The 128,798-nt window shown below is 39.0% G+C and overlaps 7 protein-coding genes across 7 annotated transcripts; 5 read left to right on the top strand and 2 right to left on the bottom strand.

The window, feature by feature from the left end:
- The first annotated feature begins 32,038 nt into the window (after positions 1–32,038).
- LOC113588403 (L-seryl-tRNA(Sec) kinase) lies at positions 32,039–35,738 on the top strand. Its single transcript, XM_027027568.2, has 6 exons — positions 32,039–32,530; positions 32,719–32,968; positions 33,296–33,497; positions 33,937–34,012; positions 34,324–34,417; positions 34,969–35,738. The coding sequence occupies exons 1-6, from the start codon at positions 32,330–32,332 to the stop codon at positions 35,196–35,198; spliced, it is 1,053 nt and encodes a 350-aa protein (XP_026883369.2). The 5' UTR covers positions 32,039–32,329; the 3' UTR covers positions 35,199–35,738.
- A 363-nt stretch (positions 35,739–36,101) lies between these two features.
- On the bottom strand, positions 36,102–41,795 carry LOC113588402 (zinc finger protein Pegasus). The gene is made up of 3 exons (XM_027027567.2): positions 40,849–41,795; positions 40,161–40,343; positions 36,102–39,823 (listed from the first exon to the last, which is right to left on the bottom strand). Exons 1-3 carry the CDS (start codon positions 40,979–40,981, stop codon positions 38,877–38,879), a joined length of 1,263 nt encoding a protein of 420 aa, XP_026883368.2. The 5' UTR covers positions 40,982–41,795; the 3' UTR covers positions 36,102–38,876.
- A 20-nt stretch (positions 41,796–41,815) lies between these two features.
- acadsb (acyl-CoA dehydrogenase short/branched chain) lies at positions 41,816–51,005 on the top strand. Its single transcript, XM_027027566.2, has 11 exons — positions 41,816–41,897; positions 42,509–42,674; positions 42,969–43,069; positions 43,262–43,468; positions 43,899–44,069; positions 47,113–47,238; positions 47,538–47,630; positions 47,729–47,818; positions 48,020–48,157; positions 48,565–48,664; positions 49,980–51,005. The coding sequence occupies exons 1-11, from the start codon at positions 41,865–41,867 to the stop codon at positions 50,054–50,056; spliced, it is 1,302 nt and encodes a 433-aa protein (XP_026883367.2). The 5' UTR covers positions 41,816–41,864; the 3' UTR covers positions 50,057–51,005.
- Positions 51,006–59,207: 8,202 nt separating this feature from the next.
- Positions 59,208–60,534, top strand: LOC113588409 (homeobox protein HMX3). Its single transcript, XM_027027576.2, has 2 exons — positions 59,208–59,496; positions 59,809–60,534. Exons 1-2 carry the CDS (start codon positions 59,208–59,210, stop codon positions 60,417–60,419), a joined length of 900 nt encoding a protein of 299 aa, XP_026883377.2. The 3' UTR covers positions 60,420–60,534.
- Positions 60,535–63,239: 2,705 nt separating this feature from the next.
- On the top strand, positions 63,240–64,342 carry LOC113588413 (homeobox protein HMX2-like). The gene is made up of 2 exons (XM_027027582.2): positions 63,240–63,528; positions 63,804–64,342. Exons 1-2 carry the CDS (start codon positions 63,279–63,281, stop codon positions 64,340–64,342), a joined length of 789 nt encoding a protein of 262 aa, XP_026883383.1. The 5' UTR covers positions 63,240–63,278.
- Positions 64,343–67,039: 2,697 nt separating this feature from the next.
- On the top strand, positions 67,040–73,488 carry bub3 (BUB3 mitotic checkpoint protein). Its single transcript, XM_027027565.2, has 8 exons — positions 67,040–67,151; positions 67,901–68,095; positions 68,206–68,275; positions 68,468–68,619; positions 68,803–68,961; positions 69,699–69,876; positions 70,234–70,450; positions 73,214–73,488. Exons 1-8 carry the CDS (start codon positions 67,149–67,151, stop codon positions 73,221–73,223), a joined length of 984 nt encoding a protein of 327 aa, XP_026883366.1. The 5' UTR covers positions 67,040–67,148; the 3' UTR covers positions 73,224–73,488.
- A 14,472-nt stretch (positions 73,489–87,960) lies between these two features.
- On the bottom strand, positions 87,961–116,979 carry si:zfos-911d5.4. The gene is made up of 7 exons (XM_035533863.1): positions 116,888–116,979; positions 116,124–116,344; positions 115,553–115,653; positions 113,504–113,655; positions 111,946–112,174; positions 108,414–108,634; positions 87,961–89,253 (listed from the first exon to the last, which is right to left on the bottom strand). The coding sequence occupies exons 2-7, from the start codon at positions 116,318–116,320 to the stop codon at positions 89,086–89,088; spliced, it is 1,068 nt and encodes a 355-aa protein (XP_035389756.1). The 5' UTR covers positions 116,321–116,344; positions 116,888–116,979; the 3' UTR covers positions 87,961–89,085.
- Positions 116,980–128,798: the final 11,819 nt, after the last annotated feature.

Consider the following 128,798-nt stretch of genomic DNA (forward strand, 5'->3'; position numbering starts at 1 on the left):
TAATTTATAAATTACCTTAAGTCCAGAAAAATACATTAGTAGAGTTATTAATGCATTTGTGGTTTTAAACACACACACAGTAAACACATACACACACCACACACACATTATATCACTTTTGTAAGTTGTTCTTAGTTAGAGCATTGGTTTAGTTAGCACAAGTGTAAATGTAAAGTTAGTCACACATGTAATAGGGGCACACCAGAACAGCACAAATGAAAAGCTGGTCAAAAGAACTGCTTAGTTACTCTCATGTAATATTTATAAACAAAAACAATATTTAAACAAAGAAAACAACATCCCAACTAGTGGACCTTTAAGTACCACATGTGTTCTGATCCAAAGTACCACATGTGTTCTGAGCCAAACCTCTTCAGTTGAGGAGCAGCATATGAGGAGCAGCATATTATTTGAGAGCAGCATATGAATAGGATTATTTCAGAGTCTATTTTATGTGTATGAGTGCCATAAACTACATTTCTGATGAAAACTATCAGTGATGTGGATGTCACCTTTCAGAAACGTTGACAAATCAAATTTAGCTTGTTAACGTTTACCTATTAGTTATCCTGATGTAAATATTTGCAATAGCAACCAAGTATTAATTTTATGTACAAAATATAGGGTGGACATTACCAATACAGTTCAGTACTTTATACACATTAGCTTTACTTTAGCAGTACCTTATCCACAAAAGAACTGTGTAATTGCCTACCTGTCAAGAGAAACAAAAAACTACACACACATGATGTCTTTAGTATGATGACCAAATTGCTAAGGGTTCCTGTGGAATGGAAAGCAGCTACTGACAGTTACTAAGTTTGTCATGTGACTAGTCATGTGAGTCTGAAATATGGAACTCGATCTGTCAGTCATTTTTTGTGTAGGCCTAAATCTTTAAATATTTTTACACTTGGCCTATATTATATTACAATTAATGTGTCCAGCCTCTAAAGACAAAGACAGGCTCTCTAATAAATACTTACCTACTTATTGATCGGCATCTTCAAGTGTCCCTCATATTAGCTCTTCATATTAGACTCCAAAGAAACAAAGACCTGATTTCTGTGTTTTTGTCGCTTACACATACTCACACACAAGCAAACATATATGCACGCGTGTGCGCGCACGTGCATACACACACACACACACACACACTCACATGCACATACATGCACACACATACTGCCAAATGAGGTGGCACATGGCAGGGTGGGGTTCTGTTATAGGGAACTGAGGCCAAGCTACTCAATAATTTAAACACCAGTCCAAGCCGATATCAATCTCAGCATGGTACATCTGATATGCCACCTGATGCTTTTAGAGAGAGAGAGAGAGAGAGAGAGAGAGAGAGAGAGAGAGAGAGAGAGAGAGAGAGAGAGAGAGAGAGAGAGCAGATAAAGCAGAAGTGAAATGGAGTATGAGAATGAGAAACAGAGGTGAGAGAGAAACAGGGTAAGGGTTAGGGCCAGTCAATAAAGTAGTCAGGCAGGTTATAATGCTAATAGTGCCATTGTTACTAGAATATCCACTTTTTGCTGTGAATATCTTTGCACATCTAATAATCTTTACAGCCTCAGTCCTGAAAGCTGAGAGAGGTGCAAGGTAATCCTGTGATTTGTTAAAGCCTTAATGAAGAATTTTCCAGTATTTGTATTGTTGCAGCAGAAAGCATGGCAAACTGTTAACAGGGCATGTTAACAGGGCCTATATGTTACACATCTAAAAGCTGAACAGGAAGATGCAGTGAGTGATGACTGGCATTTTAAGCTTCAAATTCAGAGCAGGTGTTTGTGTTTTGGCATGACAGCATATGCACATTTCCAGGCAGACTGTGTTTTAAAAAGGTCGTGCTCATTCTGGGGAAGTGACAGAACAGAGGCAAATTCGATGAGCATCCTGTGTTTCTCTCAGAGGGAAGCAGTGACAGAACCGTTCGCCGACACCCGTTTGAAACCTGCAAGCTACAAAGAGTGTGCTCAGATCCGGGCACTGACACAGGGCACCCAGTCGATCATGGCGCAGCGTGGTCCACACACTTTTATCCATACACCCACAAAGTGGTTAGTGTCAATACCCAACACCCTCTCTTCTAAAACTCCTTAACAGATTCAGCGCACCACCTAAAGGAACAGCTAAGCACTGCGGTGGTCGTAGATGCACCAAGGTAATGACTGCCATCTGGACTACTTTTACATCCTTTTCACTGTCATACTCCAGAGACTCCCATACCTAGCAAGGAACAGTAAGAACATTTAAAGGCATTTAAAGGAATAATTTAAACTTAAATTTGCATTTATTTCCACTCAAATGAATGCCACTGAGAGCGTGTTTTTCATGTATGCGTAAAGACTATCACCACAGTGTTCTGACATTTTTCATGGCCATGCAAAAAATATTTTTTTGCATGCCTTGTTCTGTGGGATGAGTAATGTAATTGACTGGGAAGACATTAATTAATAACCCCCACCCTCCTATTTATATTACATTAAACCCACCTGCACAGTGTTTCTGAAAAATGGTGAAAATGGTTATTGTGTTTTGTAAACAACCTTATAAATTTTCTATAAGAAATAATGCTTGATGTAAGACATAGAGCTCTGCATCAAGAAAACAGATGCAAAGAGTGTGTCTAATAAACAAAAGGACATTGTGAGTTCATGCTTCTTCTAATGTTCCTGATAACATCCTGAAAATCAATGCTCACTAATTAGCACAACACAAACTACAAATCACTCGAGTCCAGTAAAGTGAGTCACTGTCTAGCGCAACAAACAAATTGTACTAAAAGTGTTTTAGCATTATTAGCAGAGAATAGGGGTTGAAGAGACTGAAGTGGTTTCATGATGGCTGTCAGCTCAGAATGAGAAATTTAAAGAGTTTATTAAATTCAAATAAGAGTGAGAATAAATCGTAGAGAAAATTAAAATTAACAGTAAATGTGGGATGCCATGAACTTACAATTAAGCATGATAAGAAGACCCAAAGACAAAACAATAGGCACCCCTCCACCTGGTTTCTGTAAGGAAGTGCTTTATTCTGTTGTCAACTCACATTGTAGTAGATATACTCTACAATTATTAGATTCAACTTGTCATTAAATAACATGATATCACTTGATTGAAATAAATCCTAAAACAGGCATGCAACCAATAACAAGTAAACAAATTCAAAAGTATTATTCCCCACTTGAAAATGTTCTAAACAATTTTCATTCAAATTCATCTAGGATGTGATACTTATGTTATCTAAACAACACCTTCAGGTTTTCATTTAGCTTTACCGTTAAACTTAGGCACCACTGCAAATTCGACTGGATGATTTTGCTCTGTGCTTGTGAACCTTTTTGAAAAATAAAAAAAATAAATCTTTCTTCCCCTTTTGTGTCTTCTAGGTATATTCTGAACGTCCGTCATGGGCAACCTACAAGTAGTTGGCTGGGGTGGTGTGGTGGACTACAGCAGGGGACATCAGGGGGTGGTGGGAGTAGCCATGGTAGCTGAGATGAGTTGAGGCTCACTAACAATATGACATCAGGGGTAGGTGCACCTCGGCAGAAAGAGAATAGATTATTAGGCATCTCCAGGTATGAGGGTGAGTCTAGGGTCACTTTCTCTGAGTGGATCTGCAACAGGAAGTTGCCGGCATAGCAATAACCTCCGTTTACCTCTTCTATTACTTTTCCTTACAAAAACATCTGTGGTGGGCAGAGTAAACCTACATTAACCACAGGAAACATGCAATGACCAGCATAAACCTGTAGTGGCCAGACTAAACCTGCAGTAACAGTATAGTATATATACACATTTTATATATATAGTCTGAATGTGGAAAGCATAAGTGTTTTCTTTCATTAACGAAAAAGGTTTTTTGTTTGGTTTTTTTTGTTTGGTTTTTTTAATGATATCGCTGTTATGCCTGTTAAATACTACCAGCCTGTATGAATTATGAATAATAATAAGTAATATGGAGCACACATACTGTTATACTAATAAATATATCAGAATATGATTTTTGGTATATTATTCTGAATATGCTGATTGTGACTTCAAGGTAATGAGAAAATAACATTTGAATGTAAATCATTACAGAATTCTTAATATCAAGAGAAATTATACACTATACACCAGAAGACAAGACCTTTGCTCATAGATGAAATATTGCTATGAATCATTCAACATGTAATTTTTATTTTTACTACTGCAAAACAGAGGTAAATGAATTAATTTATAAAAGGTTCATACAGGCCAAAAAATATAGGGCTACCTGAAGGCCATGATATAAAAACAGATGCATCTGTTAATGTAAAAGAAAGGAAAAATGAGAGCACATCTGTTCACCTCCCTCTGCTCTGACTGTGGTCTGTTAGACTGTACACTAGAGTAAATACTTCATAGGAATAGAAAAGAGACGAAGCAAGAGTATAACTGAAAGTGGGAGAGAAGAGAAAAAGAGAGTGAGTGAGAGAGAAGGTTGTGTGTTAGAGATGAAAAGGAAAAAATAAAATATTGGCAGAAAGGGTGAAAAAGTGAAAAAATAAAAGCAAACAGGACATGCAGAGATGAAAGAGTGTATGTGAGAGAGAGAGAGAGAGAGAGAAAGAAAGAAAGAGAGAAAGAGAGAGAGACAGAGAGCGAGGGAGCAAGAGAATGAGAGGGAAAAAAAGACAACCCAAAGAGAAAAGGACAAAGAATAGACAGAAAGGGTGAGACAGAATGAGCAGAGGAGACAGGCTGAGCAGGAGCATTCAAAGGAAGGGTGAGGGAGGGAGGGATGTGCAGTGTGTGTGTAAATGATGGACAGATGGACTGTCTCTGACATGGAGGATGCAGAGGGATTGGGGCTGTAAGGGCCAGCAGAAGCCAGGAATAGTGTCTGCTACATTCCCTAAGAACTGTGTAGTGGTACATGTCAATGGTAGAGAACAACTTACCTGCACAGCACACAAAAACAAACAAAACCTAAAACCAGCCAAAAGCTCAAATTGTTAAGTGAGACTGTGACAGGCCATTCTGACTATCTGTGTGTCAAAAAATATCTTTGACTGACAGCATGCATTTATACAGATGATGACAATGTTCTCTCTCTCTCTCTCTCTCTCTCTCTCTCTCTCTCTCTCTCTCTCTCTCTCTCTCTCTCTCTCTGTGTGTGTGTGTGTGTGTGTGTGTGTGTGTGTGTGTGTGTGTGTGTGGCATGGATTTCCCTTAGCAGCACTCCTTCTCAGTCATAAAGTCTCAGTCTCAGCCTTGGCCATCATCTGCAGCAGCCCTTCAAGATACAACCACATCACATTTGTCAGCTTCCAAACAAGATCCTTCAAATGATACACATACACACACACACACACACACAGGGACAATAGACCACTTAAAGAGCCCCAAGCAACACTGCATCCAACCCAGGCCTATTCTGTGATAGAATGTCAATAAGTTGGTGAGATGTGTCACAGCTTTCAAACAGATCAGTGCATTCAAACATGCCAGTGGCAGGACTTGTTTCCTAAGATGTATGACCTATGGTTGCTAAAATCAGTTCCTGACATCTATGGTCCCACTACAATTCCTGAGATGTATGGTCCCTCTACAGTTCCTGAGATATATGGTTTGAGTGTAAGATGCTCTAACCAGTCAATAAGAGGTACAGACTTCAATCCTGTGTCAGGGGTGAGTCTGTTAAAAAGTGCACAACTGCATTTCACTTAAGGGAAAAAAATTATTTTAACAATAACCAATATTTTTCAGTCAAATATCTGGTGCTGAGAACCCCATAACCAACACGTTTGTGTTCTCCCTGCTCAAATAGTTTTTATTCACCTTACTGGGTGAGTACCATGCCTCTCAACAGTTTCCTTTGTTGTAAGACATAAAACACTGACATCAAGTCAGAAACAAAAGAAAAACTGTCTTGCCATTAGTATACTGCCTTTGCTATTAGTCTACTGCAAAAAAGGATCAGGATGTAGCTTAGGGTTTGTTTGTTTTGTGTGTGTGTCAAACCCCAAGAGAGGTCAAAATGTAACAACTATAAATCACTTTTTGGAATGTGTAAAGAAATCTTGTTTTTTCTTGTTTATTTTCATTTGTTACATTGTAACAATATCTATTTCTGTTATACTGTGTTTTTGCATTAAAAAGCTCTTAATGCACAGATAATCAGCTTATAAAGTCTTGTGCATTTCTGATGACAAGTAAGTTGTCATTGGAATGTGAACACCTTAAATAAAGGTGGATGAACCTGGGTATGTGGCTAGGAGATTTGCTTAAGATGGTTTTAAGATACCAGCAGAATGAGTCTGTGAGTGTATTTTTTGATATGTGGTGGATTGGCAAGACTTAGTACAGAGACTAAAGTCAAACACTTGCCTTCTGATTAATTACTGTGTAGCCAATACAGCCACATAAACACAAAGGTACAAACACATACCCATGCTACAAACAGATGGATATGAAACGCCATAAGAGCAGAAGAAAACAGAAGTCAAGTTCAGCTGTTTCCTGTATAGGGCCATACAGCCTGAGGGCCTGCCACCACAGTCTCAGACAAACAGAAGGACGCAGAAGAACAAGTGATCGATCTCATAATAAACAGGAAGCGTTCCATCTGTCAGGTAATCGATACCGGGGGTGGGAGTTAACGCCGGCCATCAGTAGTGAGAGAGGGAAGGAATTTCACACTGACCTTGCTGGCAGTTGTAAATGCCAGCTCTGTTGAGAACTGTGTAGTGATTGGTTCTCTGTATTGAACTGTGCAGTTAGTGGTTCTCTGTGGAGGACTGTGTAATGATTGGTTCTATGCGGTGAACTGTGCAGTCAGTGGTTCTCTGTGGTGAACTGTGCAGCCATTGGTTCTCTTTAGTGAACTTTGCAGTCAGTGGTTCTCTGTAGTGGACTGTGTAATGATTTGTTCTCTGTGGTAGACTGTGTAGTCATTAGATATCTGTGTGGTAAATTGTGCAGTCAGTGGTTTTATATGGTGGACTGTGCAGTCAGTAGTTCTCTGTAGTGGACTGTGTAATCAGTGGTCCTCTGTTGAACTGTAAAGTGTCTGTGGTGGACTGTGCACTTTCAGCATGCATATATTATAAAACATATTTCATGTATAAAAGGTTATATATTATCCCTATTATTATTTTAGTTACAGTAGTCATTATTATTATTATTATTATTTCTATATCATGAGACTCTTTTTTCTATATCATGATGCTTTTTAATGTGAAGAACATTATTGAAAAATTATAATCACAAGACCCTCTAGGCCTATAGAAAACTTCGAAATTGAGAAACCAAAAAAATTCTAATAAGTCTGTGGATTAGCTCATTAAAGATCATCACACATGACCTACTTTTTAACTGGTAGTCTCCTTTAATCCCAGTTGCCTGTAGTAACAGCAATGCTGAAGATCTATAAAACTGCAGGCCTAGAGAAGGAAGTACTGAGAGTTTGGAACAGAGACAGAAAAGAAGAAGAAGAAGAAGAAGAAGAAGAAGAAGAAGAAGAAGAAGAAGAAGAAGAAGAAGAAGAAGAAGAAGAATATTAATACATTTATTTATATAGCACCTTCACACTCTCAAGGATGTTTTACCAGAGAAACCTAAATGCATGAACAATGTATAAGAAAATAGCAGTCAATATAAAAAGAGTTCATATAAGGCACTAACAGCTACTGACTGTATAACAGGAATGTGGAACATGAAACCAAAATGACAAGGGTGGGATTTTTGGCAAAATCAGATCACTTATTTATGTGTGTGTGCTACATTAAAAAGTGCATTTTGACTTGAACTTTGAACCAGGAGAGGTTACTTTACTTTCAAGACTTCTCATGCAACTACACTGAATGATCTGCCACCCACAGAGGACGCATGTTTAGGAGTATGATGAGCAGACCATGATTTGTGGGAATACTGCAGCTTGTGTAGGGTTTTGAAAGTGAGCGAACTACAATTATCAAGACAGGAGGTTGTAGAAGCGTGAATAAGAGTTTCAGCATCCTCAAAACTGAGGCAGAAGGCTATGGAGGTGTGAATAAGATTTTCATTATCCTGAAATCTTAGACAAGGATGAGGACGAGCAATATTACAAAGGTGGTAAAAAACAATTTTAATAAGAAAATTTATATGGGGCAGCAAAGAGAGGGTCAAGTATCTTGGCCAGCAAAGATGTAAATAATCCACCAATTACAGACAGTTTGCCTCAGTGAACCTCTATCTCAAACCTGTTAATGCACCCACAATCCACATGCACACATGCATGTGTACCCACACCCACACAAAGCCAGACACACACCATTATATCATCCTTATTCCCTTCAATAAATACATCAGTGTGTGTTTTCAATTAATACAACACAATGCATCTTGCAGTGAGATGAGAATCAAACTGTACACACATTAGAGTTGGTCAGCAGGGTGGTGGATGAATTGTACATATCAACAGGTGGGCTACAGTCTGTAAGTGTATACCTTTAAAATTCACATTTAAGGTACCCATTCCTTATAAATACACCTAACAGAGTGGGTAGGTATAAAGTGTGTCTTTCTAATAAAGTGGATGGTATCTAAATCTAAATATAACCATAACTCACTCAAAAGTGAGTTATCACAATAAGTGAATGTGATTTGAGCAGCAAATTTCCGATTACAGAAAATATAAGCAGTGAAATGAAATGAAATATAAGCAATGAAATGAAATGAAATATAAGCAATAACATGAAAGCAACCATTGCACCCAAACACCCCCTCCAGCGTCATTCATCAGTTAACTTGTACTCTTCCCTTACCATTCTTCCCTTACCCTTAACATTTGCTCATGAAGTGATTTTCTCATGACACAAACAAAGAGTGACCAATCTGTTCTAGTCTGCCCTATTGCCTGGCTCACTAGCAGATTAACGCACTAATGCACCAAGTTAGGGAAATGAATGAATGAATGAGCTGTTTATTTAGTTCTTTATTTAGCTAAACAATGCAGATATTAGATCATTGAGAGTTAAATCTGACTGTAACAGGCAAGCAATTATAGTTTTGGCTGGGGGTAGTGAGGTTGTGAGGAGAGAAAGAGAGAGAGAGGGAGAGAGAGAGGTTAAAGACTATTTACGTGTTGGGAACAGGGGTGTCAAACCATTGGGGATCAAAGCTCAACATCAAAGAGCACACACTCATCTGAACTTCCGTTCTTTTTAATAATACAGAAGCCTGAAGTCATGTCTATAAACTCAAAAACACTTGCATGTCAAATACAGAAACTAAATGAGCTGCAATATTTTTCAAATGTTTACAAATTGATTTTGTAATTTAATAAATGTCATGGGGAAAAGGGATATGGATGAAGACTCATGTATCATTTTGTCATCCATAAACATCAAAGTTTCTGTTTCTCAGTGATTTAGATGCTATTTTATCTAAACTTGAATTCATTCTTATAAAGAATGCTAAGGAAACTGACTTTATATATTAATGTTTTATCAGTCTATCTTCCGAAGTCAAGTCAAGTCAAATTTATACATATAGCAATTTTTACAACAGTTGTTGTCATAAAGCAGCTCTACAAATGTTCAAGTCCAAGCCCACACTGAGCAAGCCAAGGGTGACAGTGACAAGGAAAAACTCCCTAGAGCATGAGGAAGAAACCTTGAGAGGAACAAAGACTCAAAGAGGGGGCCCATCCTCTCCTAGCTGACAATGGATAGTACAATAGTAACAATATAAACAATAAGAAGCAGAACAAGTAGTGAAAGAGAAAAATGAATAAGTAATAATAAAATGAAAAAATAAGTATAATATCTAGTCCAGTTTTCTAGAAGTCCTAGTCTGGTCCTGATGGTGTGTGTGTGTCCGAAACAAATCCCACATAAGAACGTCCATCATCGGCAACCTACAAGTAGTTCGCTGAGGTTGAGGTGTGGTGGGCTACAGCAGGGGACATCAGGGGGTGGTGGGAGTAGCCATGGTAGCTGAGATGGGTTGAGGCTCACTAACAACATGACATCAGAGGTAGGTGTACCTCGGCAGAAAGAGAATAGATTATTAGGCATCTCCAGGTATGAGGGTGAGTCTAGGGTCACTTTCTCTGAGTGGATCTGCAACAGGAAGTTGCCGGCATAGCAATAACCTCCGTTTACCTCTTCTATTACTTTTCTTTACAAAAACATCTGTGGTGGGCAGAGTAAACCTACATTAACCACAGGAAACATGCAATGACCAGCATAAACCTATAGTGGCCAGACTAAACCTGCAGATTTTATACACATTATATATATATATATATATATATATATATATATATATATATATATATATATATATATATATATATATATATATATTCTGAATGTATTTGGACACTGTCAAATAATTTTGATGATTACAAGGATAAAGCACAGTTTTATGCTGAAGGTGTAAACATCTACAAAAAGGACCAAAAGTATATTAGGGACCAAAGTTAATTGAGCAATTTGATCTTCAGTAGTTTCTTTGCCATCTTTGGTTGTAGCATCATGATTTAATGGACTTGGGATCTTAGGAAAGGTCTAGATTTGATGTTAGATCAATTTTTTATTTTTCAAATTTAGATTTAGATTTTAGTGGCATATGTATTTGTATTTACTACTGTTGCATAAGGAGCAAAGATAAGCAGGCCATCACTAAGCATGAGACCTAGCCAAATATTAGATGTGTCAAACTCCTCAGGATATAAGTAATTTATTACTTATTCCCCTGGTGAGCTTATAGAGTGCTCTATATCCCACTGAAGACCACACAAAAGACCTCTTAGATCACAGGAAATGGTGACTGAACAATACTTTCAAACATCAAGAAAAGTATTATGATGTGGTGCCTAGCTCATACATATATGTTCTACATGTATTTTGTCAATGATAAATTACTTATTAGGCTTATTTACAGTGCACAGCATTACCACAGTGTAAACCTCTCAGTGTTCTCCTCTTATGGTTAGAAAGAATAAAGGTATGTTTAAACTCCAAATACCTTATGTTGCTAATACACAATACATAACATAAGGGCTCAGCTAACAATGAGATCATTCTACCATTACTAATGAAATATTTCTTTGAAAGCACTCTTCAGGTACACAATATTTTTAAAACATCTGCTTTAAGAAAAAATAGTCCAATTTGTCTTCAATTATCATAAAACGACCAACAAAATTGCCCATACTTGGGAATAGAATGATTTATGCTTAAAACACTGGATATGAGGTAAGATAATGTGTGAATATTCAAGGTAAGGTAATGTATGAGCATAAAAGGTATAAGGCATGAGGATATGAGGTTTCTGGGAATGATATATGAGGCATAATAACTTATGAAGATATGAGGAATGACAACATATGAGGATACAAGGTATGATAATTTATGAGAGTATGAAGTATGAAAACTGTGCTGTCCACTATGAGTACTGTGCAATGAAAACCTTTGGTAGTTCATGATTTAAGCAGGAAAATTACTTCAAAATATTTTCCTATATACATGGCATGAAGTGGTTCACAAAATACAAAAACCGAACTTTGACTAGAAGTGAATTATTGAAAATGAAAAATAACACACTATCAAACAAACTGCACAGTTCAAAGGCTCGTGCTAATTTCATTCTTCTTCTGTGGTTTACCCATCTGGTTACTGTATGTACTGTTGGCATATACCGTGGTTTCAATCACACAACAGTAGTGCTGCCCAGTCTTATAAGCTTGCACCCTTTTCCTATTCATGGCTAGTCACTACATCAGCAGAATGTAGTTCTGTCCTTCGATGTGTGGGGGATGGCTAAACAAAAAAAAAGCTTTAATTAATCTAATATGGGAGTTCTGGCACAGGCTAAGCAAGATGCATCAACCCATTAAAAAAAGGCAAGCCAAGAGTGCTTTTATAGATACGTCTACTCAGTTTATTAGGAGTTGGATGAAATAGCATATTTGCTGGTCTTAACAAGGCTCCACCCACCTTTGCCCTTCAGGAGCTAAAAATGAGAAGCAAAAAAAATGAGCAAAGCATAGAAAAAAAACAAAACAAGCAAAACATTAATTTAAATAGTGGATGAGCAAGAAAGATAAGATTAGATTATATGTAACAAAGAGTAAGAGTAATTTGATTAAATCAGTGGTTCTCGACCCCAGAGGTTCTCAAACCCAGTGCATGAATCAAATATTCTTTAAGCTTTTTTGCTCTGTCACATCTTACCTGGTTTATGGAGGGCTGATAATAGCCAGGCAATGAGTAGAATCAGCTATGTTAAGAGCAGAGAAAGACCATGTGTACCACATCCCCAGCCTGGGCCACTGAAGGCGCAATGTGTAGGAAAGCACCTTAAAAAGTTTACGGAGTTATTACAGGTGCAGTCCAGTGTTTATATATATATGCACACACACTGCCTGGCCAAAAAAAAGGTCACACACTGTAATATTTTGTTGGACTGCCTTTAGCTTTGAATACGGCACACATTCGCTGTGGCATCATTTCCACAAGCTTCTGCAATGTCACAAGATTTATTTCTGTCCTGAGTTGCATTAATTTTTCCCCAAGATCCTGTATTGATGATGGGAGATTTGGACCACTGCGCAAAGTCTTGTCCAGCACATCCCAACGATTCTTAATGGGGTTCAGGCCTGGACTCTGTGGTGGCCATGTGTGAAAATGATGTCTCATGCTCCCTGAACCACTCTCACAATTTGAGCCTGATGAATCTTGGCATTGTCATCTTGGAATATGCCCGTGCCATCAGAGAAGAAAAAAATCCATTGATGGAATAACCTGGTCATTCAGTATATTTAGGAAGTCAGCTGACCTCATTCTTTGGGCACATAATGTTGCTAAACCTAGATCTGACCAACTGCAGCAACCCCAGATCATAGCACTGCCCTTACAGGTTTGTACAGTAGGCACTAGGCATGATGGGTGCATCATTTCAGCTGCCTCTCTTCTTACTCTGATGCTCCCATCACTCTGGAACAGGGTAAATCTGGACTCATCAGACCATATGACCTTCTTCCATTGTTCCAGAGTCCAATCTTTATGCTCCCTAGCAATTGAAGCCATTTTTGCTGGTTAGCCTCACTGACAAGTGGTTTTCTTAAGGCTACACAGCTGTTTAGTCCCAATCCCTTGAGTTCCCTTCACATTGTGTGTGTGGAAATGACCTTTCACTATTAAACATATCCCTAAGTTCTACTGTTGTTTTTCTATGATTTGATTTCACCACACGTTTAAGTGATCACCGATCACAATCATTCAAGATTTTTTTTCCGACCACATACCTTCCTCGAACATTATGTTTCCCCACTGTACTTCCACTTTTTAATAATGCGTTGGACAGTTCTTAACCCAATTTTAGTAGTTTCAACAATCTCCTTAGATGTTTTCTCTGCTTGATGCATGCCAATAATTTGACCCTTCTGAAACAGATTAACATCTTTTCCATGACCACAGGGTATCTCTTCAATATGGTTGTTTAACAAATGAGAAGCTACTCACTGCATCAGTTAGGGTTAAATAACTTGTTGCCATCTGAAACATAATCACCCATTCAGTACTTATCCAATGGAAGGCTTTTACCTATTTGCTTAGTTAAATCCAGGTGGTGACCTTTTTTTTTGGCCAGGCAGCGTATATATATTTGTGGCATTCTCAAATTTGACAAAAGAAAGGCCAGGGTGGTCCCTCTTGAAATGCCTCCTCAGAAATGGTACCAATTACAGTGATAGATTTGGATTAGTGAGTTATTTCTTGACAGCCGCCAATATTACGACACCCCAAAGCTATTTTATACCTTACAGATTAATATATTTATCTTGGCTCCTTTCCTTTGAAGTGTTTTTTTTATTCTATTGATAGTTTAGCCTGGGACTGAGAAGAAGTGTCCTTATTTATCTGTGTTCTGAATATAGAAGGCACACAGGGCTTTTGATTTACTGAGTGCTTATGTTGTTGAAAAACACAGTGAAAGGTCACAAGCGCATCTCATCATAAATTAACCAACTGGTTGAATAGCAAACTCCTGAGAGTTCCATTACCATAATCTTAATGTCATCATCATGTGAAGGTTTTTTGTCTTCAACCCTAAACCAGTCCATTCAGTGACCACCGCAGTGGGCATTTATTTTACGTTCCAAATGAATACTGACATTTCAGAAGCTGAGGACTGCAACTAAAAATACAGTCCATAATTTTCAAAATGAAGAAATATCCACCATGATGTATATTGTTGATTGTAATGTTATTTGATAAATCCAAAAATCAGAGCACTTGAAACAGCCAGTCAGACATAGAAATGGTCATAATACAGGTGGGCAGGCTGGTAACATGGGCATACATAAATTGGACTAAAACTGTGAGGCAACTAGGTGAAAATATGCAGGCAGAAAAAACCGCAGCCAAGAACCAACACTAACAATAACAATCTATACATAAACAGGCATACACAGACAGCTTGATCAAGGCTAAAAATGGAATGGGCGAGGATGAACTTGGGTGGGGAACACACATGATGGGGCAGAGACAAGAATGAAAACAGAACACACTGCACGCACACCTTGGAAATCAGGTGCTATGAGGGCAACCAAGGACATAAGGGGGAAAAAAGACAAAGACCTGACATACCTGTATTATTTTTCAAATTGAACTTCTAAAAGAGAAGCAAATTTGCATAATATAAATACTAGGAAGTTAACATGGGGTTTAATGTGATATCCAGCCAGGTTTCCAACAAAGCATAAGCCAAGCATCAATGGTGCTCAGAGAGCTGAATCAGTGCAGCTGGATCTGCTCAGAGAAGGGTATCCAGACACTTGCGTCATGGTGCTGAGGTCAGCATGCCCATTAGTGAGTCACCCAGCTTCCGTTTGATCCTATTTCTACCTCTGACCGTCCTGACAGTGGGCTGATACTATGCCACCAGCCGGAATTTAATTAAGCAAGTTTCAGTAAGGCCACTGTAAGATCCATTAAGGTAACATGTCAAGATGCTCCATGAGGAATATGATTTACCACATGGGTATTATACTTCGGGGGGGCGGGGGCAGGGACAAAAAGAGAGTGGAGGAAGGTTGTAATATTGAAGATGGGACTGGCATGTACATTAGCAGCACAGGACTCGGTCAGGTCTCACCAATGTAATTAATTCTGCCTGCCGCTAATAAAGTTAAGTGCCCTTAAGTGGACAGCCCAAAGATGGAGGGAGGGGCCTGAAGGTGACTCCATGGAGACTGCATGACAGACAGGCATGGGGAGAATTCTGATGAGAGGAGAAAGAAGGGGGGGGGGGGGGGGGCAAGGAGGGAGGTAGGCGCCAAAGCTGGCAGGGGACAGAATTACAAGAAGACATTTAGTACCTACTGCTCATATTAATGGCTCCCTGTAGACTTGGGCAAACAGAGTATTAGATCCAAGAAAACACACTGTGATCAGACAGCACTCATTACTCAGGTTGGATTCAGTATGTCAGAGAAGACGAAATACAATTTTTAGTGTAGAATACTATACAGATATAAAAGGTGATGGATTAATCAGCAAAACTATTAACTGGATTCATATTTTTACACTGCAACATACAAAAATTGCATTCTGATGATAGAGGTCACACTAAGGCATACATTAAGGCATTGCAAGATGTAGCTCTGGAGATTCTGACTCTAAAACAGAGATAGGCACCTCCAGGCTTAAGGGGCACTGTGCTGCACAGTTTTGTTCAGGGGTTGCAGGTCCCATTCTGCAGTTGTAGCGTTATAGAGTTTAGTTCAGTCCAGGTGAGCTTTCGTATCCCCCTAACATGGACCCTGTCAGATGACTCTTTATCTGCCAAACCTGTACAATATATAGTGAATTAGGTACATGAAATTGGGTTCAGGTTGTACTGCAGATAGATGAAAAGAGACTATTGACCTGTTTGAGTGATTGCCATGTCTCCTCTTCTATCATCACAATCTACAATGGCAATCAGGGTAACCCCCTACAGGTTGTAGAGAGGGTGGAAAATTTGAGAGAAGGAACAGGGAAAGAGGGAGAAGAGAGAAGGAGGGAAAGAGGAAGAGGGAGAGAGAGAGACAAACTAGTGACCATCAATTATTCTTAGTGAGCCCACACTGTGCAGTGGCTGGTAGGGATGTCTGTAGAACTGATTGATTGCACATCATATGAACACACAATGGTTTACTTCCAAAACTCCAACAGTTTTAAAGGAATAACATAAATGTATATAGTATGCAATGGTTAGTATAGTGTGAGTAAGTGTGTGACAGGGTGAGGGTGACTGATTTGTGAGAGGATGTGTGAGATTGTGAGGTTATGTGTCTAGTATCTATACTTGGACTGCTATATTTGAGAAGGCAGGATTTTTCTTTAATACAGTAATAATTATAAAATGGCCTGTAAGGTCCATACTGATAAACAGAATTGAGTGGGTGTTTTAATGCTAAAAAAGCAAGAGCATGTGTGTGTGTGAGAGAGAAGCAGGCAGGAGTCAAAGTGGATGTGATGGCCACTTCAAATCATGCCCTTAGCAGTCGATTTGTTGTCATGAGTCCGCCCCAGCTGTGTGTCTCCAGCACTCCTCCTATCCTGATTATTAACACCCATGCCTTGTTTATCCATCTTTAGTGAGTCTTAGTTCCAGGGAATTTGAAGCTGTCCAACCAAGTAAACCTTCAGACTGTGGGTGAATTTTGCATCAGTGTTTGCATGCCAAGATTATTTCTGTGGTTTTACTTTTCCATAGCAAAGCAAGAGATTGGATAGCTGATGTTTGGGAACAAAAGGGCGAGGAGGCACAGACCTGAGACTAATTTATTCCCCTATTCTGGTCAGCATCCACCAGTTATTAGATTGAGGAGAACTTTCAGGGCTAAAGCAAAGGGAAAATATTTTGCTGCATGCTGCTGAATTTCACATGATGGCAGCATCATGGGAATTGACCACAGTCTTTCATCAAGGACTATGCAAAGTACTCATCAAGTTCACCTGCCATGATGACTTTCCAACTTTAGACTAGTCCATCCCCTTGACTGTCACCTGGAAAACTTATTGCATGAGAAACATTTATTCACTTCTGGAATCTAATCTAATCTAATTCACGATTGTGCTTTTACCCCACCTCCTTCAGCACAACCATAAAACTGCAACTAAGGCCTCAATGAAGGTATGGTGATGTTTCCTTACCAAGCCATGAGGGCATTTTTATTCATGTTCAGTTTACACTTTCCTACTGACCTAGTAGCAAGAACATTAAAGTGGATGCCTTGTTGAGATTTCATGAAACTGAAACCACAGATCCACAGCCTGGTTTCATAGATCTGTCCACCTCCAGTAACCCAGACCCAACAACTCCTGTGCCAAAAGTACCGGTGTTAAATCCCCAATGTTGACAAACAAAAACATATGGCTTCCTGTTTAGTGTGTGCTCAGGTCAATGTTCACCTTAGGGCCACAGTGGAACTACTCCCAACTATCATAACTTTCCTGGCTGCATCTTCAGGAAATTTTGTCACAGACCTCCCACTCTCAGTCTCAGAAAATAAAACCACCATTGTTAACCACTTCTCTAAGGAGGGCATTTACATGCTATCTACATGTGGATGCAAGTCTCCCATTAGGTCAGTCCAATGATCAAGATGCAAGAGAGAGAATCAGGAACAAAGCCATTATCTTCACTGTTACTGTGGAGGCTAGCAGAGCTAGCAGAGCTTATCTTTCCTCTGAGACAAGTGTGCCCAGTATTTGCTGATCCATTCACCCTTTCCAGTGCCACCTTAGTTATCAGCTGCCCCTGTACCCTATAACTTTGGCAGAAAAGCTGTTATGGCAGTTGATGATTGATTTAAGGGGAATGGTGAAGTGTGGGGATCCAATCACACACACATCGTGAGGCCTGTTAGGAGGCAGAAGATCCAAACTGATAGTCACATAATTTCCTGTGACACATGCTTGCCCCTGATTCTCATTTCTCCACCTTTAGAGCAAAGGTCTTTGAAGGAGGAGTGCCACGCCTCCCCTGATTATTAGCAGCTGTACCTCATTTATGTCTTATTTAAGGTATTTGTGCATTCATCACTTACACCTTCCTATGAGTGTATGTCTTACTATATTAATTTCCTTGTGAATACCTGATTTTTGTTTTTGTTATATTCTGATGTTACTCTGTTTATATGTTTAACCTTCTCCTTTAGTATTCACCAGTGTTTATGAGTTGTTATACTTGTAAATGCAGACACAAATTGATTTTTAAAAGCATATTTTTTCTTTGTTTTCGGTGAGGTCCACACACAGGGATCCTTTTGTTTCTGAGAATGAGCTGCCTGTTTACACTGTGTGGGACACAGCTCAGTGAGGGCAAGCTAGACAGCTTTGACAATATGTCAGTAGGCCTGCCCCTTTACCGGGCTGTCCATCAACACTCCGCATTGGGATTTGCAAGGGGCAACATTTCAGCTGCCACATTACCACGAAAGCATGATGTGGCTGCACCAGTGTAATTACCTGGTAGGGCTTCCCAATATATTGTTTGGTAACTCATCACAATATTTATCAAATATATTGCAAGAAGATAATTTTTGTTTATTAAATTACATAAATATCCTGACCAATCTCAAATATGCTAATACGGTATTTTAATTAATTGTGTTATTTAGAACATCAAACATGCATAAATATTTCTGGTAAAAATCTCATAAGAATTCTTTTCACATCTGAGTGTCCCCTACATATGGCAAAGCATACTGCAATTACAAAATGCAGGAATGTAATCATTACATAATGCTTATGTCCATATCATACAACTGTATATTGCAGCTTGGTCCACTAGTGGCAGCGAATGAGAGCATGATGGACTGCCCTAACTGCTGTCCCACTGGTGTAACCTATATCAACACACACACACACACACACACACACACACACACACACACACACACACACACACACACACACACACACACACAACTAGAATGCATTAAGTAACTGCACACCCACTTGCAATATCCCATGAACCCACTTTGCCATGGTTCCTTCCCAGCTAATGTGCAATCAGTAAACATTTCATGTGGACTGGAACCAAAGCAAAAACAGACAGCTGTTTACTCTATACAGCCTATTAAAGTGATCAGAATTTAGCCTATTTAACCAGTCTTCATCTAGATTGTTAAACCACTCTTCATTTAGCATCTTTACTAGTCTTCATCTAGACTGAAAAAAAGTATTCTAAAGGTCCACAAAGCAATAGAAACTTCCCCAGTAGGGAAGTAACTTCCAAAGTAAGGTCATTTATCTTCTGAATATGACGAGGTCAGTGGGTCCTTGCAGAAAACGTAATTAACCAGTTAATTAATCAATATGCTTACTGACTGGTTGATGAGTGTGTTTGAATGTGTATTCAGAGTGTGGTTGTATAGCCTCACTTTAAATGCAATGTTTAATGTAATACAAGACACTTTTCAGATTTTGCATTTTTTATTTTTGTTATACACATATATCCATGAACAGATGTATATGTCTTGATCCCAGAATTAAAAAAAAAAAAACATTGTATGCATCATTGCACACCTAGTGTATATATGTAAGACTTGCCTCTTTAACTTAATTAAGAGTACATCCAAGAGATCCTTAACTGTAGTGAAGTAAGCTCAGTGATGCTTAATGTTTTAATGACATGCAGCCTCCCCTCCCCCATACACACCACATTTTCCTCAGGCCTTCCATCAAAACCAAGTACATTTCAGGCAAGTGTTAAAATATAAAATCTCAGAGAAAGCAAAGACAGGGAGAGATAGACAGGGATAGAGACAAAGAGAGAAATAAAGGCAATTTTTTCATGTTTCTAAATAAACTTCATCTCACTATAGTAGATATTATAACATGGCACTTAACATTTTCTCTAAGCAAAGAGAAAAATTGAAGGAGGGAGAGAGAGAGAGAGAGAGAGAGAGAAAGAGGTAATGCATGGAATGTCCCTTAGGCAGAATAGAGAGTTAATTCATCTCCATCCATCTGCATTCCCATCCAATACTCTGGAACAACAGCAAATTACCAACAGAACTGTCAGCAGTTCCCTTTGTCCAGTCTACATCTTACAAGAATTAAAATTAAAATCTAAAATAGCAGTTAACTAAAAGGACCTACACTACATGTTCATCATCCTAATATCCTAGAGAGTACCTCTGTGCAGTATTCACACCCTCAAGCCAAGCAGACTGACATCCAAATTCTATTTCTCAGAATATGGAAAAGCAGATTCTATATCTTAAACATCATTGCTGTTTATTGATGTTTGCTCTCCGTTTTTAGGAAAAATCATTCTGTTTTTAATAGAATAATAATAAATATAGTTTCCCTAGTTTTTTTTTTTTCTGATATCAATATTAATATTATTTAGATCCAAAATACATTGCAGTTATTGAAGTAATAATTAAAATCACTACAATCGTGGTACTGACTATAAGTACAATAGTACTGCCTATGTTACAGTCCTTTTCAATAGGCTGTTACTGTACAATCTGTAGTAGAATTTGTAGTAATCTTCTAAACTAACTCAATTACAACAGGAATGCATGCTTCTTTTAATGTTGTATCTGAATCAAAATGAATGAAAATTCTGTAAAATTAGTTGGCAAAAGTTTTTGAAGTCAGTTCCTTGCAAGGTTTCAGAACTGACCGATGCCATTGCTATGACATCAAAATCCTTTGCTTTATTCTCTTAGAATGCTGCTCTGTAGCTTTATTATTTGGTTATATCTGAGATACGTGATCACTGAACAAAGGTTAAAAAGAAAGGGTTCTCCTCTGTCTTCCCACCCCTCCTACTATTGAAGTTGCTCCTTTCCATCTCTGTTAATCTTATTGTGTCTTCCTCCATTTAGCAAAGCACACAGCCATGGCTTCTGAGCCAGTTATTACCCAGACAGAGGGAGTGAGTGAGAGAGAGAGAGAGAGAGAGAGAGAGAGAGAGAGAGAGAGAGAGAGAGAGAGAGAGAGAGAGAGAGAGAGAGAGAGAGAGAGAGAGAGTGTGAGTACAAGAGGGAGCCAGCCAGCAAGAAAGAGATTACATTTATCTTGTTAACTGTACATTCTATGTACAGACATCTACTGAATATATTACCATAAATATTGGCTTAGGTCTCCAGGACAAGATACTGGAAAAGCCCTGTAAATTTTCCCCTTTTAAGCATTTGACCTAAACAAATAAACAATAAGCAATAAGACAATTTTAGCCCAAAAAGCAATTTAAAATATAGCTTAACAGACCAATATTCAAACATATCTAGGAAATGACAACTTGCATATTAGATGTTTCACAAATGTTTGGTGTTCGTCTTTTAATTGATTAGTTTGTCTTTTAATTGATTAGTCTATATAAACCAAAAGATGTGTGTTGCATCATAATGTATTTTTATATTCCAATTTCCCTCTTTATAGCAATGGGAATCATGGATTCCCACAAAAGGCATAAGGCTCATTTTGAAAATGGGATGTGATACTAAGTAAAGGTGATGCTAAGGTGGACAATGATAATAAGACATGACAAACAGAAGAAATAAAAAAAATTGTGATTGAAAATAATTTTCTAGAAAAAATAGAGAAACATTTAGATGTGAAAATAGAAATTTGAATTCATAATAGCAAATGTACACACACAAAAACACAATGTTTTACATAGGAACATCATCACAGTCCACAAACAACAAAGTCTTCCCCACTCTGTCTCACCTGATTGACCTCATTAGCTAATTATCAAGCCCTTTAAAGCTGAATCAGCTGTGTAAGAGAAGGAAACCCTGACCTGTGCAGTGCTGCGTTCTTCTAGGGCAGGAGTGTTTTTTCTGTAAAGAGGGGCTTACACCACACGGTCCCGTTTTCCTTTGATGTTACTGTTCAGTGCCATGCAGCTGGCTTATTCCATTAAGCCTTCAGTGATACAACCACAGGTCAAAGTAATCAGTTTAGCAATTTGCTAAACAAGACAGCTTAATTACATTGACTCAATTAGCAGAACTAATGTAGGGCCCTCCAAGGGCTGCTCCAATCAGACGAAGTAATTACCCCAGAGAACTGTAGTAGACCCAACCCTCCAGAGAGAGAGCAAACCAATGAGAGAGGGAATGAGAAGGATGACGATGACCACTTTGAATAATCAACCATAATTAACTTTGAGTCAAAACTATATTGCTAATAATGACTGCTTGATTTCCATCCATACATAGCTAAGGGGAAATGTTATATTAATTTAGTTAGATGGATTAAACCATGGTTAACATGCAGGGGCTCTGAAATATTACAGGATTGCTACAGAACTTTAGCATACATATATTATATCTCCTATCAACATTTTCATCCACATCTCATCAGTATACAATATGTGGATAGTAAAAATGAGCATGCTACAAAATGTAGGCTTCAGTGTATTCTACTGAATGTGCTAATTGAAGGCTTGTTGGGGCAGCTGGGTATGTGGTCAGGCTGCAAGAACGATGGAAACAGTGATGGCTGCTCCAGAACCTTCCATCATTAACCTCCCACTATACATAAGACAGCTGAAAAAGACAAGCTGACTAACTCTAGTGCATGATGAAATTTCAGCCAAGGACTCAAATATCTGCTTAGTTTACCATATCATTATCCCTCTGGGCAAAATTGTACCATTCCCACCCCCAGTGTGAATCTCTTTTCATCTTTCTATATTCCGGGATAAGGCTAAATTATCTGGAGATAGTCACAAATGTTACAACATGAGAAAACTAAAAGATTCAGAGCTTCATTTTCCAGGAAATTCAGAAATTTCAAAATTCCTATGTATTTCAATCTTTCTATAAATTACAGGAAAACAACTGTCATTCATATGGCAAAGAAGAGAGAAATGAACAATGGTTCATCTTACTACCTGTCACCCAAAAGGAGGGACACACCCACTCGGTCACTCTCAACCCCCCCCCCCACACACACACACACACACACCCCCGCCCGCACCAGCACCCGATTACTAATCTTGTGCACCTGTTTCCAGTTCCCAGTCTATTTAAGCTTGCAGGTTCTCACCTCCAGGGCTGCACTTTGCTCCCAGCTAAGAGCACAAGAGTCATGGCATCACTATAAGAAGCCCTGTGTCTTCTTCATGTTGAGAATTACCCATGAAGTAAGACTACTGTTTTTCTTTTTCATACTTTTTGCTCGCTGCTGTGACAAGTTGCTGCAAAGGAAGAATAAAGATGCTTTGCAACTACACAGGCCTCTTGCTCTGTCCTTGCTGCCATTACACTACCCACATAAGAGCAATTTTGTCTACCACACATGATCACAGCTGGTTCAACTATCAGTTGACCATTATTGCTTGGTGAGATGTCTTTCTCTTGAACCCATATATGCAATCTGAGTGTGATAGGCCTTTACATGAATAAATTATACATGCATCAGAGTGGCAACTCAAGACGGTCCGTTTCTACTGTTCCCAGGCACAATGTGTGTGTTTGAGTGCAATCAACACTGACTGAGAGATGGCAGGAAAAAGCCCTCCAAAGAGCTGTCCCGCTTCAGTGGAGTCCAGCACCTGGAGAGAGAGACAGTGAACAGGAGGGGCTTGTTTATTAGTTCTACAGTCCCAACTGAGACTATTTGTTGCCATGGCATTCACACCCAGCTGTTGCTGTGGGTTACACAGCCAGATGGATAGGACACAGAGAGTGCACACTGCTAATAATTAACTTGATCAACAACAGTACTATGACACCTGGCCTGGAAAAGCAACATCTGAAACATGCTTCCAAAAAATACACTTAAAACTCTTTTGCCTGGCATGTTTGGTGTCTAGTAAACCTAAATCTAAGCAAACAATTCTTTAATCTTGATATACAGCACCACTTCAGATTTAAATTTAGCCTATATTATTTTAGCAAAGACATTTTCAATTTCCTGCCACAGTTACTGATCTAATTATTTCTTTTCTTGGCAACTACATTTCCAGTGTACTGTAAAGTGAACTGTTATAGCTGGCATTTTCCAAAGTTCAATTTATCAAATGGCACACGCAAAGGTTTCATGGGGCTTTTTTTACACCAACTCTGACACTAACAAGCGTAACGAATGAGCAAACGTGCAAAGGTGGCAGAATTAACTGTGCTGTCTGCAGCACTACTGAAACACAGTAGGCGACGAGCACTACGACGTTCGTACATGTTCTAATCCCAGTGTAAAACGCAAATAAACGCTCAAGCAGCCATCAGCCACAGACAAGCGTGCACAGTTTAGTCTATCAAAGCAGATAGTTAAGGCGGTCTTATTTATGAGCGCGAGGGTTAGCGAATGTCAGAAAGATCAATCAGCAAGGTAATTTCGCCAAGGTCTTCCACTGTTTAAATCACTTGCCGGAACACATGCAAATAAGATAACGTGAGCGATAGGACTGGGTGTTCCCAAACAAGCTGGCGGCTCAACGGGCGATTTACCGGCAGGTTTTTCATGAGCGGTCGCCGCTAAAAGAGGATCTGACAAACGCCGTCATAAGTAACGGCTGCGCTGACATCATAAAGTGAGAGAAGGATGGGCCTCGAGCTCAGGGCGCGAGAGAAGTCAGCGGAGACAGCTAGTGTAGCCGCCGCAGCGCTAAATCAAACACGGCCAATGTGAGGGAGAATAAAAAGAGCGCTCTCTCTCTCTCTCTCTCTCTCTCTCTCTCTCTCTCTCTCTCTCTCTCTCTCTCTCTCTCTCTCTATATATATATATATATATATATATATATATATATATATATATATATATATATATATATATATGAAGCTAACACAAAGCATGGCTATATATCACCAATAACTGACAAAGTAATCAAGTACAAGAAAGCTGACACGCCGTCGTCACGGGTGTAGGCTGTAGATTTATATACCTGTTTATGTTCACCGGAACCAACTGAAATGATTCACTCAGCTAAACTAAATAAAAATAATTCCTACTCTTAAAGCGAATTAAGCAACAAATTTAAAGAAGGATATAACAAATTAATTAATTTAAACCAAATTATTAATTTTGCTGGTCCAAATTTAACATATCATAGGCTACAACTGATCTACATAAATTCATATATTTGCTTGGATTAGGAAGGGCAGGAAGTAATGATATATCCTAGACGTCACAAAAAATACATCATTTGCAGTATTTGATTTACAAATGTGAAGAAACTCTTAAAAGATGTACCTTCCACAAAATAAGCATATTCAGAACACCGTGAGCAAAAGCAGACAAACAACTAAACAAAAACTGATTGAAAATGTCTATCAAACACAACTGGTTTATTCACTCCAGGTAGTTATGGTTATGCATATTCTACAAGAGACCCTGCTCTGTCTTCACCCGTCTGTCAGAGTGAACCCAGACCTGCCAATCAATGTGCATCAGAAGCCCCATGCCTCCACGTCACTGTCAGGGGGCAGATTTGAGATCAGACACAGAGTCAAAGAGAAAATCAGTCAGCCTTGACATGTGAAAAGAGGAAGTCTGTGCCCAGTGTTTAGGGCCATCTCTAAATAAGCCTAGTGTTAAGGGTCAAAGCATAAATGCCTAAATGGACAGTAAGCCTTACCACCTCTAAGAAACCAAGGGAAAGGAAGAGCTAGGCATTATGTGCTTTTTTCCAGGGAAATAATATCAGAGGTTCCAAGTTTCCTTATTACAACAATTGATTTTTATTTCGCATTTATACTTACATGTACAAGTTATAAACAATTTGTTATATTGTTATAAACAATCTATTAATAGGCTATTAATAGAGTACTATTATAAAGCTTTTATAAACTGAAAGGTTTTATGAATCACGGGGTAGAAATACCAAGATATTTAACAGCTGTAAATGTATCAAGCAGCCATTCCTCTCTTTTACCATGAATTGAACAAGGAAGGAGAAGAGAGTTAAAACAACTCATATAAATACAAAATGAATGGTTCTTCTTGGAGGAAACACACACACACACACACACACACACACACACACACACACACACACACACACACACACACATACACACACACACACACACACACTCTACTTTTACAAACACAACTGCCTTTCCATTCAGGATTTTACACAATCTCTTTCTCTCACTTACTCACACACACCAACACCCACTCAACCTCCATGACATTTATCAGAAAGTACACATGCTGACACTTCCATTTGGAGAGAGTGACTCCAGCAGTTTATAAGAGAAGCTCAAATGAGTGTTTGTGTTTCTATGGCTTTTTGGCAGCAGCTCTGTCCATCACTGGCATCACATTGCCAATTACAGCAGCACCCCCCTCCCCAGTTCACTTTAGCATTGCCGCAATTCTGCCACTTCTAACAATATTCAAACACTTTGTAGACCTTTGGACTGTCAACATGTGCTCAAAATACAGGCATGGTTTCATCGCAGACAAGCTCCTCAGCAGGTTGCATTATTATATTTAGATTAATTTGTATCCATGTAATTTATTTTTTTATTATGAAAGACACATCTGCTGAACTTTTAATCAAATCAAAAGGAATGCATTTGGAAACAGTAATGGTGTTTTATCTGAATACTTTATGCTGCCAAATACAGAATCAAATGCAAGTAAGTCCTCAGTTAAATGAAATACCCAATCTTCAATGAAAAGAAGTGATTCATTTGTCCATAAAAACCATTAATCAAATTAATCAAAACCATTGGCTACAGTATAAACATATTATGAGAAGGGGCTATTTTAACATGATATATAAGCTTTCTGTTATGAGCAGCTGTTGGTAAATAAATTCTGACTGAAGTGGAAAATTACTCCTAACCTCCTCCTCTCCTCCACCTTCCTCTCCTCATCATATAGTGAAGGGCCTGACACCACCAGAGGAAGTTCAGATCTAGTCAGAGTTAAGGACAATCATTGCCCTGTCTGTCTGTGTGTGTGTGTGTGTGTGTGTGTGTGTGTGTGTGTGTGTGTGTGTGTGTGTGTGTGTGGTGTGTGTGTGTGGTGTGTGTGTGTGTGTGTGTGTGTTTGTTTGTTTCCTGGCTTAAAGGAATTTCAGCAGTGATGGTTGGTGACTCTCATTCTCATCTCCCTAAAGACCCATTTGTTTGTGCATGTGGTGTCTCTCTCTGGAAGTATACATCTCTTTAACATTAGTATACAGCCTTCCAGTGCCTTCAAAGAGAAATTCTTAACATGAAAGAAAATACATTTACAATACATAATTTGATGAAACAATTTACATGTCAATACTTAATTAACAAAACACTTCAGATTGGGAAAATGAATGTTACAGTGAACAGTAAACAACTATTATACTATATATTCTGTGATTAATGGGAAGGAACTGAAAAGACTGTAACATCAACATATTTTTGGATGTTGTGAGTCATATTTTATTTAATCTATGCAAGAAATAGCATACCTTAATATTTATAAACCCAATTTGTCATTAAATTGAAACTCACTTATTACTAAGATTAATCATATTTTATTGTATTGTAGTAATATTTGAAATATCACTATATATTGTATCATAGGCTTACAAATTTAAATCCTGTCATAACATGTCTTGAGTCATCCTCTGGGTAAGGTTTACACCCATACAGAAAACAGGAAGGACAACCAACTGCCATGAATTGCCCTACAGAGCTGTGATTGAATGAAAGAAGAATGAAAACAGGAATGAAGGGTGAATGAATGGTGGAGTGTGGGAGAGAAAGAGAGAGAGGGTAGCATGAGGGTTCAACAGTCGGCTTGCATCTCCCTGTGCCTACCGTGCCAGCACATCACTGTGTCTGAGACAGTACTGGGCCCAGCTGTGAGCCACACTGCAGCCTTCTCATCATGTCTCATATTTACTAGCCAACAATGGGCAGAGACTCCCCAGTCAGCAGAAATTCAATTAAGGAAAACCACTTTGGCAAGTTTCTGTAGGGTCACGTATGATCCATTAAGGTGGCATGTGACATGACAAAAAGCTGCATGAGAAATATAATTTACTGCATAAAAACTATACATCTGGAGGAGCAGGGAGAGAAAGAGAGAGCAAGAGAGATGCTGTTTGTTATGGGCTGAAATTAGCTCATCTATGGATTTACTGGTTTCCTCTAATGGAATTAATTCAATTAAGGCAAACAGGAAAAGTGTCATAAGATGTAATTGATCCAAGCGAAGCTGCAGCTCACTGAGACTGATGTAGAGCTTGGAAAAGACACTATAATGATGGCACTCACAAAGGAAGGTTGAAAATCTAGCATCCATACTGAGAGCAAGATCATGCACCTTCTATGAACAATCAGAATAGGCACTGTGACACTTAAATTAGAAGACTGTATAAACAGAACAAATGATAGAACCACAGGGCTCCAGCTGTATTTTCTTTAACATTATATCAAATAGAGCAACATTAATGCCCTTAAAGCCCTTAATGTGTCCCCTTGGTCACCAATGGAAATTACCAGTATGGTAATTTACTCTGGTTAGTAGCATATTTTTAAAATAAGGTCTGCATTATATACGTTGAAAAATAAATGTTTTAGAAATGGCTGTTCTCTTGGGTTTCAATTAAATAATACATTAATGGAGCTGAAACAGTAGCCATTTTCCTTTTCTGACATACTACTAAACATGACCTTTTGATTCAATTACTAGCACTCAGTCCTTCTCTCTTTGCAGCTATGGCCAAACTTTTGAATAATAAGACCTGTTTGTTTTCATCACTTATATGTAGAGGTAGGAATATGAGGAGAATAAAGATAAAATTATGTAAGTTAAGAATATTTTAATGATACTTAACATGATATTTACAACTGCCATACAGTTTCTTTTTTTCTGTTGTATATCACAAACAGGCAAACAGGAACAAGAATATTATTCACCCAGACGTGCTCTCATTTAAAGACCATTTTTTCTGACAGAGATAATGTCGATTCTTTAGCAAAGTCTTAGCTAGTCCAATAACTAGTCTTAATCTACATACAGGAAACCATCCTTATATTACCTTTTGACAATGACAAGCGGTTTCCTGATAATTCTCACAACCACAGCACCCCCATCAGGCGAGCGTGGGTGGCAGGTTCCCACCTACAGCAGGAACTTGGGGCAATGACTGAGGTTTTATGGCTAACGAATGACTGATTATTAAAACACAGCAGGCCCAGACACATGGACTCCCCTTTCTAAATCAAAAGGACCACAGCGCCACTCACAGTTACAGTCAGTTTGCTGACCACAGGCTGGAGCCAAGCATCTGAAACGAGTCTTACTAGCTAGAAAATGCTGTTATAAATATTTAAGAGCCACATTGTAATTTGTTTACAGCTGAGATTTGAGGTAAACACATTGGCCTTTTTGATTTTTGATACACATCTTGGCAGAGTTTACTGAAAGATTAGGACTAAAATTTAAAAACACCCGCATAACATACAAGAGAAGACAACTGAACACAGTTTTACAGGGAACAGATTATATAAGACATAAGATATTTATAAAAGCTGATAAAAAAACCCACTACATTATAAGTTTTTGTTTGTTTGTTTGATTCAAATGGTTGACAGTTCATGCTCTGATTTATAGGTGATGGAATTGTTTCAACATGAAGTTGTTTTTCTTCTAAGGAATCATTCATTTGCCTTGGTGTGACTCAGTATGTGATTGATGAGGAGCCCAACTGATTTTATAGTCACACTGCATTGAATCCTGAGGTCATTCTGAAATTCAAGACAATACTAACCAGGACACGTACATAATGCTGTCAGCCTCACTTTATTAAAATACCTTAATTCTTTAGTCAAAACCAATTCAAATATACCCAAGTGGGTTGTAATTAGTCTTTATGTATATAGCCTGGAAACATTCAAATTTAACATGAGCTCCACACATAATTACAGTAGGTATGCAGCTCTCTCTCTTTCTGTTAATCAGGTTGCTTCCTTATTTGTCTTTATTACAAATTATTAAGTGAAGTACAAATGGCCTCATAAATGGTTCAAACATAACCCAGTCTAAATTATAAATTATAGCATGCTCTGGGTGGATTTATTTAAAAACAAATCACCAATAACTACTAAACATCTCTCAGACTAAAACCTTCTAATTTATGAATAAATTTTACATCAACATAAGGGGAAACAAGCACAACAAATGGGATGCTGTGCTCTAGTGTAAACTTTTATCAGCTCACAGTGAACGAACACACACAGGGCACAATAATGCTGAATGAAAAATCAGGTGGCAGATTTTAATAGGCAATATTTGTCGCCTCGTTAGGCACTGGGGGCTTGTATGGTTTACCCTGTGCCATGGATTTTGCAATATGTTTTTTTCTTCCTTAAGAGTACTGAACATCTGAGCTGTCCAAATAGGTTTAATGAGCTGATGTAGCAAGTGTGTGTTTTCTAAATAAAAAATACACTAATGAGTAGCTAAAGTACTAACTGACTGCATGACATGATTAGGTGATTGTAGAGGGTCAAGGATTATAATCCTTGTTTCCATGTTAGCATACTAAAGACGTCTAGAAAGACTTCTAAACAGGCTAGCAGAAGTAGGAAAAAGGTGTGAATTAATTCACACACACACACACATGTACACACATGCACTCACATACACACACACACTCTTCATCTCAACAGAGAAATGAGTGTTTGTGTTTGTTATGCGTGTGTTATGTTATTAGCTGGGGTATGAGCATTACATGTCCTTCATGTTAATAAGTATGAAAATCCATTCTGCCTGTAGTAGCTAAATCATGCAAAATCTCAATTAAATGTCCAGTATTTATTATGCTAATGTTACTTACTGGAACCAAACTAAATCTAAAACACTTATTATAGGATTCATACTTAATTCCTTCATTTAAACAAACAAATAAATAAATTTAGTAACTCCGGACACACATTCTTTCCAAATGCAGTGTTTCAGAGCTCCCCGCAGAACACTAAGAATGGCTTATAGTTCCGTTGCTTTAAGCTTGCACTGAAATGACAATCCTAAAAAAAAATAATAATAAAAATTCAAACTGTAGGCAATGCCAACAAATAATATATTGTAAAGATCCCAACAATGCATTAATACGTTAATACACAATATACTTAATATTGTGGAAATTGCCATCCTTAAATATCACTGAAAAACATATTGCTATAGTTTTCATAAATATCACTGAAACTCATACCACTGTATTTTTCGTAAATATCACTGAAAGCCATAGCGCTACATTTATCTATTAGACTGGGAATCTTCTACACTGTAGTTATGCTGCCATCATCTGGCTAAAGCTGAAATCCCCAAACTCTTACCGTTACAATAAAAACTCCAATGCCTTCTGCTGCAAAAGACCACCAATATCAATACAAACCACGTCAGAAAGGTCCTATCTGCGCCCGTGTTCTTACCCGATTTGACACGTGAGAACTAAAAAACTACTTCGTGTTTACCAAGTGACAGATGAAGTAGCTAGGTTTTATGTAAAGTAGATGGTAATCCTATATCTAAAATGAATATTGTACATTTAGGTCTAGCACTTTAAACGCTTCAATAAATGCTCACTTAAACTGCATGCCTTCTAGCGTAATTAATATTTCACTTGAACTGTTTTAAATTATTCGCTAATAATTTAAAGTATTAACTAAAATGAATTGTAATTTTCTTTATTTAGTGAATAAATATTAAAGCTTGGTCTAAATATATTTAGATTCTTTTTTATTTATAATGCAATATTATCTAAGAAATAGCCTATGTTACAATGAATACAAATTAAGACATTTCTACGCTAAAGACTAGAAGTAGACTAATCAATGTAATGAAGTTTCAAAATAATACGTTATTTTCTTATGATCCACTACTGTAATTCTGACATGGGGAATTAATAGCAAAATTAACTTCGAAAAAGCAGACGTTACATATCGTGTCATACCAATAAAAACTACAAGTTCCAGCTAACTTTCTGTTCCGTGTAGCCGTAAACATTTCGCGTCAAATATCACGTGTATATCATCATTTCGCGTCAAATATCACGTGTATATCCTCACCAATAAGATGAGCTAAAACAAGTGACGTTACAGAGTAAGCTTCCGTGCTTAATTACAAGGCTCTTGTAGCGTTAGGTAGCTTAGGACTTAAAATTGTTTCACGTTATATTCATGTTTAAGGAACTATTTTAATTGTAAGATTGATTCAAGATCCTTAAAAGCATTATCAGTTTCGTCGAAACCTATCAAAACGCCACTTGTTTCGCTAAAAATAAAAGTTTGTCTTAGCTGTTAATCACCGAGTTCGTTCGTAGTCTGAAAATGACTGTCTAGATTTATGGCCTACCAAAAATCTCCCCAGTGCAGGCAATGAATTGTATGCTTAGTGCACAGTGGTCAGATGATGGCAAGTCCGGCGATGTGTTTGTGTGTTTTGTGCGGGTTACCTGGCTCGGGGAAATCCAGATTGGCGCAGGCCGTACATGGTTACATTCAGAAGCAGGGGTGGCGGACTTTAATCTTATCATATGACGAATTAATACCAGAGAATGCCTTTGATCTCAACACATCTGTGGGTGACGTTGAAATCCTATCAAAAAGGGTAAGGCATGATAGAGAGCGGCATATGGATAAATGAATAACTTCTGCACATAAATGCATCACGCGTAATATCACAATTCTGCAGCACGGGGGGGGGGAATCAACTTTAGAATAGCTCATAGCAAAAACGTTGGCAGGGAAACCATACAGGTGAAGAATAATATTCTTACTCTGTTTATTGTTCTCCAGCAAACCAGATGGAAGCAGCACAGGCAGGTTGTGTTGTCATGTCTAGAGAGCTTCCTGCAGGACCCTGGTGCCCCCAGCCCATGTCATTCTGATGGAGGAGTGCAGGAGCACTTTAATCAGGCGGTCGAACAGCAAGAAGTCCTAGTGACACTACAGAATACCTCTCAACCAGCACGCCTTGTACTGCTGCTGGATGACAACTTCTACTACCAAAGCATGAGATATGAAGTGTACCAGCTTGCCAGAAAGTGTAGGTGAAAAAGTACTCTAGGGTAGTCTTCATTGCCTTGTTGATCTGTCCTGAACTTATACCGACATTAGCGTCTTCCTAGCTTTAGTGGAACATGTTTTAAACCAAATGTGCAGCATGGGCATTCCCTAAAGCACTGTGGCTGTAATGGCAGTGTACAGTTGTGGAACGAGGGTCACTTTAAACAGTCTCTCTCATAATTACAGTGTAGTGCTTTTGAGAAACTGGAGATTCACACCATTGTTCACTGTGCATATGTATATCTGTATACAACTAAATTAGAAAGGGGACTGTATATAATCTTTCTTGCACTCTCATTGACTGCAGACTCAATTAGCTTCTGTCAAGTGTACCTGCATTGTCCTGTGGAAGTGTGCTTCTACAGAAACCAGGACAGAGGGTTACCAGTATCAGATGAGATCATCATGGAGATGTCCAAACGCATCGAGCCTCCAAACACAGCAAAAAACCACTGGGAAAAGAGCAGTCTGACTCTGAATAGCACAGAGGACATCACAGACATAACTATGTAGGTATATACTATTTCCTAGTCACTCTCCTGGAGGACTCCTCCACTTTGCTGTCCTGCATGCTCCATATGTGGATAATGCTGGACTCTACTCCCCATACATTTCTATCACCTACAGAAAAATTGCATCTCTGTATCTTGTTAATGTGTCTCGGTATCTAATTAATGAAGATGATGCTGTGCAGAAATTGACATCAACCCAATCTGGCACACCTGTATACTGGAGTGGAATTGAATTGTTTCTTATAAACTTGGGCAAGCAGCAAATGACCATTTCAGCTCTAGATCTGTTTTTGCTTTGACTAATCACGTTTTGTGTAATCATACTCCCTAGAAGGAGAAGCCACACTGAAGTTTGGTCATGCACAGATTCTATGTCTATCAATAAAGGAAAAAGAAATTATAGTAGCAAAAAGATTTCTTATTTCTATTTTCATAGTCAAAAGCTGCTGCAGTTGTTTACCTCAGCACTGGAAAACCCTTTGAGTCCAGTTGAGGATGACTCAGAACAGAGGGTAGGATGCACCTCACACTTCAACCTGCCTATTACCAAACCTGTGCCTCTGTCAAATTTAGCTAGTGGTATTTTATAGCAAATTAATCATAACATTAATCATAACAACCAAGGTAAACATATGTATACCTAGATGCCCAGGTCAGTTTAGTAAATTATCTGTTCTGACACATTTTACTAAACCTTTTAATGATCAGATCTGATTTAAATCAGGTGTGTAACCAAGGAAATCACTAAACTAAAAGTTGGTCTCCAGCTCTTCAAATGGGTAAGTACTGTAGTAAAGCCTTAGTTTCTCTTTCCATCACGCAGGAGGCAGACAGAGAACAGTGTGCCTCGAGTGTGATGCACCAGGCTGACCGGGCCTGCAGGCGACTGGTGACTCAGACTATGCAGATGGCGAGAGGTATGTGTCACATGTTCCAGTCCTGAAGGACACAGTACATCTCATGTGCTTTAGGGCTTTCCTTGGTCTACCATACCTGATTCAATTTATCATCTAAATGTCAAGGTCTTTAAAAACGTGAACTATCTGTTCCAAGAGCCTGTAAAGAGCCTGCTTTAACATTGCATTACAATATATGTATTCATATATCTCCATAGAAACACATTAAATAATCAAATTTCTTCCTGCGTAGCAACAGAAATACAAGCTGTACTGTTTAGAGACCAACTCCATTTTATCCAAATCCTATTGACTCACAGTAGCTGTAATTTAGCCATGTATACACTATAGCACATGACTGTGTGTTGTAGGCTTTGCCTTTTCACCATAATGAAATCAGGCATTTAAGCACTATTAAAGGTTAAGTTTGGATATTCCAGGAATAAATTATTTTTTGGGTTGTCGTACAAACCTCATAGCAGATGCTTTTGTCCACTCCATGTCTATGCCACACCACTGTACATGCATATTTCTGTAGCTGTAATGCAAACATCTTGATCTCATCCTTCTAGTGAATAACATGTCCCATGAGGTCCTGAGTGCCCTGGCAAGTGATCTGAGCAAGCAGAAGGGTTGTTTCCTTCGGGAGCTGAGGAGGCATGTTCTCCAGGAGCTTCCCAGCCACAAAGGAGAGCTCGTGGACGTGGAGTGGCTGGTAAGCAGAGCCGTGGGAATGTTTGAGCAGGAGAGAGATGTCATATTGCAGAGACATGGCATTGGCACTAGAGCACAGATTTCCTGAAGCTAATTATCACCATCGTTGTCACAGTACTTTTTTTTAATTACTAATTGTTAATGTAAGTTTACTTTGTTGTGATTTGTTTCAATGAAATATGTTCACATTTTATTCTGTGAATAAGCTTTGCATCAGGGTTTTTTGTTTTTTTTCCATTTCCCGCAAACACTGGGCAACAAAATGTGAATTTTTTTTGCTTCCCAAAATAAAATACATAGACCATTTACTACATTTTATTCTGAATTCGAATTTGTTTTGAAAATGTTTATCACGTATGGTTGTGTTTAAATCTTACATTAATTATAGTACTGTACTATAGTAATATATAATTAATGTAAGATTTATTGTAATTTATAGCAATTATATTACTTATTCATAAATGACTTACTAGATCTAAAATGTGTAAAAACATACTTCTAAAATGTATGAGTTTTGCCTATATTTCGTCTCCAGAACATCCCTGTTCAGTGTTCAACAGTAGTCTGCCAACATAGATGGATCCTCTTTCCTTGGTACTGCTTTCCAATACTATACATAATGACATGACCATACTGGAACAAAAACACTATGCGTAATAGAGAAATTCTAAAAACATATTTGGATTCAGCATGCAATAAATATTTTTTGCAGAACATTCACTTTTTTTTTGTTTTTGATTTGGTTTTTTAAATATATCAGCAGGCAGTTGCTGTTATTTCTTTAATCTGTGTTTTGCAAAATCAGAGTTCTAAGTTGAAATTAGGTTGATCACAAGAAGCACTGTATAGTTCTTGAATTTGTTATTTTTCTCCATACCAGCCACAACACTACAAACTTAATCCAAACTTGAGTTCAGCCATCAAGTTTTTTGTTCCTCTGCCTTCTGCTACAAAAGTAACAAGATATCCTTTCGATTATGTACCTTGGGCATTGGTTTATATGAAACATTTATTCCAGCTTCACACATCAACTTTGCACCTGATGGTGTTTCCAAGTGCATCCATCAAACCCCAAAAGAATTTCTATTCTAAATCCATCTTCTAATATATTTTAAAGAATTTTATCCCACTAACAATTTACAGAACATATCTATAAAGCCAGAGTTCTGAAATCAGAAGATTTGGTAAGAAACTCTGTAAAGTTGGCAATATTGACTTCCCTGATAAACACTTACAAAATGTTAAACCTCAGTTATTTACGAAATATACAAAAGTAAATAATAAAAATAATATTGTAGAATATAATAAATTATGTGTAAGCCCTCAAATGATATTTTACTAACGATAAACTAAATATAGAAACAATAACTTGAGTACAACTTGGAAATGTTCCATATATTAGCATATGTAAATTTTGAAGAAAAAAAAAAAACATGATTACTTAGATCAAAACTATTAAAAGAAAAGAACACTAGAAAGTATATGCACCTTTGGGTTTGGTGTGGGGTTTGCAAACTAACCAATTTTAGTGTTTACATGAAAATTATATTACATCTGACAATATCTAAACGGGAGGGGAAGCTTGCAAATTTGAACAAAAGCTCAACAATGACTAGAGTGTGAGCTGCCACAGAAAGCAGATTTGCATCCTTTACCATTTTAATTCTTTGAGGTACTTAATTTTCCACTCCATTAAGAAGGTACGATGTGGCCAACCAGTTACATAAATATTCAATAAGCTACTCTTCATCATTACAAAATCCAGGAGTGGATGCTTATTACACTGTAACTGAAACATCCATGTCCAGCAGACTGGCATTTTGAACTAGCAATAAGACTTAGAAATTGCATTTCTTCCCTTCAAAAAAGGGGCAAACATTAGGGCAACAGGCTTGAGATCTGCATGCTTAAAATTTATATTTTGATTTATTTAAAAGATAAGCACTGGTTCTAATAAATCTGATTTAGTCACCTGATCAAATTATTCTTCACAGCACAATTAGTCCAGCAAATCACAGTATACTTGAGCTGGGCTTCGAGGAGCAGGGCTAGAGATATGCAACATAAATAATTACACTGTAATCAACGTGACGACACAAAATTACACTACATTAAAAAAGGGATTTCAAAAGTATGATTATAGATGGTGTTTCTAATTTCAGCGCTCAAAACAGACACATTCAAATGTTTTTGTTCTGGCGGCATTCTAATCATTAAAGAACAGCAATATTGATTCAACTTAGTAGTATATCCTCTTGTTAAAAAAGTGTTAATACTGTACTTTTGTACTTCACCCACAACATGCCAAGAGGATGGTACAAAGATCTTGGTAGACATACAAATGGCATGTTCTGCTGGTCGCCATCTTGTCCTGCTATTAACCAAAAGCCTCTTGCTCCAGTTCTGAAACCTGACTTTTTCTTTTTAGCTTTAAAAAGATCTAACACAACAGGACTGTAATGGAGTGCAAAAGGTCAAGGTGAAAGGTTTGGAGAGTGAGTTTTGTAATTTATAAAAACCTGCAAAGCTCAGCCTACATAAAATGCCACACGTTGTGAAAATCTTTGTAACTGTACTGGGATCTAGCGAGGTAGCTTATTGAATGTACCAATATTACTCACAGGCACCAGCAGTACAAATTCTTACAATGTTATTAAAAAATAAATAAATAAAAAACTATTAAGACAGCACAAATCTAAATACCATTTTAAAAGCTGGCTACATTTACAGGGTTATGTAGCTTAAATCACACATATTTAGAGCATTTTTTTTCCCACAACGGCTACTTTCCCAAGGCCAAATATCTCTATTAAGTACCAACCCTAAAGAAAGGTACTGATATAAATGTACTCATGTCTGTAAGTACTACTCATGACAGTTCAATGCACTGCACTCCTTTGAAGATCCAGATTAAGGTTCAGAAGACACACCTATCACAAATGCATGGAGCACACACAAGAATCAGAACTAGCCAGAGTCAGCCAGCACCACACGGCTGTCAAATGAAAAGTTACTGGAAGGAGCATTGCACCTACTTATGACACTACAGTAGGACATACACACATGTATGTATGCACTCATTTGCCACTTTATTAGGAACACCTACCTTGTATTTAGTCACCATCTCCTTAAAAACCACAGGTCAGTGTTGAACAGCATGAAGGGTAGGTGACACACTACACATATCTTCTACACACACAATCAACTAGAATGTGTGTGTGTGTGTGTGTGTGTGTGTGTGTGTGTGTGTGTGTGTGTGTGTATTTGCAAGGTATGTGTTCCTAAGTAGCTAATAAGAGATTAGATATGTGTACATACGACTGAAGAGCCTTCTAAAATAAATGTAACAAAAAGAAATAACCAAATTAGTTGTTCCTGTATCTTTTGAACTTTTACAATAGTATTTGTTGCCATCCATTTTATAATTCTATGAGAAACTGAAATTATACCTCCATATGACCTCTTAACTGCAACTTTAGTCCAAGGTAGTACCTGACAATAGCATTTCATTAAAAATAAGCTAAATAAAGGTTGCGTAAATGGCTTTGTGGAAACACTAGTCCTGTATCTTATTAGTCTTTTAAGACATATCTTACTTCATATGGTAGCTTTGAAAACCCCACATATCAGGAATTATTTTTAAAATTTGAGAAAGATCATTACAAGCCAGAAGATTCAGCATCTCTATCACCTTCCACCCGACCATCCAACATACATTTCAAGGTGAGATCAACCTACACCCATACCTCCACCCAAACCTCCATAGTCACTGCTGGTGCTGACCTTGTGCAAAATGGCATGCAAAGTCGTACTTGTCCCTGCACTTGTACCCACACATGTTGCACTGAAATGGATTTTCGTATCCATGGCAACCCATATGTATGGTGTAGAGGATGTTGTCTGCGAAGTACATACTGCAGTGTGGGCACGTGTAGAGTGTCTGCGGGCCATCCCGCGTGGAAGTGTGTACAGAAATCCCCGATGATGCAGGTGCTGGCATGCCTGACCAGCTGCTGGCCCCAGGGGCGCTGCGCTCGCTACAGAAACCGACCGAGGGGCTCAGGACTCTGCGCGGGGAGAAGCGACCATGTAAGTTCGGAGTGAAGGTTGAGGGGGGAGGACCTATGTCAGCAGACCCTGGTGGAGATGGACAGCTGGGAACCTGTGAGATGAGTACGGGTTTCTCCTCCCTGCTGGAGGAGGCTGCACCAGGCTCCAGCAAGGTAGGAGGTTGGTGGTCATGGGAGGGCAGGCTGGCTAGTTGGCCAGCCAGCGTGGAGAGCTCTTCTAGAGGATTGTCCAAGAGTAAGGGCTGGGCATCTCTGGTCACTGCACTCCTGTGTGCTTTGACCAGGCCATCATATGCCTCGATTTGCAGGCAGGGCACTTCAGAAGAAAAGCCATTCACATAGTCCGGTTTCTGCACCACGATGGAAGGTGGGCTGAGGCTACCTTGCAGCCTGTGGCTGTGAGTGGGTTTCTGTAGGATGCTCTGCATCTTCTTATTGGCCAGAGTGGGGTGGGCACCCTTCATTGGGAGGACCTTGTGTCGCCGTCGGCGATGATGTGACAAGTTACTACGGTCACTGCAGCGGAAGGAACACAGCTCACATTTGTAGGGCTTCTCTCCCGTGTGAGAGCGCATGTGTGCCTCCAGGTGGCGCTCGTATGCAGACGCAAATGGGCACAGGTGGCATCGGTGGGGTTTCTCACCTTTATACACACAGAAGAAGTATAATCTAGTTTTAATAAGGTACTTAAATTTAAGTAGTACATTCATGCCAGTAACAATTACATTATAGAGCTTGATAACAAAATCAAGGGGAATAAAGGAACTAGACACACCAGTACAGGTACAATTCTAGGGGCATCATTAATACCAAAACCATTACTATATATTCATTCAGTCTTCTGCAAGATCATGAAATGCAGCATGGTAGCAGTTATCAATATCACAATGAAATCTGGTAGCTGGAATTGGTATCGAAATGAAAAGATAGTAGTACATCTCTACTTTTCAAAAAATGTTCAACACTGTGGCATGCGTTACCCGTATGTATGCGGATGTGTTCGACAAGTCTCGCTACACCCCGGCTGGCATAATCGCAGTAATGGCACTTTAGTTTTCCGTCATCCGTCCTTTTAAAGCCGTCCACCAGGGCACCGGTCCCATCGTCCAGCGCCACCTCTATGGAGGCGTGTCCAAGCACAACCTCGCCCCCTTCACACATGTCTGCATGCAACACGACACAAGCGCGATGCTACTTCACTCTGCTCCAGCTTCATCAACTAGTGTATGGAACTCACTCTGCACTGAGTTATAATGTGTACAGCCAGGCTCTATCCAAGTATGTGAAGGTTTGGGTGCTGACTTGGAAGTACTAAACAATGTGTAGATGTTCAAGGTTGTTGTTGTTTTTTCCCCACCCAAGTACTGCTACTTTTAAGTTGTTTTTGAGATGTTTTGAATGCGTGTGCACTCTTATTACTACAGCTGTGTCAGGTTGCATAATATCTCAAAAAGGAATTATTTGAATGATTGTTTCAGGTTATTTAGAGGCACGCATGGCAGAATTATTTTTTTTAAACTTATTTTATAATTTTCAGGAACTAAAGCTACAATGGCTTTAATTATTAACTGTTGTGTGTTTTCATGCACCACACATTTATTTACACATTATTATGGGGTACTACAAGCATCTGGCTGATGAAAATGAAAGTCCGAAGTTTCCTCTCACCCTCCTGTAGATTGTCGGTCTCTTTATCGGGATCAACAGGACCTGAAATCATGTTAACGTGATGCGTTTGCTGATTGAGATATTCCTGAAAGTCTCGCACGAAATCCAGCGGCTCCGGTTTTTTCTCGCCCATGGTCCAATCGTTCTACCTGGTCCAACCGTGATGCGTCACGCGTTCTGAGTGGGTTATCCGCATCTAAATGGCACTGCAATTTACGCCTAAATATTCATAACGAATATCCTGAAGTATACACCTGTATTGTCCATCATGTATTTGGCCACCAGACTTAATCACCATTAGGAAAGAAAATCACATTACCTACTGAAGTGAAATTAGAACTCAAGGCTGATATGCTACGACGTCTGAACATGCGCCTAAAGCTAGTTATGAAGCACAAAGGATGACGCCACCAACAAATGTTATTTTTATTTACGTAAATGTCCGCATATGAGTGCCTCACAGGCCTGTGCAGCTAGCTTGGCTAGTTAGCTATTTGTGTTCACATCACTCCGCTGACAAAAGCAGGATGAACGTTAGATAATAAAACATTCACCTTGTCTCGTATAGCTAACTTTACTTTCGCGAAAACGTCAAGAACACCACAATCCCTATTACTATTACTATTCTATTTGTCTCTAAAGAATTTTTGTAATTTACCTAGCTATACTAAAATAGCTAGCTGGCTAATTATCACACCTAAAGTAGCTAGCTAACGCTAACTATGGTAGCTACCCACCGCATAACAACTAGCAAGTATAAGGCTTAACTGCGGTCCAAACGCGGAAAAAACAACGTTCACATAAAAAGGTCCACAGTCATTGATACACATATATATATCTGCATAAAGCAATTACTGTAAATTAAAATACATATTACAAAATATTCTCTGGGAAGACATATACATTCTTTTTTTTTTCAAATAAAAATAAGCGTAAGGATTCCGCTGTCGCTGTTTTACCCGAACAATTTAGTGTCTGGACGAAACCAAAGAACCCGTATGTAAACAACCAGAATAATGGCGATGCCCTTAGTCAGGCTCTTCGGAAAGGTGAATGATGGAAATAAATTTGAATATTTTTATGGCTCTCTTCATTCATGAAATATAGTAAGACTGGCAACTGACTGCTGTTGTGCATCTGTCACACTCAATCTTATTAGGTATTGGCGGAATATGTGGATCTGACGAGTTATATTCTCAGCGTGTCACTATGCATTCTAGCTAATGTTTGTGCTAGGTAGGTTAAAGAAAGCTAGCTTGCTACTTCGCTAATACAGTCAGATGAAAGGCGGGCAGCATAATGCCTCACGCTGCAGAACTGCACTAATTAAGATCTCATCGTCTCGTCACGCAAAATATCACGTTAAATGCTCCGGGGAGATCCTCTGAGACGTCGGGTGAACCCTTTGGAATGTAGTCATGCGCAGGAAAACCTTTGAAGTTATTTTATGAATACGTTGCATTGTAGCGGTTGCCAGTTCTATAGTACCATATAAAAATAATGTGTTCTAAACACCAACTCTTTACATCGTACTTTCATCATAGTTTTACACTGAACGCTGTTGCTGATTGAGGCCAGACAACCTCAGTGGGCATGTCATGGAATTTTCTTGAGTGCATAGGAACAGATAGTACACACTGTTAACTGTTTACGGTCCTAGGTTGGTAGGCTTTTGCCCCGGCCATGGAGTTCTTTCCAGGTGGCTCTGTGCCCCATGTCCTCACGAACAGTTACGAATATCGCCACGGAGCAGGCAGTCAATACAGGCCCCATGTTTCCACCACTACAGACCTACTCAGAAGAGGAAACCATGATGAGGGAGGCAGGTGAGTGTGTAAATATCTAATTACTGTGCCTGACATTGTTCAGAGAGGCATGTTGAGAGATTACCATTTTAGGATGAAATTTATTCAGTGATGACTTCAGTAAACAGAGTTGGTATGAAAATGAGGTTTCGGTATAGGGAAGTACTCATCTTGCTGGTATACACCAACAGAAATAAACATGCATAAGGTTAACACCACACTAAAAACCTTTTAGATTCAGTCACATCACATTACAAATAAATGAAGTTTATTGTAATTGGAGCCAAGTAACTATCCTTCTGTTTCTTTCAACAGTTAAGAAATATGCTCAGGAACGCATTGCTCCATTTGTGTCCAAGATGGATGAAAATTCTTCCATGGACACAGAAGTGATCAGCTCTCTTTTTGAGCAGGGGGTTTGTGACACTATGGCTCTGCACCTCTCTCTCATATACAAGTAACCACACTAAACCATAACTTAGTTGCACAACTGGTCATTTACATACACACTTACAGCTAGTCGTTTAAGTACTGAAAAACAGTGCCATTTTTGGAGCTGGTAGGTAAGTAAGATCTCCTTCAGCTCATCTTCTGTTACTATATTAAAGCTGATGGGGATTGAGATAGGCACAGAGTATGGAGGCACTGGCTCCTCCTTCTTTTCCTCCATCCTGGTGATCGAGGAGCTGGCGAAGGTGGACCCATCTGTGGCAGTGCTATGCGACATTCAGAACACTCTCATCAACACACTGTTGATGAACCTGGGCACGGAGGAGCAGAAGGAGAAGTACTTGATGAGCCTCGCCACTGACATGGTAAGGCCTGGGCAGCTAACTCATGCCCAGCACAGAGACACAGCTGCATGGAACAGTTCCACGTATTATTTCGTCTACTCTTGCACATCAAATTAAACCCATAAAAGAGCCCAGACAATGGTGGTAGAGGAGGGAAGACGCTGAGCTGCCTCAGTGGTCTTTCCACGCAGGCACTGGTGCACACTAGAAGCACTATTTATATCTGAAATAGCAACAAGTTTAACTGCTGGTTGTGTAGGCTAGTATTCTATGGTTTACAGATCTACTAAGGCAGTTTTAAGCATCAAATCTGTCAAGATATATCCTACAGAAAATGAAAGAAAAATAACAATTATCTAACAAAGAAATTGAGTCTGCGGGCAATATTATGCAGGTACTATTGGTCTTACTTCACACTTCACGTCTTGGCGCTTTGCCTTCCACTCCACAGGTTGGTAGTTTTTGTCTGTCTGAGGCAGGTTCAGGAAGTGATGCATTCTCTTTGAAGACCAAAGCAGAGAAACATAAAGACTATTACATCATCAATGGTTCCAAGATGTGGATCAGCAATGCGGAGCAGGCAGGAATCTTCTTGGTCATGGCCAATGCAGATCCCTCTGCTGTAAGTCTTTTTCAGACACAAACACACACACAAACACAAACAATGGCACATATGGTCCTTGCCTGCAATGTTTGCATATAAGAAAACTGGCCCTATTGATATCTTTAAAAATATATGAATAAAATAAAAAATGCCAGTCGTAATTCAGATATAGTTACCTTCACACTGGCCACTATGTATCTGAATTGTGTTGTGTAAAGTCAAAGCCGACCAGAAAATGAGCGCACACAAATTTTACTGTTGTTTTTGTTATTCGTTGATTTCGTCTTTCTTGCATAAGTCTCATCAAACTCGGACAGAGTGTGTATAGTGTTTAAAAAGTAGAAAAAGCATTGTTTTTGCAATTAGATCATCAAAACATTTTTTGTTTCATCACCTAATGTCAGGAATGTCATGAAAAGGACAGGAAATAATATCATCATAATAATAACAGTAATCATTTTATTATTATTATTATTTCACACACTAGAGACCTTGTAAAAATAATGGGCAATTCAGATAATATAGTTAGCATGTCCATCTGTCAATATGTCCTTTAGATCTCGATTAACTTATCAATGCTTCTCTTAGTACAAACTGAGTATACAGGATAAAGTTTGAGGATAAAGCGCGCAATCTTGGCACGTTTAGCAGCCCTGGAACACCGTAATACTGCACTTGCACGTGATCAATGATTCCATGATTCAGCACTGTTTTCTTTAAAGAGGATAATCAATGATTCATGATCATTTCATTTTATATTCTCTTGACATTTGGTCACAGTCAGAACTGTTTGATCTGTTAGACTTGCACCTTCAAATAAGAACTAATAGATCTCATGCTGTACTAGGTATTCAAAGAGGTTTGAAAGCATTGCACATTTATGCAGGTAAACTTGGAAAACAGTTGTTTTCTGACAGTCTTTGGCATCCTTTTACAAAAGGAGCACACATTAATAAATTTCTATATTTGCCTACATTAATTCCACTAATACTAGTGCTGCAAACACCAAATCTTTGGGCCTTGGTTTTTTGGGTTTTTTTTTTTTGGTCTTCTTGAATTCATAGCTGATAGAATTCATAGCTGATTGTGCTCCTTTAGTACTGCTTTTGATGGTACCAAAAAGTGTGTTTTATTTGCTACCTCAGACGTTATCAGCTCTGCTTCACTGAAATTTCCTGTTTTCTCCCTGGATTTGCTTCCTTGTCATTTGTGTAGTCATTAATAAGCATAATCTACTCAAGGTTTTCATGAACTGGGGTGTTCACATAAATTGTAAGGAGAGAAAGTGACAATGACAATGCAAATAAGGGTCAAGAGCATGTGTGTTCATTTCCCCAGATGAAGCCAGTGCATTAGTTTCATTTTAGCGTTGTGAATCATACATGGGCAGTATCTGAATTCGTCTATTTCTATAGCTTGCGTTTTTAATATGACTGAAGAGACGCACCATACTTCAGCATGCCATAGAAAATTCGCCAATGAAGTTAATCTGCATTCCATTCCAACCTGCCCTTGTATTCCCAACACACTGATCACTTGATGTGGGTCAGTGGAACTGCAGCTGATTAAATACCTTAATTCATGATGCCTTATATCACACAGAATACATTATTAGGGGGCGCTCACATGATGCTTTTTTAAAACTAGTTTTTTTCTTTTGCCAGCTGGGCAATTAGACAGTTCTTTTGTTTGTTAATGTGGCTAGAATTACTGTATCAACGTAATGTCAACCTGTATTTTGCACATAAAATTAATATCGTTGATGTTAGCTTAAAAGCATGTAATAGTCATTGCTAACTAGGTGAAGGTTAACAAGCTATTCATTTTCCAGGTGTTTTGGAAACCTTTCTGAGCTTCCCTTCACATCACTGATAATTCTGAAATATTAATAACTCTTACACATAAGTGGACTCTGAAATAATCCTGTTTATTTGCTTTTCTCTGATAATCAGCCAGCCAGCAGTCTCAACTCCCCAAAAGATGTTGACCAGCCACATAATGACTGATGACTAAACTTTCGTGTCAACTTCCTGCATAGTGATAGTGATTAAGCACTACTCCATGTGCAGTTTAAAGTTCCCCTTTCAACTGGATGTTTGTTTTCCCTCTCTATGGTTTGGAATCTCACCTAAAATAGCTGAATTCCTTGCGTAGTACTCTTTGGAGACAGTTAATAGGGTGATTTGTAATCTCCAGTGTGCTGCAGAGGACACTTCTCATACAATTTAAAGTCAATCATACATAATGAATAGGAAATATTTGCTATCGATGGCCAAAAAAGAAATAAAGATTAATAATAACATATACCCATTACCATATTCTCTATCGATATAGTAATGTAATTCAAACTACTCAGTCCAGCTAGCTATATTTGTAATCTCCCAGCTAATGATGGGTAGGTTACCAAACAGCTGTTATGATCACATATCCTGTAAGTGTGTTTCAGTAGTATAGGATTTAATCACATATTGTCATTCTTTAGTGAGAAATATACCCTGATAAACAGGGCATAGTATGTAATTGCAGACATAGTTGTGGAGTTTGTAAGTCTTCCAGAGTTGACAAATCTGCACTCATTTTACACAACCGATAATAATAAGGACACTGTGCAAGACGTTCTATAAATATGCAGTCTAGGCTCTTCTTTGTTTTGTGTTATATGAACCACAAACTCTTCAGCATAAAAGGGAGGTTCTCAGTCCAGTCCTCTAGAACTCCTGCCAGCTTTTCATTATCTTCCAGCTCTTCATACAGCTCAACAGGAAACCAAGAAACTTATAGAAATCATACATCCTTAAAGGTGATGGAATGTTTTATGGGTGATCGATTGGATTCTGGGTCACAGTCTGGAGGAGACAGGAAAGCTGAATGAGGTGGCATCAGATAGAGATGCAAGATCCTCCTAAAGGCTGCAGAGCTGCCTGTTACCTTGCTAAGGCATGCTGGGAGCTGGAACAGGACAAACCCCTGGTTTGTTGGGAGTCCCTGAGGATCAGCTTGAGACCTACTGCTTTAAAGTATTTAAAAGTGCATGCAGCATCAGGGTTTCTGTGTGTCGCAGGGCTACAGGGGCATCACATGTTTCATTGTGGAGCAGAACACGGCGGGCCTTCAAATTGGAAAAAAGGAGAACAAACTGGGCCTGAGAGCCTCCTCCACCTGCCCCCTCACCTTCGACAACGTCCAGGCACAATTGCGCGCACACACACATTCACAAACACTCGGGTGTAACATGATTCACAGGGAAGGCCGATTGATTGAAATGGAGCCTTAAAGGAATCACATACCCACAAAGCTAACCACTTGAAATGTTGAAATGATGAGAGCTAGCATTATGCAAATGAGACCATGCAAACTGGGTACCATTTTGATTTCCTTTAATTTCCTTCAATTTAATCCAATTACTGCTTTAAGCAAATGTTAGAGATTGGAGTTTAAAGATGAAAATGGAAGAGGATAATCCATATCTTGTGTAATGTGAAACAGGTCCATGAGAAGAACATCTTGGGTAAAGTGGGGCAAGGCTATAAATATGCGATCGGGATGCTGAACGGGGGGAGAATTGGTATTGCAGCACAGGTAGAGCTGCTCATCTATGTGATTACACGCTCATTTTTCTATATTCACTTCCATTTTTAACTGGTTTTGGATTAGCCAGGAATTTCCTCTATTTTCAGATGCTAGGTTTGGCTCAGGGCTGTTTTGATCATGCTGTTCCCTACACCAAGCAGAGGGTCCAGTTTGGCAAACGCATCTTTGATTTTCAGGTAATGCTGATACAGCATTAGAACAGCTGATATTTCCTGTTTCAACTGAATGTAATTTTATAGACTCATTTTATTTTACACTTGTGCGGACCTAAAGTACTATAATACATACTGAAAATATCCATGTTGATAGTAATTGGTATTAATTGGCAGATAACATTGGTATTAAGTGAGAGAAAATTGCTTATGTTTGATTGGCAGGGAATGCAGCATCAGATTGCCCACGTGGCCACTCAGCTGGAGGCAGCCAGGCTTTTGACCTATAATGCAGCTCGGCTGAAGGAGGCGGGGCGACCCTTCATTAAAGAGGCCTGCATGGCCAAGTACTTTGCATCAGAGGTCAATGACAAGCACAAATTTCTTCACTGCCAACCCTGAGGACTGTAACATGGCACATTTTTACATTTCGCTTCTCTGACACACCTGACTCCACTCATGAAGCGCTTGTGTTAGCTTTTGAATATCAGGTGTGATAGAGAGGAGAAAACAGAAAACTATCCAGAGAAAAGGCACTTCAGGGCTGCAATTGGGGTCCAGATTGGGAACCTTTTGTTAGCATGGACTAGTGTCAAGCTTGGGTCTGTTTCTCCTCATGGCTATATAGATTTCTGCTTGGTTTAATTACTACTCAAAGACAAGTTGTGTGTTTGTGTGTGTGTGTGCGTGTGCGTGTGCGTGTGTGCGCGCACATGTGTGTGCACGCGTGTGTCCATATGTGTGTGCATGTGTGTGAATCTTGTGTTCAGGTTGCAACGTTAACCACATCTAAATGCATTGAGTGGATGGGAGGAGTGGGCTTCACAAAGGACTACCCCATTGAAAAATATTATAGAGACTGCAAAATAGGTGAGTGCATACCTGCCACTTCCGCTCTCGTGGTGTATAAAGTGTATGCAAATACAAGTTCTATAGCTATAACTTGGCTGAGCTAGAGAGTGGTTACATAAACTAGCCTACAACACAACTAAAGACTATGTTCTTCCAACCAACTTACACTGCTTATCTTAGCCTTGAAGCCACATGAGAGTTAAGATTAAATAAATTGGGTACGTTTAATATTATCTTGGTTGATCAGAAACTGTGACGATAAAAACCTGTGCTTATAAAACTGTTTATCAGAGTTAGCTAGTTAACTCCAAAATGCTTGCAGGAGTAGCTATAGTTAAGACAAGAAATTCTTCGTCATATTAAAACATTTTGCCTTTGGTTTAAACAACAGTGGTGTCAAAACCCACAGAACTGGCCTGATTATGGTTCTAATCCAGCCTATGGTTCTAATCCAGCCTGTAGAATGTTTTACATGAAACCATTTTATGGACCTTAATTGGATTAAAAGATTCTGCATTTGAAACGGAGATAGAGCTATTAACAATAGTGATAGATAGAGCTGTTAAAAATAGTATAATAAATCTACAGCCAGATTATAGGATACTGACAAAACATTCATAGAACAGGTAAATCATGTCATCCTATCTGACATCATAACTCCATATCTAAAGAGTTTTTCCTCTATAGGAAAAAAATGAATGTCCATATCAGTCTGTGATTAATAAAAACATATTAAGTCCAATATGTTTTGTTCTACAGAAATGTTATTCCAAACATCACTGATTTTCTGAATTACGAGATCATTAAGTAGTTAAATTACAAATATTGCTACGTGAAGGCTAAAGTTACTGCCCATTGAAGTCAGTAAGTTATGTGAAAGTAAAGCAGGCCATGGATGTTAGCTAACTGCATCATAGCCTCTATGACCTATAAAAGGGCTCTAGCTAACTTAGAACAGCTAACTGACAGCTGCACGTTAAACAGAAGCTGGCTTAATAAAAATTGTCAAATTCATAACTTTTCAAAGTTCAATGTAAGCATGTCTCTTTCCACAAGAATAAATGTAGAAAATTAGAAATGTTTTTGATAATAAATTGCAGTCTGTTCATCTGTTTAGTGTTTGATACAAGCTCAATTTGTCCATTGAAAATGTTATTGTAGATAAGTGAATCTAAATTACATTTGAGTCTTAACTTCTTTTTTGTTTCAGCCCACATTATACTCAGTCCAATGTCATGGCTTGTTGCATCAAATGGGATGGACAAAAAATGGTATGACTGAATAGGGCTGGTACTGAAACATCACTTTGGCTAAAAACTGTATTTTTCAACAGGCACCATCTATGAAGGAACAACCAACATTCAGCTAACCACCATGGCAAAGTTGATTGATCAGGAGTATGACTCATAGACCTCTGCGTTATCTCTGTGCTGTCAGTGGTTTCCCATCATGCCTCTCGGCAATGTTCTGAAGCTGCTCCATTAGGTCTTTGCTTCATAGCTGCACTGACCCAATCACATCTCAGCCATCAGCAGCCTGTATGTTTAGAGTCTTAGCAAGTGTCTAAAACTATTTCAAACTGTCTTTTCACTCATAAGCAATATTACTGTTAAACAACAAAAAGACTTCTTGCACATGCAGTGCAATAATGAACTTTTTCTAATTCACCATCCGCAGTTTTTCTAGATCTAACATAATGGTGAAACATGGCTGCCTTTTTGGTACTGGTTAGTGTGCAGTTTTTTAACTAGTGGGCTGTTTCAAAGCATGAGGGCAGGTTTTGGCACCTGCTGAGGTAGGTGGCAAATGGCACTGCGGTGCCAGGCCCCACATAAGCACTCTTCTAATGTCACTCTGAATATGCTGTGGACAGAATGTTTGGTACACACATGCAGGCACAAACACACACACATTTCTGCAGCAATCTAGAGAAGATGGGCTTTCTGCTGCAGCATTGTGTCATACATGCATTTCTGTGTTCAGTTCTGATTTCTTTTCTGTTTTTTTGTTTGTTTGTTTGTTTTTGCCATTTAGTTTTATTTCATGTGTCTCTCAACACTCCCAAATAAAGACAGTGAAAAGCTGGCATTGACAGTAAAGAGTGTGATTTTCCACAAACATGGCTGAGATGGTGGGCTTACAGTTAAGGTGCTTGCTATAGAACACAATATTTGGTAATTTAAAGAAATTGCATTATTTCAATGACTGTGGTGTCTTGTAATATACTTTCATGTTAGATCACTGCAAAAAGAACAAAATAAAAGTATATGATTGTTGTAAGATAAGTCATATTTGAAAATTCCACTACTGTCATGTTTATGAATTTGTGTGGCCTACAAATAAACAAGATTCCTTGAAATGCTCTACTTCATTTACTACAGCGGAGACTAGTCTTAACACGATTTGGCCACCAGATGGCATACATGCACCGAATTTTTGACCTCGTCCGAAGCTACTGCTCTGATCGATCTGATTTATTTATTTTTATTTTCTGATTGACTGATTTATTTTTTAAATAAGGGGCGCAAACTTTTATATGTATTAATGAGATATCCGTCCACTAAGTATTCCGTTAAATGTTGTCTACAATTGGTCAGAAAGTGTATAGAATATCATTCGATATAGAAAATTCGTCAGGGCTTTTAACAAATCAAGCTCTTATTCGCACCTGGCAAATTTAGACTACAGCCTAGATTATACAGTCCTAAAATCATAAGCAAAAGCTTTACATTTTCCAAATATCAAATTGTACAATTTGCTGTCTTACAAAGATAAATGTCATAAGTAAATAGCTAACATATGAGTTCATCTATAGTCATAGCTGTTTTGTGGTAACAGCTTTTTTTCCCTTTTATTATCTACTTCTCTTTGTTCCTCTCAATTTCTTTCTCTCATTTGCTCAGAGAAAACACCTGTTACTGCAGGAACCCATAAGATTATTCACCTAATCGGATTCCCATTTAAACATACTGGACTCGAAAGCTTGTGTCTTTACGAAAAAGCTTCATTCACAAGCCTGTTTGCACTTTCTCACCACACAAAACAGATCATTAACATTTGAAAGGCAACAAGGAATTAATTTAAAGGCTGGCCTCTGCCTATTAGGCCACCGGATTGCGCGCGCGCGTGTGTGTGTGTGTGTGTGTGTGGGTGGGTGGGTGTCTGCTGGAGTATATCTTTTTGTCCTATATATATATATAAGTGTAGCTATAGTAACGGTCTTGTGGAGCCATGTGTGTACTACATCATTTCAGTGTTGAGCATGACAAGGTTTAGAGAGGGCATCATTAACTCCCCAACTATATGTGGGCCCCTGGTCTCCACCTCTACACGAGTTGATTGAAAAGAGGGAGAGAGACAGAGCGCAGGAGAGACGAAAGAACAGGATGGAGTAGGGCTTTTTACTTGCTCCAGCCACTCGATTCCCTAAGCAAGCACAGCACAGCCCAGGCGGTCCTAATGAACGTAATTGCTGCCTTTGATGAAAACGTTATTATCCAGATCACACTTTAAGCAGGCAAACAGAACTCGTCTGCCCTCCTCTCCGCCCCCTTCTCTTAGCATGGTTATGAGGCCTCTGATTATGCACAGAACAAGTGGCTGTTCACCGTGTAAAGCAGAAGCAGGGCGGAAAGGCTGGGCGACCCACAGGAGGCATGCAAGCTTCGCGCACCGCTCCCATTCTCATTACTTACGCGCTGCACATTAAAAGCACCGGTGCTTAAAGCAACACGTACAGAACTGCAGGTTAGAAGCCTTCATTGCAGATGGTATGGTGCATTCAGCTTTACTTTACAACTTTGTCCAGCTGTGGTGATGCCCTGGATTTCCATGCTGAATGCAAACTGTAATAGTAGGACAGTTCATATAATCACAAGACGCAGCCTGGAAAGCACATATAATAACTTCATTAAGAAAAAAAATCGCTGTGACGATTGCTCGAGTAACTCGTTTACTAAAAACCACTGATTCATATTTTTTGCATCGAAGCTTCTTTTAATGCTTGTAACTATATCTACTATATTACTATGTCCTTGGTGCCGAAATATGTAGAAAACATCCATCAAGCCGAAAACAGACTAATCTGGCTAAAAAGAAAAATGTGGGAACATGCCAAAACAGCATTAAAGCAAGATGCTATTGTATTACTTCTACTGTAGAAGATCAGGAGGATAATATGAAGAAGTCAAAGGTAACGTTTCTGAAGTATTTTTATATTTTCTTGAATCATTAGCAAGGAACAAAGGTGCTATGAATAAGATCCCAAAACCCAGTATCTTTATAGCAGTAAGGTCGAGCGGGTTCTAGTGAAGACGACAGATGAATATATTTAATTAAAAGCAAACATCAAGCCTAACCAGAGACCGACCAGTCCGTCCCATCATGCTGTCAGTGGCTCTCACTGCAGAGACAGTAGAGGGCTAGTATTACGCGGGAGGTCATGCTGTCATGCCGCTACTGTTTTACGGAAGGTTATCTGGCAGTGTAGATTTTTTATTTGTATCGGAGCGATATCTCGTTATGTTTATTGGCAGAGAGGTCTAATTTTACCTTTTTGGATGTATGCAGTAGCCATTATAGTAAATGGACTGGAGTAAGTTATGTCACAGTCGTACTTCGAACGAATTAAAGAACTGAATCAACGAGTAAGTATACTGTTAGGGAATCACCTTTTGTGCTCTTGGGAAGTAATAATCTGCTCTGGGTTCTGAAAAATATAGCTACTATTTTGAAAAACTGATTTTATACAAATGTTGAGGCCCACTTAGTGGCAAATTAATTCATTTTACCTGGTTTATTTTTTGTGCAAATCAAACTATTTTGTGTTTGCCATTCATATCAACAATCACTTAGGATACACCAGCTACACCAGCTTCGTCAAAATAAGATTTAACGATTCCGTTCACAAATGGATGTTATGCAAACACTGAAAAACGTGAAAGATAAAAAGGCCATGTGAAAAAAAAAAAACCATGTATACCTTTTTTGCATAATTTGAAATAATAAATATTTTATTTACGTATTTGTTTTGGCATTTCAGAAAATGTTTTATTATACTTTTTTTTCTCTTTATATATTTACGGTTACTTTTTAATAAACAAAATAATTTCTTATTCGATTAGATGGAGTAATTGTTAGGATGCTCTATTACTAATTACTAATAGTCTATTACTGCAGCTCCCACTGTGCCCAGACGTTCATTTATACATTGTATTTTGTAATACATTTAGCTCATGTTGTGAGAGTAAACTATTATGGTGCTGAAGCAGTGGGTATATCATTAGTTGATTGCCATAAAGTCATAAGATAAATTGGTCATTAAAGACTTGGAACATTGGTCATGACTCAGTCACTTCTCTTTGCTCCTGCACATATTACTGCAGTGAATTATATGGTCTGATCTGTGACCTTTGACCTTTCATTGATTCATTCTGCATGAGTGAGTGTATCTGAGATGTGGTCACTGGAGCAGGTCATGGGCACCAGGCTGCATAGTTGTGTGTTACGGATTGGAGGGGGCGCCCTGGCGGGACTGCTGCCCTACAACCACAGCTCTTGTATTGGAATGTGGGTGTTTGCTGGAGGATGTTGCACCTGGGGCTCCAGAAAAGGAAAACTGTGAATCTATGTGCTGAAGGCTGCTATACAGCCCAAAAAGTACAGTGGAGCTGAAGTTCCGAATGGAATGTTCATCCGAATCAGAACAGATAAAGAAGATGCCAGATACCTCTCCTGACTGACTGAGTTTGTCAGTATACAGTTACAATATTACTGGTGTTCAGAGATAAAAAAAAAAAAAAAATAGACAACCAGCTATCAGCTCACCTGCAGCACCACACTTATACATGCTCAGGTAAATCAGGGTTAGCACCGTCTTACCATGTGGAGTGCAAATGCAAGAAAAATGTGTATTTCTAACCTATGGATTACAGAAGTAAAGAATTAATAATAAAGAGAAAAAAAGGTAATTTTCCCAGGTTTAGTCTGACTTTGATTAAAACATCAGAAATGTCTTAGCAAATAGTCTACTGGAATGTGCTACCTATGTTCCAGTTTATCATCCAGATTGGAGCTCTGTTTGAGAACAAGTGTAACTGGGAGGCAGGCCCATGCCCCTCCTGTCATTGTGTTTCTAAACTCTGGAGAGCTCTTCTAAGTATGGCTGAGTGGAATGGGTAAACATGCAGCAGGAAATCAGTCACGACTTTCAGCATCCCGACTGCAAAAGTGTGGGGGTGGATGCTCTTGGCATTTTTTGCTTGTGTTGTCTGCATCAGGGGTTGTTACATAAACTAGTGGAGTTATTGGAGTGTGTAATTGATCCTAAGAGTGTGAGGCTGCAAGTGTGTGTGTGTGTGTGTGTGTGTGTGTGTGAGAGAGAGAGAGAGAGAGAGACTACTGTTTCAGACAGCACTCATTAGTAGCTTTTTGACAGCTGCATAATATGCTTCCTGCTACAGGCAAAAGACTGCATACTTCATGATGGCCTGGGAATCTATGTAGGATAATGACAAGATACAATAGCACAGTCCCAGTCCTCTCCAGGAGAGTGAATGAGTTCATCACTGACAGCACTAAATGAGCTCATACAGAGGCACAATTATGCCTCAGATGTACTAGACATAATTTGTCACATGAGTAAGTTAACGCTTGATAAAAATAGTTAATTGTGTCAAGACTAGGACATTTTCCATATGTGTATGGTCATTATTTTATTATTGCATTTAGTAATTTACACAGGTCTTAGCTTTGTTGATAAGGAAAGTAAAATCATACAATGGCAATACATTACAGCAACTATAGCAACACAATTTTTTAGGGGGTGCCTACACTAAGCCAGGGAAATAATTTTTCCTGAGTAAACTGGCCTTCTAAAGTGCACCTGATGTCCTGAACTCCATGCAGATCCAGTTACCAGAGGCCTGAGGCTCCATCGGGGCATGTGTCAGACCTTCACTAACAGATTTTTTATAGATCAGAGGGTGTTGATGTCTAACAAATAAAAGTGGGAGGAGACAGGGTGCCAGCAATGACCACAGCTGCAATCAGGAGGAGCCTTAATTCATATCAGTTACATTGAGCCCCTGCCTTCACTACAATTCAAAGAGATTCAGGACCTAAACACTGAGGTCAGCCTGTGCAGTATTTGTCATCACTACTGACTTCTTTGTTCATCATTCCCCTCCCATTAATAGAAAGAGAAATGTGACACTTTTCAACTGCAAAGTTTTTTTTCTATGATCAGGAAATGACTCCTTAGAGGAGATATATACAATCAGAAATTCCATTGAAAAGTAATATTCTTGCATTAAAATGAGCTACACCAAGAATGTTCTCTTTAATATGTCATATATGTCTAGACTTGGCTGACTGTTACACTGAGATGAGAGCCCGTAGTTATGTTTGTGAAGTAAATGTTCATCAGGAGGCCTGACTATCCAAGCTCAGATATGTACAAAATGTTCTTTGTAAACAATAAAAAAAATTGCAGACACTGACTAAATGGTATAGTATGACATTATCAGCATACTTATTCACGAATCGAAGAAAAGTAGCATGTATTTATAACAGAAGGCATTTATCTAGAATTATAGACCCAGTTACTGCCTATTGCTTACATGTGCCTCCAAAATGAATGCATGACAACAAATGTTTACAACACACTTCCTTTGCCCCATTTCACCTCAGCTACGGAATTCTATGCCCAACAGAAAGCCATTCCTGACAGAAATCCATCCACGCCTGAGCTGTACATGAGTAAAATGTATCGTTATAATCTACCACAGTAATCCCCCATTCTCTCCAGTGGCATTGATCATCATCTGCAGGGAGAGAGGGAGAGTGAGCTGAACTTTCTAATGCATAGATCTTTGATTCTCTATTATACCTGCTTATGACTTCATCTGTCTTCAAGTACTTCAGTGCCTGAGTGCCGACTTGCAAAGGGATACTATCATTACTAGGGAGAATATTTACCAGTACAGAGCCAGCAAGTATTGCTGTGCAAGTCACTGCACATCGGCAATTTTGGAGTTTTGATCTGGCCATCCAAGTTAAGTCCAGGTGCTGCAATCAGAATGATGGTTTTCTATATGTAAGGCCAAATTATCAATACTGTGTCACACACCATCATACAATTTCCGCACTTTAACTTGAGGACACTCCTGAATGTTCAGTTATCAAAGTTAACGCATATGGTCTCTTAATGCATGTCTCCAGGTATATATATATATATATATATATATATATATATATATATATATATATATATATATATATATATATATATTTCGTATCTAATTATAAGCAGCAATAATTAAAGAAAGAGAAGGCTAGCACCCTTGTCATTACAACTTCAGAACAAGCTGATGAGTCCAAATGTCAATACATATCCAATCTTTAGAAAATTTACAGAGCCAGATAAGATAATAAAATAGCTATGAAGGGTGTGACATAAGTGCTTTTTAAATGGGCCATGAAATGAATGCGTTATGGCCCACGCTTTAAGATTTGTCCAATCGCCGTGCATTGGTGGACACTTTAAAGTTACAGATAGGCCTAAATATAAATGTACATTTAAAAATAAAAGTGTGATTAAAGTTGTGGCTTTTGTTTGTTTTTGTAGTCCATTCTTTTGGATCTTCATTTTTTTCATGGATTCTGACAGTATTTAAGCCATCATTAGCCACTTTCTGATTACTGAAAGCATACAAGAAAAAAACAATCAATCAAACAAACAAACAAACAAACAAACAAACAAACAAACAAACAAAAACAGGTAACATGAGAAATCGTTGTCACGAAGTTATAATCTATAGAAGTGAGAGACGCGGCTCTCCAGCCTAAATGATTCCTATTAATACCAGGAGAAAGGATTACCATTGACTTCTGTTCACGATGAATGTGAGCCACGTGAGACCTATGCGTCCGACAGTATTTCACCATGTCACCGTTTGCTTTTCAAAAATGACCCATGTGTCTGAAGCTTATATTAAATCGTTTAGCTTGCTATATTAAACTACATCGTTTAGGATACTATGACAATATAGGATATTCCCAATGACAGTAAACCCATAACAGTATGTTATCCCCGAAATTCCGTGTGGCCGGTCAAGACTGGATCTGCCTCTAAGGGAAAGGCTTATAGATAGATAGCAAATTGCATAGGCTTGGTCCTTCAGTTACTGTGCATTGTGAACACCAGGTGGGGCGATTGCGTTCTTCATTCTGAAGTGCATGTGAACATGAAAACATGAGAAACAAAAACAAATCTCCATTAAATTTATAACGGAATAAGTAGACTATTATCAAAGAATGCGGTGAGAAATAACAAGACGTCCTTGATTAATTCGATCTAAAAAATATCCAGTAGCATTTTTAAAATTATTTATTATAGGCCTAATGAAAACATTTTAACATTTTGTACCCCTTTATTCGATAGGTTTGTCATTATAGCACTGACAAATATATCGTCTTTTAAAATGAACATTCGACAAATGCTTATTGTACTTAACCTACACTTAGGATATTTTAAAATCTTAGTGCATTTTAATGTTTGTGTTATTAAAATACTATAGTAATCCAATCGATGTCCAGAAGAATGCTGGATCTGGAGAAAGTCAACAAAAATCTATGCATTGAAATAATGCGTCTATCTTTTTATCTGCACACTTCTGTAATATTTTGAATATCTAATCCACACAGTATATAACTAGCCTATACAGGCTGTTTATCTTTATTAAGACGTAAAACAATATGCATCATACTAAATAAATAACCTGAAAACAGTTTTACGCATATGACTTCAAAACCCAGCAATCACAACTAATTATATTATCATTTAATATTTTTATGAATACGATGAAGTGCGTATACTTTACTTTGCATTTGCAACCTGCCTGTCGAATCACTTAACACTGGCATCCAGTAGATTATCACTCTCTCTGAAAAACATCAATAAAATAGGTTAAATAAAGACTTCAAATCCTCAGTAAACGTTGCTTACTCTATAGACGCATATACACACAAAGAAAAAAAGACTAGTCCGTGAAAATAAGACCTTGATGACGTGTGTGACAGATCCCCTCTTGACTAATTGTGCCATGGTCGTTTGCTGACTAATTGTACTACAAGACCAATCATAGGGTAGCGCATTCACCCTGCGGCAACACCGCTACACCAGGGGTGGGAGGATTCATGCTCAAACATTTCTCTTCCCTGCTTTCTTTCTCTCTCTCCCTCCCTCTCTTACCCAGTCAGCTATTTCTTCTTAAATCCCATTTGCCGTTGTGCGTACCCAATAGCTTAGCTCAGTCCGCGTTTAACTTGGATGACATTTTGATTTCATCGTTACAATCTAGCACAAGACGGACGCATTTATCATTCAGCTATCTGTTACTGTGGATCGTCTTATGAATTGCACGCCATAACGAATTTGAAAATTCGTCCGCCTTTTTAAAATCCCGATAATTATCAAGGTGCTTCAACTGAAAACTGTGGCGTCCGGACAACTTCATATTTCAGTTTTATGGTTCGAACTACAAGGACCGTAAGTGTCCCAATGGCAGAAACAACGCAAGAGACTCGTCCGTCAGCGAAAGACTCTCCGTTTTCTATAAAGAACCTTCTGAACTGCGACAGCAAGCCGCCTAAACCAAAGGCCATCATTACCTCAACAAAAGGTGTTTTAGATAGTAGTTTCTCGCTCTCCAGAGTGGGTGACTTAAGTTTTCCTCGGTTTGAGTTACCTGTTCAAAGGTTTGGATTACCGGCTCACTATTTGGACAGGACGTCGGCGTGGTGGTATCCGTACGCGCTAAGCTCCTCCGGACATTTACATAGAGCAGCAGGTAAGAATTTATATCTGTTACATATGCTGCGGAATACGAAATAAATAAAGCATTTGAGCATAAGTGAATGACTACTGTTTAGCTTGTATTTTCATGTTTGCTATTTATCCATGACGTTCATAAAATTCAAGAGGAGAACGTAGATTAAGCTATTTAACAAAAATGATCAGGTGCCAACAAAAGTTAAAGTTTAATTAGAACAGTCAGGTAATGAATAGGCTATACATACATAAATACCCAAATGAAGCGAAATTGAAATCTTTCCCTTTAGTGATTCAATGATGTTTGTTTTCATTTATTTTAAATGACCAGTGCCGGAGAGGCCCAGTATTAGAGACTCGTCTCCCGCGTCTGGCACAGATAGAGATTCGCCGGAGCCACAGCTCAGAACGGACCCTGACGTCAAAGACGACGAGGACAACAAAAGTGCGGACGAAATTATTCTTGAGGAGAGTGACACCGACGAACCAAAGAGAGAGGAGATGTCGGAGGACTGGAAGAAATCAGGGGATAGTTCGGATAAGAAACTGTGCCGCAAAAAGAAGACGCGCACTGTCTTTTCGCGAAGTCAAGTGTTCCAGCTGGAATCCACCTTTGACATGAAGCGCTATCTAAGCAGCTCTGAGCGCGCAGGCCTCGCCGCTTCGCTGCACCTTACCGAGACCCAGGTCAAAATATGGTTTCAGAATAGACGGAACAAATGGAAGCGACAGCTCGCTGCGGAACTGGAGGCGGCCAATCTCAGCCACGCTACCGCACAGAGAATAGTACGAGTGCCCATTCTATACCACGAGAACTCGGCGACTGACAGCATGAACAGTACTGGCAACGCGACAGCCAGCCAGTCCCTCCTGACGTTTCCGCACCCCGCGTACTATTCTCATCCAGTTGTTACAACCGTTCCACTGCTGAGGCCCGTTTGAAAACATCTTCGTTTATTTATATTTCAGTGTATTGTAATGCATTTATAAGACATAACCGTGATTAAATATTTTTTAAAAATACATTATGGAAAATGCTTGTATTGCTGGAAGAAGATCAGTGAACCTTTACAGCTCAGCAGGTGCAATTTATGGTAGTAGTAGGCTATTATTATTATTATTATTATTATTATTATTATTATTATTATTATTATTATTATTATTATTATTGTTATTGTTATTGTTATTATATCAGTTCCTTTAAATTAAATCCCCAAAATTACAACAATAGTTCAGACAAGCGAGTTTCAGAATGGGTGAAGGTTAGGTTTTTATTTTTTATTATTATCTTTTTCTAAGCAAGTATCTTAATTGCCTCTGCATTTTCTTTAGAAGCTCTGCACACCTGAATGTTTGGCCTTTTGCGGTCAACTTAATCTGGCACACTGTGTAGCTACCTGCTTACAGGTAGTGTGGGATGTTTACAAGTCGCCCTCGCCCATGTAGACAGTAACAGCGGAGCATCGCGAACGCCAGTTAACATACGTTTGTGGACAATCATTGAAACCACCTGTTTGGTACTTTTAAACTTTTGTACAAATAACAGATTGATTTTCATTAAACCTACGATGGTCTTTTGAAATCCAATTCATTGTATATAAATATAAAATAAGGTTGTGAATATTTAGAATATTCGGAAATATTCTGAGGCGAAAATGCTACATTCTGTATATGGACATATTTTGATATTGTATTTGCTGTAATAAATTTGGTTCATTGAATTTTCGTCTGTGATCATATGTTCACAATTATCTATTATCATGTCCACTAAAATGATACAATATAAATTATTTGAAATAATGGATTTCTGACATAAAACAAGGCTACGAACTCGGTTCCACTGGTAATAAACATGAAATGGACCCACTTAGAAATTTGTATTTGTTGCTAGTAAGGGTTGAGCGCAATTAATTCCATATTAAATAAGAACTCTTTTAATATAAACACTCTTTCCAGCGTCTTTTGTCCAGCACATACATGCAGTTGTTGTACAGTATTTCTGTACAAACCATTCCTCTGCTCCGCCGCTTGGTCCAGAGCTAATCAATTCAGCTCTCAGTTCTCGCCCCGCAGCTACACGCGAGCCGTCATAATTCATCTTAAATATATCCTGATTCATGGCAGACCCCTTTCAATGAACTACCGCTCGGCAATGCTGGGGGATGCTATTAAATATAATGATAGGCCTATAAAAAATGAGACGACGCAAGAAGAAAACAAAAATATATTATTTTTATTATTATTATTATTATTATTATTAGTAGTAGTAGTAGTAGTAGTAGTAGTAGTAGTAGTAGTAGTAGTAGTAGTAGCAGTAGTAGTAGTAGTAGTAGTAGTAGTAGTAGTAGTGTTTACCTATTTAGATCTTAATTTCTTGAGATAAATTGTCTTATAATATACAGAACCTATCTGAGAAGCGGATACATCTTAAGCTTCTTTGTTAACGCGCCTACAGTTGAGCCGAACGGATGAGGATATAATTAGTATCAGTGGTGTGTTGATCCTCGGAAAATGCTAATAAACGTCGATTGCTATTTTTAACCTTATATGACTGCCATATGATTAATACACTGAAACACGCACATTACTGAATAAACTGTCAAAAATCTGTTGGTTTCTTGGCGTACACTTGAAAGTATCAAACGCATACAATTTTTAAATAACGGCGTCATCGAGATTTAATTTTTCATATCTTGTCCACAAAAGGTGATAGCGTTTAGACAAGCTAAATGCGATCAAATCAAGAAAGTCTCGGTTTGATGGTGAAGTATCCGTTGTCATCACACATCTTCATCGCCAACATGTATCAATTTATATTTAACAGTTAATTCCTATTCTATTAGACTATTCTCAAAAAATGATTTTCCTCAGTCAATATCACTTTGTCTTTTAAATGTGTTACTGAGTTGAATCAATTTATTAAAACATTTGAGGCCATCAGAAATGTATTACTGCCATGAAAGGAAAAAAAAGAAAAAGATATTTTAAATTTATATTTCCTTTAATTTCCTCAATACCATTAGCAGCAGCAGCAGCAACAACAACAACATCACCAATACTATTGCTGAATATTAATAATATTAATAATAATGGTTAGACTTAAATTGAAAATATGAAACAATTTAAGATGTCATTTATGCCAGGAACTCGCACCATCTACACAACACTCCTACAAGTTTCTATTACATTGGTACCTTCATTGTGTTTTTAATTGATTTCAATGAATAAAAAAGGCTACTTAAAATGCATGAACGACCTATTGTGTGTAAGGGTTTTCAGGCATTATAAATTATAATTGGGTATCGGAGCCCAATTGACTCCTTTGAGTGGAGAGAAGTAGGCTAGTCTCTCACAAAAAAAAATCGCATGCACGTATGTTTTAATTGAGAGATGCGTTCATTTCATCCGGGGACCATCAGTAATGTCAAAAGAGCTTGGCCCTGGGCAGTAATGAGAGAGAGGGAAAAAACAACCGATTGTTCATGTTGTTGCTGCAGCTTGTGCTCTAGTGCGCTAAAATTCCTCCCTCAATTGAGGTTTAAAATTTCCGGGGTGCACTTTACGCATGTGATTGGCTCTTGGGAAGCATACCTACATGCAAAATGAAACATCGCCACAATACAGTTCTGACTCTGCCTCGCGCGTAAGTGGAGGCACGCAGGGATTCTTTACAGCCACTCATCTGGGATTTAAACAGACGCACGAATATCGCCAAAAAGTCAATAAATTATTATTATTCTTTTTGCAATTTGCATTATATATGCATGAAAAGTAAGTTACTGCGAATAGTATGCGTCTACGATGAATCAGTCAGTGGACAGTGGTTGTAAGAGCGCGCAAGTCCCTGTCTCGAGCTTTACCATTCAGTCCATTCTAGGCACTGCGCCGGAGAACACGTGGAAAGACTCGAGCTCAGCGCAGAGGAGACGCACACTATCCGTGTCTTCGGATGAGTGCAGTGGTGAAGATGATAGTACCGACTACTTTTGCTCTGGTACTGGGGACAATGAATCATGCAAGCCACACCATTCACTCTCTTTACCATGCCTCAGTAAGTATGCTGAATAAACTTATTTGTATTCGTTGTATGAATTTTACATGAATCATTATTACTATTTGGGATGTAAAATAATGGGATAATAACATAATAATGACGTTATTACATCGAACACGTATATTTAAGAGTACATTAAACACTTAATCGGTTCTTGGATTAAACTAATGGTTAGAAAATGCTGCATGTATAATATGCACAGATCACTGCTTTTGTTTCGTATTCTCTTGGGTAATGTATTTTAAATATATGTCCTAATGTATATCTTGTAGATGCCACGCAAGCGATCAAAAGTGTAGTGGACGGAAAAGAACATATAACTCAGGGTATACTGCAGGATTACAAAGACAATAAAGAAAGACAGTGTACGCAACGATCATCAAGTCCAAGTGAAAAACACGTGGACGTGGATGATAAACATAGTAACTCAGCAAAGAAAAAGACGCGGACAGTGTTCTCGAGAAGCCAAGTGTACCAACTGGAGTCCACGTTCGACATGAAACGTTACTTGAGCAGCTCGGAGCGCGCGTGTCTAGCCTCGAGCTTGCAACTGACAGAGACACAAGTCAAGACCTGGTTTCAGAACCGGCGAAACAAGTGGAAACGCCAACTGTCAGCCGAGCTTGAGGCCGCGAACATGGTCCATGCCTCGGCTCAGACTTTGGTTGGGATGCCACTCGTGTTCAGGGACAACGCCAGGCTAAGGGTGCCGGTTCCGAGATCTGTTGCCTTCCCGACGCCTCTTTATTATACGGGAAGCAACATACCAGGGTTACCTTTCTACAGCCTTTACAATAAAGTCGATTATTAAGAATAATTTCATTGCTCCGAAATACGCTCGATTTTTAAAGAATGCAATATGAACAAGTCACATCAAGCTCTCCATGTGCTTTGATAACTCATTTTATTGCCTGCAGCGCCCTTTAGCTTGCAAATCTATAACAAATAAATTATTAATATAGTACTAAATATATTACGTATTGTGTACAAAAGATTTGAAATTCGTTTGTAAATTGTTTCCTCAACAAACTGTAAGGGATAGGTCATTCCGGATCGAGAAAGACTGCCCGATTTATTTCCAACGAATTTCTATGATTAACTGAACTTTCGTTTTGACCCATACCATTTTATATTTTAAAATTTTGTTATCATAGTCTAAGTAAAATGCTGCTTTAAACGTTCATTGCTGATTTTTTAAAAGGTAATTAAACTTGCTTTGAGAACTATCAGGACTTGGTATAATATTTTGTTTAATTTGAGATGGTATCTATCTATCTATCTATCTATCTATCTATCTATCTATCTATCTATCTATCTATCTATCTATCTATCTATCTCTCTCTCTCTCTCTCGCTCACACACACACACACACACACACACACACACACACGCACGTACACATGTCGATTATAGATATGATACGTCAGAAACTGTCTTCTAATTAGCGGATTATTATAGCCTGCATTACTTTGGTGCAATAAATCCAACTTACAAATGTGGAGTTCAGTGCTAGCACTGAATTCATATTTTACTGGACCGTCACTCATAAAATATTCAGCCATGTTCTTTAAGCCACATTCTTGAAACACCACGCTATTCATATTTTTTAAATTACAAATGAAAAAAATAGTGAATAATTGAATAACTCGTGGATCAATATGTTGTGGTTCGGGTAAAACCACAGACATTTTCTAAATGGTGTGAGGTGTTATATTTTACGACATACTGAAATGTTAGATGACAGATACGTTACATGATGTTTGCTTTTGTTGTTGTTGTTGTTGTTGTTGAACTTGCCTAATAGGATTTTGAAGAATTATCCAGTCTCCTTTGTAAGTGCAAACTACAGAATTCTGCAATGCCCTTTGCAGGTGCAAATGACATGCAGACTTGTGATTCTTTTGAGTGATACAGTGATTTAAACATGGCACATCCAAAGATAAAAATTTTATTTTTGTAAGTATTGTATGCTAACCTAAATTATACAAAAGGTATTTCACACACAGCAGGCCAGTGACAGGGAACACACTATTGTATTTCGGTAAATTTTCCAAGTTTGTTTAATTTGTGTATAAGGCTTGATAATATAATAATAATATAATAAATATAATAATAATATAAAAAAGCAATAAACGATTTAAAAATAATAACATGAATAACATTCATTAATAATATAGGCTTAAGCACACCACTAATGTGGCAGCTGTAACAAAAAATAATATTCATGGACAGAACATATGCCAAATCTCAGATTAGGTTAAATCTTAAATTAGTAGTCATATATCTTTATAGTCACTGACCTTTCTGCAGCAGTCATGTGACTAAGGAAAGACTCAAGAAACAGTTGCATAACCGATGAGCATCTATGTGTGTGTGTTTGAGAAAGAGAGCGATGCCTTCTTGTTTTATTCATTTGTTATTTATAAACAATAAAACAAACAGATAAAGTAGTGTTGAGTAAAAAGGTACTTTTTGTAACAAGATCTTGGGAGATAATTCTCCAGAGGTACAGGTCCAGTGAATGCACAATTTAGGCTGTTATGTGGCATTTAATATGCCTTATAAAATGGGACATACAATGGGATGTAAGGTAAAGGAGAGCTAATGAATGACAGAGTAACCAAAGGCGAAAGATTTAATGCTAAACACAAAGGTCAAAACTAATATGCCAAGTAAGACATCCAGTTCACACAGAGCTAATTCATTACATTCAATACAAAAAGACATTTGTGATTCAAATGTAAGGTTCTGGCTGTCTGTGCCTTGTGACAGAGGATGATGGTTTGTGACATCTGAGTGAGCTAAATATGTGTTCTGCATAGTGTCTGTGTCTGTCTGCTCTTGCCTCACCTCTTCCGTTGGTTGCATTTCATACATTTTTGGTACTTTAGATATCAACTATTATTCTACTCTCATTGGGCCTGTTTGTGCATATAGCGGTAGGAAATCAGGAAAAAAAAGATTCCAGGTGAAAAACTGTAGTAAAAGGTGTAAAAGGTGATAGTCAAAATTGCAGTGAAGAACACAAGGTTTCCAGAGAAACAGGACATTTCGGACAGAGGTTCTAGGAGGATCCAGCTTATATTATAAAAAGTAGATGTTTAAAAAACATTGTAAAGTTCCCGGAGTGTGAACGTAGACGTTCTTATATATATATATATATATATATATATATATATATATATATATATATATATATATATATATATATATATATATATAAATAATACACAGTATTATATAATTATTATACAGTAAATATTATACTATTACATATTCTTTTAGGTTTCTAACTTTTAGATGCAAGCTGAATTTCAATATATAATATAGTTCTATAGTATGGATGAGTCGTTATTACACGGTACGTTTGTAAACGGAAGATGCAGATTTTACCCAAATAGAATGTACCCCAGGAATAACCGACGTTTTAAGTTGACCAATCAGAATGTACACCGGGAAAAAACGAAATTTTTGAGTTGACCAATCAGAACGGTCTTTATTCTAGCGCGTGAGAGGTGTATTAGCCACTTATCGTTTTTTGGTCTTAGCTAGCTACTCATTCCTGCTTTTCGACATTTTGCGTTAAATACTGTTTAGTTCTTCAGTCGAACTATCTAATGGTGAGTGCACATATACATATACAATGCATGTTTGTAGATTATGTATGTCGTTGGTACATTTAAAGTAGTCGTCTGGTGCTTTTCATGTTGGCGGCCTTCATGTTAGCTTGCCAGTTTGGCTAACGCAGAGCTAGCTAACGTCCGGTTAAACAAGACAAAATGCACATAGGTTAACCGACTGATGTATACCCTGATTGATACATAACCTTAAATCGAGCGATTTGGTCTAAACCAAATGGTTACACACATGTAAGTATAATTATGTTCTAAGCAGTTAGCTAGCCTAACCTAACTGGCTAGCTTGCTACTTTATTCTTATTGGTATTGATTCTGACTAGCTAGCTCACTGGCTAAATCTTCGAACGTTAGCTGGTTAGCTAACCTAACTGCTGTGTACGAACATTCTCAGCCTTTTAGTTCGCTAATTGTTATAAAGATATATTTGTTTTAGATCTCATGCAACCGATGAATAGGGTCGTTTTCTCACCATCAAATTAGTAGCAAGTTGTCTAGGTTACACAACCGAAAGACATAGCTAGTTAGCGTTAACTACTCTATGGTTACCTGTGCTAATAGTTTTGACTATTAACCCTAGCTAACTAGGTAGCTAGGAACCAACAAGCTTAGCACATAGTTAGGTAACGTTGGTATATAAGTAATCTTTGCAGGTAATAAAGAACAAACTTAATAATTCAACTTTACAGCAATTAAATGTTTACTACTGTGCATTTTTCGATTTCGACTCGTAGATGACGGGCTCAAACGAGTTCAAACTGAACCAAGGTCCAGATGATGCTATATCTGCAGTAAAGTTCAGCCCCAGTACATCCCAGTTCCTGTTGGTTTCTTCCTGGGACTCAACTGTACGCCTCTATGATGTTGGTGGAAACTCCATGAGAATGAAGTATCAACATGTGGCACCTGTGCTTGATTGCGCTTTTTACGTAAGTAATCGGTCGTAGCTAAAGTTTTTGTAACTTATTCTTACTGAACGTTGTGGGACAACACTCATTGATACAAATGGATACTTTTGTTCATGTCTTTACTGTTAAAGGATCCTACTCATGCTTGGAGTGGAGGGCTGGATAATCAGCTGAAAATGCACGATTTGAATACAGATCAAGGTGCTTTTTTAAACTACATCAAGCCATTCTAAATCAAATTTATATATATATTATATTAGTTAACCCTTTAATTTCAGATGTTCTGAAGTATGCAGTCAAATTAACAAAAATGGTAAATGTCCATCTGCATATAACTGCACTCTTTGCACAAACTTCATATTCTGAGGACACATTTCTGCTTTCCCTCTGAAGACACAATAGTTGGAACTCATGACGCCCCCATTCGATGTGTCGAGTACTGCCCAGAGGTCAATGTCATGGTAACGGGTAGCTGGGACATGTCTGTGCGGCTGTGGGATCCTCGTACTCCTTGCAATGCTGGCACTTTCACCCAACCTGAGAGGGTACTGAGCATTCTTTTTTTTTTTTTTTTTTTTTTTTTATGTTGGGTTTTGTTTGTTTAACTCTGATTGTGTTTAAGGTCATCATAAAATATTTCTAGCTGTCAAAACTACAAAGACCGAATTATGATCAAACTAGTTTCAGTTAGTTGCTGGTTGGAAGATGTGAACTGTCATGCATTTCAGGTCTACACCCTCTCAGTGGCTGGGGATCGTCTGATTGTGGGCACAGCTGGGCGGAGGGTGCTCGTCTGGGACTTAAGGAACATGGGATATGTTCAGCAGAGACGAGAGTCCAGCCTCAAATACCAGACCCGCTGCATACGGGCCTTCCCCAACAAACAGGTAGCCCTCAATAATGTGCCAGATCCACAAACAAGTGACTAACACTGTGTAAGGTAATTCCCAAAGAAACATGTAAACACATCATACTGCCAATTGCCAACAAACAATTAAACTGTGCTGCATACTATAAAGAAGCTATAAATAAATATATAGTATAAATACTATAAATAAGCATACATCTACTAAACAGAAGTTAATAGTGCAAAGCAAACTTTACAAAAGCTTTATGAAAGTGCCACACCAAACAAATAAATGGCACTCCACAACTCAAGAATTTAACAGGGAATGCTCAAAATCCACATATTACATGTGCTTTCTCCAGCAAACAGGTGAATCACGACATGAGTCTACTTCACGGAAAGATTCCCCATCTTATATTAGTGCTGATGTGTGCGCTGTCAAGATTAAATCATTTTTCTGTCATTCAGACCCTTCAAGTTTTCCTTTTTAAAAGTACTGTTGGTAATTAAGTAATGCTCTTTTACATTGATTGCTTGCTGCCATTCTTAATTCTTACTATGTATAGCTACTTGTGTTCAGTTATACACTAGCTCTGTTTATTCCATTAGGCTGCTAACATGGGTAACAGGAGGGAAATGGTTTACCAGGATATGCTGTACTTTTATTTGCTTTGTTCAGACAGCTGTCAAACGGACTGTATAGTATTGAAAGGTCAGGAAATATTTATGGTTTTGGAATGATTAGGCCAAAGTCTAAAAAAAGTGTGTGTGTTTCAGGGCTATGTGCTAAGCTCCATTGAGGGCAGGGTGGCAGTGGAATACCTGGACCCATGCTTGGAGGTGCAGAAGAAGAAATATGCCTTTAAATGCCATCGTCTAAAGGAGAACGGCATAGAGCAGGTGTATCCTGTCAATGCCATTTCCTTCCATAGCGTCCACAACACATTTGCCACAGGTTAGGAAAGCTCATATTCTTCATCATCATTGCTGAGAAATGCTGCTTTGTGAAAGCTTTGAGAGAGCTTCTCCTGAACATTGTCAAATTTGCTAGCATGATCTGTTGCTGTTATTTACTAAATATAACTACTCTGCCTGATTTTACATTTCTATGGTGATGTATTTGTCTATATCAAGCTGTTGTCTACTCGGGTGAACATTTGTCGCTTCTGTTTCACTTTCTACCAACTGACCTCAGTGACTTTAACAGCCTTTTGTTTTGATTTATCTTGCTACACACAAACCAAAGCCCTCATTGCATATATACATTTCAGAACACACAAGCAAATTACTTTGCCTCCTCACCCCTCCCCAGGTGGCTCGGACGGCTTTGTGAACATCTGGGACCCATTCAATAAGAAGCGCTTGTGCCAGTTCCACCGCTATCCCACGAGCATTGCTTCACTAGCTTTCAGCACTGATGGCTCCCTACTGGCCATTGCCTCCTCTTACATGCATGAGCAGGGTGACATCACACACCCCGCTGACGCAATCTACATTCGCCAGGTCACCGATGCAGAGACTAAACCCAAGTAAGCTGACATGTGACTGGTACTTTGGGATTGTAAGTAGGAGTATAATACTATGTGGTTAGAACTTTGGTAGTGGTGATCTGAGGGAATTGTTGATTAAGATTATGAGGGATAGGTATTTTGCGTGTGTGTGTGTGTGTGTGTGTGTGTGTGTGTGTGTGTGTGTGTGTGTGTGTGTGTGTGTGTGAAGGGTAGGGCAAAATGACGGCTTGAAGAGTTATCTAACCATATATGTTCCATTTTATTTATTTTTTTCTGAGGTATGCCAAATTGGAATAGCTAGATGGATAGATTTCACCAACAAAACAGTAGTGCCATATATTTCTTAAAGTGTATAAAATAAGCTGAGTTTATTTTTGTCCATTCAGATATATTTATTTAAGAAGGTACCAGAGGGGAAACCAAATTAAGAGGATGGCATATTGGGCTAACATCCAAGTAAATGTTACTTCGCTGGTTCAATATGATATTGATATTCACCACTTATTCTTTGCAGGCTTCTATAATTAATTTAAACCATTTATTTTATCATTTCTTTTATTGAAACAAGCAGTTAGTTGATTAGTGTTCTACAAGTATTGACCACATCCCCAGTATGTTCAGAAAAGCATGTTGTGATGACAACAGAAGTCCCACAGTTTTTGTCTTACCTAGGACTTAGAGATAAGAGACATTTTACTAAACGAACTGGTAGTATAAAACCTTGAAGTAGTTGTATTACCTTCCTTCTATTTGTATTTAAGGTTGTCAGTTGCCATACTTGGAGATGACCAGTTAAGCTTTTCAGCACATCATATGTCTATTTAAAAAGGATTTAAAGACTAAATCCCTATTCGGATTAGTTTTACATGGGAAGGTGGGATAATGTAATTATTACTGGCATTTCTTAGTGATTTTAGTCCCATCTGAATGCCCCATGTCAGTCATTTTTACCAACTGCATGCTCCCGTGTCAGTAAAGATTATGGCGCCTTTTACCTTCTGTAAAACGAGCCATAAAGGTAACCCCAGGTTTTATTAAACCTAAATGGATCGACATGTCTGTAAATATTCTGTCATATCCTGTGGAAAAGAGTTTTTCTGAGGTTTTCTCAAGTATGTTTCGTCGTGCATGACCAATACCTCGGGTCGTTCAAGTCTGTGGCATACCAGGTGTTGTACGACGTACAACATTCAAATCCAGATGATGAGCCAGATGCTTCTGGCAGCTTTAGTTAAGTCATTGTGTAGCATAACCTATAACCTACATGTGTGTTTTGAACATGTTGCCTGCTAATTTTCAAACATAGCCTGAGAAGCCTCTTCCATCTCCAAAGATTTCTTATCCTGTGCAAATCGGTCATACATTTTACAGACCTCCTGTAGTAAGTTACATTACTCCATGTCACTATGTAAAATTAATCCTGTCCAAAGAGGGCTTAATTTTGGAAAAGGCATAAATATTTGGATCAATTACAATACAGGTAACAACCAGTCTTTGGTTAATGATGACATTAGCCAGTATCCATATTTGTTTCCTGCTCACCCATTCAACCATTCCATATGACTTGGAGGATGGAAAGACACCTAGGATAGGAAATTTCTACTTTTTCCACACTTTCATGATGTTTTTAACCTCACAAAACATCTTCCATTGTATGTGATGATAGATATTTATAAAGTCAAATAGACCTTTAAACACTGAACAGTAATTCTGAAATTAAGTTTCAAGTTTAGATTATTTGTCACATACATTCCTGGAAGTTTGTAATATTGATTTGGCATTTTTGGGCAGCTTCTAGTGCGATGTTGCATCTTCCATATGCTGTGCCAAGCCTTGGCTTTTTCTGTTGCATAAGTCTAGACCAGCAGATGAAATGTACTTTTCTCTTTCAGTATAATACTGAAAATCAGTTTGGCATGGGGCTTGAGAACTCCTCCAACTGAATAAAACTGCAGTATCAACCTGCAATGGTCAATATCAACATAGTGAAATGACTCCAGAACTCTTCTATTACGAACCAATTGATTCAGACTGAGGGGTAGCAAGGACATGTTTAAGGGTGAGTCAGCGGGCGGGCCAATGGCATGAACTCGGACAGTCTTTCTAAAGCAATTGGGAAGACATAAAGACAGGCAACTCTGTGGACCTGTTTCTCTCTTAAAGTGGATTACCCAGAGGGTCTAACTGGGTTTGCTGTCTGTTCTGCCATGTGGTAACCCATGGAGACTTTGGTTCATTTAGCACACAGCAGCTCTGAGACAGAAGCCCCCCCGTTTGGCTCACCTGGTTAATGTCAGTGAGGAGAATATGGCAGGGTGGAGAGGTCTGGGCCATTAATAATCCAACTCCTGTCACAGCCTATGGGCAGCTTTTCATTATCATGCTAAAAGTGCCTGCAACAAACCTGTCAAATACATGTAAATGATATTTAGAAATGGTCACGTAGACCCCCCCCCCCCCCCCCCCAAAAAAAAAGTTTCTGCAAAAAACAGTGTGTCTAAACATTACCTAAATAAACTACTTCTATCTAATTGAAGCTAGTTGTCACGCTAGCAATATGCTAACAAGCTTTTGGTCATCACTTTGTGAAATGATTAAGATTGGCAACCTTCTCTGATATCCAGTATTGACAAGGACAATACAGCGACATTGGTTAACATGTGATTATATTGTATAACCCCACAGTGGAAGTATTGTTGCCCCAGCTGTAAAACAACGTTCTAAGTAAGATGTTAATATATACATTCTGTGTAGATAAAATGTTCTTGTTTTTGTTTGCAGGTCAACCTAAGGCTGTTTTCAGGAATGTGACCTCCTGAGGTTTTCACTGGCATCCAGTTGCTCATAAATACTTTTTAGCCCTCCTTCCTTTCCCTGTCTTGTCCTTTTCTTTATACTTTTCTATATGTAGTTCCCTTGTCATTAGCAAAGTTGCCAACTTTTAGTCCGACATGTATCCTTTTCCACTTTCCACATCCCCTATGTAATTCTGTCTTTAAAATATTTTCAGAAGTGTCATTTTCTTCTAATGAAAGAATAAAGTCACCATTCTTAAATTTGGCTTGTGTGGAATAATGCAGGAAAACTAAGCCTAACATGTAAAAAATCCAATTAATACTAACATGCTACAGTAATTCCATGTTGCACTGAGTGAAAAACATTTTCAGTGTAGCAAGCCTACTGCTATAGATCTGTGGAAAAACTTCAAAATAATGTGGCCATGAAACTCCTGGAGCTAAAGAAGAAAAGCTCTGAACCAAGATTCACAGGGAGAATAGAGTCTAAAAACCTAAACAAAGTGTTTTTACTTCAGTGGAGTAATGACTACAACAGAAGTTACAGGAGCTCCAGAAAACCTTGATAGGACTAAAGTCAAAAATCAATTACTGAGATACATATGTAACTGCATTGTAACATAATATAAGCAGCATTCTGTAATGCTTTTTGTCAACAATGAAATCAAGTTTTAAAAAAATTGTATGACTAACAGTAAAGCAGTCTAATTTCTGTCATTAACACTGAATCTAAATGTTTGACTAAAGTCAAAAGCATATTCATCACAAATATGCTTGAATAAAATTAAAATTATTTGAAAGAAGTACAAATCCATTAACAATCAACTAGTTCCTACATACAGTTGGTACTGAGTGCTTACTGGATATGTAAAGAATTAACCAAACTTAACCAAAAATGCACTGGATGAGTTTTGGTACTGTTACAAGACCTCACTCACTGAAACAGATGAACTTTCTATGCTGACCACTTGTTTGGTTCACAAATTTTGGATTTCTGAACTTTACAGATAGTGTGGTTCAGTCCTGCAGCAGCTAAAGTATTTCCACATTCAAACTTTAAAACACATCGACACTTGCGTGTATTGACTGATAACTCCAGTATTACTGTGTTTAGAGCAAGTCCTCATGCCCACTGAATACAAAAGGAGAGGTTGCTGAAAGCTTATTGGAAAAGATGATTTTAAATATTAAGTGTGTTCAAAACATGTTTCTGGGGGATGACCCAATACTGAAGGACTGGAATTACTGAATTAGCTACTCAGTTCTGTAATGAGACTTTAACTTTTGCAGATGAGAAACTGGGAGATTATTTGCAGTAAAGCAGTGATCAAACATGCATTCCAATCATTTCCACACAGCCAAGTCATGTACTTTTAAACTATCTATCAAACACCTTAAGAGAGCTGCCTTAGGATTGGGCATTACCTGTCCTTTATAACTCATCCAATGAACAGGTGGGAGCTGATGCAAGAGTTGCAGATCAAGATCTTATTCTTAAAGACTCACCACATGGATTCTGATCATATGTAAATACTTTTCAGAAAACAGTCATAAATTGGTACCATACTAATGTAAATAAACAAAAGAGCACAAATGTTTGCTTAAGTGAGGCCAGTTTTATTTTTTCCAAAAATACAGTAAACACGTCACTACAGTCTGTCCACATTAAATGTCAGAGAATGTCAGCCAAAGTGTTTTTCCCGGACCCCCTCCCCACATGCACACATCCATTTCCCAGCCCCTAGTGACAGCAGATAAAGACTGTAATTATTAAATTAAAGAGTGTGCTTCTTTCTAATGGCTTCTGTTGAAGAGCAGACCGCTTCTTCAATATCCTGGAAATTATTTGTGTGTTTGGTTAAATGATGTTACTAATTCCCCTGATTACTAGTAATGACTCTGTCTTTCTCGTTTTGTTATGGCTTCAGCTTAATATGAAATGGCATTCATTTTAGCCATAATTACCTCCCTAAGCTGGAGAGAGGGAGAAGAGAATCGACTCGCTCCAGACTGCACTAAATTGCCTTGTTTCCTCTAATCTTTGCCTTTGCTAAATTAGAAAATTGAGTTCCTTGGCTGGGTGCAACAATTGGTAGGTGTGCACCCCACCTCCCCCTGGTCATTAAGCCTGTTGTACTGTGGCAGAAAAAAAAAAAAAAAGTAATTTTGCAGGCCTCCTGCTGCCAGATACATTAGAACTGTTCTCACAAGAAATGGTTTTGCTGTCGACTAGTGCATGGTGAATAGCTGTAGCCAGCAGAAGAGCTGAAAATCTCTGAATTGCCAGAGCTGTTACTGAAACGCTGAAGTAAATGGGAAAATCTTAATATATTAACTATGGCTGGGGAGAAAGAGCAAGATAAAGAGAAGCTTGAGAGCATGGATGTGTGACCCTGAAAATGAGAATATCTTAAACCTAGAACAAGAAAAGCAAAACTCTGGGGGTTTTTTTTTAATCATGTGTACAGTTTTGTGTATATGTAACTCATCGATAACATATCAGGGCTTTGCAGAGTTGCATGATATCAATACAGGACATTTACCTGAACAAAAGCTATACTAAATTGTGGAAAAATTGGTTTTACTCCCAAACCAGAATTTAATCCTGAGCTGCTGTAGACACTGTGACTTAAAACCCACAGAAATGTAATGCTGCATCAAATGACATTTATCAGTGCTGAATTGGAAAAATATTGTCAAGTTTTTTTGATTTGTCAAAAAAAAAAAAAAAGTCAAAAAATGGCTACTAAAATCTTTAGTTCACTGAATCAAATATTAAGTAAACAATAAACTCTTTTACACTGTTAACTCAAACTTTTAAGGCAACTAGAATAACCCTTATAAGTTATATTTTAAGTGCAGAATGCTCAATTCCTCTAAATTCAGTTTGAATCTAATGTATTCTGCTGGAGACTTGTAGCAAATGGCCAGGTAGTCTAACAATACTGATTACTGCAATTGCCTTAAGACATTCAAAACTACTGACTGCTATTGTTTGAGTGATCATCCACTAAAGTTCAGATGACAAGTAAAACTATATCATTCATTGACATGACTGTAATAGAAGTTCTAAAGGACTAGATTAATCTGCACAAAAAGTTGTCATTGTAACTGAATTTCAACCAAACATACCTATTTATAGTGTTGCTCACTTAGTAATATTGCTTGCTAAAACCTGAACGAAGACGGTATTTTTGAATACATCACACATCTTGACTCTTGTTTAGGGGCAGGCTAGATCCTGGCATCTATATATGTCATCTATAATCTTAATCTCTGGTTCCCCTGAATCATTAAAAGCCCCTTTACATTCTAGCAACTCTGCTCTTGGCTGCATTTATAAAGAATCACAGATACTGTAAATTACCGATCAGTAGTGAGTTTTCCTGCAGCACATGCAAGTCTCCGACAGCAATTGTCAAAGAGCTGGGCTGATCTGGAAACAGCGGTCCTGGAGTAAGGTGCTTTGCTAATTCTCTGACTAGGTAAAGTTCTTGACTGAACATTTGCTCTTGTTCTTGACAGCAGTTTGTTTTCCTTATGGCATGTGGGCACTCAAAACACACACACACACACACACACACACCATGTAATTAGGAGGATTAAGAATTTAACAGTCGTAGACCTCTTTAACTCATACCTCAGTAAATACTCCAGAACAACTGTGTGGAGGTGTACACTTCTAAAAGGTTTTTTGTAATTGCTTACTTTTGATTGCAAAGCATAACTACATTATTAAGGAAGACAAAGTAATGCTTGAAGGATTTGTTGCGAAAACCATTTAGGCAAAGAAGAGTGCATTTATAGAGATGTTTATAGTAGAAGATCCAGAATTTATCTAGATCTAAAGATGCTCCCTTGCCTGTGGTGGTCTTAAACCCTAAAACACATTCTCTAAAGCAAAATTCCAGCTCAATTGATGCCTTAGTAATACAGGCCCCAAGTAAACATTTTCCCTCTTTCACACATCTATGTAGAATATACACACACAACTAAAATTCCCCAGTAGTCTACTTATCAGGGATGATGAGGGTAACTGGAGCACCCCTCCCACACCCAGACCCTGTAGCCCCCCTGGCCCCATGCAGCTGCTTTTAAAGGGATTTAGCCAGCGAAACAACACCTCTTCAAAAGAGCAGTGGACACATTAGAGAATAATTAGGTGGCTAGCCCTGAGGCTGTGGGTCCTGCTGGCCACATCCACCTGAGCCCAGGGAGGCCAGGGGGAATGCAGGTGGGGGCAGGAGAGCTTCTACACTCCGGCCTCACACCTGCAGTAAATACATCAGCCAGCTCAGAGGGATGATGGGGCTCAGTGGGGATACCTTGGACAGAGGTCATTGCAGGATTCCTACCCACGTCATGTAGTAGTGTTTATTTCTTTACTTATTTGTTAATTCATTATAGTGTGTTCTTCATTCTTTAATTGGCCCGTTAGTCTATCAAAGCATTATAGACCACCCTGAACACTTTGCTCATTTGAAGCATGCCTACTGTTAATTCCAAGAATCACCTGCAACTCAGTTAGTGTAAGTTCTTGTCATACATAGGTTTTAAAAGTCTGAAATAGTTGTTCCAGGCAAAATTAGGAACACAAATCCAGTTTTAAATAAACTTGTTTCGACTGACCTATACACTGGGTACTGGGCCTTTAATTTGTTACACTTTGTGTTATTTTATTAATTTTCTTCATTGTATAGTACACATTTAATCTCTTATGTAAAGAACATTGTTTTTGTGACAAATGAAAAGTTCTTCTTGTGCCTTTATTCTAAAATTTTTTATTTACCACATTTTTATTTATCACAAAGCACTTTCAGCTGCTCAAGTTCATACTAGCATTAGTTCAATGGAAACAAACTTAAAAAAAAAATTAATGTGCATTTTATTATTGTTTATACAAAATGTCTCAGCATATAAAAGGTCTCGTCCTGTGGTCATACAGTGGGCAGCAAATGGATCATTCCAAGAACCTAATCAATCACACTCTCACCTTCCTCACAGATGAGAAAGTGCCAGGTGACGCTCAGGTGTGCTGCTGCAATGCTGTTAGAGAGAGGAGAGGGAGGGAAACAACTGCCACCTTAAAGAGACAGATACACATGTTACGTGCACCTTAACCCCACACACAGTTACCAATTAGGAGAGCAACACTATCGAATTCACAGCCAAAAGAAAAAAAAAAAAGGGTCGGGGGAGGGTTAAGCCATCAGTGCAGGGGCCACTGATCAAACACAGCAGAGATTGTGAGAAGGCAGCAAGGCAGCCATTCAGAGATGGAGTCTTTGCAACACTGGTAATTTGATTGGTCAGTGACTGGGGAGGTGTGTCAGCATGAGTCAGTGTGAGTGTAGCCTCAGGAGAAGTTAGAAATTAAGAAAGACAGGACGATGAACAAATTCTCGCGACCTGGAACTCCTCAATGTCAAAGGTCAGGAGAGATCAGGTGAGGATAGGTCAGGAGTCACAGTCCTGAGGCAAGGAGCCACGGCCCAGTAACCTTGGGGAGACCTGCAGAAGTCTCTGTTAATTAGCTTCCATTCATATTATGAAATGTCCAGTTATGTTAGGAAAGATGTTCTGAGGAATAACTACTACTGTACACACAAGTAAGCCAAAGGATCTATATGCTTTCACAGAATCTGTCCAAACACATCTGGCTGTAAAATACACCACTTGTTTGACTTAATTTGCAAAAATGTCTGTGGAGCTTGTGAGAGTAAGTTCACAAAACATTCAAAAGATGGCTGCCTTCTGGCTTCCTGACTGATCCTTTAAATGGCTGTAAATGACAAGGGTGGGGTCTTCTGAGAACATCCCACCGGCACAGTACAGTAAAACCTGCCAGGTGGCATCAATCGCCCAGAACACCTTTGACAGCTCAAATGGTTCATTATCACTATTTAAGAGGCAAAAACCACAAGACGAGAAGCAGTGAGACTCCGATTCTGTCCTGCGGAGTTTACCTAATGCACTCCTCCCCTGGGAAACACCTGTCAGGATACCTGAGAGGCACCGCGGGCGATTCCTGCACCGCTTGAGATCACTAATTCAGATTGAAGACTATATAACTACACATTGTGTGGACGATTCAGGTGAAGCTGCTGAATGGCAAGCAGTTTCTATGTACGGTCATCAGATGTCGAGGTACACAGAGGGGTGGGTGGGGTGGCGGTGGGGGCTCACCACTGGGGACTTGGTAAAACATTCGTTTGTTATCCTCTTTTAAACTGTAGTCAAATTGCAGCCCTTTCAGGACAAGCCACTTTTGTGCGCCGTCTGCAGCTATGAAACTCCCCAGTGTTAATTCAATGGGTTCATGACCACAGGGCAAGGGCTGCAGGTTGTCCTTCCTGCAATTAGCTTTCATGGTTAGCTTAGCAGAACTAATGCTCCTCAGGTTACTCCAGTTCGTGGCTGCAGGCAAGCTCAGAACTGAGACCTCATATCAATTACCTGCTGAATTATGAGGCCCCTATTGGTAAATCCCCTCCCAGACGCATCCAGAACCTCTTTTATGTACTCATGCACATCCACAGCCGTGAATCTGGTATTGGCAACATCAAGAATACCAGAGGACTGACCCAGGACAAGCTGCCTCTGGATTGTATTTGTGAAAAAAACTTCAAAAATTGAAAAGAAAAAAAAAAGGAATTATTGTATGTCAATATGGAGCAGGTGCTTGTTTACAGTTAATAGCACACAGGCTAATCAGCACCAGCCACAAGCCACAGTGATTAGCTTAATGACAAAGTCAGTTTGAATTGTCCTCTAAAAAGATGTTTTGGTACTGGACAGCTCCATAGCATAATGTTAGCCGCTCTCATTTATCAATCATTTTAGAGTTCTGATCTAAGACCAGGTACTTCATAACCATATGACTATTTCCAAGGATCAGTACTGGTATCTGAAGATGTTGGATAAACATAACCCTTTATGTACAGAAAACCCACACATTAAAAGACCTGGATTGTTTCCATCCTTTTGTTGTTTTCCTTTGAGGTCTTTTTGTATATCACCTCCACCCTTGCCCTTCGATATCTTAAAACAGAAATCCCCCTCCATTTCTCTTTTGCTTTTCTGCATGGCTTGTGGCACGCGTGAGATTTTTAACACTTTTTAGGTCAGGACAGAAATGATCTCATGGAACCTTTCTGTGGAACATGAAGAAACATTCCGGCTCCTTTTGTAGGATCTGAAGGAGAAGAGGATGACCTCATAGTTCTAAAGTGACATTGCAAGGCCCAGTACCTCGGAGCAGTTCTCACGATTTACTTTCTGATTGTATTGCAGTCTGAGGTAGAAAAAATGGCCTGTCCTACTTTCTTGATCTGTTCCTTCCTGGCTGTTCCTTTCCCGTCTGAAAATGAAAAAATCAGCCATGGAGCTTCACCTGACCCATTTATGAAGACCTGATAAAGCCAATATTTTTGCCAAGCTCATACACTGCGATGGATTTCCTAACAGGAAAAACCTTTCCAGCTTGTATCAACAAGAGTGACACTATATTCATTAAAAAGAGATTTGCCAGTTCTACAAAACAGACAGGCTACTACAGGTTTGCTTTCACCACTCAAAACACCAGCTACACATATCTATACATGTTCCACCCTGAGGTTCAAGACCTGATACAAAAAAGAAAACACCAAAAACTGTTGTTTTTAGGATTTTAAATAAAATAATGTAAAATCTACAGTGAAATATCACATTATGCATTCATCATATATCAGAACTCAAAGAGGACGTTAAACTGCAGATGTTAAAATCCCCTTAATGGTACAGTCTATCATTATATATATTATTCTGATGGTGATAAGCTCTAATTATGGTCCTTTTCTCTCTCCCACTCCATCTTCTTGGCAATTAGCCTGGCTCTTGGGATGCTGGGCAGATATGGGCCTTCTACACATCACCACTTATGAATTATATAGCTAGTGCTTCTTCTTTTTGAAATCTATGTTAGAACAAGTTCCTAATGTGAAGGAAAACACCACCACACAAGATACAGACCTCTGAAAGAACTCCTTTCAACCAAGATGGAGTGGCACTAACATGCCACTAAGCAATCTCAGCAATAATAGCACCCATAATGCACTGCTGCATCATGAGATGGTTAGGAAGCGTTAGCCCAAAAGCACATTGTGAACTATACATGCACACAATTTCACTTGTTTCAAGACAAAACAACAAAAATCTGAAATTCACTTAATTCACAGTAATACCCACTTACCATAGCTCAAAGGATACATGACCCTTGAAGTACATTTTTGTAACCTTGAGCAAATATACCAAACTGCACTTCATATATGTGAAGCATTTCTTGGAGATCTCAGAATCTGTATCCTCTTTCACAACACTGATATTCTTTTACTCACCCAACAGGGTCATAACATTCCAAGAGAGAATGCATGATATCTTTGAGATAATTAAATTTTCTGGGCTTCTTGCTTCTCCTCATGCTCCCAATAGAAATCTTATCTGAAAACAGGCACTGAATCTAATCATTCACCTGTCATCAGGTGTGTGTTTTGATCATGTGACTCTTGCAGAGTTTTTGGATTGTCAGCAGGGCAATACCATGCACATTCTGTGATTGACACGTCATACATGCAGAATCAGGGAGGGAGTGTGCAGATCTACATAAAATTTCACTCTATTTACTTTATCTACATAAGTCATTACTCAGAGGCACCTGATGTAAAATACTTTTCTGACAAAAATTCTTTAATCTCATATTTATGTCAACCTTACCTCAATAAATAAATGGCACGCCCAGAGAAAAGAAAAGTAATCAGTGATTGCATCAAAGCAGGGAAACCACAAAGAATAGCAGTATATTCACATTCCCTGGGCTGGGACTTAGAAACACTGCTACAGAAAGAAACAAAACACTTCCTCTCACACTGAACTGAACACAAAATTCCTTGTTTTCCTGTTGTCCTCACTCACTTTTACATGAAAATTATATGACTAAAACATGAACTTGCATGAAACTGCAACATTAAAACCCACAAGCAGAGGTAATTTTGTTAAGGCCCAAAAAGTAAAAGTCCTGCTATTACTGTTTATATAACTCAGTTAATTTCACTCATTAATTCTACCTTCTGATTTGAACTAATTAACAAATCCCAATTACATTTTTACTTTCAGAAGATGAATGAAAGACATTTATCCACAAACATTTTAATGATGAAAGTACAATTTACTCCCAATGTCAACGGTCAGACTGATGAAATGGTTGACTTCTGACCTAATGCTTTTCACACAAAAAGAATGTTGTTGATTTTAAGCTTACCTATATGCATCACATTGAAAACACCCATCAAATGCAATTCCAATAACATTATACAGGGTATTCAAAAATTAACTGGCCTGGATCAATAAACTAAAATCATGATCAGATGAAAAATGGCAGAAATTACTGGTTATGATGAATCAGGTGAGCCCAGTGATCTGCCCCGGTCCCCATTAAAGAGCAGTTCTGAGATCACAGCATGCTGTTTCATTGATCTGGATACAGATCTGTTTCAGTTCTAGAGATCAGCACACTTATCTAGCATTTTATTCACTCAGAATGGGCAATACTCAGATGCCTGACCCATAGACAGAGCAAGGGGCTTAATTTATTACCTAGTGCTCTCTGTTATTACTGAGGGACCTAGCCTTGGGCGGTGGCATTTGTTGGGTGGTGTGTGACAGGCGGGAGTGTGTGTCTGCTGGCCAGTGGGGCCAGAAGTGCAGTGTGTGAACCCCAGCTGCTGTTTAGGTATTGATCTCCATACATCCATACAGCATGTCACATTCCAAAACATCAAACCATTCCATAGTGCAAGTCAGTAACTAATGAAGCTGCTAGAAAGATGGATGTTGGCTGCTTGACTTAATGTTTTTTTGCTGGGGATTTTTTTGTACAAATGTCTGGAAAAGGTGAAGGTTATGTCCAAAACTCTAAACACTGTAGGCAAAATAATAAATATATACTTTTGGCATGCAGCTCAATAGTACTTTACAATGCACATGCATTTGAGCCAGGACTGGTGTGTGAAACAAGTACAGGATATCAAGGTCTTATCAAGGTCTTATCAGGGGCACTCACACCAAAAAAGTCCCATTCCCAAAAATATTAATGCGCTTTCTTTGCTTAGTTTAGGAATAGAGTCTCAACAAGCTAGGTGCTTACCACACCAAATCTAAGTTTACTCTTAATTTATTTTATAATTTATTCTTTTAAAATAAGGAACATGATGTAGACAAGAAAATTGACCTCCTCCACAGAGGAGGCTACACTTGTTAGTTGCTTGACCTGTTTACCAGGCTGATAATCTCAGAGTAGTGCGTTCATACAGGTCCAGTGACTGCTTTGTGACATGTTGCTTCAAATTAACGACTCCCTCTTCATGAACTACAATGAAAAGAATGTGATCAAAAAATGAAATCACAAATAAAGTGGGGGGAAAAGCAAAAAAAGAGGAAGAGTGGGGTTGGCAGAGGTAGAGAGGGAGACATTTGAAGGCTGCCCCTGTCCTGGTGAATAGGACCATGAAAGGGGCTTTCAACAACAGGCACAAAATGAGCTTCATAAACGACCCCTGAGCACCCCCACCCGGCTCTCTACTGCTCACTAATGCACCATCCTCGAGAGAGAGACGGAGCAAGAGGGAGAGAGAGAGAAAGAATGAAAAAGAGCAAGAGATGGGAAGGGAGACCAGAGTGTAAGAGTGTGAAAGAGAGAGAGACAGACGGGTAAAAGAGAGAGCAAGAAAGAATGAGAGTGAGAGAGATAGAGAGAGAGAGAGAGAGAGAGAGAGAGAGAGAGAGAGAGAGAGAGGCTGGTGGTGAGGAACACAAAGGGTCTGAACAGTAGGACTCATTCACTCCAATAATTGGCAGAGTGGCTTCATTTCACAGGCTGATTTCCTGCCTCTTGTCCTCCAAAGGTTTTAACAAGTTTGATGCTTTTAATAGAGCTTTGAGGGCCAGCTATTCTTCCCTTAGCTCCTGGTCTCTTTTTACTCATTCTCTCCTTCACGCTCTGCTATTCTGGAGCCTCTTTTTAATGCAGTATTAACCATATTCTGTCCTTTTCTCTTCTTTGTAAACGTGTGCAAAAAAAGAATGAAAGCTCAGCTCCTTTAATCATTCGTTCCTGGATAAGGCTTCTAAACAAGTAAACAAGTTCAGCCATTTCCTTCACACAATAGCTGACCTCCAAAAGAGAGTGAGAGAAGAGGTGGAGGGGAGGCAAAATTTAGTCACATCTGTATCTAAAAGCCTCCTCTGAATGTTTTGTTGCCTGTAATGAAATGGCAGTGGTGTGGAGTGGATGGACAGGAGTGCCTGGAGGAGAAAGGCTCATCATCTTTCTTCAAGCCAGTGCTAGATGGATCAGAAGAAGGTGTAAAAAGCTCCTTACAAGAGGCTGCCAAAACCACCGCATTTCCCCACAATAGCCTTCCAATGAGCAAGGAAAATATAGTAAAAGATGTTTCTCTTTGAAAGGGAAGTCTATTGTAATCATGCATTACTTAGCCCATCACTCCCCTTAACCTTTTAATAAATCCATTTAGCTAGAAGAGAGTTGGGTAGTCATCGTGTCGATGAGCCCAAGTGCTCTGCTGCTTACTCTCTGATGTCTCACTGATGGTGCAGGTTGGTGGAAATGTGAGATGACTGATCGTTGATTAACCAATATTTGTTTTAACTCTGAGAAATGTCTTTCACTTTTGCTATATGTACCTCAGCCTTTGAGTGTAGTTGATGCACTACAAATAATCTAATGCAGACGTCATGAGCACAAGTCTGATCTTAATTAATGTATATTTGTCATTAAATGTATATATATTTTTAAAAGTACCAATGTATTTCAAAATGGCATCCCATTTTCACTGCAATCCATTGGGGGTTAAAAGAACATTTACAGCAGATACATAATTTGCTTCTGTACACACCCACTGTGAACACTGTGTTATTTGTTGTGAAATCATCCCATTCTGTAATTCTGTAATACCATTTGTGTGAATGTGTCTGTTGTTCAAGCCAGTCCCAGAGCTTTAAACAGAATTTTAAAGAGGTTGGTGATGCTCTCAGATTACCAGCTATTACTGAGCCAATTTCAACACACAAACCCATCATATAACTTATCACTTTACAATTGAATACAAAGAGAAGATCAAGCCAAAAAGGCTTTAAATTAAATCATAACAAAATACTATTCTAACAGGTTAGAATATGCTGGCTTGTGAAATATTATAAAAACATGTATGCTAAAAAATGTCAATCAGTGACATATTTAGATCTTCCCCAAGGTACCTGCAGTCTTGTGGACCTGTTGCATCTGCCAAACTGACCAACTTTTACCATGTTTGAAAGGTCATGACCTGGAACAGAACCAGTGTCTATGATATCACTTATGGGCATATGCACAGGCAGCGGGTTACCTGCTGACTATCGTGAACACTAAAGTAACCCGTGTCCTGTGACCAGTCAAAAGCTTCCTTTACATATGGTGTTCGAAGAAACTCCAAAGACAAAGAGTGCATCCCTTCTGTCCAGTGTCGTGACCATGGTTCAAGTGCCTATTGCTGGTAGGGTCAAGGCGGTGACTTCTGACCTTTGCTCTGGAGAGCAGCCGAGAGTGATCATTCACCCCACACCAGGTCAGGGTCATGCTCCCAAGGTTACGAAAAGGTCATAAAGGAGTCATTGATTTTGAGAGGAAGTGGGAGGTATGAGATCCTTTCTCACCTGGATGTTTCCCATGTCACTTGAGTACGTTAGTGTTATCAAACACACTTCATGATCCCTAGCATATTTAAATTAATAAATGAACCTGTATATGCATTACAGTATGGGTCAAGTAAATACAGATATGCTGGGAAAAAGACACTGTAAATTTGAAATTCCTTCAGCATGCATCAGGAGTCACGCCTGAGATAGCAGACGTGGAGAGGAGGAGGGTTGACCAGGGGGTGTGGCAGGATGTTGATGACCCTATTTCAGCTCAATATCCTGTCCAACTTCCCCCTCTGAACAGAGCCAGTCTTGAGCCAAACTCCACCCTGTGGAATTCTGTCCTGGATCAGGTTGCAGCTTTGCTTGCTGTGTTGCGTTCAGGTCTGATCTCAGGTGACGCATCATCCATACTGCCTCCCCCCAGCACCACCCTCCAGCATGACCCCACAGAGTCGCCTTTGTCCCTGAGCTCACCCAACCAGAGTTCCAGCCGTGCTTTCCCCTCCCCTGCTTGTCAAGCCCCAGACACCATGCATGCTACCCAAGACCAAAGACCCTGCTGATGGACAGGCTAAATTCCTCTCCTCGCACAATGCATAGACATGCTTTCAGATCATCCTCATAAAACATGCTGAGCATTTATAGATAGGAGTCCTCTGGAATGGAAGATGCCCTTCATAAATTTAGTCATGTGTGTTATGGCAATAAAAGTACAAATTTGTATAATGCAAATTGATCGCAAATGCTTTTCATGAACAGCAAAACATTTTTGCATTTTTTATTCTGATAATGCAGGAGATTAGAAAGGAAAGCTGCATTGAGGTCACCAACACACACACACACCATTGCCTTTCTACACATAGGTTATGCTGTCATTTTGCATATTTTAGTTTTAAAAAATACTATCTTATAAATAGAATAATACATTATTAAACATTTCCATAAAATACAATAATACAGGTACACAAATCTTCCAAATGCAAATGCTTAGTAGTATATCAATGGCAAACCAGGCTAAAGGAGCCTGTTCAAAACAGCCAAAGAGGAATTAGAGCAATTGAAAAGCTGCTTTAAGGCTAGGAAATATCAGGGAAGCATGCCATTCATTATATCCATAATTTATCGCGAATATTATATAAAATTTTATATTAAAAACATTTAGATTAATTTAACTGCATAAAAATAAAATCTCAGAATATTTCTAAGTGAATACCAATTCAGAGGTCTTTCTGTTCAACATGGTGAATTGGATTAAAGGTTTCAAGGACCAAGGCAAAAACAAAAAAAACAGGCACAATTAGCACTTTCAGAAATAAAAGTTAAAATTCACACAACTATAAATGACAATATAATTTTTCACCTGCCCTTATTCAACTGTATTCAACCGGTATAAAAGTATATAAAAGCCTGTGACCAAAATAAATCACAACCACTCACTCAGACTTACAGCCATTTCTGACCATCTCAACAGAATACAGTTTCTATATCTTTTCTAATTTTCTTTCACCGTGGGATTGTTGCAAACAAGGCAAAGCCACAAACATCCAAGATGTGGCTGCAAGTGCTGATGTTTGTCTTATTTCTCTGGATATTTGACATCACTATTCAGTACACAAGATAAAATATTTCTTTTTCTTCAAGTAGCAATGACAAAACATTTAGCCTTCACGAAAAATAAGGTTGGCTCATCACTTAGCATATCAGCTAAGCATATTTGAAAATAACCATTTATTCAATCTCGAATGAGATTTTTCAGTTAAATGTGACAATTTTGATTTAAATGTCCATAACTCAATAGAGAACACATTCAGGCTGCCATTTTGCGTGTTAATATATCTACTATTGATTGTTCTTATTGTCGTCCATGATGTACTGTCATAGCGTTGTTTATGATGCATAGCATACTGTTGTTTTGTGTGATGTTTTGCATGTGACAGTCTATTCTCATTTTAATGTTCTGTATATGTTAAATGGTCTGCATTTGCTGAACACTCCAATATGCAAGATGTGTCTCCATTTTTAATATTCTGGACATAACTGGGTGGGTTGAAAAAGTAAAATATCTAATTTACTTGCCATACATTCAATAAAGTTGCCATTTCCAAAAATCCCACTTCAAAAAGACACATTCAATGTGCTGAAACAAAGTCATTTTCAGAGTAGAAATCAACCACATCTTACACATGCACAGGCCATAACTCGCCAACCTCTTTACACATTTACAGGCCATAGGTCTGCAACCATTAGTGGCATCAACAGGGCAATATTTTTGTGCATCTCACCTCAGAGTCCACATTCATCCAATGCCCCTCAAATCAGTTCAGTGACACAAATGCTAATTAATTAGCAACACTAGACTTGTCATTCAAAATAAAATACAATGAACCATGCTAATGAGGTTCTCATAAATCATGTATGAATGGGACTCTGAAGGAGTACATTTGTGTTGCAGTTGTTACCTAGATTGTTTTCTTTCGCCATCGCTCTGGAGCTTTTGGTATGATAACAATGAGGAGGGTCACAAATGGATTTGGTGTTGGCAACATGTTGAGAGTGTGTAATTACCACCATGATAAATACCTGCTGTTACACGTAACTGCCATGGAGAGGAAACCTGTTTGTCTAAACCAAATGGACATGCTGCAAGGCACTCACAGTCTGAGGTATATGGAATATCATTATCATCATTGTTATCATCATCATTTTTTGCAATATGCAAACCCATCTTAAACATTTAAAACAAAACAAAAGCTGTTTCTATAAAATACATACAAAGAGATTATGATACTAATCACTCAAAATGTAAATATATATTGTATCTTGCTTTCAATACAGTAGGTTCTCACTGGGCAATACCTGAATTAATTTGTGTCAATTCTTTATCGTAAAAACCATTAATATATTTCATTTGTACTGGTGATTTTAAATGGATACTTGGTTAACATTCAATCTCTTATCTGAGATCAAGCTTTCAAAGCATGAGCCAATGGTATAAGACTGCTTTCCCAGGGTCTATCCTTTTACCTAAAAAATCATTATAGTAACTCATAAATCGCAGTAAAAACTGCCCATGGTCTACAGAGCCTTGTTATGTTTCTATCTTTCTTGCTCTCACTGTCTCCATCTCTAGATGCTAAGGGTGATGGTGTGGATGCTGCTGGCAGGTATCTTGGCATCTTGGTCCTCTCCCCTGATGTGAAACACCACATGTGTGTTGGAGGGGATGGTGGTGGTGCCTGACAGTGGTTTTCCCAGCCAGCCCTTGGCTCCACGCTTATACATCTTCACCAGCACCTGCAGAATAGAAACAAACAGCAGAGAAACTCAGTAAGAACAATACATTCAGGAATGAATTTCCAGACACAATATACCAAGCACAAATATGCTGACCTTTCTCAATCACCACTATTACAAACCAATCAGTATTACATGTAATTTCTATGTTCTCTTTCAAGACATTACTGAAGAATTAGCTTTTCTTTATGCTGTATTATCTCTCTACTTCAAAACTCTCTTCCATTATGTTTATTTATTTTCTCTTCTTATTTTATTGCAAAGAAAACCAGGATAGAATGAACATTGAAATATTTCTTAAAGTCTTAGACCAAAAAAGGATTTCAATACATACCATTTATAGTGCTCAACACTGTGTGAAAATTCTATTCTTTCCTTCTATTTATCTATCTTTCTTTCTCTCTTATATATATTGATCAGCCATAAACATTAAAACCACCAGCTAATGTGTGTTCAACTTGTGCTTCCAAAATAGCTCTAATAGATCTAGGCATAGACTCCACAAAACCTCTGGAGGTGTCCTATGGTATCTGGCACCAAGACATATGCAACTATGTTTAGGTAGGTGATACGTGTCAAAGAATCATCCACATGAGGAAACAAGGTTTCCTATCAGAACATTGCTTAGAGCATCACACAGCCTCTGCTGGCTTGCCTTCTTCCCATAGTGAATCCTGGTGCCATCTCTTCCCCAGGAAAGCGATGCTCATATACTGGCTATCCACATGATGTAAAAGAAAATGTGATTCATCAGATCAGGCGAACTTTTTCTATTGCTCTATAGTCCGGAAATGGTGCTCACTTGCCCATGCCCATTGTAGGTGCTTTCAACTGATTTGTGGCAATGATCAGTTTCTATCATGGCCAGCATTAACACTTTCAGCTATTTGTGTTACAGTAGCTTTTCTGTGGGATTGCAGGATATGGGCAACCTTTCACTCCCCAAGTGCATCAATGAGCCTGGAACGCCCTTGACCCATTGTTGTTGTTCACCTTTCTTGGACCACTTTTATTAGGTAATAATCCCTGCATAATAAGAACACCCCTCAAGACAATATTAGGCAGGTGTTTTTAAGGTTATGGTTTTAATGTGTGTGTGTGTGAGAGAGAGAGAGTGTGTGTGTGTGTGTGTGTGTGTGTGTGTGTGTGTGTGTGTGTGTGTGTGTGTGTGTGTTTGTGTATAAAGATCAGCTGTGCAAGCAAAGTGCTTCTGAAGTTTCAGCAGGTGAAACCAGTTTAACTAACCTACTAACTTAAGCATTATTAATTAAACTTAAGTTAATTAATGTAAATTGGTTTCACTTCCTAGAACTTCAAAAGCACTTGGGACCTCTGACACACACACAAACACACACACACACAGAGCAACCTCCCTGAACAGGATCCAGTAACCATCACACTAGCAGATATCCAAGAAAGGGATGAAGTATGACAAACTTGAGAGCCCCAGGCCCTTACAAATAGAACCCACCCTGAATGGTCCTGAAGGACCCCAAGAAAGGGGAAATTACAATTACCGGCCGATGGCCATAATGATGAGGCAGAGGCAGGTTAAGATAAGTAGGCACATGGCTCAAACAGATAAAACAGTCACTTGAGACTATAAGAATCAGACAGACCAACCTGGAAAGCATGAGGCTATATAACAGGACTCTAAGAGCCTTCATCAAGAACTCAGTGGGGCTGTGGAAGACAACCCTAGACAACCCAACTACAAGCCAATAGCATGAGTTACCATCAAGTGCGGAAGATTTACCAAGCAGATGCCCTGACCTTTACCAAGGAGATGACCTGTCCTTGGTGCTCTTCTGCATAAGCCTGAACTGACTCAGTGAACTCATCAGGAAGAGTGATGGTATGACCAAGCTGTATGCCAAAAGTGAACTCACTAATCCATCTCAACAGGATAAATAGCAACAACATCGGAATCTCATTCAGACTGGATAAGTGTGGTCAGATGTTTACAAGGAGTCAGATGTTTACAAGGAGTTTACAAGGCAGGTAGAACAGAGGGGATTGTAGAACCAGAAGGCAACATAACAGATGTTGAGGGCAGCTACAAATACCTTGGAATCCCACAGGCAAATAGGAATCATGAAGAGGCCAGAAGGAAAGCAGCTATAGCCAAATACCTACAAAGAGTGAGGCAAGTCCTGGGAAGTCAGCTGAATGGGAGGAACAAGATCTGGGCTATCAAAAACTATGCTCTATCAGTCATCAGATACCCCACTGGCATAATAAGCTGGCCTAAGGAGGCGATAGAAGCCACTGACATCAAGACAAGGAAACTCCTCACAATGCATGGAGGATTTCATCCCAAATCCAGCACTCTGGGACTGTACACTAAACAGAAGGAGGGGGGCAAGGACTAGTGAGCATCAGAGCCACTATCCAGGATGAAACAACCAAGATCCAGGGGTACACCTAGGTTTAAAGATGGCACAGAAGCACTAATTATGGCAGCAGAGTAACAAGGTCTGAATACAGATGGGATCTACCAGACAGGCAGGACCCCAAATGCAGGCTGTGCAAAGATATTCCTGAGACACATAACAGCAGGATGCAAGACACTGGCAGGCAGAGCGTATATGGAACACCATAACCAAGTGGCTGGCACAGTATACAGAAACATCTGTGCAGAGTAGGGGCTGGAATTCCAAGGTCAAAGTGGGATACATCCCCAAAGGTGGTGGAAAGTGACCATGCTAAGATCCTGTGGGGCTTTCAGATACAAACAGACAAGATGGTTTATTACCACCACAACCCCCCCCCCCCCCCCATTAAAAAAAATAGATAGATAGATAGATAGATAGATAGATAGATAGATAGATAGATAGATAGATAGATAGATAGATAGATAGATAGATAGATAGATAGAAATGAGATGTGGTAATGGATGGAGATCTTGGAGATATGAGTTCTGCACATCATACTATAGATAAATTGATATTCAAAATTGCATTGAAGTACACAAAGTTTCCAGAGGGACTATACATTGGAGATGGACATACATAAGGAGACATTTACCTGATGCTTTTATCCAAAGCAACAATTATGACTGAGTACAACTTGAGCAATTGAAGGTTAAGAGCCTTGCTCAGGGGCCCAACCATGGAACCCTGGCAGTGGTGGGGCTTGAACCAACAACTTTCTATTTCTATTACTAGTGCACTACCTTAACCACTGATTTACCACTGCCCTGATTGCAGAGTACACAAATTGACCAGAGGAACCCTATCAGTAGCTACAGCTTTTACATACCCACCCAAAGACACAGAGAGGACGTCTGGTACAGAAATGTGGGAGTGGCTTGAAGATGACCCCTGGAGGCCAAAGAGGTTGTGACCCTGACTGAGACCTTGTGATATCTGTCTAGCCCTCTCCAGACACCCGTGGCTTTCACCTTTGTCCTTTCATAGCCCAAGCTGTTGCACACAGGTTGACCAGGATGGCCACTGCCTGCCTCACAGTATGAAGGCCACCTGTGCACAACTCATCAGAAGGAAATGCTCAGGCTTGCATATGTGCTTATTAAAGATTCAACTCTAACTCAGGATATGTGGAATGAATGCCTAAAAACACAGCAGGCTGTTAGGTTTCATGCCTCTTTCTGAATCTTAATCAAATTTGATGAAAGAGAAACATGACTTTTTTATATTGAAAAAATATCTTGAAACATTTGATTCACCAGAGTATACCTCTAATGATATACCTGATACAGTGATTCTGTGGAGGCAGAATGAACATTCACTATGCAAGGAAGAGAAAGAATAACTTTAAATATTAGCAGAGGAGTGAAGATTAAACTCGCATTTCTCTCGCCTCCCTTCAGCTTAACTAAGTGTGTGCTTAGCACTCCATTCCTCCTGCTTTACTGTGCTGGACAATAGCTGCTTTAATGAGATTTGCGTGGCCAGATAATTGAACTCTGTTCCGTTTCAAAGGAATAATCGTAACACTTCTGCTTTTTGATGCACATTACACAGGGATTAAAGTGTGCAACCCTGCTTTTTTCCCCCCACATGGCTTGATTTTCTTTTGTCATAGCCATAGACAATTTTTCAATTATGATTTTTTTCTCTCCCTTGTATGAGAGAGCGGGTAAATTGGCAAAGGTGTTTTGCTAATGGTGGCAGCGGTCGGAGTTCAGCTCGCTGGCCCTCGTCCGCCGTCTGGGTCATTGTGAGCAACCACTGAGGCTTTTATTACCACCACATCAAAAGGCAGATAAGCATTTGGGAGAGGGGGTGTCTTCCTACTCTCTTTATGTGCCAGAGAATGTGTTCATCTTAATAGTGAAGAGGCATGTGTCGGTTTGTGTGTGTCTGTGTGAGTGTGTGTATGTGTAGAATGTACGTTCAGTTCTAAAGGTTTTGTTGCTTCACAATATCAGCAGTCTTAAAAATGTTGCCCCTGCCTCATTCACAGCACCTGTATGCCATATCCCTTATCTACTAACCAAAATACCCATCACAATGCTCGCAAGAACCTCAAACCTACATTTCTGTCCTACACCACACATTTAATATTCTTTAATGACAGAGTGGGGGGAGGGGGCGCGCGCAGTTGTGGTTTAGAGCTGGATCATTCAGTCTGCCTGCCTGCATCTCATGTTCCAGAGGTATCTGACACCTTGGAATGAATGAATCTTTATTAATTCTGGCATGCTTGAAACAATACCACCTTGAGCATTACTGCATAGACAGCAGACGTCTTGGCTGTTGGAAGCCAAGAGGGAGGATATTAGTTGAAGGGGAATATAGGAGACTGACACAACAGCTATTTGTCTACAATCAACAAAAACCTCAGGAAATCAGGACTGCAGCCTGACCACAGCACCAGACTTGTGATGGTAAAATATGGATGCAGTTCAAAGAGTCTCCTAATACATGCTGAGATTTATGGGTGGGGTGCTGTTCTGAAGAGGGGAGTTCACCTTCATTTGCTAACAGCACAGTTTATGATGGCAGGGATGGCATATAAAGGAGATATTCAAGATAACAGCAAAATAATCAACATCAGAAGTGTGTTATGTGCCAGAGTTTTGAAGGCAAAAAGGGGAAGAAAAACCCTAAATTGCTCTCATTTTTTTGTTTGATTTTATGTACGATCATGTAGGTAGGGGAAAGTCCTCTTATCCAAACTTATCTACCTGTCCAAGTAAACAAACAAGAACAATCTGTCTGCTCAGGTCACTCACATTTTGAAAAGGAAAAGAACAGTAATATAATATATTGGTACCACATTACTCAACTGAAGAAGCCAGTCTGACTGGGACAGGTTTGGTCTCAAACTTTACAAAAAATTGTTCTTCAAAGTCTTAAGTCTTAGTCTTGTTCTTCAAAAAGCAAAAAGTAAAAAAACCAAAAACATATAGTTTGTTAATAACCGAGGTCATTCTTTCATCAAACTAATGACAAACTGTCCATTTTCAGAAAACAATCCATATCCACCAGGTGACCTTTTGGTGTTTGAACAAGAATACTATACTAGTCAAATTTTGAGGGTACACTTCCTGTCTCTATCCAGGTATGTCATCACAGCAGCCAGGTGTGAGAGCTGACTGAGTTACTGAGACATCAGACTTATCAGAGATCAGATAATCTAATGACCCCAGGCAACTTCCGTCTGAACTCAGATCAGCACAAAAAATATTAATAATATAACCTCTCAGATTTACAAAAAATTACCTCTCCTCTCTTTTAGTATGAACTAGGGAGAGGGGCACCTGTCTTAGCTGCCTGGATTTCAGAGCTCCTCATTCTGTGGTTTGACATGAGGCTATACTTGTTGGAGATAATTAATTTCATGTCCCATAAATCTTAACATTGCAAAAGGTAATCATAAGAAGAGGTTCATAATTTTATGTAAACATTTGTGTGTGTAAAATCTATTGTGACACTATGCAGACACTCACAGCTCTGACAGTTAACATCTATAGTGTTGTTTCATTCCAAGAGTGCTATTTTTATGAATAGACTTGTCTATAAATCTTCAAATAAATGCTTTTGTCATTTCTTGTGAATACCTGTAACCCAAAGGCAGACAGAAGAGCTTAGTGGGAAGTCCTTAATTTGTGCAGAACAATCAATTACACCAGTTATACATGGCTAAATGACAGGATGAGGATCTTCATTAATCACACCTGGCATTTGAGCAAGAACTGTAGTTGAACCTTTAGCCAAGTTCCGAGGAGCATTTCAGTGCCAGGACAGTGCAACCTGAGAAGCTTTAATAATGTCTGTGCTATTCTGTTGTATACTGAAAGAACATGTGTGATATCTACTCCAGTATCAGATCTGGCTTGGATTAGGATCCCAAGCAAATGTGTTAGGTTGAAAATTGAGGGTGGGGGATTTCCAGAATGGTTTCTCAACACATCTAAACAACAACAACAGCAACAACAACAAAACAGCTACAGAACTAAAGGACTCCAAGTTAAGTGTAAACACGATCCCGACTCGACTGGATCATGCTTCTTCACTTTGGCATCAGATAAACAGAGGAACACACAGGGAACTTCGGTGTGGTCTGCTCAACATGGCTGCCAGGGATTTCTCAGTGGAGGAGACAAAAACGTCTCCTATAACAGACAAAACTCAGGTCTCTGCCAATTTACCCAAAGATTTGATTTTGAGGAATCATAGATGTGTTTTAAGCCAGGCACAGTGTTGAGTATCAAGCAGGGGTGAATGTAACAATATCAATGACTCTTATAAAAGCAAATTACGTGCAGCTTTTCCATGGTCATTTTACTGGGAAAAAAAAAACAACCATTTTTAATGCCTACTATTTAGCAATAATTATATGAACAGAAAATGCTCCAAAACATTATTATCAAAATTATCAAAATGGTGGCTGTCTACAAAGATAAAACATTTAACATTGTCCAGTAAGAACAAGAGACTCAAGGACCTTTTTAAAAAGATGAACTCTTGGAGAGTACCAATACTTTGCAATGTTATATGTCACATGATATGGGAACTGATGCAACTTATCTTTCTGTCAACTGCACACAGTCTCTCTAACTTATTCTAAAAGTAGTCACAAGTGTCTTTTCTTGACGGCTGCCTCGAGTGTTTCCTTTAAACGGTGACATCTCCTCTAGACTGCTGCCTGATTGAATGCAGCACTGCACTGTGTCTTCATTCCCCCTTGGGGAGAGAACTCGGTTTGAGAACTCTGTCTGCGTTCACAGGTCCAGACCCTTAGGCCATAGAACAGGAGTCACACAAAGGGCTGAGAGCTCAGTTACTCAGCCTGGCCCCGTACACCCTCACATACTCCGTGTCGGCAGGAGAGAGGAGCACAATGACATCACCTTTCACATTTCAACAGGCTAGCCACCACCCTCCTCTCCTCTGTGGTACAGTGGTTATAAATCCTTCCACAGGTCCCCTTTTTCTCACCTCATACTCACCTGGGCCAAAGTGACGCACTGCTGCATCAAAACACATATGGCATTGTTAGTCATTCATTCAGATCCAGCCAGATAAGGGGACTATATGCTTTCTCTCGTTCTATCTGATTCTTTGTCATATGCCTGTAGGGAGACAAGGTGCTTATGACTATGTGGGTTACAGATAATGTGTTAAGCATGTTGTAACATACTCTGCACAAAGAAACAAATTTCTTTGCTACTTTAAACAACATGGTCCGATACTGCACAGTCAACTGCATGGGCCACCTGAGCCCTGGACATTGCTGTTTAATGTTTAATTTATCCTTTTGCTACTTGCAATTAGCAGCACCATTTAACTGTGGAAACTAAGCAATGTATTCAAAAAAGGAATCGGTCTGAAGAGGACAGCAGCCTTATTCTCATGCAAGGAAAGATAACTTATTTTAAGCAAGTAAGCAAGTCAAAGACAGATGCTAATGTATATCAAACTATTTATTTTGTCGGTAATGCACTGGATTAAATGATACATTAATGCACAATGAAGCCAAATCTACTTACTAATAGTAATTTATTAACTTACTACAAGGTAAGTGTGACCTTTTTTTTGGGGGGGGGGGGTGTTGGTAAGATGGCATGTGTTCACCTGAAATTCTGGCATTCAACTCAGTCCCTGTTCAGTTCTGGGGACTAGGGGACCTTAGGCACAGTGGACTTTAGCAAGCTACTGAGGAAATTTAGACAGGAACTGGGGAAATGTAGACAAGCACTGGGGACTTTAGCCAGGCACTGGGGACCTTAGTCAGGCACTGCATACCTTAGCCAGGCCCTGTGGACCTTAGATGGGTACTGAGGACCTTAGCCAGGCACTATGGTCCTTAGATAAGTACTGAGGACCTTAGCAAGACACTTGGGACCTTAGACAGGTACTAGGCACCTTAGCCAAGAATGGACGCCTGTTACCTAAAGCTACAGGTGCCATGTTTCAGATGAACTCAGAGTGGGTGTAAACCCACACCAGCTATTTCTTTGTTCTGTCATGTCTCAAACAGACACAGACAGAAACACACACCTTTAGCTATCCTTCGTCTGCTGAGACAAAATGTGAAGTTTTATTTGTAGACAACATAAGACATAAATCAGTGTTCGATAGCATTTCACCACGGAGAAAGCACCACTGTCCGACACTCCATAAATTAACAAGCATATCTGTAAACAGCCCCATGCAAGATTTTGCAGAATCATGCTTGAATAATCTGGCTGACCATGAGGAGCTGCTCTTCTAAAGCAGTTCCGCTGTCTGTCCTGCATTTCTCTCCATTCATGCTAACTTTAAGCACAGCCTCTGTGAAAGCTTAAAATATGAAGTACACTTCTCATGCCGAACAGCTCCAGGCCTCTCAGCCTAAACTAAAGAGCTCAATTTATGGCTGATTTAATTTTGCCCTTCATAAACATTCCTAATGACATTAGTCCTGCTGCATACACTGACTGCCTCCGTCTTATTTCATTAACTGCCCAAATCAGGTTTAAAGACCATATTGATGCCGAGCATTATTAAGGGTGATTATCAAAACAACAGACAATGGGCCGAAGTGTGCACTAACCAGTTTATGTGTAATTTCACAGAGGCATAACAGATGGCAACGGCAGTGAATTAGAGCCTGCTGCGATGGAGAACTGGACTTCAACCATAATGTGGAAATGCAGCAGGCTGGAGATAAGGGGGCCATAACAAAATGGCTTCCTTGTAATTGAGAAGGAGAATGAGAAACACAGGGAACAGGTGTGCCAGAAAGTGCATGAGATACTATAGAGAAAGGTCCAACAACAGCTTTGGGTTCTGCAGTAAGAGGCTCTTAAAACCTTAATAATACTAATACTAATACTAATACTAATACTACTATTAATAATAATAATAATAATTATTATTATTATTATTATTATTGTTGTTGTTATTATTATTATTATTATTATTATTATTATTAACCATTATTTAAAATATGTTATTCAAGTTGCATCCTTGCATCCATGTTAGGATTTGTTCATAAGTAATAAAAAAAAAAGATTACCTCTTTAAGAACTACAGTACCAAAAAAGAGCGATAAATACAAACATCACTCTGCTATGGTGTTATTGTCCATTATACTCCTAAACACAGTGTCTGTTTGGCATGTACTAGTAGCCATCAGTGCTCTCAAACAGTGCATTTGAAAGTGAAACCTAGAGAGAGGCATTTGGCCAAACCCTGGAGATGCACAAACTTGACAAAAGCTCTTGATTTATTTCAACCTCACAGATGTATGACTTGCAAATTCTGAATTCATTATGCGGAGCAGCCAATCAGCAGCTCTGACTCACTCACAAATATGCAAATTTGTCCATTCCATCCACTTCACTCCTTTGATTCCAGCCAATTAAAGCAAATGCTGCTGCGCATGTATAATTAAGTGCTTCTGCTGTGGCAACTCTCCCGACCGGATAAATGAACACTTATTGATCTTACTTTAATGGCTATTGGTAGCATGCAACACCAAAAGACTCCAAAACAAATGGCCGTTTAGAAGCAAAGTCCCCCAAGCATGGCTAAGTCTGCAAGTCTGCTATAATTGATATTTACCACAAAAGCAGCGAAGACTTGGTGAGAAAGCTTTCAATTAACAATCATAGCACTTAAACCTTTTAAAGTTACTGAATGCAACCCATTCAGATGCAGCTAATGATGCAAAACAAAACCCAAATGAGGAGCAATCACTGAAAAGCCCTCCTTATTGATTAATAATCACCACTGCTTTTAAGACAGGGCAAAATACCAGATAAATAAATGTAAAAGATGTAAACAAAATGAAAAAAGAAAGAAACAAAAAAGCCAGGGGAAATTGCTCCACTTAAAACACTTGAGGGACAGATAAACACTTAAACAAAGACAGGGCCATGGAGTCTCTCTGAACAGGTGCTATCTGTTTATCTACTTAGAGCGGCGGGCCCTGCCTGCGGCCATCTTGTTTTTAAACGCGGTCATAGCACCTTGTAAATCATCCTAACTGGATAATAGACACAGTAAGTAGTTCATTTTAAATTCAATGTGACTAATTCAGTTTGCAGCAGAGAGACTGCAGACAGAGAACAAGCAGAACTGTGGGCTGTATATAAATGTACTTGTCCATTACAAAACCTTTGTTAGAATTTGCAAAAAAAATCTCATTATTTTTTTAAACTAGAGTATTCAAAATGATCACATCATATCATGATATACATTATGGAAGCATTGTTAGGCATCCTTGATAAGTTCACTTTTTGTGTAAAAAAAAAAAAATCCCACAAATATTATATTAATTTTTGTAATGTTAATCTTTGTCTTGTTCTTGAAACAGAACTGCAGTAGCAGGGAGTACGTGTACACATGTGTGGGCATGTCAACACCTCAGCCCAGCTCTTCATGTACATTCAGGCCACTGGGAGCTCTCTGAACACTGCTCTTTAACGCGGCCACTATTCCCACTGTTCAGTATGCATCTCTAATCAGAGCGCAGATGGAAGAGGCACAGGAGCCCGCTAAGTGGAATCCCTGTGAGTGTCTCCCATCTCCTCGCCCGCTTCTACAGGGCTCTCCTCATGGGGAATCGCATATGTTTAACTTTTTTTTCTCTCCATGATCTGCTAAAGCCACTTTTAAACCTAATTACTATAAAGCAGCTGCTATCCTGAAGAGCTAATTACAGAAATCTGTAAAAATGGAAGAGGCAATTTTAGCTTTCATAGAGAGAGGAAAAAAAACATACTTTATGGTGTAGCATTTTTAACAGGGATGTTTGAAGGTGTATCTTTCAGAAACTTTTAGGGACAATAAACCATGACCTGAGTATAACTGTCTCCATGTTTCAAACCCAAGTTTAAAGCAAGCACATACATACATACAGGTGTTTTGCCATAGAAACTACAAGTATTTAAACACACTAAACAGGAACTTGCTTAACCAAGTTCACTAATTTTAATCACTGTGTATGCACAATATCTTACTGTGTCATGACACTTATTTTAGATGTACTCAAATATGTTAAAACGACTACACAAAACATGATGTTATCACTGTGGCTACTGCTCCTAAAAAGGTTTTCCCTGCTCTTTTCTGTGATGCTATTAATTAGAAGAAATTTCCCCTTTAGCCTTTGTGCTACTTGGCTCTTAGGAGGAATGCTGATCTTTGCCAGTTGTATGGGCATGCATCATTTGGCGCTAGGCAATGGCAAATGGAATGCAAGTGACAGTCAAATTAACATTCTAGAGTCTGGGACCGATTCCCTCACGGCATGTATCCTGAAATGTATCTGTGGTAAAGGTGGAATGCTCACCTTCTTGTACACAACAACTCGAAACAAATGAACAACATGTTCTTGTATGCTAATGCCCACGCATTAGCAAGAGAAAGATGCCAAACGCTTGGAGGGAGGGGGTGCATTCCAGTAGGGGTGGGCAAGAGATCGTAACATATCAGCCTAACACATTATATCAAGATGGTAACACATCAGTCTAACATACTACATCAAATGTCTGACTGTTGGTGCTTTTGGCACAGCTTTTCAAAGACATCCTGTGACCCATCACTTATTTTTTTGTGTAGATCTATGGTCCTGTTCATCAACATGGTCTATCACACTCGAATTTAACTCAGCTGTCACCTTTCAGTTGACATGATGAATTCACACTGCTCACAAGGTCCAGTCGAGCCTCGTTCAAACCCGCTCCGCACTCAGGAAGTACTGGAAACCCAATAGAAGGTCATTAGGCTCGACGGAGAAAACAAGTTTAGGCCGTTTTCCGGCAAACGTTCAAATTTAGCTGAGCGTAATCTAGTCTCTGCCCATGAAGGCTGTTCTGTTGACATATGCTTTGAGAAATCACATGATTTGCTGCCATATCTGCCCTGGCAAGCTGTCAATTAAGCTGCAATTTCAGCAACAACATAAAGCAGTAGCTTACAAACACACACATAGATTCAAACAGAAACACAGTTACACGTATACAGACACACATGTAGAAACATACACACATATACATGCACACACAAGCACAAACAACACCATCATATACCCTTTTCCAAACACATGCATACACACATGCACACGCACATACACACACCCACACACATCCACGCACACCAAAGGCAACAAAGGTTCACAGAAATTGCATGAGGCAGGAGAGGTAGATTGAGAATAAACTCTTTCATTTTATGAATCATGTTTACGCTCTGCTCTGTGTCTCGCCAACGTCCTGCTATCTTGGCATCAGAAGCAGAACAGACCCAGATCACTGCTTTTACACCCCCATCAGATGAATCGGCCCTTCAAAGGCCAGCCATTAACAATTACTGCCATGTTTATCTTCTCCAAGGAGAGGCACATGCCATCTTTTTGAATTCAGGCTTCTTTTAAAGGGAAAATGCCCAGAAATCACAAACTACTCATAAAAGTGTTGCTGGGCCTTAAGTTTCTTTGGTTAATATATAATGAAGGGAAGTCAAATCCTACTCAAAGTCTAAAGTTTGCATCAATGGCAGATTCATCACAAAGGCTACGCTCAAAGCTATACATCTCCCTTGTTAATCCTGTCTTAGAAAAGCAACACAATTCACAAACAAGAAAAGCCTTAAAACCTAACTTAACCCAGGACCAATCAGTATCTGCTGCTGCTGCGACCTCTCTCTCATCACACACGTTACAGCGACTGTTCCTCTCAGAGAGTACGTGTATAGCTGCTTTTATTCCAGTGCTGCGTGCATGTGCTGAGGGACTGATTGAGTATCCACCCTCCACTCAGACCTCCCCAAGCAGCTGTTTCTTCCAGCATAGAGACAGGCTCTTTGCTTGAAGAGCTACCTCAAACACTTCGCATAATTAAGTAGCATTAAACTGTGTGGGGTGAAGAAAAGGACCCTTCCTCATGTTTAATGCACTTTTGGGGTAAATGAAATTTAGGCTGAAAGGCTCAGCTAGTGTCTATTTGCTGCATGACCTTCAGCTGAGATCACTGTGGTTAGTAGCTCATCACGAACCTATAGGCTAGAAAATATAGATGCCCTTTCAGATAAGACACAGATATGGCCCTTTCAAGCAAGATACAATATTTACATTTCTTTTAAAAATGCATTATGTTTACTATATATATATATATATATATATATATATATATATATATATATATAAACACACACACATACATATATTTTTATTACATATACCATTAAATTTTCTGTTTCAGGAAACCTTATATAATTATATAATGGCCATAAAGAATTATTTCTCTGTCTCTGTCTCTGTCTCTCTCTCACACACACACACACACACACACACACACACACACACACACACACACACACACACACACACACACACACACACAGACACACACACTATAAAATAGTGATGTACACAGTTTCTAAAGAAAGAAACAGTACAACGGCAAAGTCTTTATCTTTCTGCAGTTGCTCCCAGAAAACTTTTTCAGGTACACAGTACTTTGCTTTTGAAGCTCTTTCCTTGCACAGCTGATGAAGGACCTCTGTCTGAAATGTCCTTTTTCTCTTAATACCTTATGTACCTCACTGCAATCTTCTCCCCATATTATACACATATACACTCATATGTATATACACTGTTTTGAAATTCAAAATTAATCCCTTCATTTACAATATTTAGTGTAATAAAATGGAATTCTGTTGCCTTATGCAGGTTATCACAGTATAGCACAAAAAACCCCACCAACAACATACTAATATTACATTTCCCTTGTGCCTGTAGAATATTAACCTGAAAGAGTGTACCTAAATGCTGTGGTAAACCATTTGATTTGAAGAGTGTTGGGGGAGCGCGGAGACACTGTGTCTGTGTGACTGCGGCATGGAGCTCATCCTTCTTCCGTCTTTCCTGCCACTGTTCAAGTGCTTAATGCATTATAGATTTGCCGCTCATGTGTGGTAGAGCAAAGCAAAATCGATATTCCGCAGTGTTTGGTTTCTTGTAGTGTATCCCTTTCAGAGCTCAGGAATCAAACGCAGCTTCTAATAAAACCATCAATTTATTACCGCCCATGGTTCTACCCACAAACTTAGACCATGCACATTATTTGCTTATGCATAAACAAGGGACAGAGGGCTGAGGTTTATGATACAAAATACCTGCTGATAACACACACACTGTGCATTTCAGAGACTGCTGCAGAGAAGCACTTTTTCCTGTTTAAGTAAAGAGGTGGATTTCAGAGTAACTCTCTTTTCAATTTTAGACCTCCGAGACTGAATGGTCATGCTTGGGGGTTTTTGCAAACAGGAATAGGTGTCAGACTGCTACGCTCTCCAGTTCTGCTACCTGCTGGAGCCATCAAACAGGGCTTGCATTTCATTTGTGAAATGTGTAGCTCTGTACAGCATGTAACTCCGATCCGCAAGGCAGCCTCAATTTACAAATATTTCTTTGAAAATAACATATCATATTTTAACACGCCGTCTCCCTTCGGACCGGAGACAGAGCCCATGGGAGGGCATATGATGTAGCCAGGGAGTGGTGGGCAGATGGGTGGTTCACGCTGAAGAGGGAATCTTAATGCAGGCCAAGCCAGCACTCAGAAGCACAGGGGGAGGAGAGTGGCCCAGAGATGCAAGCACAAGACCAGTGTCGCAGCCATTCTGAGAACATAAAAGGCATGGCAGCCACTCTGTCCTATAACCACGGTTGTTCATCTGTATACTTTTCTTCAGTCATGACACACTTAATCACTAAAAACCTCAATTTCAAGGCCTGTTAGTGTCTGAGGTGTATTGTAGGCACAAAATACAATAAATAGTTTTTTAAAAAGGTTCTGCATGATTGTCCTCAGTCCTATACAGTAGACTTTAAGACTGATCAGTAAGTAATGTGCTCATGCACTCTAATTTCACTGTCAAAGTGCATGGTGCAGAGGTGAGCCTTTTACACGTGGGCTGTATAAAAGCTTCAGAAACCCTTGCCAGAGGTGCACGCTCCCCAGCACTGTGGAGCACAGTTCTCCAGATTGGGATGTAAGGCGAGAATCTCCCGAGATCATGCGACCTCTGATCTCAGCCTGTCTTTAGGCTTGACTTCACTCTGTCAACATGGCACCAAGTATTGTTCTGTTTGACAGAGACAAAATTAAACACTACTCAATACTATGCCATGTCACCTCTAACTCCTCATTCATTATTCTCCTGTTTTATTTTTTTAAAAGGAGAATCTTGTATCATAATTCAATTAAAAAACCTAATATCCCTAATATCATCACTCTCATCCCATGTCTTGGCCAGACAACTATAATTATTTTAGTTTATTTTTTAAAATTAAGTTTTACTCATTGTTTCCTCTGTACTGCAATCAGTTCCCGATTATCTCCACTTTGCAAAGCACACGCAGTGTGCATCTCGAGTATTTACTTCATTTGCCAAATCAATTAATTGCCTTCCCGTTAAGTAAACTACCCAGAATTCTCGAACCACCCGCCTATTCAGACAGGGAGGAGGCTGGAAAGACCGCTTTTAGGCCCAGCATTTACATGCAATTATCTTCTTATACAATTAACTGGATTGGGCTAATGAGCATCTTGCAGGCAGAGAGAGCACTGCGACTCTGAATGGAAGGGCTGAGTGAGTAATTGGCGGCTGGCATGTCGATGTTAATGGGAGAAATCTGAAAAAAAAAATGGTTTGTGCTGAAGACGATGGGAGAGACGAGAGCCACTCAGCCAAGAGGGAGAAACAAACAGAGAACTGCCCCAGAGAGTGTTCAGGACTGAAAGTTCACCATGAAAGAAATGCATGATAGATCAAGAAAACAGCTCTTGTACAAAAAGAAACTAAAGCCAAAACATAAAAATGAATCAAATTTACTTACAATTGGTGATTTTAATATTTCCTACTATGTTATGACCAGCTCACCCATCCTAACCTCAACTATCATAAATAAACATTTAAAACTGTTCTCAGACAAATGTAACACACCCAGCCCCCAACCCCAACAGAAATTATGCCTTACGGCCTCTACCTTTCAACCAGCACAGCTACGCAATACTCCACCACTGAGTGCATTGTTCTGGGCCTCCATCTTCCTCCCGGCCCAGGTGTTAACACAATACCAATCACAGGCCTCTGCTTTTAAGAGCCATCCAGAGCCCCTTTCATCACCTCCTCGAGTCCTTACACTGAAATTGCGATACAAATATGTGTCTGTGTAAGCCTACACCAACACCATTGTCCCACAATCTCTGTGAGGCCTCATAAACACTTAGCAGTTTTCCAAGGGCTTTACATTGAGCAGTCCCTCCGCCCAAAACTTACACCGCTGCATGACACACACACATACACACACAGAAAAACATACACTCAACATCCACACACACCAGATCACTTACAACTGACTGGTGTCATTTCCAAGTAAGGATTACAAAGAGGGTGATAATAAAATACTGACAACCCAAGATGGCAAGGGGAGAAAGTTGTTAGCTTTCTCCAGTCTGTTCGCCCAGATGTGTCTCGCAAACTGCCATTCTATCAGGTATTTTTAAAATGGAGCTGAGTGGGGTTTCAGCAAAGCTGAAATGGCTGACAGAGATTTAGGTGAATGTGAAACATTAGCATTGATACTCGTCCTGGTGCCAAAAAGCCACACTGTCACAAAACACAGAGTGGCTCTGTGAGCAGACAGATAGGGAACTTCCACATAAGGTATAATTTGACTGCAGTGCCACCTGTTGGCAAATGTGATTGCAACCATGGAAATGAAAGAACATTCTATTTCTTCATTTACAATGCCATCTTGATGTGGCTGTCTGAATCAATATCAGAAAGATGTAATATGAGATTGTAATATCATAAAGATGCTACAGTAATATAAATATGTAGACCGGACCATCACTCGGTCCTTATGACTTTCGCTCAACACAGGTAAAAACACTAAAAGCTGTGCCTGTTTTTCCCATGCCCCCCATCCCCCTTCCTCCATCTCACCCCCCCCCCCCCCCCCGCCACCAGTAGGGGGAGCTAGTGCTGAACCCTTGCTCATTTGCACTCTGTAATGTGTGCTGTCCCAAAACTCATTTTTCAGAACCCAAGCGTGCCGGATTGCTATTGATCTCTTGTAAACAGGACCATAATGAATGGCCTTTCTGCTGTTATTGCTGTGAAGGAGCAGCACGTTATTTGGAAAAAGACAAATGTACTGTGTGTGTGTGTGTGAGTGAGGCAGAGAGAGAGAGCCATAGAGAGAAAAAGAAAAAGAAAGAGGGGGAGAGAGAGAGAGAGAGAGAGAGAGAGAGAGAGAGAGAGAGAGAGAGAGAGAGAGAGAGAGAGAGAGAGAGAGATTCTTTTTGTGAACATGTTTCCATAATGGTGAAATTTTGACATCATGAGCACATTTTTTTTGGTCTCCAATAAATGTTTTCATATATATTCAGTATTTTTATTTATACAAAAAGCTTTATTTGAAAAGGCCAAATGACTGCATGTAGCCAACCAACAGCTAACTGACTCACATAAATTACTAAGTTAGTGACGTCAGGGTCGGATTCATTTTTTAGTGTGTACATGCCTGTCTAAACCAATAGTCTGTCATTATATTAATTTTATGCATATGTGTCTGTGTGTGCTTTTTTGTGTAAATGATCCATTGATCCATTAAAGTCACATGGTTAAGTACTGACTATAGACTATATTGTAGTTTTGACTGACTCTCTCTCTCTCTCTCTCTCTCTCTCTCTCTCTCTCTCTCTCTCTCTCTCTTATATATATATATATATATATATATATATATATATATATATATATATATATATATGAATATGAGAGAGAGAGAGAGAGTCACACACCACACACACACACACACACACACAAAACTTATACAGAACTTCCTCTGTGTGTGTGTGTTATTCCAGAAATTTTGCGTCTGCTGATGGTGTACAACAGGAAGACTTTCTTGTGCTGGTGTCATAAAAAGCCTTTTTTCCTGTAACTCTACTGTCAAGCCTGTTTTTGATGAAGTACCTATTTATTGTACATGTCAAAACTGCAACTCCACTTTCTTTCAGAGAAGCATGCCTGTGGGTTTTTTTTCTGACATCTCACACAATTTTTCTGCTGATAGGAATTTTTTCTTTATCAAACTAATCTTAACAGTGTTTTTCCAATAGTGTTTCTAAATATATTGGATAGTTTTATTCCCTTTTGCTGATTTGTAGTGATAATGGCTCATTAAACATATTGATACTTTTTACATTTTAAACAAGAAAGCTACCAAAATTGTTCTTTTGCTTTTATTTATTTTTTAAGGAGAGTCTTTTTTATGGAGACCACTGTAGTTTATTTAAGATCATTTAGTGTGCAATAGGACCATTAAACAATTATGTGTAAGCTTAATACTTATTTTGTAAGACTTCTCTTTAAGATCAAACTTCTCTTTTTAAACTTACACAATTTGTATTTATTAAATAATACCATACCTATTACAAGGATGGCTAATGGAATAGAGATATATAGAACAATAGAACATTGTGTATAGAACATTCTTATTTGAATTTTTTTCGGTTAAAAGTTCCAGGGATGTGTACACTGAACTAAGCAGAAATGTATGCATGCATGCTGGTGTCTGTGTGAATATTAACCTGTGGTGTATTAGCATAAGAATGTATGCATGCATGTACAGTATGTGTGCAATTTTCTGTGTTGGTATGCAAGTGCCTGTGTGAGAGAAAGCATTCTAACCTGTGGTGTGTATCCAAGCAGAGACCAGAATGTGTCTGTAGTGAGGGTCCCTCCCCTCCTGAACTCCAAAATGTCTGTTTCCTGTCTGCTGAGGGCAAGGTGTTGGCAGCCCTGATAATCCCCCTTCAGCTCAACACCGCTGCACAGCTTCACCAGATCCCAAGTCCCCATTTGTCCTAGCACATGCCGCACCGCCCCCAGCTGCCTGAATGACAGGTGACCTGGTCAATCAGCATGAGAGCAATTGTGAGAAGAATACTCAAAAAGAAGCTTACCCTGATGCATTTTATTTTTGCTTTCAGAAAATGAGTCAAGTTGTTAAAATCCTGTATTCTCACCATTATTAGACATAGCGCTAGCAGTAAGACTTATTACACACAATTACTGTCCAATAAGTAGATGCCACTAGTAGCATTTAACCTTTTCTAGACAGATTAAGTTTTAAATCTTCATACATATATTCTCAGAACAATAAGACGTGATACTGTTACTGTGTTGTTACTATGTCACTATTATAATGTCAAACAGGGCCATAGGAATTAAAGGGGTGGTAGGCTGGATCTGCTTCTTCAAATATGTGCTTGGCCAATGAGACAACAGAGTTGGCTGCTTTGCCAATTTTTGTTACATCTAACAAATTTTCAGATGTTAGTAGTTTAACATCTTATTATAAACAATACAGAATAAGAAAAAAATGCATTATAACCAAGCTACTCAGTTAAGTAGATCTTCCCATGAATCCAAGCCTACAGGAGCAGGCTTCTTCTTTCTCGTTGTTGAGTTTAGTTCGGGTTCAGGCCATATCATGCAATGGCAAATGCCTACAGGCTGCAGCATTTAAAACATACACTGACTCTATTCTCAATCACTAGTGTTAGCTATTTGCCCTCCATTTCCGAATGAACACACACACACACTTAAGTATAAACACAGATATCCCTGGTTAGCAGTCAAGGATTTTCAATTTCACAGTGTTTATTATTGCACTGCCTGGCCAAAAAAAAGGTCACAAACTCTAATATTTTGTTGGACCGCCTTTAGCTTTGATTACAGCAGGCATTCGCTGTGGCATCATTTACTCAAGCTTCTGCAATGTCACAACATTTATTTCTGTCCAGAGTTGCATTAATTTTTCCCAAGATCTTTTATTGATGATGGGAGATTTGGACCACTGCGCAAAGTCTTCTCCAGGACATCCCAAAGATTCTCAATGGAGTTCAGGTCTGGACTCTGTGGTGGCCAATGCATGTGTGAAAATGATGTCTCATGCTCCCTGAACCACTCTTTCACAATTTGAGCCTGATGAATCTTGGCATAGTCATCTTGGAATATGCCCGTGCCATCAGGGAAGAAAAAATCCATTGATGGAATAACCTGGTCGTTCAGTATATTCAGGTAGTCAGCTGACCTCATTCTTTGGGCACATAATGTTGCTGAACCTAGACCTGACCAACTGCAGCAACCCCAGATCATAGCACTGCCCCCACAGGCTTGTACGGTAGGCACTAGGAATGATGGGTGCATCACTTCAGCAGCCTCTCTTCTTACCCTGATGCACCCATCACTCTGGAACAGTGTAAATCTGGACTCATCAGACCACATAAGCTTCTTCCATTGCTCCAGAGTCCAATCTTTATGCTCCCTAGCAACTGAAGCCGTTTTTGCCATTTAGCCTCACTGACAAGTGGTTTTCTTAAGGCTACACAGCTGTTTAGCCCCTTGAGTTTCCTTTGCATTGTGTATGTGGAAATGCTCTTACTTTCACTATTAAACATATCCCTGAGTTCTACTGTTGTTTTTCTACGATTTGATTTCACCACACGTTTAAGTGATCACCGATCACGATCGTTCAAGATTTTTTTTCCGACCATATTCCTTCCTCGAAGATGATGTTTCCCCACTGTCCTTCCACTTTTTAATAATGCATTAGACAGTTCTTAACCCGATTTTAGTAGTTTCAGCAATCTCCATAGATGTTTTCTCTGCTTGATGCATGTCAATAATTTGACCCTTCTGAAAAAGATTAACATCTTTTCCATGACTACAGGATGTGTCTTTCGACATGGTTGTTTAACAAATGAGAAGCTACACACTGCATCAGTTAGGGTTAAACAACTTGTTGCCAACTGAAACATAATCACCCATGCAGTAATTATCCAATGGGAGGCTCTTACCTATTTGCTTAGTTAAATCCAGGTGGTGACCTTTTTTTGGCGAGGCAGTGTATTTTTGCTAATTTTTGTTCATTTTAGTGAAAGTCCAACAGGTGGCTCAGTCTGCATGTTCCTGGTAGGCTTCTACAGTGCCACTTTTGTTTAAGCTCAAAGTGCCAATACTGTATCCTACACCAGTGTACTGCTACATGCAAGGGCTTGTATGAGTGAGAGAGCTTTAAATGTGAACATGTCAGAGATGGGTAGTTAGCTAGTACAGTGAGGCCAACATATAGCTTGCTATATGTAAAAATATTTTTTAATTGACATACAGCCCATACATATTAGTGCACAAATTAACAGTATGTAAAATATTTATTAGCTAGTAAATACATAATGTAAACAGTATTAATATGTTTGTATATAGCATATTTGAAAAGCAGCTAAACTCTGCACCTTTTTCCAAAATCAAGTCAATCATGAAAGAGGCCCATAAAGGCTGCCACAATCCATAGTGTGTCATGCAGCCCTCCAAAACTGCCACACACGTTCCAGAATCCTCTGGGGAAATTATCATCATCCCCAGAGTATTATCGCTAATCACCTGTACTTCATCATGTCTCCTATTTAAACACTTTACTCTCTCTTACACATTGCAAAATATTGCCTCTGTGTCCTAGAGCATACCAAGCGTTATAAGTGTGCCTATGGCTTATCCATGCATTGACCTTTTCTGTGTTTAGTTCAACTATGAGTTTTGCCTTTTCCCTGATACACCTGTTTGCTCCTGTACCATCACCTATGCTTTCTCCTTGACTCAGTTTTGAATTTTCCCTTTTGGATGTGTTTGCCCATTAGACTGTTATCTGGATTTTTACCTGGACTGTTTTGATATTAATAAACTGTTCGCTTTATTGTCATCTGCAAGCATCTGTCCTCTTGTTGCGTGACAGAGGACAGGACACCACTACACTCAATCAACTAACATGGTTGTGGTGGCTGGCATGGTGGATTAGTTCTTTATAAACTGAATAGCTATAAAAGGAGTTATTTATGTATTCACTTATTATATATTGTCATACAAGAATGTTACATATCCAACGTATGCAACTACACCTCTAATGACACCTGTCTAGACTTGTTAGAAACAAGAAAATGTGAAAGTAGAAAAATTTAAATGTGTCTTTTAAGCTAAGAGCAATAGACTAAAGTTCAAATAAACATAATCATTTACATATTATAAAGAATAATAAGAAGGGCACAGTGGCAGGCAACTAATTTTCATATTTCCACACTGTCTCGCTGTCATTACATAGTTTTAAAACAGTGTACTTTCAGAAAGTCATCTGATATGGTCTTCCTCAGACAATTCCTCTCACCTGATAGCCATGATGGCGTGAGAGCGTCTGTCACCCATGTCATATAGCTCTCCTGGAGTGATTGAACAAAATCCTCCACATCACTATGGGAGACCAACTCCTTCCTCTTGCTCAGCTCATTGTCAAGTTGGCAGTGTGGAGAGAGGAAGAGTACTCTGGGTAGGAAGAGAGACTGCCTGAGGTTCACTCCACATCGCTTCATATGGCTGCACAGGTCTCTGGCTTTTGTCTGGGTAAACATATATTTAAACAACTTTAAGCAAACAGAACATGAAATAGTGAAATATTCTTTCACTGTTGAGTGAATGTCATAATATAATGTCATAATGAGCCACTTTTCTCCATGACACCTAAAAAGGAACTGTGATGAATGCCTACTATGTTTAAAGTAGTCCAAGGCAAGAGGCCATCTGTGCCAAGAAAAACTAGCCTGACTGGTCATAACACACAAATAAGTCATTGAGATTCCAAATTTACTGTGTAAAAGGTGATTCCCATTTACAGATCTTTCTTATAAAGTGTACAGCTAATAGCCATTATAGCATATATCACATTTGGGAAAATAATGAAAAATTAATTTTGTAATGTTTCTACTTCTAATGGTGCTTATCCATTATATCTTAGAAGGTGTGAAGGTAATGGTCACAACATTAAAGACAAATAACTATGACAGTAAAAAATGACATTATCTTCAATGACTTTCACATACATCCTGTTGATTTTCATATGGTGACATTTATGGACACACTCCAGAATACTGTGTAACATCTGCAATAATCTTCACTATTAATTTTCCAATCTTAACAAGTGCAGAGTGATGCAACACATGCAGTAACTTTCACAGATATGCTGCATGTCAGCAGTTCTGGTTCCCAGTCCTCTATTTCAAGACAGGGAATGAGAACTGTTGCTGTGTTGTTGCAGTAGTCCACTGCTGTATTGACATAACCAAAAGTTTAGTTTATGCAAATAAGATGCTCAAGTGAAGAAAACACTGCTCCAAAATAAACACCATGGGCATTTAATAAAATTACCTAACCTCCCAAACCGGTATCACAGGAAGCAGTTAAACCATAAGCACCACCCTGCTGAACCTCAGCAAGTTAATGCTGAAATAGCATGTGTTCATGAGCCCTTAAAATAATACCCTATCATCATCATCTCAACCTCAGTACAAGTACACTGTGTTTCTGAGTGAACACTTGTTCAAATACAGTTCAGTCACACGGTTCAGATTTTTTGCATTTTCCACTCTTTCTTCCATAATTGCTGCAATCTATATGAAGAGCCTGCTGTCTATAGGCTTTCCTGCTCTTTGTCGACATTATTTAATTCAGTTTCAATGTGTAGTGGCCAGGTGAATAGCAAGGGTGACTAGCTTTGCTCCTGGATATCTACCCTCCTGCAGACTATAATTGCAACCCTAATCTTTTATACTTTCAGGTGCTCCAGCAGACCATTCCGAAGTGAGTTGGATAAGTGCTGGAACTAAACTCTAGCAAATCTTTACGAGTAGGGCTGGAGTTTCCTTATGCAAAGTCTCTGAGGTGTGATTTACCACAATGGCCTGTAGGAGGTTGGGAACCTGGTGGATGGATGTGTTGGTGAAGTTCTGCTCCTCCTCCTTCACCTGGATCTGCCATGTGTTGGGACCCTGAGCCGAAACCATACCTGCCCACTGTTTCACATCTATGCAATACACTGCTGCACCTGGACACAGAAGAACATTCTGACCACAAATAGATTCACAAATAGGCCACCTTAAAGAACATCTCAGTTGATAATGCTTTTGATCATTAAAAAAAAAAAAATCCTCTAAAGTGGAGTTTCTGGAGTAGAATCTCACAGCTCCTATTACTTGATATGTGGCTGTCTGCAAGAATGTTGTAGCTCTTTAACAGGATTTTCAAGTATGTTGGTTTAGCAGTGTTGCTGGCAGAGGAAAAACAACTGTTTAACATTCCTAACTATAACTGCCAAACTATTATTGTTAACTAAACATTCTATCACTTCTAAAACTAATAATATGTGCTTGTGATTATATACAATTGTTTTTCTGGCATCTACAAATCTTGATATTGCTGTAGATGTAGCAGACTTACCTCTATTTTGGAAGTAGTTATACCGATACAGATATGGGAACATATGGTTAAAACACTAAGGATAATGAAAACTTAGTAGTCACCAATTAGCATGATGTAAATGAACAATAACTGGTGATTATTTCTCACATTCATTTACAGGGAGATTGTCAGGGAGAGTAATAGTTTAATAGATAAACTACACATTTACTCCTGGTGTCATGTTGACATGTCTCAGCTACTGTTGCTCCTCCAACTCCTGACCTCCACCTCTTGTTGTCACTCCTCCTACCTCCACCCCAGACACACACTTCTCTGCTACCATGAACAGATTTTCCTGGGTCATTCCTGCCTAACCTAACATTCCTAATATTGTGTAATCCACCTCGTTCCACCAAAACAGCTCTGAACCACAGAGGAATGGATTCCACAAGGACACCTACAGACAACATCTGAGGGTATCCTGTGGTATCTGGCACCAGGACCTTAGCAGCAGATCCATGAAGTCCTGTAATGTACAAGATGGCCCTCTAAGAACTGGACTTGTTTTTCCATCATATGCCATAGGTGCTTGTTTGGCTTGAGATATGCTGGAAAACAAGTCCGGTCCATGGAGGGCCATCCATTTGTGTCAAAGTATCATCCACATGAATGCCAGAACCCAAGGATTCAAAGCAAAACATTGCCCAGAGCATTATGCTGCCTGATGTTGTAAAAAAAATCTCATAAGACCAGGCCACCTTCTTCCATTGGTCCATGGTCCAGTTCTGATGTTCCAGATGCAGCAAGCAGCAATTCTGTATGTATTCCAACAGCTTTCTATCATATCCAATGTTAACCTTTCTAGCTATTTGTGCTACAGTAGCTCTTTTATGAGATCAGATCAGATCGACTAGCCTTCACTCCCCAACGGCATTAAAGAGCCTTGGGCGGCCTTGACCCTTACACCAGTTCACCAGTGGTCCTTGGACAAATGTTGGTATGTACTATCCATTGCATACAGGCAACAACCTACAAGACCTGCTGTTTTGGAGATGCTCTGACCCAGTCCCAGCCATCACTCAGATCCTCGCCTTTTTGTTCTGCTTCTGGCATGTTCATTTACTGCCCAATATATCCCACCCCTTCATAAGCATCAATGTAATGAGATAATCAAATGTTATTCACTTCTGTCAGTGGTTGTGAAGTTGTAGTACATCTGTGTTGATAACTAAGGACTTTACCATTTTGTCTGTGTTGGGTGATGAAGTCTGCTGTCAGTGTTGTGTTTAATTGTTCTTGGTGCATTTCACTGTTTTTGTTTTTTTTTGTTTTTTTTTTTAACTTTTGAATGTTTTTGGACTGTTGTTGGTGTCAAGCATAACACAAGTAAACTAGACCTTGGACTGGTCTGATTACAAATGTACAGAAAAGTGTGACCACTAAGGGAATAGCAGACCAAATCCATAGAACAGAAAAAAATACATGAATTCATGAGGTTCAAGATTAATTGACCAGACTGGAGAAATACATGCTCTTGCATGTACCTGTAACAATGATAAGGCTGACCTCCTCTCGTGCTGTCTGAAACTGGTTGGGGACTCGCAGGTTACAGAACACATCCTCCTTCTTCAGGCCACTGACTCTCCTGGGATTGTTAAAAAAAACCATGTTAGACAAACAACTCCTGAGCTGTGATGAGTGTATTCTGTTTTTTTTTTTTTTTTTACTTTTTAATGGTTTTTAATGACTGCAATTTTAAGGTAAGTAATATGCATTTGGAATCTTATATCACATAAGTGTTTTTCAACTCAGTCCTGGGCACCCACTACACAGTTCACATTTTTGCTGAATCCTATATCTCAATACATCTGTAAAAGGTATTCAGCATTTGTAATGTGGATCTTGGTCTGAGGATTAATGACTGGTCTGAGTAATATGTAGCTGGCCTATGCAACTGCAGCATTTGGATTTTTATGAAAAGGAGTTAATTGTTTCTTACAAGGCAGTAAATGGACTGATTTGCCCCTATGTTCAACATTAGTTGCCTAAACATTTATACTCTCAAACATTCTGAATACATCTATATTAACAAATATGACAGATGGGATCACTGACTGGACATGTTTGAGAAATTCTTGTAAACTGGGAATCTTCTCCTCCGTGGTCTGCACTAGGCTGTCTTCAAGGCCCAAACAACCCGAAGAATCGACAGAAGCTCCAGGACTCCCAGAGCCAACAGGACATCCTGAGCTGGAATGCCTAGGCCCCCAGGGTATATACATTTGGACCAAGTGGCTTCCAAGCTGTAACATTCTGCTGCGATACCTTATTTGAAACTGTCAAACAAAAGGTATACCATGCCATTATTCTAGATAGTTAAACTCCACAATTCCAGTTTAAAATTCATAATTCATATAATTTACACACTCACATACTATGCCTAACAGACAGTTTTTTTTACACAAGATGATACAATTAGTATATTATTAGTAGAGTAATTAAAAGATGATCAAAGTATGATCATAGTATTTTTTATGCAAAAAAAAAAAAAAACTATAAAAAGAAATGCTTTTTAAAGCCATACTAAAAACACAATGGTGAGAAATCGGTAAACCATTTCTAAAAGAATAAGCCTGTTATATAAAACAGGGTTTGGCAGCGTTTATTTAAACCTAAAGCATGTAAATTCAGCTCAGTTCGGCAATATTCGTCCTTGTAGGCCACATAAAACTTGGGGGATCAGGCAACCCGGGTTTGAACAAAGTCTCCACGAACACGTCAAAACGCATACAACGGCTACATCCGAGCGAAGACACTAACGCGTGCTTCAGCTGCAGCTACTTAAAGAAGCAAAACAAAGCATAATAGAAAACTCTTACGTGAGAAGCGAAAGCGGGAAAGCGGAGGTTTGTTTGTCAGCACTTTGACCATTCACTGTTACCGACCTAGAGTTCACACTAGTTCATACATCTAAAACACGACAACATGTGAGCAATGAAATTGTATACAGGGGCGATATTTCACAACCGTCGTTAGTTCCTCCTCTCTTTCCAACAGTTCCTAGATGTAAACAACAAGCCACGTGGAGGATCTGATTTCTCCCTTCAGGGATGACGTCAGTCTGCTATCTATGACAGGCTTTCGCCGTTTGGCTCTGCTGAACATTATTATTATTATTATTATTATTATTATTATTAATAATAATAATAATGATGATAATAATAATAATAATAACAATAATAATTGGCCTAATTAGGTTTTTATTTTGCTTAACAAAGATGCAGATTCTTGTCATAGCCACAATTTATCTATCCTACAAGTATACTTGTACAGCACAAACAAATTATTTGAATTCATATTCCAGACCAAAGAGAGCCATTCTCTGGTTTGCCATAGGGGTTAGGCAAACCACATAATATACCATACTAAAGCAGGTAGCAAGACTTAACATACCAATCTATTTTCAGTCAGAAGACACCAATCATCTTTACTGAACGTACCCCTCCATCTAAACCCTGCAGCCTGTGGCAAAAACACATAATCCAACCCACACACCTTATGACAGATGTTCCTAGTAGAGGTGGTAAACCCACACCTATTTATATTTCTTAAAAGACCATGTGTTAAAAGACCATGTTTTAATAATGCATGCATACACTGGCTAATGCTAGATTAGCTCACTGGCCAATTTATACTGTGCTAGTTGCCCACAGGGCATGTAAAATGTTAATGCTAGCATGGCACAAAGGACAGCCATTTGTTTTCAAATACGCCACAGTACGGGTTAGGTACCACAGCTCTGTCCTGAGTCTCATTAGTTTGAGTGAGATGGTGATTTAGAAAGTGAGCCTGACGATTTATGAGCCCGGCTGGCACCCTTTCATGCTCAGGATGGTGCCGGATTAAATCAAACTAGCAGCCAAAAGGGAGAAGCTTTACTGCAAGAGGTACAGCTAGTGGCCGCCAGGTGTATGAACAAACGCACGATACAGATCAGTACTGTGTCCCACTCTCTTTTTCTCACTCTCTTATGTGTATTTGTGAAGTTTTCTGTCTCTTCTTCTATATCTTTGTCATCTTTCTCTCCCCTGTCTCTCTATCTCTCTAACACATACACACACCGCTGTGGTAATCTTTCCACATGAAGACACAAGTAAATCAGTCAAGATTAATCTGTCTTTTTAAAACCAGTCCACCATCAGGTGATCTCATGGAGGACACTAAATCGAATGGCAGGAAAATGGTGATCTTTTCAACCCATGATGTCAGTTTCAGAGCAAATGACTTCACAAAGGCCACAGTATAACCTTTCTCAGACTATACATGCCTGACTATTTATTTAAGACTGATTTTATTTACAAAATCGTGTTCTGATAAAATCAAATGGAAATGCTGAGGCTTGCTGATTTAAACATGGGTTCATAGTGCATTTAACTAAAATCTCAATGCGTTGTATTATTTTCTTTGACTTTATTCCATTAACCATGCAACAACAATGCCTTTGAATGTAAGTAATTTCACATTAACCAATAATTGTGGGGTGTGTGTGTGTGTGTGTGTGTGTGTGTGTGTGTGTGTGTGTGTGTGTGTGTGTGGGTGTGTGTGCGCACGCATGCGTGTGCACGTTTATGAATAGTTAGTAATACAATTCAGTATGACTACAAAGGTTATGGGTGAACAGTTTTAATTTAATGAAGATTTGCACTTTCCATAAAATAATTTTAGATCATTTTAGCTCATTAAAGAGCACTTCTTTGCTTTTGTGCAGTTATGAGGTAGTAAGAATGGCTTTTAGTTGGCTGCAAAGAACAGTGTATTTTTATTTTTCAGTGTATTTTTGTCTCTGTTAAAGGTAAAAGGGTGGCATTTAAAGCCTTCTGTTACAAGAAGTATGACTAGATTGTATGTGTGAGAAAGAGTGAGAAAGTAAGTGAAAAGAATTACAGAGAAAGAGTTGAGTTTAAGTTTTAACATTTGTTTATTATGCATAATTATTAAGCATAATTCAGTCAGATTTACTTGATTACTGAAGGCACTGGCCTCAGGCTTGTCTGATATTATTAGCAAATATTATTTCACCATTGTTAAGAATGAAATGTGTTCCTTTTTAATTGAGAGAGAATCACATTTTAGATTTCAGAATGACAAAAATTAGCAGCAAAACATTCAGTTTACAGGCTAGTTATGAGCTGTATGTATCTGAAATCTTCTCCCACAATGCCTTCACCCAAACAAACAGCTCTTCCCCTGTGGCTTTATTGCTGTTTGCACCTCCTGCACTTCTTCAATAAAAGCAGAAATTAATGTTTCATCAGACTTTATTTCAGATATAGCATACACACTTCTGGCACTACATAGGCATAAAAAAGAGGATATTAGTTCAGAGATTAAGAATATTTAATTTTAGCATAAATACACAGGCAGCGTTTCAGAAGCCAAGATAAACATCAGAATGAGACCACAACACAAGCGGGCTGAAAGAGCCTCATATCGAAAAACGATACCCAAATCAGCTCATATGAGCTCAATAAAAAGCAATAAAGCGATTCCTTCCCTCACCACTGACCCACACTTCACTGAGAGATGGGCACGATAGTGCAGGCGCAACCTCAATAAACCCACAACAAAGGAGTCAAAGAAAGAGGAATTAAACCGATGCAGACGCAATATCCACTGAATTCAAGCGTAAGGCCTCCCTTACAGGCTTTAATATCGTCTCCAATCAGAGAACAAAGCAAAAACCCATCGTTAGATTATTATTCCTCTACGCTTAGCTATTGATGGAGAATAGAAACCACAGTTAGGAGTTTTTCTTTATTTGCTTAAGATGGAGTGCATTCAGCTTTAGCACAGAACCACACATCATATATAATCCAGTGCAAATGCTGAGGGCGATAATAAACTACAGAGACAATAGACAGTTAATTATAGTCTATTTAGCGTCATTGTTTTCTGTTAATGGATGTTTTGTTTAAACGATTTAGACATGCTCTCTCTAATTAGGCTTAGTGTTTTACTGTTCTCAATTAGTATCCATTATTAAAACAGCCTTGTTCCTAACAGGTGGTAAAATGCTATGCCTTATCCCAGTCATTTTTTTGCTGTCATTTTTACACCTTTGTATTCTGGATGGCATGACCATGACCTCAATGAAAGCATACAACATTTTACATGTACCAAGCCCTGTTCATAGAGATCTGAAGCCCTGCACTTTTTTCCCCAATTCTAATCTACTGCTCTGATATGTTTAATCAAAATGTTTTGGTTGGAAGTTAGACTCCATTGCTAGAAATCTTACAAAACTTGACAGCATTAGAGAAAAGTAATCCAAACCTTCCAAAGAAACAATAATCAATGATACAATGATATAATAAGGATATATAATATCAATATAATAACTATATATATATATATATATATATATATATATATATATATATATATATATATATATATATATATATATATATATATATATATATATATATATATATAATAACAAGCCTTAATATTAAGAATCAGATAATGTTACCACATGGTTACATATTGTACTTTTGTTGTATGCATATATTTTTAGGGGATTCTTAAATTATACAGTCCTGGATACTCACTACCTTGAAGGGAGTACAATATATTCATTATACATCCAGTTACAGTTATATATCAAAAGAGCTACTTTTCCAGACATGTGATACTGAAAAATTAATGGTCATCATTGATAGAATAGAAATGCTTTAAAATGTAAAAGATTTCCCTTTCTAATTCAACTAAAAATCTATGGGATTTTCCCCATATGCTCCCAATTCATTAATCTCAGTGTAAAAAGCCTGTGCATAAGTGTGAGGATTAGTAGGGTAAATGATTAAATCAGGACTTAATAAGGGAACTAGAGAGGGTCACATCTGGTGTGTGGTGGATTATTGTCATTCAGCTCAGTTGAAATCCATTTAGAAGAACCTCGGCCTCTGTTTAAACTGTAAAATATGGTTTCAATAATTTTAGACATCTGCTCTATATTTTTTGTTTTGGTTGTAAGCAGAAAACATGATGAATCTCATGTTTGCAGCTTTGCATTGATCATAAGTCAGAATTTCCATAAAGTACATGATTCTGAATGACAAGAACACAACTCTAATTTGAATCTACATCTTTAGATGTGGTTATCAGATAGTGGTGAACTAATTTATTCAAGCAAATCAAATTTCTTTTGGATAAATTCTATATAGGGCTGGTGTAGATTTAAATCATTTTAAAGATATTTACTATTCATTAGGTGTAAGTAAGCATTCTGTAGTTGTGTCCTCAGTATCAGAATGGCAAGATAATATATAATAGTACAATGAGCCTCAATAAAGGCCTGTATTTTTCACCCAGTTCACTCCAATTACCAGACAAATAGACTACTGAGGCAAAACTCAGTTATTTAATTTGGTTCCCACCAGTCATTTCCACTAAGGGATAAACAAATGCCACTAAGCTCTTGATAAACAAGACTTCCTAAGTCACTGTTTTATATTAACTTACAAGACATTCGTGCTCATAAACACATAATGTGTGAAGGACATTGCAGAGCTGATTAAATGATTCATCAAGGCCCATAATGATTTTCGGTTTCAAGTATCAAGTTCTCTCTACTATATATGTTACAAATAATTTATGCAAAGTAAAGAAATAAATGTATGAAGTAAAATCTCAACCCTGTATTTGCCCCTACGTTTCCCTGACTAAAAAGAGAACCTGCAGAGAACAGCCATTCTGCTTGACCATATATGTTTCTCTTAATTCTCAAGTTTGGATCTCTAATATGTAATATCTAATATCTCTTCTATCATTACCATAGAGTACCATATGATCTTAAGTGTTCATTTAAGACCAGCCAGTCACATTGCTTTACTATTACTTTAATGCTTCATATAGAAACTACAAAACACTATATGAACTATAAAATATAGAAATCTCTTATGTGAATGTTACATATAATTACTTTATCATAGTCACAACCTAACCTAAAGACAGAGTTGAACAGCCATGTGTATAACTCTGCCAACGTTGATGTTATTCATCTGGTGGTATAATCTGATAATACTACTATTAATAGATGTTATCTGCCATGTGTGCATTATCTAGTTATATAAAATTGGCTTGGATGTTTTTACTATATAAAAAGAACTCTTCTCCTAAAGGGCCTAAAGCTGAATGTAGATGGGGTTCATCTCCAAGCTCATTGTATAATACAGAGTGTCACAACACAGTGCTCATCAGCTTTGCTAAAGTTTAATTGTTCAATTATCGTTTGCTGTAGCAAGGGGGACTCTGCAGTGTTGAAGCCTCAATTTTGAGGCCCCTTTTGGGCCTGTATTATTGGTAATGGTGGGCAATTATACAAAGGGTACTCTCAGTAAGCTGCTCCTGACCACACTGCCGGCAGTGGAGAGCAGTTGTAGGACTAAATTACATAGACTCTTGGTTTGTTATGGGGAGACTGGGCAGAGAATGAGACAAATCATCTGTTGAGGTCAACCCTCTACACATAGGGTCAGTATGTTTGTGTGTGTACATGTGTGTTATAAGCACAAGGTACAAAAAGCACAATGTACTAAACGACATGTCACCAGTTGCCTTTGGTTTTTGGAAATATTTTGACAGGCATGCATCACACACAGCAAAACAGCAGTCACTGGCAGCTTCCATTGTAACTTATCTGAGAATGTTAAAAATGGTAACTGGTCAGATCTTCGTGTAGATCCTTCTCATTTGAAGAAAGCATCCATGTCTTACTGTCCTAATGGGGCTGAGGAGATAACAATCAGAGTTGCTCTGTGACACAAAATAGCCCTATATGAATACCTGCGTGCACATTCCACACTGCACTTGCTTGGCATGCTCCAGTATTAATTACTGAATTCCTCGGATTTGTTTGCCATATTGTAAGAGATACCGTAAGGCTAATTGGTGTGATTTCTTTTGTTGCCCCTCTTTTTCATGCCATGGAATTTAACATTCAGTCAGGACAGACAGCTAACATTTCACGAAACACTGTTATTAAAGCTGTTCACAACTCTAGAGGTGAATTTATAACGATGCTAGCGATCAGTGGGCTGTGATTGTGTTGCTCGCATTTAATAGGTTCTAAAGCCTAAACCACATCTACTATCGCCATCTAGAGGTTAATAGCGAAACGGGCGTATTCCAAGCAACTTGCCTGTAATCGTTACATCAGTGAGCACAAACTGGAACAACGAGGTAGATAAACTTTGCGTTGATGTTGGCTGTTCGCAAAAAAAGAAAAAAAATTATGGCATGATGGCGTGGTAAGGTCGTGTATTAGCTAATAGTTTTATTTAGTATGGACAGCCTTGAGGTAAACGCAGTCATACTGGAGGCCTTTGTGGTCATCAAACAAGGTTTTTAGCTTGAGTGGGGTAGTTATGGAAACTATATACTTCAAATTTATTCACATGCTGGACTGCATAAAATATACTCATAACAAGGTGTGCTTTTACTAAAGGGTACAAAAGCAGCTGATTTGAACCAGTTTCAACTATTGTACTATTGTGTTGCACAGTAATGTTGATATTTAACTAGTTACATTTATTGCCTTTTATTAATGTTACAAAATAGCCTATGTACAATTTTCAAACTATGGGCCTACTAGCCTATGGATGACCCTGGGAACCAGCAATGTTTTGTTGTAGTTGCTGATTTATTTATTTATTTATTTATTTTTAACTTGCACTCTTTTTCAGAAGATGCATCAAGGTCTAAGAGAGAAAAAGCAGGAGTGTTTATGAAAGCCTTGTTAAAAGTGATGTTACAGTTGTGAGTGGTTTAGGTTTGAGCACATTGCTCCTTAAGAGTACACAGGTGTTGAGGTGAAGGGCAAATAAGCTGCATGCAAGGAAATGATAGAACCCTGGAATGTTCTCCCGCTCTCCACTCCGCCCTTACCTTATTCTCTCTAGGGTCTCTAGGGTGCTGTAGACTTGGGGGAGGGGACCTCCCATCATCTATCATCTAATTACTGACACCAGATCAGTTTCTTATGGCTCATAATGATCACTGATCAGCAGTGTCTATTTCATGCCTGGGTGAAGCAGACACAGGAAGAGCAGCTGAGCTCTTAGAGGCACTACAACTGCCCACATACACCCCCCCCCCACCCCCCCAATACACTAATGAAGTGAGTCATATGTTTTCACTTGCTAATTTTGACTCTTAGGAGGGACAAGGTTAAAAGGTGAAACTGCCTGTACTGATTCGGTGTGCATTGTTAAAGAAGGCAACAAAGGCAACACTTGTATACACTTCCAAGAGAATCTGGAGGCAGATAATTGAAAGGAAATATAAAAATAGTATGAGAAAAAAGCATACCTCAATGGGCAATATATTTTACATTTATGTATTACACACACACACACACACACACACACACACACACACACACACACACACACACACACACACACACATATATATATATATATATATATATATATATATATATATGCATATATTATACCATTTATATATTATTAACACATTGACTCTGGAATATAACATTGTTCATAAAAATATCAGAGTATAAATAAATACTTTCAGTATTGTTAATTTCATGCACTGGCTAGTATGATAAAAAATAATATGAAGTGTTATTTTCAATATTGTATTTCATTATTTTATGAACTGCAATGAATGATAAAGATCTTAGTTTCCCCTGCTAATTCAAATGGATAATTATTTACTTCTAAGCATGTCTCTGAGTCTGTTATAGAGATATGTATGGCTTAATCTGTGCATTGAGAACAACTATGCTATTCTGTACGTGTAAACATGCTCTCTTGCAGACAAAAATGAAGCTTTATCAGCCATTTACCCTTTCAGCACAACTACAGTTAATCACAGAGGTAACAAGGTCTCACAGGAGCAGCTGGGAACCAGACACAATGATCATGAATAACTTTGACCTCTGCATGACCTGGAAGGAGAAATAAGGACGGGGGTGCTAGCAGGTGCAGTGGGCAAATGGGATTGCAGCAATGGACTGATAGTCTTCTCAATTTTTATATTGTTGCACATCAATTACAAAGCCAAGTAGGATTCTAAATAGGAAACTCTCTCTCTAACTGACACTACACAGGAGTGGAGAGGGGGGGGGGGGGGTATCTTGGCATTCCAAACCATGTTTTACAAATCTGTGACAGCCCTGGGAATGAATGGTGTCTAAATAGAGCTTGTTCCCTGCATACTGCTAATAAGTACCAAACTGCAGCCCACTTTACTGTTCCTGTAGCCTGCTACTGGAATGAGCAGTGAAGGAAGCCCCCACATTGGCCCACCAGGGTCAGCTTCGCCCGCCTTTGTTCGATCCCATCCCCTCGGCCGCATTCAACCCCCTCACAGCACAGGGGTAACGTGTCTGAGCGGGCGGTTAAGTAGCTCAGGTGCCTTGGACATTCTCTGAGATTAAAGGCCAAAGAATCTGGCCAAGGAAGAAAGGAGAACAAGACAGAGAGAAAGAGGGACAGTCAAAGAGAAAGGGAGGAATGAGAGATCAAGAGACAAAGAGCGAGAGAGAGTGGATAAGAAAGAGAGAGAGAAAGAGAGAGAGACTGAGACAGAAAAAAACAGCATATGAATGGAAGTCTTGTCAGGAAGCAGGCAAGCGAGACATCCCTCCCCGACACCCCCCCCCAACCATCCCATCCACCCCCACCATGCTTTCTCCCTCGCTGGGTCTTGCACAGCCTGGGGCAGGGAGGCATGTCCTCCTTACCAGCAGGACAAGAGGAGAACATTCAGGGGCTACATTTCACTCACCTTCTTCACAAAGGACCCTCGTTTGAGGGCATGTAACTCTCAGGAACACATGTTAAAGCACACGGGGAACCAGGGGGCCGAGTGGAAGGGCAGGCCTAGAGAGTGGCAACCTTTAGCTCCCACACTGTCAAGCTTACAGGAGTGACCATGGGTTAGCATAGAACCTCATTTTCAATTTCACTGTCCAACATGTTAAAACAAAATGAAAAACCCTTTTATGATAAAGACCACATTGCTGTCATTACTGCTGACTATATTCATTATGACCTTACTGGATCTTCCATCAATGCATGTATATACATGTTTTTCTATGGAGGAAGCCAGGTCTCCATGTTCTGTAGGTCAACCTTTTCATTGAAATATCATATATATTATTCTTCTGCTGGTAGTTTCCTGCTTTGAAACTCCTCCCAAATAGATATGGTATCATTTGCCTGATAGCTCAGTGTCAACAAACTAATAGGCTTAATTACTTTGGTCAGCCTGCTTAGGACATGGGTCAAGTGAAAATAGACCTGGAAAGAATTGTATAATACCAACAAACTCATCATGTTGTTAGAACACCCTCGAGGGGTTTTTTTCAGAGTTGTACGGGTTGGAAGAACTTCAGGCTCGTGTATGCAAACCATTCAGGGAAACAGTTCATCCCTTTGTGAAGACGAGCAAGGATGTTTTCAGGCATGTGCACGGACCACCTTTTCCACGTGTCTCTTAGAGAAAATGAAAGAAAAAAGAAAAAAAATCTTTCATGTTTCTTCCCTCTCTGTCGAATTCTCTGAGACAACGGTGCAATTGTGGTTGTCACCAAACAATGACATATTTCTTTTCTTTGCCGTAAATTCCCCCATATCATTTCTGCAAAGGGGAACAATTTGTCTGTCATGCGGCCTGAGAGCTCGGCCTCTCCCCGCCGCTATTAAACTGACAGCGCCTTTATTAGGAGAAAGACGAGCCAACAGACGATGAATTTGGCTACTGTTTCGGGCGGAGCGGCAGCAAAGAAGTTTTTTTCAGTAATTAATTTGATAAATATATTAATTATGAATCGGGCCGGCAGCGCGATCAGATGGTCATGTGTCCAGCCGTACCGGCGGGTTTGTGATAAGTTCGTCTTTGTTGCCGGCCGATCGGGTTTCGCCAGGGCTGTCATCTCCTGAGCAGACGCGCTTATCGCCGCGCGCTCCACTCAGCACCCCATTTCCTGTCTGTTGTAATTAAATGGAGGGTTTTCTGATTGCAAGTGGCTCGCTTTAGACACAGTCTCTTGGGTTTCAGGTGTGTGTGTGTGTAACTGGAAGGCTGGGGAGGCTCCGCTGAGTTTAGTTCCTTTATTGCCCCCTGTTGGACAATTTAAGACCTTATAAGCCACAATCAAGTGCCTCTTTCGCGTTTCAGTCTCTTAACCGTTCATGTTCTATCCCACTTCTTAATAAAATTTCCAGTTTTTCCCTCCACTTCATTTCTTTGACGAACTAAAGTTGTAATCTCAATCACCAAGTCTTATAATACAGCCGGTAGAGGAAGGAGAGGCTGATCCGCCGTTTTCAGCACTAAATCCGACATCATTTAGTGACGATGACGGCGGGAGACTTGAGAAGGAGCATTAACTGCTTAATTTCACGCTCATGTCAACGCTGCCGTCAGGTCCAAGAGGAAACTGTGGGTCTTTTGTGTGCCTGTCATTACTCTGTCCTCATTATACACACAAGAATGGAAAATATTCCACCTCTTTTGATGTCTTGATCAAATGGAGATGCTTTATTGACAACAAAAAGTCAGTCTGAGAGTAAAAGGGATAGTTTTTGCTCCTGAACACAAGATTGACAAAGTACGAAATAAAGAATTCTCCTTCTTGGAACTACCACTATAAAAGTGTAAGCATAAAATTAACAGTCATAAACACTGATTGCTGTTTAAATTCAGCCTCCATTTTAGGGCCTGTCCAGCTGTGCACTTGGAGAGCTGCCTTTTCACAGGGCTTAAACATAACTATGTGTTGGCTGTGACTCAGACTGTTGTGGTCTGGAGTTTTCCTTTCTATAGCAAAGTATACCAGTCATTGATTTCAAATAATATGTTTCAGGGTGGTAGCCCTTAAGGAACACAACTGGAGATACATAGTTAATTGCTGAAACCTGATAGTAACAGTGATTCTCTGCCATGAACCTCAACTGCAGTCAATCTGTGCTGTGCTGTCTGGAATCAGGCTTCACGTGAGCCGGTAAGCAGAATCAGGAGGCCTCCGGTTGATCTGACTGGGCGGTGGGCGATGACAGGCATCTCTATCTGCCAATCTGGTGGCGGATCCTGTTGCAGGACTGGCAGGCGACTAGACGTGAGCCAGGAGCAGAGAGCGAGTACCTCACTCAGCAATGCGTTATTCACAGTGGCCACAGGCCTCTTTCATGTATACGTACAGTCTGAGCACCACTGTTTGCCCCCTCTGATAACTGCACTCTCAAAATAAATGTTCCTCTTCATTAAGGAAACACACACACACACACACACACACACTCACACACAAAAGGCAAAGATCCACCCCACCCAACCCACTCATTCTCTTTCAGCAGAAAAACAGGGAACTAAAACAACAATGTGGCAATTTGGAGCCATTTGTGGTGAAATAGATATGCATCCCTCACAGGCCTCCGGACACGATCCTCATTGCTTGCAGTGTTGGAAGGGGGCCTCGGAGAAGGACGTGAGCACTGTGCCCCATCTGTCTTCCTATGGCTGGGGAAGTGGTTCTACAACATATACAAAGGCCTAGATCACTATGAATGGAATATAACTTGAATTTTTAGTGCTTAATCATGATCCCCTGACTGACAGCATATTGTCCAGAGATGATTCAGTGTGGCATTCACCCAATCTTATTTATTAAATTAACAGCACTTATACAGATGTTTCCACTGTGTTGCACAGGACTACAAGTGAATTTCTACATATTTCATCTTGCTGTGCAGTGCACAA

The sequence above is a fragment of the Electrophorus electricus genome, chromosome 14 (assembly GCF_013358815.1).
Source record: "Electrophorus electricus isolate fEleEle1 chromosome 14, fEleEle1.pri, whole genome shotgun sequence".
In the NCBI taxonomy this organism is placed as follows: Eukaryota; Metazoa; Chordata; class Actinopteri; order Gymnotiformes; family Gymnotidae; genus Electrophorus; species Electrophorus electricus.

Coding starts and splice junctions, on each gene's coding strand:
- LOC113588403 (XM_027027568.2), top strand. CDS start 32,330: ATGATGGCAAGTCCGGCGATGTGTTTGTGTGTTTTGTGCGGGTTACCT. Junction 32,531..32,718: donor TTGAAATCCTATCAAAAAGG/GTAAGGCATGAT, acceptor ATTGTTCTCCAG/CAAACCAGATGGAAGCAGCA. Junction 34,418..34,968: donor GACTATGCAGATGGCGAGAG/GTATGTGTCACA, acceptor TCATCCTTCTAG/TGAATAACATGTCCCATGAG.
- LOC113588402 (XM_027027567.2), bottom strand. CDS start 40,981: ATGGGCGAGAAAAAACCGGAGCCGCTGGATTTCGTGCGAGACTTTCAG. Junction 40,344..40,848: donor GACCGACAATCTACAGGAGG/GTGAGAGGAAAC, acceptor TGTTGCATGCAG/ACATGTGTGAAGGGGGCGAG. Junction 39,824..40,160: donor ACACATCCGCATACATACGG/GTAACGCATGCC, acceptor GTGTGTATAAAG/GTGAGAAACCCCACCGATGC.
- acadsb (XM_027027566.2), top strand. CDS start 41,865: ATGGCGATGCCCTTAGTCAGGCTCTTCGGAAAG. Junction 43,469..43,898: donor TGAGCCTCGCCACTGACATG/GTAAGGCCTGGG, acceptor TCCACTCCACAG/GTTGGTAGTTTTTGTCTGTC. Junction 44,070..47,112: donor CCAATGCAGATCCCTCTGCT/GTAAGTCTTTTT, acceptor TGTGTGTCGCAG/GGCTACAGGGGCATCACATG.
- LOC113588409 (XM_027027576.2), top strand. CDS start 59,208: ATGGCAGAAACAACGCAAGAGACTCGTCCGTCAGCGAAAGACTCTCCG. Junction 59,497..59,808: donor ACATTTACATAGAGCAGCAG/GTAAGAATTTAT, acceptor TTAAATGACCAG/TGCCGGAGAGGCCCAGTATT.
- LOC113588413 (XM_027027582.2), top strand. CDS start 63,279: ATGAATCAGTCAGTGGACAGTGGTTGTAAGAGCGCGCAAGTCCCTGTC. Junction 63,529..63,803: donor ACTCTCTTTACCATGCCTCA/GTAAGTATGCTG, acceptor TATATCTTGTAG/ATGCCACGCAAGCGATCAAA.
- bub3 (XM_027027565.2), top strand. Junction 68,096..68,205: donor TGCTTGATTGCGCTTTTTAC/GTAAGTAATCGG, acceptor TTACTGTTAAAG/GATCCTACTCATGCTTGGAG. Junction 68,962..69,698: donor GGGCCTTCCCCAACAAACAG/GTAGCCCTCAAT, acceptor TGTGTGTTTCAG/GGCTATGTGCTAAGCTCCAT.
- si:zfos-911d5.4 (XM_035533863.1), bottom strand. CDS start 116,320: ATGTTACAGCTTGGAAGCCACTTGGTCCAAATGTATATACCCTGGGGG. Junction 112,175..113,503: donor ACCTCCTACAGGCCATTGTG/GTAAATCACACC, acceptor ATGTTTACCCAG/ACAAAAGCCAGAGACCTGTG. Junction 108,635..111,945: donor CACGCCATCATGGCTATCAG/GTGAGAGGAATT, acceptor CTGATTGACCAG/GTCACCTGTCATTCAGGCAG.